Source organism: Cervus canadensis, chromosome 21, assembly GCF_019320065.1.
Source record: "Cervus canadensis isolate Bull #8, Minnesota chromosome 21, ASM1932006v1, whole genome shotgun sequence".
Taxonomy (NCBI): Eukaryota; Metazoa; Chordata; class Mammalia; order Artiodactyla; family Cervidae; genus Cervus; species Cervus canadensis.
The window spans coordinates 4,288,578-4,425,764 of record NC_057406.1 but is presented as its reverse complement, the minus strand read 5'-3'; the positions used below and the strand labels follow the sequence as shown (position 1 = coordinate 4,425,764).

The 137,187-nt window shown below is 50.2% G+C and overlaps 2 protein-coding genes across 2 annotated transcripts; one reads left to right on the top strand and one right to left on the bottom strand.

Moving 5' to 3' along the window:
* The first annotated feature begins 69,410 nt into the window (after positions 1–69,410).
* On the top strand, positions 69,411–89,198 carry NUP50 (nucleoporin 50). The gene is made up of 8 exons (XM_043441737.1): positions 69,411–69,828; positions 73,523–73,601; positions 75,329–75,412; positions 78,261–78,447; positions 79,486–80,139; positions 83,189–83,270; positions 84,706–84,824; positions 85,685–89,198. The coding sequence occupies exons 2-8, from the start codon at positions 73,533–73,535 to the stop codon at positions 85,885–85,887; spliced, it is 1,398 nt and encodes a 465-aa protein (XP_043297672.1). The 5' UTR covers positions 69,411–69,828; positions 73,523–73,532; the 3' UTR covers positions 85,888–89,198.
* Positions 89,199–90,819: 1,621 nt separating this feature from the next.
* On the bottom strand, positions 90,820–134,869 carry KIAA0930 (KIAA0930 ortholog). The gene is made up of 10 exons (XM_043441738.1): positions 134,665–134,869; positions 106,096–106,247; positions 103,433–103,558; positions 103,252–103,329; positions 102,872–102,973; positions 101,459–101,599; positions 100,783–100,977; positions 98,000–98,162; positions 96,893–97,051; positions 90,820–96,463 (listed from the first exon to the last, which is right to left on the bottom strand). The coding sequence occupies exons 1-10, from the start codon at positions 134,726–134,728 to the stop codon at positions 96,423–96,425; spliced, it is 1,221 nt and encodes a 406-aa protein (XP_043297673.1). The 5' UTR covers positions 134,729–134,869; the 3' UTR covers positions 90,820–96,422.
* Positions 134,870–137,187: the final 2,318 nt, after the last annotated feature.

Genomic DNA, 137,187 nt, shown 5'->3' with positions numbered 1-137,187 from the left:
TTTTATGTCTGATTTACAAACTATGGCTTTTATTAACCAAAGAAAAACATACTGAGATCGGAAATGGTGCCTATGAAACAATGCTTGCATATGGACTTCCAAAAATAGTATAATGAAATACAGAAACTCCAAGAATCTGCTGACGAAATCTAACTCATACATGTAAAACAGCGAGTTTAGAAATATACAGTCCTTTTCAAAGAACAAAAATTTTTTTTAAATCAAAGGAGATTTTTCCACTGGAATTTTTACCAAAGGAGACTCAGGAATGGGTGAAGGGGACAGGGGTGGATGCAAATGTATAGAGATGTGAATTACAAAGGTCATGGCACGGAAATATCCAGAATGCAAAGGCGTGTCCTTCCGGTCTGATTGTTGAAAGCTGACCACAGGCTATGAAGTGTGGAGTTCACAAAGCTCTGATAGTGTCACCCCGGCCCCCAAGCCTAGCAGGGGGCCTCCACCCACCTCCCCAGTGTGGGATACCTGGACAAAAGCCAGGGGCCAAGCAGAGCATGACACAGGCCTGGAGCCCAGAGACCTGACCCAGATCCCAGCCCCGGAGAGCCGGGGGTTCTCTCAGCCCGAGGAGGATAGGGAGATGTTCAGGCCTCAGTGTCCCCGTCTGTCCAGTGCAGCTGATAACGGCCTCCAACCTCACAGGAGAGTGAAAGGTTAAATGAGTGATTTCACATATGGAGCATCAAACCTGGCCCCCTTCACTGTCGGCTGCCACAATCACTGTCAGTGTGTTCACTGTCTTGCTGAAGGTTTCATATTCACTTTTTTGTGTGAAATCAGTCAAGCAGACCAAGGTGCAGAGCAGAGATTCCCAGCCACCAGCCCCCTCGCCTCGCCACCACACACACAGTCGGTAACCGGCTCCTCCCGTGTCCTCCCGGGACTTATATAGAGGCAAATACGGACACCAAGGCCCCTCGTGGAGGACGTGCTGGTCTTCGCTTTCTCGTCCTAGGTGATAAATCCCCCAAACTTGGCAGAGATGCTCGCGCTGATCATCTCACAGCTTCTGTGCGGGAGGAGCTGGCTCCGTGGCGGCGGGGGCCCTCTAGTTGGGTCTCACCGGTGCTACCCAGCTGCCCGCCAGGCCGGGGTCCTCCTCCAGGCCCGTTCAGTGCTCTGTGGTTGTAGGACTGGGGTCCCGTCTTCTTGTTGGGTGTCAGCGGGGGCTGCTCTCAGCTCCCAGAGGCCTCTGTCCCTCTTACCACGCGTCCGCCTGCAGACCCTCTCAGCTCGGCAACCTGTTTCCCCAAGGCCAGTGGGGGAGGGTCTCCCACTGCTTCTGCCTGAGGGGGTCTCAGGCAAGGGGGTGCAACCAAGGGCCATCCCAGCACCTTGACAAGTGGCTGTCCTAACACAGCAGGGACACGGGCTCCTTTGCCGTATTCTGGGGAGAAGCCCAGGGCGCATCTACCCCCACGGAGGGTGATCCCACTGGGGTCCCCTCTGGGGACAGGGTCCCTCCTCGGTCATGCTGTGTAGTTATGCACCTTGAGTTTCTTTCCCATCTACATTATCCCATTACATTATCTACATTATTTATTCCCCCAAGTCACACCTACCCTCCAGAGAAGACCTGACCGTGAACAGACCAACTGGATATACTGCAGGCTCTGTATGGGCCCCACCGCAAGAACAGGGGTTGGTGTGTGTGCATGCGCTGGTGTGTGTTTGGGGGTGGAATGGATCTCAGTGGCCCCCAAACTTCCAACTTGGAAATTCCAGGACCCCAAGTTGCCGGCTTCTGGTCTGGAGTGTAAACACCTTCCCTTCGCACAAGCAGAGCTCGTTTTAACACCATGCGTTGTGTTCTAAAGAAGCTGGCGTACTTCAGAGAAAGGGTGAATCGTGGCACAGAAGACATAGCGTCCTATAAACAGTGGGAGACGTTGACGGCGCCCCCTCACCCCAAACCCATAAAGCTGCTCCCTCGGGCCTCTGGCAGCCCTGGCTCTCCTACCTCTGAAAGACCTGGGTGGGAGCTGGATGGGCACTGGCTGCCAAGGGGAAGCTGGGAAGCCCCCCTGGGGCCCATGTCAGAGGGGTTCCTGCTGACACCAGGCGGTGAAGCAGGCACTGGGTTCTCCAAATGGGACACGTTCACATAGACGGGAGGGGACCCCCAGAGTTTTTCTTCTTTATTTTTTAAATACAAGGATCAACACATAGGGCTTCCCAGGTGGTGCCAGGGGTAAAGAACCCACCTGCCAAGGCCGGAGACATACGAGACACAGGGCTGGTTCCCGGTCGGGAGGATCCCCTGGAGGAGGGCATGGCAGCCCACTCCAGTATCCTTGCCTGGAGAATCCCATGGACAGAGGCACCTGGCAGGCTGCAGTCCACTGGGTCACAAAGAGTCAGACATGACTGAAACGACTTAGCACGCACGCATCAACCCACAGGGAAACACACAGATCTTAAGGGAATGGCACTATGAGCTTTCAGAGACGTACACAGTCGTGGAATCCACGGCTCAGTAAAGACAACCATGACTCTGAGGCAAAGTGCAGCGGTGTTGATAGCTTACGGTGAACGGTGTCGGATTCGTGATCTCTGAAGAAGATTTAACTTCAGGACCAGGGACCAGGTTTGATTACGCAAGAGCTTTTGTATAGCAGAATTTTATTAAAGTATAAAAAAGGAGACAGAAAGCTTCTGAAGTAGACATCAGAAGGGGGATGGAGCGTGCCCCTTTTTGCTAGTTTTAGCAAGCTGTTTTATGTCTGTTAGAAAGCTACTAATCAGATAAGGGGGACACCTCAAGGCTGATGGAGTTTCACCAGGCCCCTCTCCCACAATATGCATTTTTGAGATAAGGATGACAGAGGTGTGTCATCCCCCAGCCATAAAACAATTGATAGGAATACTGGTTTGTTGAGCTATTATTAGCCCAAGGTTTGAGAAAAGAAAAAAAGTTAGTCTTAGGTGCAACCATTTTGAAGAAAGGCAAATTCCAAATCAAATACATAGTTTCATTAACATAGCTTAAGAAAGACATTTCCATACAGAAACCTCCTTTTAATTTTGTATGGAGAAGGAAAAAAATCTGACACTTGTAGTTTGTTTCCTCCTGTAGCTTAAGGTAGAAATAAAAAATGTCTGACACTTGCAGCGTATTTCCTCCGTTTGGAGACCCCTGGCCTTCCTGCCTGTTATCCTCTCAATGTGATAGTCAAAGCAGACTAAGAAAATCCTGAGTCTATTATTGACCAAACAAATAAATCCACAAAAAAGACATTCAGGACTTCCCTGGTGGTCCAGTGGCTAAGTCTCTGAGCTCCCAGAGCAGGGGGCCCAGGTTCAATCCCTGATCAGGGGCCTAGACAGATCCCACATGCAACTAAAGATCCTGAGCGTCAAAACAAGATCAAGCACAGCCAAATAAAGAAATTTTTTTTTTTTTTTTAAAGAAAGGTATTCATATTCCCATCAACTACATTGTGGAGACTGAAATTTTAGAGGAGAAGTTTCTGGAAACCAAGAGATAAGGATTTAGGCTACCTCCTTTTCTCTGTCTCACACACATTCTCACCAGTCACTTACCGACAGAATGATGCTGGACAATTCATTTCATGTCTCTGAGCATCAGTTTCCTCATCAGCCAGATGGGGGTCACAGTGGATGTGGAGGTCACAGGGTGGTCTTCAATCAGACTAAACTCGTGAACCCAGGAAAGCTCTAGAGACTGCCAGGCACACGGTAATAGCTAAATTAAGATTAGCAACCACCAGTGTTAAAGTCCTCATTGTGACTGGAGGCAGCATTCCGGTCACTCCCCGAATCCTGTGCGTGTCCACTTCCACCACCTCCGCCTGCTCCATCCCTCTCCCCTCCTCTCCTGTCTCCTTCACACATCACTGTTTTCTCCCGCTGCTCTATCTGCCTCCTGTGGCTTTGTTCTAGTTAATAGTCTGGCTGGTTTTAAAGGTCTATTACTAATGATCAGAATCTTAAAATGACCCTGCTTGCTAAAGGTGAAAAAAATAGGTCTTACAACCCAAATCTTCCAGATTTTCTCCAGGAAGGAGGTCAGGGTGTGGGGTGTAGCACCAGGGAACCTGGCGGGGCTCAGGAGCCACACCTCTGCATCCATTAACAATCCCGCCCCACAGTGGGTGGACCAGATACCCTCCGACTCCTCTTGAAACTCTGAGATCACTGGGTTCTCAGAGTCACTTAGTTATACTTTTCAGTACTTCTGTTGTTGTTGTTCAGTCGCTAGGTCATATCTGACTCTTTGTGACCCCACGGACTGCAGCACACCAGGCTTCCCTGTTCTTCGCTATCTCCTAGAATTTGCCCAAACTCATGTGCATTGAGTCAGTGATGCCATCCAACCATCTCATCCTCTGTCGTTCCCTTCTCCCCCTGCCCTCAATCCCTCCCAGAATCAGGGGCTTTTCCAATGAGTCAATTCTTCACATCAGGTGGCCAAAGGATTGGAGCTTAACTCCAGCATCAGTCCTTCCAATGAATATTCAGGACTGATTTCCTTTATGATGGACTGGTTGGATCTCCTTGCAGTCCAAGGAACTCTCAAGAGTCTTCTCAAGTACCATTGTTTGAAAGCATCAGCTCTTCAGTGCTCAGCTTTCTTCATGGTTCAATATTTTATTTGGCCCTTTATAAGGAAGGTCTGTGCTGGCCAGGGTGCTTTGTATTCCCACATGCCCTGCCCCATGGGGAGGACCGAGGTTGGCAGGAGCCCCTTCCATCTCAATGAGGAGAGGACTTGATGCTGTCCTCAGACCCAAGGTCAGGGAGCACCATGAGGTTCCCATCGGGGCGGGGGTGGGAAGGTGGGCAAAGGACCACTCCCTGGGTGACGTGGTGGTCCACACTTCCCACCCATCAGATAGGTCTGCAGTCAAGGACAGGACAGTTGTGATAAAGAGGTTTACAGGTGGGGGCTGATGGCACGTTGTTCCTCCTTCACAAAACACATCCACCCTGGAAGGCAGCCTGGGGCTGGACCGGAGGCTGTCGGACCGTATGTGGCATGTCCTACATCACGTAGTCGACCTGCCACGTCACCACGAACTCATGCCGCCCTCGAGTGGGAGGGACAGGCCTTACCACGTGGAATGGACCAGGCTGCAGCCACTGACACCCATCACGGGACCCGAGGGCCTGTGGGTAATGAACAAAGACAGGCCTGAGATTGCTCATTCTGGGGAGCCTTCCCCCTGACCACAAATAAACTGTTGCTTCTTCGTTTTTCTCACAAACGGCTGTTCCCTGGGCCAACGTTCCTTTTTTTTTTCTTGGAAAGTTGGGAGGTGGGTGGTGACATTTTCAGCTGCTATTTTCAAGCGTCATTCTTAGTCACTGTGGGCAGCTCAGAAGCCAGCAGAAAGCCTGCCCACGGCCTGGGGCTGGTTACTCCCGACTCCCTGGGCTGGCTCCACTGCAGCTGAAGACAGGCACGCGCTCCTCCTCCAGGGGCCCATGAGGACAGGGCCGGAGCCAGGCCTCCCAACACAGGCTCGAGGCCAAGCCAACCCCTAGGGACCCCTGGCCTCAGGAGACCCGCCACGGGCTCCCTCACTATTGGAACCTCCTATAGAACCAGAAATAGCAAAGATGGGTTCCTAACCTTTCAAAACAGATGCCCACCCCCAAACTTCAAGACTCACACACATAACTCACAAGAGGGCTCCCCGCCTCCATTGGCTCCTACCCTAAGCATTTATTTATTTTATTTTAAGCATTTATTTTTTATTTTGGATGTAATTTAGCAGCTCTGATCTTCTCGAGGACAGCAGTTTTTCCAGGCAACAGATAATGCGATGGCCCTGCATGCCCGCTGAGGAAGAGATGAAATCTCCGAGTGAGCAACTGTAGTAGGCGCCTCCTGAGTTCCTCACTCCTCGTGTCCAGGATCCCCGGCAGACGTCATGATGGAAGATGTTGACACAGTGCACAGAGTTTTGTAACTCATTTCTCAACCCCCAGGCAAACCAAACGTTTCCACAAATACTGCTTTGATTTCAGGGGCTTATACATTCCCTTGTCTTCTCTCTCCCTGCTAAATTTTTTTTCTGTCTTTCTAGAGAGACAGTTTGGTTCCACCACGTCTGATATAAACCACGTGGCTTTGGATTCATCACCTAGTCGCTCCAGGTTTGTCGGCTGTTTGTAGAGATTCGTGCAGCCGCCTGTGTTGACTGAGCAAAAGCACTATGTGCCAGAGCCCTTCCGGTCCCCGAGGACGTGGCGCTGACCTGGTCTCTGCCTGATCGTAGCCTGGAGAACCGGGACAGCATCCAGGGGGGCAGCGGGGCAAGAGGATTTCAGGGAAGAGGGCAGGTCGGAGGGAGGGAGAGGGTCGGGGGGTGGGGCCGAGCCCCGGTCACAATGGTCAGAAGGAGAGCTGGGGGCCTGCCCTCCAGGCAGATGGTCAGCAGGGTCAGAGTGAGTGTGGAGGGTGCAAGGAGGAGGAGTGAGCTGGAGGAAGGGGGAGGGGAGGGGAAGAGGAGGGAGGAGGGAAGGGAGGAGGGAGGAGGGAAGGGAGGAGGACGAAGCACAGAGCCTCCTGAAGATGCGGATCCAGAAGCCCCACCCGTCCAGCTGGCGGGGGCAGGGTGGGCCTCAGTGCCCAGCCTCTGAGACGGTGGCCGCCCCCCACCCGCCCCCTGGGGAAGGCGCCCTTTGGCGGGTTTTGCAGGGACAGGTGGCAGCAGCAGCTGTAAAAGGTCCCTCTTGGCAGCGCCTCCCGGTGTCGGGGGCGTAAGTCTGGTCAGTGTCCTTGAAGTGGAAGAGAGGAGCCAGAGAAGAAAAATCTGCCCTGGATAGGAGTTGTGGGGTTCCATGGGGACGAGGGATGAAGCCATGTGGACTGTCCAGGTTTCCAGGAGAACCTCTGCAGTGCTCGGGGAAGGGAGCCTCTAGGCAGGAGTTTGGTCCAGTTTCCACCAGGACAGTTCTAGAACCTTCCGCAGAGCTGAGGTGGTTCCTTAGCAAAGCACGAGGTCATCAGAAACACACAGCTCTCCCTGCCCCCCTCCCAGCTCTTCTTCCTGACCACAACCCTGCTCTTTCCTCCGGTGGCCTCAGGACACAGTCTCAATTAGGTGTTCTTCTCCTTGATGCCTCCTGGGTGGCTCAGACGGTAAAGCGTCCGCCTGCAATGTGGGAGACCTGGGTTTGATCCCTGGATTGGGAAGACTTTCCTGGAGAAGGAAATGGCAACCCACTCCAGTACTCTTGCCTGGAAAATTCCATGGATGGAGGAGCCTGGTAGGCTACATTCCATGGGGTCGCAAAGAGCAACCTCACAGGTTCTCCTTGATGGTATCACAGTCCTTCTGGAATAAGGGCTGGGACCCCTCCCCCCTCCCACACTGCCCCTCACATTTGTGGGGGTTGAGGACACACCCCCTTAGTCATGAACCCCCGAAGCTCCACAGCTTCCCCTCCGTTGTCTCTTCTTTCTATTCTTTGTGGATTGTCTCCAAGACTGCCCGAAAAGCTCCGTGTTTTCTGCCCATCACTTCTGCTCCTTCCTCCCCTACTCTTCCCACCTAGGTTAAAAGGAGTGCCACCCACCCAGTTACTCACGCCAGAGTCATCGTGACAAGCCCCCTCCCATCCCCTGCACGGCTCCACCGAGCCCTAAATGACCCTGGGATCCGCCTGCCCCCACCCCCCACGGCCACCCCTCCCCCAGTACATGCCGCCCTCCTTCCTGCCCTCCCCCTGTCCAATCTGGTCCCGTCCACTGCAGCCAGAAGGATCTTATTGAAGACCCAGGAGGGCCTTGGAAGAGACCACTGCGGCTGAAGTCACACTTCAGAAGACCTTCCCCAAACACCGAGGACGAGGACGCCCAGACATGCACCCCAGGCACCCCACCCCCCAACTCAGGCCTCTGCAAACCTCCTTCCTTTTGCTCAGCTTGGTTCAGGCCTTGTCTCTCCCTCCACTCGCAAGTGCTACAAGCGGCTTTCTACGGTTAATTGTTTTTTCCCAATGAATCCTTACAACAATCCTGCGGAGGAGGGGCGGGGTGGGCTCTGTGATCGTCCCCGTTTTGTGGATGAAGAGGCTGAGGCTGAGAGGTAAAGACACACAAGTGGTGAGTTACTAAGCGGTGGAGATGAGCGTCAAAAGACTGATGCCCCCATCCCCCCAGCTTAGGGCCCCAGGGTCTAGCCTATGGGGGGCACATCCCTGCTGCCAACCCACTGCCAGCTTTGTTACAAGTGGTCCTGGAGGCCCTACTATGTGCCTGGCACCATCACGGGCAGGGGACAACTTGAATATCCAGGCACTCCAGCAAACTCTCATCTCTAACCCCACATGGTTCCTCCGCCCCTCTGTCAGCTTGTAATCCACGTTGGTGTGTGTGACCCTGTGTCTTCCTTCTGGACCGAACGCTCAGGGAGGGCAGAGTTTCTCGGCCAGCCACGGCCCGTACACAGTAGGCACAGAATGAGTGAAAGAATGAATGAATGCACCCTTGATGTCCCCGTGCGTGTAAAACCCCCAATGTGTGGAATACAGTAAGTCCCCTACATACAAACCTTCAAGTTGTGAATTTTCAGAGATACGACCGCGCATCTGGGTTCCAGCCAGGAACCAGAACCTGTGCATCAGTGTCAGGCGGGAGGGAAACGGCATCTCCTGTTGCTGAGGATCCTTCAGCTCCACCATTTCCCACCTCTTCTCCCTCCTCCCTTCAGTAACTCTTCTTGCCTGTTCACCTGATGCCAGCCCCTGTGTGCCAACTGTTGTACTGGATTCCTGTATCTTTTCAAGATACTGGACTGTAAGATTCAAAATGCTTTATTTTTTGTGTTTGCTTTTAATGCATTATTATTTGTGTGAAAAGTATTATAAACGTCTTACAGTACAGTACTATATAGCCGATTGCATTAGTTGGGTACCTAACTTTGCTTAGCTTACAAATAAACTGGACTTAACTAACACATTTTTGTAAGTAGAGGACTTGTGGTAGATGCATTTCAGCTAACGGGTCGCTTCAAAGTTGTTTTTGGTAAAATATACCCTATTTTTCCACTGAGCCAGTTGTGGCCGTGGTCTCGATGACAACAGCTTCTGAAGATCTTGAATCAGTGGGATGTCCCTAGTGAGTGGCTCTCAACCCCTGTGGCCTGTGCCCAGAGCCCCGAGTCACACCTGGAGACACCTTCTCAGCATCACAGGCCCAGCCAGGTCGCAAGTCCCCAAATCAAGGTGTGAGCAGGTCTGTACTCCTTCAGAAGCTCTCCGGGAGAATCTTTCCCCTTCCTTTCCCCAGCATCTGGAAGAAGCCAAGTGCACTCCTTGCTTTATGGCCCCTTCCTGTTCTTTTTACTATGAAAAAAGTGAAAGTGTTAGTCACTCAGTCATGTCCGACTGTCTACAACCCCATGTACTATAGCCTGTCAGGCTCTTCTGTCCATGGAATTTTCCAGGCAAGAATACTGGAGTAGCCATTCCCTTCTCCAGAGGATCTTCCTGACCCAGGGATCAAACCCGGGTGTCCAGCATTGCAGGCAGATTCTTTTCCATTTGTATTTATTTATTGATTTGATTGCGCTGGGTCTTGGTTACAGCATGCAAGATCTTTAGTTGCAGCATGTGGGATCTAGTTCCCTGACCAGAGATCAAACTGAGTCCCGCAGAATTAGGAGCCCAGAGTCTCAGCCACTGGACCACCAGGGAAGTCCACTCTTGCTGTTCTTAAAGCCAGAATCGTAGAATTGTCTATCTTCCAACCTTCCTTTCTCTCCCTCTCTGTCTCTCTCAGCACATCTTCTTCTCTGTCTCTGATCCTCCTGCTTCCCTCCACCCCCCGTAAGGACTCTTGTGATGACACTGGATCCACCTGGATAATTCAGGATCATCTCTCCATCTCAAGATGCTTAACTGAATCACGCCTGCAAAGTCCCTTTTGCTATGGAAAGCAGCATATGCACAAGTCTAGGGGTTAAGGTGAGGACACCCTTGGGCGGGGGCTTCACTCTGCTCACCATGGCGGCCTTGGTGAGGAACTGTGCCTCGTGCCACATCTGGAAAGTGGTGCAGGGGGAATGATAACAATTATAAGAGGTAATAGTAAGAGCACCTACCTCATCGTGGAGCCTTGAGGGCTGAATGATACGAGCACGTAGAACACCACCTTATAAGTGCTCAATAAATGTTGCCTGTTAAATATATCCTAGCAGCAATAACAGCACCGTTCCAAAAGACCTGTGAGCTTTCATGGCTTGTGGAATGTTTTTGAGACTGAAGACAATATCCAGATGCCGAAACATAAGAAGAAAATAAATCAAAAGAATAATTTAGTCCATTGAAAAAGATGTAGAGCTCAGCAAGACAACCACCCTGCAGAAAACAGCGTGGATTTCCAGAAGAGGAAACCCAAGCCGTCAACAAGGCGAGGAAAAGATGCTCAAAAGACTTGGTAATCAAAAAGACTACAATAACAGAGTGTTCATGTCACACCTTTACAGGGGCAGAAACTGGAAAAGGCCACGGGTTGGAGAGAATGAACACAGAAGGTTTCAGGCAGTGCTGGGGGAGGTGGGCTGCACCACCTACCCCCAAGGAAAGTTCACACCTCCGAGTCTCCGGTTAAAGAAGTATTAGCCCGAGATGCAGCCAGTCCCCTCGGAGGACATGTGTCTTCGGAGTTCTCACAGGGTCAAGGCCACCCGAGGCTGGGAGGGGGCACAGTGGACGCACATCCTGGGGATGACTCAGCATCTGGAAAGCAGCCAGATGAGATGTATTCACGGGTGGACGGAAACGAACATCAGGGTAGGTGAGAAAGTGAGAAAGAGAACAAGATACGTAACACATCGTGGGCGTGCGTTAAAAATACGAGCCAAGTATTTCCAGACCCTGATCGTCCTCCTCCCCGTCACAACAAGCATAATGAAAGAACAGCAGCCGTCCTATAGAAGAACTTACTGCGTGTCAAGGACTGTGCAAACCTCTCTACACGCAGTCGCACACGCAAACCCTGTAACCACCTGTAAGTCACCCTGTAAGGAGGTGACTGTTGCCCCTGCTTTTCAGCTTAGGAAACTGAGTCTCGCGATGGTGGCTGGCCCAAGGTCACACCACTGGTGAGGACAGAAGCCAAGATTCAGCCAGGTCTGTGTGATTCACTGGCTCAGAATCTTTTTTCAGCTTCACTGAGCTTTAATTGCAAAAACTATATATATTTAAGGTGGACACCCCGACAACCTTTATATTAAGGTTTCATATAAATAAAAATGGTGACGTGATCACGAGACTCAGCTACCTAGCATTTGTTACCTCACGTGGTTCCCCTTTTTGTCCCCTTTTCATACCCCCTTCCGTCCTTCCGTCTGGCAGCCACTTGTTTGTCCTATCCATGAGTCTGTTTGTTTTGTAATCCTTGCTCACTTGTTTTGCTGTTAGCTTGCACACATAATGGAAATCACACAGCACTCTCTCTCTGTCTTATCCCACTCACCATCACGCCCTCTGGGTCCACCCCTGCTGTCGCTGATGACAAGATTTCATCCTGTTTTTGTGGCTGAGTGATATACAGACAGAGGGCTGCCCCGGTGGTGCTGGCGGTAAAGAACCCACCTACCAGTGCAGGAGAGATAAGAGACACGGGTTCCGTCCCTGGGTCAGGAAGGTCCCCTGGAGGAGGAAGTGGCAACCACTCCAGTCTTCTTGCCTGGAGACTCCCATGGGCAGAGGAGCCTGGCGGACATGACTAAGCTACTAACGCATAAATGCCAGGATGTGTTAGAGAATTATGCTGGCTGGGGTCCCGCTCTCGTGGGGCCTAGGGTTTAATGGGGAGCTGGGGGTCCTGATAACAAACCAACCAACATCAGGAAAGAGAGAGAGCCCACGCTTGCATTCTGGGGGGAGTTTCACTTGGGAGCAAGGAAGCCTCCTGGGGAGCAGCTTTCAAGACAAAAGCTGAGGACCAGACGGAAGGCCAGGAGGAAGGGCACGCGGGAGGGGCGGGGGCTCAGCCAGCTCCAAGGCCCGAGGGAGGGGGCAGCGGGGCCTGTTTGAGGCGCAGTCGGACCACAGAGACGCGAAAGCTTGTTGATGAGGACAACAGCGGGGTGGGCTGAGTGTGGCGAGGTAGCCGGGAGCAGGGACTGAGGCTTCACGGGCACAGGTAGGACTCGGACCTTCTCCTAAGTTAGAGAAAAGAATGGGAGGGTGTCCAGCAGGGGTGATAGGACCAAGTTCATGCTTCGAAGAGGACCTTGGGAGGACACAGCCCGAGCCCAGGACCCAGGCTGGCAGGCCCAGGCAAGAGGCGGTGGCTTGGACAAAGATGCCAGCAGGGAGTTGGGGAGAGGAGGACTCGGGGAGTCAGGAACCAGGCGGAGCCAGAACCCACAGGACACAGTGGATTCTGTTTCAGGGATGAGGGGCAAGGAGGAGTCCAGGAGGGTCCACTGGTTTGGGCTTCAGGATGGGCAATGGTGTGTGTGCGATGATGGGAAATGCTGGGACAGTGCAGGCCTGGGCCAGAGGAACGGGCACACAGGATGGGGAGGAACAGCAGGGAGGCGGGAGGGGAGCGGACAGGGAGGGGCCGTTTTGCACACTTTCTCCTGCTGGCAACACTGCCCTCCCGCCGCCTGGCTGTCTCCAGGTTGTTACTCAGACCCCTGCTCACACATCCATCCTTCAGAGGCCTTTCCCCAGGCCGCTGACCCACCCAGGAATGCTCTGTGCCAAGACTTACTTCCCTTTTCTTTAGGCACAGAGCAGCATCTGCAGGTATCTTCTTTGTCCAAGTATGTATCTCCTTTCCCCGAGTCTAACTTCGGCTTCTGGAGGGCATCGCCTGTCCTGAGAGCCTTCTCTCCAGTGCCTATAGCCAGACAGATCCCATGGCAAGCACCCAGTCCTGTGAACTGACTCCCTGACATTCTCTATTCTCAGAAAATAAACGGATTCTTCCCAGCTCCGGGTGGAAGATAAAGGGCATTCAGTTATGGAATGTATGGAGGTCGAAGGACCTGGCTTTGGAGTTGGACGTGAGCTCCCATCTAGGCTTAACTGATTCTAGCTGTGTGATTTTGGACAAATCACGTGACCTCTCTGAGCCCCAGAGTGAATAGTCATGTCAGTCTCACAAGGCTGTGTAGAAGTAAATAAAATCATGTTTCTAAAAAACCCAGCCCTGCCTGGCACACAGTTAGAGCTCTTAAAATGAGCTAAGAAGATAACCAGAGATACCCAGAGCAATGCTGTTAGAAAGTTTTGAAATTACACCTTTCTCTTTATTCCCTATAACTGCCACCTAGAGAATTTAGAAATTATTAGTCACGTTGGCTCCAAGCTTCCTTCCCAGCCCACTGGCTCATCCAAAGGGTGCAGTGAGCACGGGGCTGTGGATGGTGAAGGTTAAGAAGCAGACGCACTCACCCAGCTCACGGGCACCTAAGCCGTGCTCTCCCACCTCTGATAAAGGCGCCTGTGACTCAGTCAGGAATCAGCAGTGGCTGCAAACACTTCTTCCCAGAAGAGATGATCACGTCCTGTTCTAAGAATTGACTCACAGGCTCCCGTGGTATCTGCCTCTAAAATTTTCAATAAGCACTTTGCAAAGAATCAGACAGGGAGGGAGTGTCACTCCCAGGAGGAAGCCCGGGCCAGCCTGCCCAGGCTAAGCACGTGGAGAGCGGGGGGAGTCGGCCCAGGGGTCCAGTCTAGGCCCAAGGGGTGGGGGAGAGACAGACAGAGCCAGCAAAACTGCATGCTCCCGGGGCTTTCTGCCGACGCGTGAAAAGACCCCAAGAATGGAACCACCCTGCTGAGCCATAGGACAAAGGAGCAGCTGATTTGAGCCCCCGAGTTTGAGGGTCTTGTGATGCGCAGAGCTGACCGAGGCACTCAGCCCCCCTGAGAACACCTTAGTGCCTTGGTCCTCCCTCCCCAAGGGCAGGCGGGCACGGCCACGGCCAGGGCAGGATGGGCAGAGGAGCCACGTGGAGGGCTGCCCGCACCTTGCAGACGAGAGTGGGTCTGTTGTTTCTCCTGCAGACAGAGAGAATTTGTGGTTAAGAAAGTTTCTTCCAGAACAAGGATTGGCAGAGGGATGGGGTGATCAGACCAGCTGGGAGGCTGCTGAACTAGTCTAGGCAAGGCTTGATGGGGTTCTTACAGATAATAGGGTCCTTGCAGATGATGGAGACCTTACACACAGTGGGGTCCTTACAGATTTGTTGTTGTTCAGTCACTAAGTTGTGTCCGACTCTTCGCAACCCCATGGGCTGCAGCACGCTAGGCTCTTCTGTCCTTCACTGTCTCCCGGAGTTTGCTCAAATTCATGTCCATTAAGTTGGTGATGCTATCTAACTATCTCTTCCTCTGCCCCGTTCTCCTCCAACCTTCAATCTTTCCCAGGATCAGGGTCTTTTTCGATGAGTTGGTTCTTCAAATCAGGGGGTCCAAAGTTTTGGAGCTTCAGCTTCAGCCTCAGTCCTTCCAATGAATATTCAGGGTTGATCTCCTTTAGGAATGACTGGCTTGATCTCCTTGCTGTCCAACGGACTCTCAGGAGTCTTCTCCAGCACCACAGTTTGCAAGCATCAATTCTGCGGCATTCAGCCTTCTTTATGGTCGTTCTCACATCCATACATGACTACTGAAAAAATCATAGCTTTGACTAGACAGACCTTTAACAGGATCCTTACAGATGCTGAGGTCCTTATACTAAGACACTAACAGTGGGAGGGAAGGATGGGGAGAGGTGAAGGACACCATATTGTCACAGAGCTGGGGGCAGACCGGCCAGGGAGCAGGTAAGGGGGTGGTGTCGGGAGCCTTCCAGCCAGGGCACCTGGGCAGCTGTGGAGCAGTTCGGGAAGCGGAGGGCCCCGGGAAGGGCCCACCTCCAGGGAGGACAGTGAGGAGGAGCAGCCAAGACGAGCTGGCTCAAGCTGGTTCCCACAGCAGCCCTCAGGCCCCGGCAGGTGGTTGGTTCCCTGATGCATGCACCCCCTCCCCACCTAGAGCAGAGTCTGTCTCTAAGGAGATGCTGTTAATTTGACTGAGACATATTAACTGGTATTTTAAAGCACTTACTATGCACCAGGTATGTTCTGGCACTTTAGATATATTTACTCATTTTGATCCTCAAGTAGAATACTACTCAGCCATAAAAAAGAATGGCATGATGCTATTCACGATAACATGGGTGGGCCTAGAGATGACCGTATTAAGGGAAGTCAGAAAGAGGAAGACAAATACATGATACCACATACATGTGGAATCTGAAATACACACAAATGAACATGTCGATGAAATCGAAGCAGACGCACAGACAGGGCACAGGCTAGTGGTTGCCAAGGGGAAGGGGGAGGGTAGAGAAACAGACGGGGAGTTTGGGATCAGCAGGTCTAAACGATCACGTGTAGGATGAGTAGACAGTAAGATCCTTCTGTATAGCACAAGGAACTATATTTATTATTCTGTGATAAACCATAATGTAAAAGAATATAAAAAACTATATACATATATATATAAAAGTGAGTCACTTTACTGGACAACAGTAATTAGCACAACACTATAAGTCAACTATACTTCGGTTTAAAAAGAATACAGAAAGGAAGCTACATATAGGACCATCGTAGCAGGAGAGTGGAAGAGACAAAACTAGAGACTCAGCATCTAACAAGGAAGGACCGCTGACACGCGAGTCTGGAGCACGGAGTGTTTTGCATCAGTAGTGCCCAGCGAGTGCTGGTTGAGTAAACAAGACAAGAACTCAGGGACTTCGGTCCCCAGGTCCAAGGGGGGCCTGCAGCACTGCCCACGCGCCCAGCCACGCCTCCGAGTCGCCCACAAGGCTCGTGACGCTGGCTCCCTGGGGACAGGTGTCGCCGGTGTTTGGCCTGGGGCTGGACGCCCCCGTCCGTGCGTGGACTTTCGCTTCTGTGTTCTGTCTTCCCACCTAGTAGCAGCTGGGTCCGAGACGCCTTTGTCGCCAACCACTGCCGCGTTGCAGGACTTAGCAAGCACGACAGAGAGAATGTAACGTATCTCCTTCATCATTTCTGTGTGGATTACATGTTGACTGGATAATATTTTGGAAGTGCTGGGTTAAATAAGATAAAGATTCGCATTATTTTAACCTGAGTGCTCCTTCCTGTGGTGTGCCTCCCAGACGATTTCAGACAGCCCACGCGGCTCATGTCACCTGTCCGCAGGTGTGGAGGGTTCAGCCCAGATGTACAAATCTTTCTTACCTGGTTTGCCTGAAGTTTATTTACAGAACACAGCCTACCCCGCCACATTAAGGCTAAAGTCCAGGGCTTCCATGCTGGCTCAGCGGTAAAGAATCCATCTGCCAATGCAGGGTCACAGGTTTGATCCCGGGTCCGGGAAGATCCCACATGCTGCAGAGCAACTGAGCCTACACACGACAACTAGAGGGTCAGTGCGCTGCAATGAAAGATCCCACAGGACACAGTCAAATGAATAAATACTAAAATTAAGTGAGTAAAAAATAAATAAATAAAATAAAATAAAAATAAGTGACTAAATATTTTAAAGTAAATAAAACAAGAAGCACTTTAAAAAAAGTAAAAAGTAAAAAAAAAAGTAAAAAGAAAATTTTTTTAAGTTAATTAAAAAATTTTTAAAAAGTAAAAAAAAAGCACTTAAAAAAAAAGTAAACAGAAGTCAAATCTTAAGCTTTGTACACCAAACTAAGAAACATGAACTTAATTCTAATCACTACTGAATCGTTCAGACTGGGTGTGACAACCCTCAGAAAGATATCAGTGAAATACTGACTTTATTTCTTCTTATATTTGGTTATGAAAGTTTTCTGAGCATAATATTTTCTTTACCTAGAGGACTTGAATTGCAAATTGTTTAAAGGATTATTCATATTTTCTATTTCTTCGTCTGTCAATTTTGATAAACTGTATGTTTCTAGGAATTTTTCTTCTACATGCTCACATTTATTGGCACTTTGTTCATCATAGCCTCTGCGATCCCCGTTTTCATTCCCGACACTGGGGATTCGTGCCTTTTTTCCTTTTCAGCATCACCACGGGTTCATCAGCATCACTGTTCTTTTTCAAGTCTCACCTTCTTGTATTTTCTTTAATATTTTCTGCTGACAAATTATCTCAGTTTCTGTATGTTTGAAAACATCTTTATTTTACCATCATTCTTGAAGGTTATATTCAAAGATATTGGTTTAGACTGACACTTATTTTCTTGTAGCACCTTAGATATCAATCCTGTGGTCCTCTGGTTTCCACTGTGCCTGTAGAGAAGTCAGTTGTTGTTACTTCTCTTTGTGAAATCCTCGGTGTTCTGCATTTTTCTTATATTTCTGGATGTGCTTTTCTTCCTGGAGTAGAATTTCTTTTTTTTATGTATATCCCGTTCTTTTGACTCTCCATCCTTTATTCTGGGTATGACCTATTTTTCAATTCACCAAATCTCTCTTTGGCAACGTCCATCCTGCTGTTAAACCGTTTCATTTTTAATCTCAGTTGCTGTATAGATAGGGAATTGGGGTTGTTTTCAGAACCAGAATTTCAATTTTATTCTTTCTTACAGTTTCTAGTGATCTAACATTCATTTCTCTTAAGTCTTCAAACACATTCAAAACATGGTTATTTTAAAACTTTCTGTCTGTTCTTTCCATTACCTGGAATCTTTGTGAATCTGTTTCTATTGCTTATTGTTTCTCTTGGGATTTGATCATATGGTCTTCCTTCCTTGATGCTGTGTTATTTTTGATTGAGTGTCAGACTCGATCATTCTGTATGAAAAATTATAGAAATAATTTGAGGGCTAAAATGATGTATTCCTCCACAGAGGATTTACTTTTGCTTCTGGTAGGCACCTAGGGCCTCTAGAAATCCCAGGTTGCCTTAATCCAATTATAGGGATTAAGACTATTTGAAGCTTAGTAGTGAGAATGGGAGCAGGAGAAGGATTTGAAAAGCCATCTGCTCTCTCTGCTAAACACCAGAGATCAGAGCAAAACCAGTGGTCCAGGCCCCGTGGACCAACACGCAGCAGCCTCAGCACACACCCCCCTCATCGGAGCCGCATCCTGGAGAAAGTGTTGTTTACTTAGCTCACCCCCTCTGGCACCATAATCCGGTCCAGCCATATGCAGAAAATAATCCGCGGATGGAGTCTTTAATCCCAGGCTTTGTGCGATGACAAAAGGATTTTCTCAGAATGACTGGATCCAAACTCTGAAAAGAAAATTGTAAACATTTATTCACAACGAGCCATGAATAATAGTCTCACTGAAGAACCATCCATGATCCTTCATTATTTGATCCAAAGAAAATGTCCATCTACCCTGCCCCAAGCTCTTTAGTGACTTTATACACACACACACACGCACATACACACACACGATGCATGTGTCCTAATACTAGAACGTTCACTTCTTGTTTTGGAGCCAAGATTCTCCTGCTCGGTAAAATCTAAGTCCTTGTTTATGCCTTTAAGCAAAGCACAGTCCAGGTGGCGCTAGTGGTAAAGAACCTGCCTGCCAAAGCAGGAGAGGCAAGAGACTTGAGTTCAATCCCTGGGTCGGGAAGATCCCCTGGAGGAGGAAGTGGCAACCCACTCCAGTATTCTTGCTGGAGAATCCCATGGACAGAGGAGCCTGGGGGGGTACAGTCCACGGGGTCACAGAGAGTTGGACACAACTGAGCGCGCACACACAGTCTTTAAGAACAGAATCTTTCAATGAGCGCTCAGCCCCATCCGCGGCTCTGCCTGGTGCTGGCAACCACCCCAAGCGAAGCGAACGGGACTTGTTCTCCCTAAACCCGCAGGACCCCTTGACATGCTTAGGACTGTGCTGTGGGCCACTATTCTCCAGGCCAATCCTGCTCTTTCTGCAGCTCCACTTTCTCCCGCTCGCTGTTCTCAGAGATCCGCGTCATGGCAGAAGGGGAGGCATTTGAATGCTAGTGGTGGTAGTGATCTCTTCTTTCCTGTGAACAACATGAAAGAGGCACTACCCACCCACCAGCACCACTCACACCATGAATACGGCCAAACGTCCAGATCCACCCTGAGAGATACTGCTGAGCACCTTCGCAGAATCCCAGGTGCCAGCGACCAGCTAACTGGTCCTCCGAGTCGTGGAGGCTGTGCACTGAGCTAGAAGAGCTAGGAGCCAGGCATTTCATCTTTCTCACAGGTGTTAAGACCTAGAGCAAGACGGATCACTGGAAAAGGAACTCTCTCCTCCGGGTGGCTCCTGCCTGCACCCCCAGACTCAGCTCGGGCATCTCCTTTCCATCGAGAGTTTCCTATTCCACTGCCCTCTGCTCATCTCTGGTCTCCATCATAACTGTCTGTCTGTAAGTCTGTCTCCCCACCAGGGCAGGTGCAGGTCTGGCCCAGTGTGTGTCCCCTAAACTGGAATCGGGTGGCAGATCAGATGCTGACAAGGCTCTGGGGCCGTGTGTCCAGCCCCTCACTGCACAGTGATGCTGACCAAACTAGCTGTCTCCCTTCCGCGGCAGGGGTCTGGCCTAGGGGTCGGCCCTGAGAAGCTCTCCCGAGGTGCCTCATCAGGCAAGCAAGAAGCTGGTGGACGACCCTTCCAAGAAGCGGGCATGCAAGGGCCCAGAGGCAAAGGGGACACTGAGGGAGCAGGGCTGGAGGAGCAGCAGGGATCCGTTCTCACAGCGCGTTGTAAGGAAGGAGGGCGTGCCAAGTCACTTCCGTCGTGTCTGACTCTTTGTGACGCCATGGACCGTAGCCCGCCAGGCTCCTCTGTCCATGGGATTCCTACGGAGAGAAGCCACTCAACCCAGCTGGTGACAGTGATCAAAGAGGGCAGGGTTGGGAGGAACGGCGAAGATGCCAGCCCGAAGCTCGCTGAGTGGTGCCCTGGCAGGCCGCTTAGCTGCTCTGGCCTCAGTTCCCCGATCAACAGAAGGGGGGAGTGTATTAAAATTTATTTCTAAGGTTCCTTCTAATTTTTTTAGATTTACTTATTCATTTTCGTTCTGGCTGTGCGGGGTCTGCGTGGCCGCAGGGGCTTTTCCCTGCTGCGGTGCGCGGGCATCTCATCGCCGTGACTTGTCTTGAGCACGGGCTCTAGGGTGCTCGGGTTTCAGTGGCTGTGAACACGGCTTAGTTGTCGCTGGGCCTGTGGGAACTTCCCAGACCAGGGATCAACCCCGTGTCCTCTGCATTGACAGGTGGATTCTTAATCCCTGGCTCACCAGGGAAGTCCCCCTTCTAATTTTAAAGTTCTTTAACTTGTAAATGACAACAAGAGAAATAGGGGCCTTATTGTTTAAAAAAAAATCCTTGGGAGTCCTACAACGCAGCAGCTGGGGAGCCTCATGAAGAGACTCCAACTGGCCTGGCCCCAAGCTGGGGAGACAGACTTACAGACAGACAGTTATGATGGAGATTCGAGATGAGCAGAGGGCAATGGAATAGGAAACACTCGACAGAAAAGAGATGCCTGAGCTGAGTCTGGGGGAGAGAGTCCCTGCTCACTCAGCCTTTTCAAGAAGATGCATGATCAGGACTCCAGGGTGCTGACCAGATCCTACCCAGGACGCTCTGTTTAAGAATGAAAGAAAGTACGGGAATGTCAAATGGCTGAGTCAATACGGAAAACAGTATGGTGATTCCTCAAACAATTAAGCAAAGAGTTACCACATGATGCAGTAATTCTACTTATGAACATACACGCAAAAGAACTGAAAGCAGGACTTAGTTATTTGTAAGCCTGTGTTCATAGCAGTATTATTCACCATCACCAAAGGTGGAAACAACCCACGTGTTCATCAGATGAATGAATAAAGAAAATGTGGCTTCTAAAAGGAAGGGAATTTTAATGCACGCTACAACAAGGATGAACTTTGAGAACATATGCTTGGTGAAATAAGCCGCCCACTAAAGACAAACACACTATATGCTCCCATTTACATGAGGTCCCTCAAATTTATAGCAATGGAAAGTAGAATGCTGGGTACCAGGGGTGGGACAGAGTTTTGGAAAAATGAAAAAGTTCCGGAGACAGATGGTTGAACAGCAATGTGAATGGACTGAATTGTACACTTACAAATGGTTAAAATGCTAAATCTGAGGTTATGTGTATTTTATCACAATTTTTAAAAAAAAAAGAATGAGAAGAAGCATATCTTCTGCTTTAGAACAGTTTCCACATAAAATGTTAAACTGGGGTAGCTAAGTAAACTTAAAATCTTTTCACAGCAAAAGAAGCCATCAGCAAGCCAAAAAGACAACCGACTGGACGGGAGAAAATATTAGCAAATAATATGAAGATAAGGGGTTGTCATTAACATATGGAAACAGCTCACATAACTCAACCTCAAAAATACAAGCAACCTGAGACTTGCCTGTGGATCCACCGACCCGTGCAGGGGACACAGGTTTGATCCCTGGTTCAGGAAGATTCCACACGCTGGGGCGCAACGAAAGCCCGCGTGCCACAACTCCTGAGCCCCAGAACCCGGCGTCTGTGCTCCGCAAGAGAAGCCAGCACAGTGGGTGGCCGGAGCACTGCAACCAAGAGCGGCCCCCACTCAGCGCAACCAGGGGAAGCCCACGTGGGCAACACAGACCCCGCGCAACCGGGAATGAGTCACTAGATTTTTTTAAAAAGTGATCTTAAAAATGGGCAGAAGAACGGAATGGATATTTTTCCAAAGGAGAAATGCAAATGACCAATAGGCTCATGAACAGATGCTCAGCATCACTGATCAGCAGGGAAACGCAAATCAAATCTACAAGGAGGTATCACCTCACACCTGTCAGAATGGCTATTGTTAAAAGGAACACACATAACAAGCGTTGGGGGAACCTGGAGAAAAGGGAACCCTCATACACTGTGTTGGGAACTGAAGTTGGTGCGGCTACTGTGGAAAACCATACGAAGGTTTCTAAAGCACTAAAAATAGAATTGCCGTATGACCCAGCAAGTCCACTCCTGGGTATATATCTGAAAGAAATGAAAACACTAATTTGTAAAGACACACATACCCCATTGAGTGTTCACAGCAGCATTATTTATAACTGCTGAGATGTAGAAGCAACCTAGATGTCTGTTGACAGATGAATGGATAAAGAATATGTGGTATATACACACAATGGAGTATTACTCAGCCATTATAAAAGAATGAAATTTTGCCATTTGCAGCAACGTGGATAGACTCAGAGGGAATTATGCTAGGTGAAATAAGTCAGACAGAGAGGGAAAAATACTGTACAATATCACTTACATGTGGAATTTTAAAAAACACAACAAACTAGTAAATGGAACAAAAAGCAGCAGACTCACAGATATACAGAACAAGCTAGTGGATACCAATATGAAGGGGAGGGGCTACATAGGGATAGAGGGGCGGGAGACACAAACTATTGGGTGTAAGATAGGCTATAGGAACATATTGTGCAACACGGTGAATGCAGCCAATATTTTGTAATAACTGTAAATGGAATAACCTTTTAAAACTGTATAAAAAAGAAAAAAGGTTTGAATAAAAATTAAAAGTTAAACTGGAAGCAAGGGCTTTAGCCCAAAAAGGAGCAGTCTTCAGTTATTCATCTGTAGCAAAAACAGCACTTTGCCACGATGTTGAATAATAGTGGTTTTTACTGTAGCTGGATCAGCTTCATGAAAATGTTTTGAAAAATTATTAATCATAAAGTTCAGGTTGTAAGCAGGGCCCCGTGGGGCAGGGCCCTGTAGCATCACCATCACAGGACCCTCAAATACTAATATGATCAATGCTTAGATCTTGTGAAGTTAAGAACAAATAGGCCATGGGCATTTCCTTTTGGATCTTCTTTTTTTTTAATGTATTGGCGTGTAGTTGATTTATCATGTTGTGTTAGCTTCTGCTGTAGAGAAGGGTGAATCGGTCAGACTCATATGCCCTCTTTCAGACTCCCTTCTCACATAGGTCATGACAGAGGACCGAGCGGAGTCCCGTGTGCTTTGCGGTAGGCCCCCATCCGTTTCTGTTCATGTGTAGTACTGTGCATGTCAATCCCAGGGTCCCAGTTTATGTCTCCCCCCAGTCCCCTGGCAACGATAAACTCGTTTTCTACATCTGTGACTCTATCTCTGCTTTTAAAAATAGGTTCATTTGTACCATTTTTTTTTAGATTCCACACATAAGCAACACCGTGTGATATTGGTCTCTGTCTGACTTACTTCACTTAGTATGATAATCTCTAGATCCATCTACGTTGCTGCAAACGGCGTGATTTCATTTTCATGGCTGAGTGATATTCCACTGTGTATATATTGTGTGTAAACCACATCTTCTTTGTCCATTCCTCCATCTCCTTTCAGATCTTTACATGTCATTTGTCTTCCAGATACGTTACTCTTCTCTTCCCAGCTGGCTCCAGAGATGTAGGGAGCTCGGAATGGCTTTGGCTAATGTTCATGCTCACCTCAGCGGAGAGAGAGCGATTTTCTTAGTGTGTCTATTCAGTTGGGAGAGTGAAGGGTCAGCCTTTCCCACGCTTCCCGAGCAGCGTGGAGTCTTGGGAGCTGGGGACACCGTCACACAGCTAAAAACAACCTCATAGAACTCCTACAGGACGGTTGTACAGGGCAGAGCAAGACACACACGGGTGATAGGAACCGCTTCCTGCCTCTGAGACAGTTCTCGTCTAGTGTAACCCTTTCGCTTGTACCTCGTCATGGGAATTTAAGGGGAAAAAACGGTACAACCAGTTAAAGGGATCAGGAAAAAGTTCACGACTTCACAAGAGAACATGTATGAATAGACACAGGAAAAGACGCTCAACAACATTAGTCATCAGAGAAATGCAAATTTAGATCACAGTAGTAATCATACCGCTACACACACATTTGTGGTTGTTGTTCAGTTGCTAAGTCACATCCGACTCTGAACGATAACATGGGCTGCAGCAAGCCAGGCTTCCCTGTCCCTCACTGTCTCCTGGAGTTCCCTCAGATTCATGTCCATTGAGTCCGTGATGCCATCCATACGTGAGAATGACTAAAATTTTTATTTAAATGTAAGATCCAACACCACAATTTGGAGAGAATGTAGCAGAAGTCAATCACTCACACATGGCTGGTGGGAGTGTAGGACAGAGCTGCTCGGCAGTATCTTGTTAAACACACCCCCCAAACCACCCAGGACTTTCACGTCTAGGCACTAACCTGAGAGAAATGGAAGCGTCTGTTCACACAGACTTGCACACGAACGTTTAGAGCGGCTTTATAGCCCCAAACTGAAAACGACCTAAGGGTCCACCAATGGGCAAAAGGATAATCAAATCATGGTATGTCCATACACCGGAATCACACTCAGATGCTAAAAGATTACTGATACAAAATCATGAATGAATCTCAAAATCATCCTGCTGAGTGGAAGAACCCGGACACAAAAGAGCTCTTGTTGTAGTTTACTAGGTAGGCACTTGGGTGTGTGTTTAACTTCTAAGAACCTGTTTGCATGCAACTCTAAAAAATGCAAACAAACTTTTTAGTGACAGAAGGCAGAGAGTGGAGGGCAGAGAGGAGAGGGAGGGACCAGGACATCTGGGTAGAAATGTTCTGCCTCTTTGGTGCAGTAGCAGTTTCACAAGTGCAGACATCTATCAAAACTCATCAAATCCTATCATTTAAACAGGCGCAGGTTACTGTACATAAATCATACCTCGAAATGGTAAGTATTTTTAAAATGTATAAAGCCACAAGTGCAAGAGGAGAGAAAGCAGAGCAAACAAAAAAATGTCAAAAATACAGTTTTTAACAGCTTTTTGAAATATAATTGATATAGACCCCAATCTGGACATATTAACTGCACATATATTTAACGTATATACTCTGCTGAGTTTGGAGAGACTGAAGAGAGGAACGAAGGAGGGAGAGGAAGGAAGGCAGACAGGGAGGGTGGAAGGACAGACTTCATTCTTGGCTTGCAGACAGATGCCATGATGGGATACAGCAAGAAGGCGGCTGTCTTCAAGCCAAGAGGAGAACCCAGCCCTGCTCACACCCTGATCTCACACGAGCAGACCTGAGAAACACATGTCAGTTATTTAAGACCCCAGGCTTAGGTATTCGGTTTAGGCGCCGGAGGAGACAAACGGAGGCTGTCTACCTTTACCCACCTACCCTCCTCTTCCCCCCACCCGCAAGCGGCTCTCCTGCTCACCCACCGCCCCCCCCTCCAGCTCCCACCAGGTCCACCCACTGAGGCCGTCTGGGCTAAAAGCCAAAGCCAGGGGGTGCATGGATGCCCCTGACTTTTGATTCCGCTGTGCATATTGTGTGACTCTCAGAGTTCCCTCCAGGCCATCTGCCAGCCGCCCCGTGATGGCTTCTCCAGCTAAAGACATTAGATGCTCAAAAATGTTGTCAACTTTCTGGTCAGCATGACCCTAGACAGGGGACACTGCAGAGCAAGCCCCCACCCCTGGCATGGGGACTGTCCACCCCAAAGAGAAGGATACAAACAAGGTCTTTCTCTCCAGGGGGAAGAAAAAAAAAAAAAATTACTCTCGTGCGCCATCTAGTGACAAGGAGAGGTATGAGCCAGAGTTCTGGGACGCCGGGAAGGACCAAACTGACTCGGTCCAAGGCGACTGGAGTTTTGGACACAGAGAGAAGGGCTCAGATGAGGGGCCCGGCGGGTGGAGGTGGCCACAGAACCGTCACCAAGGAGGTGAGAGGTGACGAAAGATAGGAACTTACATTTAATCTATGCATTTTACTGAGAAGGGAGAAAGAGAGTTAGGCGTAGCCGTTCTTTAAAGAATTAAACATGGACAACTAGCTGATGACCTACACGGAAAAGAATCTTTTTTAATTTATTTTTTATAGAAGCATAATGGCTTTACATCGTTGTGTTAGTTTATGCTGTACAACAAAGGGAATTAGCTCTATGTCTACACGGTCCCCGCCCCCTCGAGCCCCCCCTCCCACCCCGCGCCCCACCACCCCACCCCAGGCCATCAAGCTGGGCTCCCTGAGCTATACAACAGCTTCCTGCTGGCTGTCTATTTCACACACCTTGGTGTATATATGTCAGTGCTACTCTCCAAAACAATTAAAGTGGCTACATGTATACTTATAACTGATTCACTTTGCTCTATACCTGAAACCAACACAACATTGTAAAATCAACTATACTCTAATAAAAAATTTCTTAAAAAACACACTTGTACAAATATGGCCTCATAAAAATTTTGTTTTCAGAGTTCGTTGACTTTAACTGTCCAGCTGATGCTGTTGAAATGTGTTTGTTGATATAGCTAATGTGTTAGTATTCACTGTCCACAGTATCTTGAGGTCTGACGTATAGCATGGTGACTATAGTTAACAACACTGAATGACATACTGGAAATCTGCTAGGATAGTAGACTCCAGGTGTCTTGCTACAAAAACTGCTAAATGTGTTACGAGATGGATGGATATGTTCATTAGCTTGACTATAATAATGATCTCACTCCTCATATACATATCAAGACATGGAGCTATACTTCTTTAATATATACAATTGTTTACTTAAAAAAAAAAAGCAAGGTTTGGCACTTCCCTGGTGGTCCAGTGGTTAAGAACCTGCCTTCCAATGAAAGGGCCGTGGGTTCTGGTCAGGGACCTAAGATCCCACATCCCATCGAGCAACTAAGACCTTGCACCCCAACTACTGAGCCTTTTCGCCCCAACTAGAGAGTCCATGTGCCACAACCAAACCTCCCAGGTGCTGCAAGTAAGACCCAAGGCAGCCAAATAAGTATTTTTTTAAAAAGAGAGCATCGCGTTACTCAGTCACCCTGAGCCATCTTAGACCAAAGCCATTGTTTTGCTCTGAGTTCACAGGAACACTTCATTCTCTGTTTTGCTTTTTCTCTTAATCATCAGGCCCCGTCTTCCATACAAGAATCACCTACAGACTTTGCTACAGCAGATTCCTGGGCCCCTCCCACATTCCAGGGCGGTCGGCCCATAGGTCACCCTTTGAGAAAGACCCTTGTGGACCCCCAGGTCCGCTGCAGGCCACCGCTGAGTCATGTGAACACAGTCCTTCCTTTCCCGCCCCCACGTTCAGGACGACAGCGTGGAACTGCTTCGTGCAGAAGAGCGCGGCTCTGGCCCATTCACTCGTGCATTCATTCAGCAAGCCCCAAGCACCTACTTCGTTGCGCCAGGCACTGTGGCTGACCTGCCTCCCACAGCCCATCAGAGGGCGGGGGCCAGGGCCCCTCTGCGCCTCCTGTAGTCCACCTGGGAGCCGGAGCCGTTGCCTGGGCTCTGCCCTAAGACCGGAGCTCCAAAGCACGCCTGCGTCCTACTAGGTGCGGCCTACTGCTTTCAAAAGCTGGGTGGGCGGCCTGGCCGCCTCCTCGAGCCATCTTACCTGGTCTCCTGCCCCCAGGGCTCCTCCTGCCCTCCAGGCTGCTGACACCTGAGGACAAGTCAGGCTAACAGCCCGGCCAGCTGACCCAGACCGGACTGGACTCTGCAGGGGTCCCGCCAGCCCTGCAGCTTCCCACCAGACCTTGGAGACTGGGTCTCGCCTCTTCCCCACCCCCAGAGTTCTCCTCCCAGGACCAGCCCCTCCTGCCCATGCTCCCCTGGGAGTGTCCCTTCTCTCTGTCCCCCCTCAACCAGGCATCTCTGGATTTCTGACACCCCCGGGGCCTGGGTCAGGGCCACGGTGTTCCGCCTTAGGATGAAAGAGCCAGCTGAGGGCCTGCTTCTGTGAAATGAAAGCCTTTCACCATCTGCCCGTCAGAGTCTTGGCCAGCTGATTGACGCTAATTGAGCACTTACTGCGTACACCTCGGGACTACAAAGACTAAGATGACTCGGCTTTGAGAAGTGAAGGAGGCACAGTAGTGGAGCCGGTTAGCTGATAATCCCAGCAGAGGAACAAGGGCAAGACCAGGACCCGTGACCTCAGCGACGCAGCCTGCCGGCAGGGTTCAAGACTGAGTTTCTAAAGCCTGTGGCCTGGATGGAGATCCTCACTCTGCGTCTGAGTAGCCGTGTGGCCAGGGCGGTCACTTAGCCTGTCCTGCTTCCTGGTCTAATTAACGGGAACAACATTACGCAGCTTGGTGCGCTGTTGTGTTACTATTACGTTGACTAGCACGGACAGAGGATTTAGGGCTCAGTGGTTCCAGGCTCTCACAGAGGGCCCAGCGGGTGCTGGCTGTCGTCATCCTTGTCGCAACCATCATCCTTGTCTCCACTGTTGGCACCCTCACCATCCTCAGGATTCAGAGGAAAGTGGAGCCTTGAGGATGAGGGTATTTCACAGAGATGGGTCTTGAGTTGGACCTCAAAGCAGAGGGAACTGGCTGCAGGCCTCAATGATGTACGGCCCTTCCTGTTCTCGACACACAGTACAAAGGGTTTACTGAGAAAGAGCGGGAGTCAGGCGCCAGCCAGAGAGCTGTGTGTGGAAATGCAGAAAAGGGTCCAGTGATATTTACCAGCCCCTGAAGCGCAGACGCAGTTAAGACTGGAGTGCCAGTAAAAGTGCTTGCCACCAAAGTACCCCCCCAAAAAAGAAGACTTTCCTGGTGGTCCAGTGGCTAAGATTCCAGGCTCTCAATACAGGGAGCGCAGGTTCGATCCCTGGTTGGAGAATTAAGATCCCACCGGCCATGCAGCACAGCCAAAATTAAAAAAAAAAAAAAATGCCTGCCAGTTTGTCTTGTGCCGGCTCTCTGGAAGGAGTGAAAAGATGAGACGCCCTTTCTCACTCCCCGACTTCCCCCCACCGCCCCGCCACCAGCTCCACAAGCTCTCAATGGACTGCTTAGGCCTTAACAACTCTGGAGAGCTATTATGATCTATCGGGTGAAAAAAAATCGCCTACTTTACAAAGTGGTGTGTGTGATTTTCACCATTGACGCTAACAGCCACAGAGAAGCATTTCAGCCAGCTGAGTGAATAATCGGCTAGCGCCCACCTTCTCTAAGCGTGGATTTATACAATGAAGGCAATTAGCCCCCCGGGGCCCACCCGTGGAGTAAATAGCGCACACCTCTTCCATGGGCTGAGTATGTGTTAGAACCGTTGCTCAAGAACCACTGTGGTCAGCCTGGGAGGCCATCAAATACTCAGAGACTGTCTTCACAAAGCCTTCTGTGGTGAGGCAGGGGCCCCAGGGAGCACCCACCAACCAGAAAAGAGGCTTGAAGTTCTGCCTGTCTGCCACCAGCCAGTGAGGGTTAAAAGCAGAGGAGCCGGGGGCGTCCCTGGTGGTCCAGTGGTTAAGACCCCTGGATGTGGCTTGGATCCCTGGTCCGGGAGCTAGGACAGCACACGACGCCCTTGCTCTGAGAAGCATCTAAGTTGTCCACCCCTCCATCCACCCCTTCCAAGCCACTCCTTCTATTGCTCCAAGGTAATCACCCCACTTCCTTCCTTCGCAGCAGCTGGTCATCTGCAGCTGTTACACCTACTCTTGGGTTTGCCGCATCCCCACGAGGTCAGGGAGCTGTTCTGTCCCGTCTCCACCAGGTCACCAAGGCCCAGGGCAGTACCTGGCATATAGTCAGAGCTCAATAAATATTTGTCCAGTGAATGAAGTAGCCAAGAGCTGACCAAGTCTTATAACCGCTACAGCACTTATCACTACAGCCTGTCCATTCTTTATTTATTTGTTGGCTGTCTCTCTGCTCTGCCTAGAACAAAAGTTTCATGAAGACAGGCGCCCTCTCTGCCTCAGTCTCCACCGCACTCCCAACGCCCAGAGCAGTGCTGGGCACAGAGCAAACCGTTAATGAATGGTTGCTGAACGTCGGGTGGTTGTTGATGAAATCTTATCATTTTATCAAATTCCTGATTATATGTGTGTGTATGTGTATCTTTTTAAATAGGCTACTGTTCAAAAATTGTCTCAACATGGGAATTCTCTGCTGCTCCAGTGGTTAGGACTTGGGCTGCCATTGCCGTGGGCCCAGGTTCAATCCCCGGTCAAAGAAGTAAGATCCTGCAAGCCGAGTGGTGTGACCAAAAATGAAAAAATTGCCTCAACATATTTTATGGTGTAGCTTAATATCATACACACACACACACACACATTCTTCTCATTAACCTGTTCTATGCATTTTGAGTTCTATGCAAATTATTGAGTACTTCTGGATCAAAGACATAATCCACATGATGAGATAATTACACTTCTAAAACACATCAACTTCCAAAACTTCTATCAACTCTAATCTCCTAATATTCCATATATTCTGCTTATTGATACACAGAGTTTAAACCATACCTCGTCCCCCAGCATACTGACTTCAGTTCCCGGGTCTTCCCTACCCACAGGTGAGTATGGGCATTTCCTGGGGTACTTGGTGGTGTGTTCTCGATGCCAGGCTCCACAGAGATGCTGGGGAAAGCTCACCGAGCCGGGAAGAAACGCTGCCTCCCCACGGCCTCCTCTCTGTGTCCCCTGTTCTTATAAGGGCTCCAGTCTTGCTGGATCAGGGCCCGCCGATTCAGTGGGCAGTGACAGATTTTCTCTTCTGGGGCTCCAAAATCACTCAGCATGGTGACTGAAGCCGTAAAATTAGAAGACGCTTGCTTCTTAGAAGGAAGGCTATGACAAACCTAGACAGCGTCAAAGCTATGGTCTTTCCAGCAGTCATGTGAGAGTTGGTGTGAGAGTTGGACCATAAAGAAGGCTGAGCACCAAAGAATTGATGCTTTCAAATTGTGGTGCTGGAGAAGATTCTTGAGAGTCCCTTGAACAGCAAGGAGATCAACTCAGTCAAACCTAAAGAAAATCAACCCTGTGTACTCATTGGAAGGACTGACGTTGAAGCCGAAGCTCCAAAACTTAGGCTACCTGATACAAAGAGCTGACTCATTGGAAAAGACCCTGGTGAGGATGAGATGGTTAGATAGCACCACCAACTCAATGGATATGCGTTTGAGCAAGCTCCGGGAGATTGTGAAAGACAGGGAAGCCTAGCATGCTGCAGTCCATGGGGTCTCAAAGACTCAGACAGGACTTAGTGACTGAAAACCAATTCTAGTAGCTGTTCTGGAGGCTTTCTGTTCTTATTCATGTCTTTGACAGGAAGTTCCTGGAGGGCAGGAATAAGCCTTTCCTATATTCAGTTCTCAACAGCAAAATGTCAGTTACTTAAGTATCGTGGTGCTCAAATAAGGTTTGTTGGGCAATGAATCATACACCAGATATCAGTGTTCGGTTTTTCGCTGGGTCCCAGATGTAATAATAGTTTAAGTGGCAAACCCCTCAGACGCTAGAAGGTTACACCATGTAACCTAAGTCCTGCCCTTCAGTACTTGTCAGATGGGCCAGCTGGGGAGGACGGACAGTCACTCTGGATATTTGGAGATCCAGGGCAGTCCCTGAGCTTTTGCTTTATTTGGAAGGAACCACATAGTACAGGCTTCCCTGGAGAAGGAAGTGGCAACCCACTCCAATATTCTTGCCTGAAAAATCCTGTAGACAGAGGAGCCTGGCAGGCTACAGTCTATGGGGTCACAGAGTCCGACATAACGGAGCAGCTGAGCACAAATCTACCTCCACAGGGATTAAGTCATGTGCTACTGCAGCTGCTGACCTTCAATACCCTCTGAAAGGAGTTTAGGGTGAATAGCAGAAATGAGGTATTCAAGCCAGGAAAAAACTGGCAGGACAGGTCTTCAGATAGTTAGATACTCTCAGGAACTGATTTTATGAGCCCGGTTCTTATATCTCTTCATATCTAGAAAAGCACTAAAATCCTTCATGGTGATGACTGTTCCTAGTGCCTCGCAGAAGCTTCATGACACTAGCAGAAACTTTCTGCAAAAAAATGCGTGCTCAGTTGAATGTAACTCCCTTCACTAAAATCACATGTACACTGTCTTTCCTCCAGCCTCTTTGGAGCAGCATCTTAGAGCTATCTGAGGTGCTGTCTCCTGGGCTGCCATCCTCATTTTTCCCCAGATACAACTTAACTCTCATGTAGTGCGTTATTTTGAAGGCGACACACCCAAGGTCTTTAATCTTTAACTATCAACTTGAATGTTAATTGTGGCCACATGTACGGTGGGAAGTTCTCGGATACCGACACCCTGGGGTCCTGGTAGAGAAGCTGGCTCGCCATGCACCAAAGGCAGCGCCTTCCGAGGTTTTGCTGGACATGAATTGTTTCTACCACCTTGGTGGTGGTTTAGTCGCTCAGTCATGTCCCGTTCTTACGACCTCATGTACTGTTGCCCGCCTTAATCCCTTCATTTCAGATTACAAGAGTCCACGCCCTGAATCAGGAGCTGCAAAGTAAGCACTCATCCTGTAGTTCAGTCGCTCAGTCATGCCTGACTCTCTGCCACCCCGTGGACTGCAGCACACCAGTCTTCCCTGTCCCTCACTGTCTCCCGGAGTTGGCTCAAAGTCACGTTCATCAAGTCAGTGATGCCATCCCACTGTCTCATCCACTGTCATCCCCTTCTCCTCCTGCCTTCAATCTTTCCCAGCATCAGGGTCTTTTCAAATGAGTCAGCTCTTTACATCAGGTGGCCAAAGTATTGGAGTTTCAGCTTCAGCATCAGTCCTTCCAATGAATATTCAGAGTAGATCTCCTTTAGGATGGACTGGTTTGATCTCCTTGCAGTCCAAGGGACTCTCAACAGTCTTCTCCAACACCACAGTTAGAAAGCATCAATTCTTTGGTGCCCAGCCTTCTTTCTGGTCCAGCTCTCACATCCATACATAAGTACTGGAAAAACTATTGCTTTGACTAGACGAACTATTGTTGGCAAAGTGATGTCTCATCCCACCATCTGCCCTATTTTATCCTTTGTGCAAATGTGCAGCCAGCAAATGGCCTGGACACACCTCATTTCAAAGACTGCCAACCACTCTGCTAAAGAATCGAATCCTCCTCTTAGCCCTTACACGTACAAACCCCAAGGTGCTGGAGTTGTGATGTAACTTGCTCCCTTCAAAAGTGATTAGAGCAAACTTACTCACCAGGGGAAGGCAATAAAGGAGGAGAAAAGATAATCTAAATATCTTGGGCCTGTCCCTTGAGATGTAATTAGTGTCTCTTGGCAATCTTTCATTTTTAGCTCCGTCAGAATTTCTGGCAGCAGGTTAAGCTGCTGAGAATGAAGTAACAGCTACTAATTAGCACACAGATTCATCAGGTAATGCTAAGAAATACAAAGCAATTGGTCTGGGGGATGGAAAGTATAAATCACTCTGGACATTGATTCCCACCATAACCATATCAGTCCAGCTGTCGAGCTTAAGGGACCTCAGCCTGCTGACCAGGGGCCTGGTTGCTGCGCTGAGTCTGGCACGCTGTTACCACTGGTGACAGGGCAGCAAGGTCACATCCTCTTGGAACTTCCCTGGTGGTCCAGTAGTTAAGATCCACACCCATTCAGGGGGCACGGATTCGAACCATGGTCAGGAAACTAAGATCCAGCATGCCGAATGGTGTGACCAAAAATTTTAAAAAATTGTCCTCTTCTGGGTGAAGCTTCCCCAAACAAGCTCAGCCCAAAGTCGCTTCCTTGTTCTCTGCACTGTGACCTGCCATTGATGAGTTCATCATGTCCTGTCCTGGGACCCAGCTTGTGCTGTTACCGTCTATCGTTGTTCAACTGAGACTGTTGTCTAACTCCTACTGTCACTTTTAAATATTCCTGGTGAGAATATAAACTTGAGGAGAGAGGCCACAGTCATTCCCTACATGTCCACAACTGAGTCTTGATTACCAATAGAGCTACTTGAGAAATAGTGACAGGGCTTCCCTGGTGGTTCGGTGGTGAAGAATCCACCTGCCAAGGCGGGAGACACGGGTTCGATCTCTGATCCAGGAAGATCCCACACTCTGCGGGGCAACTAAGCCCGTGTACCATAGCTCCTGAGCCTGGGCTCTAGAGCCGGGAAGCTGCAGCTTCTGAAGCCCCATGCACCCTAGAACCTGTGCTCCGCAACAAGAGAAGCCACTACAACGAGAAGCCTGCGCGCCGCAACTAGAGAAATGTTCTCGCAGCAACAAAGGCCCAGCACAGCCAAACATAAATAAAACTCAACGTTTAATAGTGGCTGCACCAATTTATCAAAACAGAAAAGAAATCATGACAACCCGGAGGAATATATTACCTTTCTGCAGAAAAGACACTCGTCGAGTGGGAATTTGTGTATCATGAGCTTCAGGTCATTCAGAACTGAGGCTCTGGGTCAGCAACCCCTGTCCCAAGGCTGGGACAACTGGAATGATGGAGAGGGCTCCGCAGGGGCTCCCTGCCTCTCCTCTCTCCGTCCATCTGTCTCTCTTTCTCTCCCCGTGTAGCCTCAGGCCTTCTCCCTCTCAGTGTAACCTCTTCATGTGATCTCTCCAGGTAACTGGACCTTTACCACGGCAGCTCAGGGCTCCCCAAAGTGCAAAAACACCGTTAAGGAAGGCTTAGCCCCAGAATTAGCGCAGCATCCCCTGTGCGCGTTGTATTGGTTGAAGTGAGTCACGTGGCCAGAGTGGGCGGGGCCCAGACAGAGGATGAATTCCAGGGGCGGGTCCAGCAGAGCCACTGCGGAGACCGGCGCCAACACTAGCCTCAATATCAGGACCCGAATTCCAACCACACCTCTTTTTGCTACTTCTGAAAGTGAAACTCTTAGTCACTCTGTCGTGTCCGACTCTGTGCGACCCCATGGACTATAGACTATAGTCCGCCAGGCTCCTCTCTCTGTCCATGGGATTCTCCAGGCAAGAATACTGGAGTGGGTTTCCATTTCCTCCTCCAGGGGATCTCTCCAACCCAGAGATTGAACCCAAGTCTTCTGCATTGCATGCAAATTCTTTACCGTCTGAGCCACCAGAGAAGTCCACTTAAACATCTTAATCAAAAGTAAACATCCCCCTATAGTTAAGTACGTTTCACCTTCAAAACAAATGGCCGTGAGCCTGTGGTCAGCACAATAGATGCCCAGCCGAGAATCTTGAACCTGAATTACTGTGATTCCACTGCTGGGTCACTTTGGCCAGCATCATTATTCTTGGAACCTCAGTGTCCCCTTCTGCAGCTGTGAGAAGAGAGAGGTATGACATAGTTTGCACACCTCACCCCCTCACAGTGTTGTTATAAGAATTTCAATAAAATAACACAGATGAAGAATCTTTGGAAAAGCTTAAAGGGCTGCACAGGTAGATATTATTTTAAAAGAAAGTATATGAATATTTACTGTGAAGAGCAGACTCATTAGAAAAGACCCTGATGCTGGGAAAGACTGAAGGTAGGAGGAGAAGGGGACAACAGAGGATGAGATGGTTGGATGGCATCACCAACTCAATGGACTTGAGTTTGAGCAAGCTCTGGGAGATGGTGAAGAACAGGGAACCCTGACGTGCCGCAGTTCATGGGGTTGCAAAGAGTCGGACATGACTGAGAGACTGAACAACAACAAATTTGAATGTTTAAGCTCTGCATCTTCGTTTTTTTGTTTTTTTTTTTTTTTAAGTCTGTTTTCTGGAGGCCTTCTAGGAGAATCCTGAGTTATACACCATCATGTCACAGTAAATGTGAGAAGCTACAGCTCCCATCAGCTGATTTAATGAGGTTCTTCTGCGCTGATGGCTGTTTATTTTTCTCAGCTCTCTTTGCTGCTGTGAACTCACCCTGAGTAAATATTGAATAAGTATGCAACCTCACTCTTAGGTTTGGTCTCCATGACTTAATGGGAAGCATGGACAGACTCTGTCTCACAAGGGAAATTTTTGGGATCAACCACAACCACCTGCGGTTACTGAGATAATTACTCAAGGAAGATGCTATTTACAGGGCAATCAGAACTGTACTTTAGGCTACACTCTGAGGCAAAACAAAGCAAAACAAAAGCTTACTTGCTCAGGGTACAGTCATTATAGGGCTTAACAGGGGAAAATCTCAGGTTATAAGAAATAGACTTTGGATGTATATTAATAACAACAATCACCTGAGATGCTTGTGTATAAATAAATACAATAAAACCATGAATTCTTCTCATCAACCATTAAGTTGTCATTCCATGACCATGGACTTTCTGTCCTCTGGATGATTGACATGACTTAGTTTTGGCATAACAGACCTGAGGGTCTGTTTCTAAGACTATCTCCTGGGATTCAAGGGCCCCCCCAAACATTGACTAATTGGAAGACAGGTGTGGAAAGAGAAGTATGCAATGGACTGAAGTGTAGTGGCATTCTGAGAGTCCTCGAGACTCATCAGTAATTCTGGGAGATCGTTTCCCCAGGTGGTGGAATGAGGTGGCTCTAGGATGAAATGACAGTCTGGGTGGCAGACGAGTGTGCGCCCAGGCAGGCCTCAGTAGCCACCATTCACGGGGCGGTACAACAGCGTCCAAGCTTAGTTCTCCTTGTCACTCATCTTAGGCTGCTCTTCACGGCTCTTCACAGTCCAGCCTTCTGCTGGTGGTTGTCGTTGCTTAGTCGCTAAGTCATGTCCAACTCTTTGCAACCCTATGAACTGTAGCCCACCAGGCTCCTCTGTCCATGGAATTTCCCAGGCAAGAATAATGCGGGTGGGTTTCCTTCTCTAGTATTTGGGGCAAAAGTGAAATATTCCCCTCTGGAATCTAGAGATAAGAGGAATGAGGCTGCTTTCAGAGATTGAAGAAGGAAATGGCAACCCACTCCAGTACTCTTGCCTGGAAAATTCCATGGATGGAGGAGCCTGGTAGGCTATAATCCATGGGATCGCAAAGAGTCGGACACAACTGAGCAACTTCACTGGTTCACTGGTTCAGAGATGTACTTGAACTCTTGGATGATGACAATGTGAATGATTTGCAAGAGTAATCAGAGAATTTACAGAAATGTGAGACCCAAGAGTTTGGAATATGCCCCAGACTTGGATGAAGAGGTCTGGGCAGTGGTGTGCTGGTCAGTGTTTAACAACGGGCTCTCTGGGAAGAAGTCCTGACGTGTAGGATTTACAGCTTCCATGGTGGAAATGCTCCGCCACAGCCAGTTCGAGCTATTGACTCAACATAACTGGCTGCAGAGTTGGGAAGAGGCAAGCATAGTCAGTTCTTCCAAGCCAGTAGGAGCTGGCTCCAGCACACCCCAGGACTGGAACGTGAGTGTAAGCCAGTGAGCAGAAACCAAATTAATCATATTTTACCCTGATTGAAGGAATTCTGTGCAAACTAAAAGAATGGTGATCATAGGAAAGAGAGGAAAGGGGAGACCAAAGAGTCGAATCAACAGTGCCTACATGGGGGGCTTCCCTAGTGGTCAGTGGCTAGGTCTCCAAGCTCCCAGTGCAGGGGGCCTGGCTTCAGTCTCTGGTCAGGAAACATGCTGCAGTGATGATTGAAGACCCCACGTGCCACAGCTAAGACCCAGTGTAGCCAAATACTGAAATAAAAATAAATATTAAAAATAAACTGTTTCTCCCTCTTGTTGCATGCTATATCTCTAATAATAGACTTTGTGCCTGCTCTTACAGTTAAAAACAAGAACAAACAAAAAACAAACAAAAACAGTGTCTGTCTGGTGCTGTCCAGGGACAGGGTGCCTGCTCCAGGGTTCAAGCTGCCAGTCACAAAGCGACCAGCCCTCGCGTTAGGCTGACTGCCTCCGACCAGGAACATGCAACTCCACCCCCCTGAGAATCTGGTTTCACACTCAGCAAGAACTTTCTGATGAGGAGCAGGTTTGTCTGTTGAAGGAGGGGAAGGCATGGTCTGCTGAGCAAGCACTTTATTAAACAGTTTTATTTCTCATTTATTGTGAATTAAGTGATAAACTGGGGCTTCCCTCATAACTCAGTCGGTAAAGAATCTGCCTGCAATGCAGGAGACCTGGGTTTCATTCCTGAGTCGGGAAGATCCCCTGGAGAAGGAAATGGCAACCTACTCCAGTATACTTGCTGGAGAATCCCATGGACAGAGGAGCCCGGCAAGCTACAGTTCAAGGACTCTCAAGAGTCGGACACGACTTGCCGACCAAACCACCACCAGGTGATCAACTGGGACTGGAAAGCGTGTCTCCACTCTCAGTGTTTCATCAGTGTCCTCACTGCGTTGTGGCAGTGGGCTTCATTGTGTCCCCAGCACCTTGAGACTGCCAGGAACCCTGGGCGGCGCTTCTGCGCTACTTCTGGCTCCACATCTTGGAGCATCAATGCCCCGAAGGCAGAAGTGGCTACATTCCGGTTGCCTTGGTTACTCACCAATGCCTTCAAACAGGTGTCTTTGGTAATTTATCTGGCTCTTAAATGATAGCTCATGGTAGGAAAGTTGGTCTGTCTTAACGATTCTTCGTAGCCAGGAGTGGAACCCCCTGAAAATACCCCTTTCCATATTTGATGATATTTACTCATATTTCAAGATCCTGTTCAAATGATTCATCCTCTTATTTCTGCCCAGGAAGAACGGCTACCTTGGGAGCTGCTGACAATAGCTGCTTTCACCCATTGTCCAGGGACATGAAAGGAAGCTGCCCTGGTGTGCGAAGACTTCTTCCAGCTGCGGGCTGTTTCCCTTCGACTCCGTGGGAGCCGGTGGAGGAGATGAGGAGCCTAGCAACGAGACCTGCCTTCAAAGTCCAGGTCCAGAGACGGGGTGGCCTCTACTCTCCTGACATTTAGCGGCTCGAAATTAGACTGCGATCCATATCAATGTTACCACATGCCACGGGACACGGTGCTTCCTGACAGACCTGGGCGCGTTAATTAAGACTGCAAGCGCTGCCCGGTGAAAAGGCAGCTCCAGGGTGCTTTCACCACGCAGACACACGGGGTGGGGAGGGAGGAAGAAATGCCAACTCGGGACCAGGGGCACACAAAGGAGCTGCTTGATGAATGAGCCTCGCTCGGACTAGTGGAAAGTGACAAACAGCCGAAGCTCCGTCTGACTCCCAGCTCCACTGATGAACTTGTTATTGTGAAGACAGCTCTGCTTGCAAGGAGGTCTAAGAGGTCTCAGAATTCATGAAATAACACAAAGATCATCATTCTGTTCAACAGTTTTTTAAACTCAAAGCATAGCCTCCATTTTTAGAGATTCTTAACACAACTGACCACTGGGCACCTTTTCCTTGGAATCTTTGGCGCTGACCAGGGCAATGCACAGCTTTAAAGGATTCCAAAGATGAAAGATGATCGTTCACTCTGTGACTGCTCCCCCTCAGTCTGATCTCAGTCTTTATTTTCTTATACTTCCTCATTTTGAAGCTCTCCAACGGTCCTTTGTAGGTTGGCGAGAGAGAGTTGCAAAGCTTTGGAAAGCATTTACTTCATCTCCAGTCCTTATTTCCTAAATAATTCTGGGATCTGTTGCCCATGGGACCCTTTGGGCTCCCCCATAGTCTCCGAGGCACAAGGAAGGAAGGCTTGGGGAGAAACACGCCCTTGCTCACTTTAGATGAGCATCCCTGCTCTGGGTGACAGGAGCAAACTAAATACTGGCAGTGCTTTCCAGAAAGATGATGCAGAGAAGTGTCCAAAGCTGCGGCGTCGCCTTCCGCTCTGGGAGCACTCCCTTACTGCTGAAAGGAACCAGGGGAGGTAACTATTGCCAGAAATAAGAGGAGTGATGAGTAGCTGTTCTCCTAGGATAGTGAAGCATGTCAACCACTCTGTCATCCTTCTGCTAGACCAGACTTTAGCAAAAGCATCTTCCTGCCGGACCAGTGAGCCTGACGTGGTTATCCGCCCATTCGGGCTGAAAGGCAGCAGGCAAAGGCAGCTTCTCAGAGGCCAGGAAATACGGCTTTACCTGTCGCTTTTCTGGGTGATGGACATTTGCTAACTGTTAAACATACAAACTGGGGCTTCCTTGGTGGCTCAGACAGTAAAGAATCCGCCTGCAATGCAGGAGACCTGGGTTGGGAAGATCTCCTGGAGAAGGGAACACCTACCCACTCCAGTATTCTGGCCTGGAGAATTCCATGGACTATACAGTCCATGGGGTCACAAACAGTTGGACATGACTGAGCAACTTTCACACACGCAAATATATAATTGTGAAAGAGTCATTGCTTTGCCCACTAAGATAATACCAGAGGCTTCCCCTAGTTACCTTGTGCTGGTTAAATCTACATATAGCTGCACAATGCCAAAAGTATCCCACTTTAAGCAAAATTTCTTATGCTATTCAACCAAAGCATGCCTTTTAATATACAAAGAGTCAATCAGGGATGACTTTAAATAGCCAGCTCAGCTCCAAACCCATCCGGTTGTTGTTCAGGTGCTAAGTCGTGTCTGACTCTTTGCATCCCCACGGACCGCAGCACACCAGGCTTCCCTGTCCTTCACTGTCTCCCAGAGTTTGCTGAAACTTATGTCCATTGAATTAGTGATGCCATCCAACCATCTCATCCTCTGTCATCCCCTTCTCCTCCCGCCTTCAATCTTTCCCAGCATCAGGGTCTTTTCCAGTGAGTCAGCTCTTCACATCAGGTGGACAAAATATTGGAGTTTCAGCTTCAACATCAGTCCTTCCAATGAACACTCAGGACTGATCTCCTTTAGGATGGACTGGTTGGATCTCCTTGCAGTCCCAGGGACTCTCCAGAGTCTTCTCCAACACCACAGTTCGAAAGCATCAATTCTTCAGCACTCAGCCATCTAAAGCCGATCTAAAGGTAGTAACTAGCCAGTTCGTCATACAGATCTGTGGAAACACATGAGAGTTCATGATTAAGAGCAATTACTCAGGGACTTCCCTGGTGGCCAGTGGCTAAGACTCCGCATTCTCAATGCAGGAGGCCCAGGTTTGATTCCTGATCAGAGAACTAGATCCTGCATGCTGCGAATTCCCAGCACAGCTAAGTAAATAAGTAAAAATAATATTTTTTTAAAAACAGCAGCTACTTACTATACAAAGCATTCCTACGGAAGTGCCCACTCTTGGAGTGTTTATATTCTAAGTTGGCAAAGGAGGAGGAGACAGAACTTCATTCCTTTTTTTCCCCCTCCGCTTCCTCGATGTGAAATTGTATGAAAGCAAACAGCTGTTTGTTGGAGTGAGAGGTGTGGTCGTAATGTGTCTGCTCAGTCGCTAAATCGTGTCTGACTCTTTGTGACCCCAGGGACTGTAGCCCCACCAAGCTCCTCTTTCCATGGAATTTTCCAGACAGTAATACTGGAATGGTTGCCAAGTTCTCCTCCAGGGGATCTTCCTGACCCAGGGATCAAACCTGTGTCCATTGCGTCTCCTGCAGTGGCAGGCAGATTCTTTACCACTGGGGCCACCATGGTCATAAAAGAAGGCTCAAGTATGAGGAAAGAGAAGCACGTATCCCCTTGCAGCTAAGAGGATGGAGGAGCTCTGCAACAGGCTTCTAGTTCAGCAAAAAGTCATACTGACGCTCTCCCACGAAAAATTCTAACGTTCTAGATTAAATGTAAACAGTGTCCTCTTAAATGCATGACCGAGCTTGTGAAAAAGAAAAGGAAATTCTCAATGCCAAAAGCAAAGCGGGAGCAGGGATGCTGGAAGGAGAACCAGCCCAGAGGCATCCTCTGTCAACCACAGAGGATGGGAACCAAGAGCTTCAGCTGTAGAAGATGAGTCTCAGGGGCACGCAGGTGGGCGTTTGCATCGGAAACCACTGCAAGGGTGAGGTAGGATGAGCCTGCCCTGAAAGGGGTCAGTGAGGAAATGAGTCTGTCTCCGTTTCAACTCTGGGTGCAGGGGGAAACGGCAGCCCTGGAAACTCGTAGCTGCAAACTGGTCTTCACGCACGTACGTGACTTCTGTTAACACCACCTTCCTAGGTGGCACTAGGGGTAAAGAACCCGCCTGCCAATGCAGGAGATGTAAGAGATGTGGGTTCAATGCCTGGGTTGGGAAGATCCCTTGGAGGAGGACACGACAACCCACTCCAGGATTTTTGCCTGGAGAATCCCATGGACAGAGGAGCCTGGCGGGCTACGACTGAAGCGACTTAGCACACACTCGGGTGCAGAAAAACCTTAAACTGAGAATTTGATCCAAAGTGGTCCCAGGAGCCTGACAGAATCAAACTAAAATCTTCACCCTCAAGCATGTCCTCAAATAATTCCCACTGACACTGTTTCCGGGATCGTAACTTTTGGTCAACACACACACACACAAAGACGTAAGTCTCCATGAGCGAGTGAGCAGATACAATATAAAGCAGACTAGCAAAGGCTCCAGATTTTGAAAATAATCAGATACACAACAGAAAGTAAATCTATCTAACATATTTAAAGAGAAAATGGAACATCTGAATACAAAATGAGAAACTCTGCAGAAAAAGACCAGGCAGATTTAAAAAAGAAACAAAACTTATGGAAATAAAAAGCATAGAACTTGAAATTAAAAACATCAACATGTTAAACAGCTGGCTAGACATAGGTAGAGAAATAACTAGTGAACTGGCTGACAGACCTAAAGAAATTACACGGGATACAATATACACAGAAATAAAGATGGAAAATAGAGGAAGTTGAGAAGCAAGGAAGAGGTTCCAGAGATGATAGAATAGGGAAGAGACGGTAGCTGGTTTCCCTAATTTAATTAAAGAAGCTGATTCTCACGTTCAGGGTTCTCAGTGAATTCTAGTCTGGACTTTTTTAGGAGTCCATACTTCAAAATATCAGTGTTGAACTGTGGTCTTCGGTATTAAAAGACCAAAAGGTCTTAAAAGCACCAAACGCTTTTGAAAATCAAAGTTAGCAAACCTGCGCTAAGGGACAGTATACTTCAGAATATACTTCCACATACCCAAGCAGGAAACAGCTTCTGTTATTTAAATATTATATTTAAAATAAGGTAAATTCTTTTGAACTGTGGTGTTGGAGAAGACTCTTGAGAGTCCCCTGGACAGCAAGGAGATCCAACCAGTCCATCCTAAAGGAGCTCAGTCCTGGGTATTCATTGGAAGGACTGATGCTGAAGCTGAAGCTCCGGTACTCTGGCCACCTCATGCCAGAAGGGTTGACTCATTGGAAAAGACCCTAACGCTGGGAAAGATTGAAGGCAGGAGGAGAAGGGGATGACAGAGGATGAGATGGTTGGATGGTATCACCGACTCGATGGACATGAGTTTGAGCAAGCTCCGGGAGTTGGTGATGGACAGGGAGGCCTGGCATGCTGTGATTCACGGGGTCGCAAAGAGTCAGACACGACTGAGCGACTGAACTGAACTGAACTGAATAACAATACATATTAATATAAACAGATAATTCTCTTTTTTCATAAGGATAAAAACCCATCAACACAATCTGTGTGTCACTCTCCACTCTTTCATATTTAAACATTCAGTACAATTCAGGTTGATGTTCTATTTGTTCAAAACTATCAAGAAATTATTTTTTGTTTGTAAAATGTTACAATATGGAGATATGTTTGACTCTAGGGCTTGGACAGGGAAAATACAAGGTAAGCTTGGAGCATCTTGTAGTGTCAGAAAGAAAAGAAGTGCTAGGGGGAAAAATGGGACAAGTAAAACAAAAGAAAGGTGTGATGTTGGATTATTAGTCATTGGAAGAACTGATGCTGAAGCTGAAGCTCCGATACTCTGGCCACCTGATGTGAAGAGCTGACTCATTAGAAAATGAATACCCAGGCCTGGTGTGCTGCAGTCCATGGGGTCGCAAAGAATTGGATACGACTGAGTGACTGAACGGGATTATAACAAAGGGATAAAATCCACACGAGTGCACAATGATGTGAATAAATGACTGAACACATAAAAGGAGAAGAGACAAATCTTCCTCTCAGAAGAATTCCAAACAACATGTAAGATACTCTCCCCACAAAGAAGTGGCACTTCATTGCCTGTCCTGCCCCCTGAGGATGAACTTGACTCTGTCCCAAAGAAGAACATTGGAAGAGGAAAACAGTAAATTCAGAGTGGAAATGTGAAGCTACCACCTAAACCAGGTGATCAAAGTTAACACCCCGGGATTAAGTCATGTTGAAATTATGTACCGGGACTTCCCTGGTGGTCCAGTGGTTAAGACTCCATGCTCCCAATGCAGGAGGCACGGGTTCAATCCCTGGTCTGGGAACTAAGAGCTTGCACACCACATGGCATGACCAAAAAACAAAAAAATTATATATATATATATATATAAAATAAATACAAAATAAAGCAAAATCTATTTTAAAAGAGACTGACAAATACCATGATATCACTTATATATATGGAATCTGAAATACCACACGAATGAACCTATCTATGAAAGAGAAACAGGCTCACAGACATAGAGAGCAGACTTGGCATTGCCAAAGGAGCGGGGTGCAGGGGAGGGAAGAACAGGGAGTTTGGATTAGCAGATGCAGAGTCCTACATGTAGGATGGATAAACAGCAAGCTTCTGTAAGGCACAGGGAACCGCATTTAATAGCCAGTGAAAAGCCATAACAGAAAAGAATATATATATTATGTCTGAGTCATTTTGCCATACAGCGGAAAGTAACACAACGTTGTAAATCAACTATACTTCAATACAATTTAAAAAATAAAAAATAAATCGAGACGGAGAGTGGAGTTACAGAGATACCATTATCTGAGGGTTAATGACGGGCAGACTGCAGGGGGCAGCAGACAAGGACGTGGTGTCCAAGGAAGAAGTCAGACTTTGAAGGTTCAGGCTTTGAAAGGTGACATCCAGAGACGCTGGGTAAGCCACTGGGTATACGGAGCTGGCGTTCAGGGCAGAGGTTTGGGCTGCAGATTAGAGTCTCATATCATCTCTGTGAGCCTTTTTTTTAAATAAATTTTTATTTATTAATTTGAGCTGTGCTGGGTCCTTGTTGCAGCGTGTGTGCTTCTCACTGCGGTGGCTTCTCCCAGCGCAGGCTCTGGGGCACATGGGCTTCAGTGGGTACAGAGCGTGGGCTCCATACTCGTGTCTAGAGCATGGGCTCAGGCGTTGGGGCACACGGGCTTATTTGCTCTGTGGCATGTGGGATCTTCCTGGACCAGGGATCAAACCCATGTCTCCAGCATTGGCAGGTGGATTTTTTTTTTTACCACTGAGCCACCGGAGAAGCCCTACCCGCCACCCACCCACGTGAGCCTTTTGTAAGATTCCCACACAGATTCCTAAATTAAAATAAGTCCTGTGTGCCCCAGTTTGGGATGTAGAAAAGAGCTATAATTTAAAAAAAAAAAACCAAGAGGGATTAATACATACAGAGACCAGCTTTGCAGAAGCAGCAGTGGGTTAACAGGCTGGATTATGATCGCTGAGTACGAACGTGCCATCTGAAGAGATGCCAGAAGGAAAGTTAATGAATTGCCTTTGCGGAAAAGAGGAGGATGACATTAAACCAGGATTGCCCTGGAAAACCAGAAATAGCTGGGTGCCCGGAAACTTGGTCAGTTGCTCTCCTGCAATGTGGTTTAGGGGCAAGAGCCAGCATGTGATGTTGTCACGAGGAGCACAGCGTCTAGGGGGAGTTTTCTGGGTTTTCATTTCAGTCCCACAGTTTCTTTTAACTGAGGATGAGTCATTTAATTTCTCTGGGCTTCCCATCCTTCATCTGTTAGGACAGAGTCACACCGCTGTTCACTCCCTGAGCTGTCGTGAGATCTAAGTGCTACGACGTCAGTTAACAAGCCTGGTCCCTGCTCCCTAAACGTCACCTCTGATCATGGTCACCTGTCTCCCCCACTTCTCACTGACCCCGTGAGAGTCTCAGATTCGCTCTCCCATCACCAGCTAGTAACCTTGCGTCTGACACAAGCCAGCATTTCAAAGAGTGTTTGTGGAGTTGAACTGAGCAGAAAAGGGGCACCTCCCGTGGCATTAGGGAGGGGACTGTGACCACTCGGGCCCTCCCATGCCTGCGACCATCCTCTGCTCCCTCCCTCCTGCTCTCCTGGGTTAAGCCTCCCCTTGCGCCCTGGCTTCGGGCGCTCCTTCTCAAGAACCACATTCTAACATTGTCACTCTTTCTTTGTTTTCAGCCTCTTCTTAGATCCTTCCACTCTGTACTTGAACATGCTCAGAGCCCCTCTACTTTTAAAGATAAACATTTTAACAACCACCCCTCCGCCCCGTTACCTGGTTCAGTTCTCTCCTGATCTCTGACTTTCTGTTCTCAGCCCAGCCTCTGTCAAGCGGTCCACAATGTGTCTGCTCCTCATTTCTCAGACCATCCAGAGGGCTTCTGCTCAACCTTCCTTTCTCCAAAACGGCTGACTGCAGGGCCAACAATGACCAGTGATTTTGCTAGATCCAATGGGCATTGTATTAATACCATCTTCATTTTACTTAGCCTTTCAGCACAGTCAACACCCCTAACCATCCCCTCTCTCTTGAAACACTGACATATTCCCCTAGTTTTCTTCCTGTATTTCTGGCTGAGTGTCCTCAGTCTCCAGGCTGGCTTTCCATCTTCTAGTGATTTTTAATACCATGGAACTCCTCAAGAACGTGCCTTCCCACTCTAAATTCCACCGCCAGGCAATTTCATCCACTCACAAGGCTTTGATAACTCTTTGAACACTTATGATTCCCAGTTCCAACCTCTTCTGTGAACTTCAGACCCACACAGGCATATCACAGTTACCTCATACCAATATATTCAAAACCGAACTCACTGTCTCCATCCTTCCCCTTCCTGCCCCAGACCCAGGCCCCCTCCAACATTCCCTCTCTCATAAGCAGGAAAACTGGGAGTCATCCTTGACTCTCCTGTCACGTGACCCCTAAAATTTGATCAATGCTCACGTTTAGCCAATTCTTATAGGGCTGCCCAGGTGGCGCTAGTGGTAAAGAATCGGCCTGCCAATGCAGGAGCTGCAGGAGAAGCGGGTTCAGTCCCTGGGTTGGGAAGATCCCCTGGAGGAGGACATGGCAACCCACTCCAGTATTCTCGCCTGGAGAATCCCCATGGACAAAGGAGCCTGGCGGGCTGTGGTCCATAGGGTCACAAAGAGTCAGACACAACTAAAGTAACTTAACACGCACACATCCTCAAATCAGATTAAATATACATCAAATTCACCCTCTTCTCTCCATCTTCACTCCTGGGGGAATGGAGCTCTGCCCACAGGACTCCACGGGAGAGGGCAGCTGGGAGTCCCACACCAGGGCCCCTCTGGACTCTGCCCTCTGGACCTCTTAACTCTGCTGATGCTGATCTGTGTCTTTTCACGGTAATTAATGTGACCATCAGTATAAAAGCTTTCTGAATTTGCAAATCCTTCTAGAGAATTTTGAACCTGAAAGTAGTCTTGGGTACCTCCTTCAGGTCAACAAATCATTAAATGCTAACAATCATTATCATCTTAGATATGAAAGAAATGAGAATGGGAGAAATGATTTGTGTCTTGTAAGACTAGATTCATCTCCCCAAACCCTGGGCTGTGCTGACAGCTGTCTTTGGGGTGGGGGGATGGAAAGAGTTGTTGATGAAGCTATTAGGATGTGACATTCACACGTTGAAGATGAGAACTTTGGAGTTAAAGTCACCTTGAGGAGAGCATCCAGTTCAAGGTAGGTCTCTACTTGGCAGAAAAGATGATGGAAGGAAGCCCAGGGATATGAAATAATGAGTTGACCCAGGTCACAGGGCTGGTTCAAATATATCCAATGCTCCTCAAACATTAGGCTCCAGGCGCTCAGGCAGTTGCTGAGGAAACAAACACCCGTGGTTCAAGTTACACGCGTAAGAGGCCTGGGTGGGGACAAGGAGAAGCGTGCATGCTCAGTTGCTTGGTTGTGTCTGACTCTTTGCGACCCCGTGAACTGCAGCCCGCCAGGCTCCTTGGTCCATGAGATTTCCCAGGCAAGAATACTGGAGTGGGTTGCTATTTCCTCCTCCAAGGGATCTTCTCAACCCAGGGATCAAACTCACATCTCCTGCATGTCCTGCATTGGCAGACGGATTCTTTACCACTAAGCCACCTGGGAAGCCCTCAGGGCAAGGAGCGGAATACGCCTAAGTCAGCTCCACAAGGAGCTGAATGAGCAAAAGCTGTCCCCACCCCGAGCTTTCCAGGCCTTTGCTGCTGTCAGTCTCACACAGGTCGCAGCCACACTCAGGCCAGTCGCAAAGCCGAAGAGGAGGGAGCCCCACTCCCCAGCGGATGAGGGGCAGGAAGAAAGAGACTTCAGGTGAGACACTCGCGGTGGCTGGAAGCTGCCCCTGGGCCCCCGCGTCCCCCAGCCGAGTGCTAACTATGCCCATGTCGGAGAAGCTCACGTGGATATTCCTGTAGCAGAGAGAACAATACAGTTAGTATATGCAAGGGCCTCATCACCCGAATGAATGGAACAGACTTCTAAAACCACTGAGGCTGCAAACCAGACAAAAACCAACTTCATTTAAAACCCAAGGGTGAGACTTCCCTGGTGGTCCAGTGTCTAGGACTCCATGCTCCCAATTTAGGGGGTGCAGGTTCGATCCCTGGTCAGGGAACTAGATTCCACATGTTGCAATTAAGAGCTCCCTGGCCCCAAAGAAGACAGAGGATCTCATGGGCTGCAACTAAGACCCCACGCATCCAAAGAAAAAAATTAGAGTGGTATAACTTCAGGAACTTTAAATGTGACTTCCATAAGATGTTTTTAAGATCTTTCTTCTTTGTAATAGAGATTTCCTTCTAAGTTTGCATTTGCTGTTTTTCTTAAGTTCTGGTATATTGGCTTCATTTTCATTCATCCTATTTTCCAATTTCTTGTGCAATTATCTTTGTCTATTCATTATTTATGAGTGTGATGTTTAAATTTCATGTTTTAACCCCCCAAATTTCCATCTGTTATTGATTTCTTATTTCATTCCACTGTGGTTGGAGAACATACTTCATGTGATTTCAATCCTTTCAACTTTGTGCGGCTTATTTTATGGCCTAACATATGTGCTGGGAACACTCCACGTGCGACTGAGTAGAATGTGCCCTCTGTTTTGGTTGAGTGGAGTGTTCTACAGATGTCTGTTAGTTTCAGTTGGTTTAAAGGGTTGTTTACGTCATCTATTTTCTTGGTGATCATCTGCCTACTCATCCACTATTGAAAGTGGGATATCTAAGTCTTCAACCTTTATTGTTGAATTGTCTTTTTCTGCCTTCAATCCTGTTGTTTTTTGCGTCATGTACTTTGGTCTAGCTGCTTTTATAAAACAGTTGGTTTCTGAGGATTTCCCTAGTGGTCCAGTGGTTAAGAGTCACCTTGCAATGCGGGATACATGTGTTCGATCGATGAACTTAGATCCCATATTCCACAGAGCAACTAAGCTCATGTGCTGCAACTAGAGAGCCCATGTGCCACAGCTAAGATGTGATGCAGCCAAATAAATAAATATTTCTTAAAAATTTAAAAAAGAGTTGATTTTTGGAAGCCCTTAGTCCACTATTCTAGAAGTGAGAAATGTGTGAAGTAGAAATATGTGAGATTTCCCCCTGTGTATCAACATTATTCTAGAAGTGGCTTCTAGGGTGCAGTATAAAGGTTCGTATTTTTAATGAACAATGAGTATATTAATTTCTCCAGCCAGAATTATCCTTGAACGAACTTCATCACCTGGTACTGTATGGGAGGGCTAAGAGAAAGTTGTAACTATCACATCGACCTCTGACACCCTCTTCAGTTTTTTCTTGTGAAAATCATATGCACCATGTCTCCAGTATACTTACATTATATTTCACCCAGATATTTGCGTGTATGTGTGTGCTCAGTCACTCAGCCGTGTCCAACTCTTTGTGACATCGTGGACTACAACTCACCAGCTTCTCTGTTCATGGGATTTCCCAGGCAAGAATACTGGAGTGGGTTGCCATTTCCTCCTCCAGGGCATCTTCCCAACCCAGGGATGGAGCCACCTGGGAAGCCATACCCAGGTATATATTTCATCTGAAAATCATAGTCATCAAACTATACAGCTGTCCGGATTTTATCTCCACGCAGAATCTGTGCAGAATCTGTGTAGACTGCAACCTAGTTTGTCTCACTATTAAGTTCTCACAATTCTCAGTACAAGGCTTTATGTGTCCTGTTCAGTTTCTTTAACTCCTCATCTCTCCATGATCCCTCTCTCACAATGTTGCTTTCTTACTGTAAAAGAACTCAAAAGTGGGACTTCCCTGGTGGTCCAGTGGTGAAGACTCTGCCTTCCAATGCAGGGGTGCTGGTTTGATCCCTGGTTGGGGAGCTAAGATGCCACACACCACACAGAGCAATTAAAAAAAATAAAAGTATTCTGATTATTCTTCATTTTAAATAAACCTCAAAAGTGACATGATAATCAGAATATCATCATTCTCTGTAATGTGGAACTTCTACTAGTAGTTTATCCACTTCTGTGCCAAATCCCTTCAGTCGTATCCGACTCTTTGTGACCCCATGGACTGCAGCCCGCCAGGCTCTTCTGTCCATGGGATTCTCCAGGCAAGAATACTGGAGTGGGTTGCCATTTCCTTCTCTAGGGGATCTTCCCGACCCAGGGATTGAACCAACGTCTCTTATGTCTCCTGCATTGGCAGGTGGGTTCTTTACCATTATCATCACCTGGGAAACCCTACCCACCTTTAGGTTCTGTCTTAAGAACTCGGTCTGAGACGCTCTTTTCCTATGAAAGTTATCCAATCATGAATATTAAAATTTTATTTTGCATTTGGAAGCCTATGCCAAATGTGAGGTTTGCTGGCAAGAAAAGAACCTAAAGTACAAAGCAATGATAGAAATAATTAAGTGAAATCATAGATTGGGTGGCTTATTGCTATTAACAGATATTTGAAACGCAACATGTTCTTCTGGGAAAGGTTCCAAGGATTGTAGTATCTTTACCTAATACAGCACAGTGCAAGTATTCTGCACATAATAACGTACACACACAACTTCAGATTATCTCATTCCACTTGTGTTCAATATCCTATATCCACATTTTATTCAAAATATTCTTTTTATTAAAATAGAACTGTCTACAGATCATATCTAGACAAAGACTCGTGTTCACTAACCATCTTTTGAGCCTTTTATTCTCAAATTACTTTAAGCCTGGATGGGCCACATGTTGTGGACTGAGTTGTGCCCCCAAGCCCCAGATGCACATGTCCTGTTGAAGCCCTAAACCCCAAGGTGACTGTCCTTGGAGATAGGCTTATACAGAAGTGAAAGTGAAGTCACTCAGTCGTGTCCGACTCTTTGTGACCCCACGGACTATAGCCTACCAGGCTCCTCTGTCCATGGAATTTTCCAGGCAAGAATACTGGAGTGGGTTGCCATTTCCTTCTCCAGGGGATCTTCCCGACCCAGGGATTAAGCCTGGGTCTCCCGCACTGCAGGCAGACAGCTTACCATCTGAGCCACCTGGGAAGCCCTATACAGAAGTAATTAAGGTTAAATGAGATAAGGGTGGGGGCTTGATCTGATAGGATTAGTGTCCTTTGAGGCAAGGATTCCCAACCCCAGACCACGGACCTGTTAGGAACCCGGCCACACAGAAGGAGCCCAGGTGAGGAAGCGAGCAAAGTTCATCTGTGTTTACAGCCCCTCCTCACTGCTCACATTACTGTCTGAGCTCTGCCTCCTATTAGGTCAGCGGCAGCATTAGATTCTCATAGGTGCAAGAATCCTTCTGTGAACTGAGGGTGCAAGGGATCTAGGTTGAGCGCTCCTTTCGAGAATGTAATGCCTAATGATCTCAGGTGGAGCTGAGGAGGTGATGCTAGCACTGGGGAGCAATGGCCACTGTCTCTCCATCATCGCCAGATGGGACCATCTAGTTGCAGGAAAACAAGCTCAGGGCTCCCACTGATTCTGCATTATGGTGAGTTTGTAATTACCTCATTATATGTCGCAACGTAATAATAATAAAGTGCACAATAAATGTAATGCACTCGAATCATCCCTTTGTCCATGGAAAAACTGTCTTCCAGAAAACTGGTCCCTGGTGCCAAAAAAAATTGGGGACCACTGCTTTAAGAGACACCAGAGAGCCATCTCTTTCTTCCTTTCTCTCCCTCTCTCCTCGCACACCACACACCAAGGAAATGCCGTGTGAGCACTTCGTGAGAAAGCAGCCATCTATAATGCCAGCCCGAAAGAGAACTGACCCCGCTAGAGTTTCATCTGGGACTCCAAACCTCTGGAATATGAGAAAACAGATGTCTGTCATTGAAGTCACTCAGCTTGCTTTCTTACGGCAGCCTGAGTAGACGGGAGGTTCCCAGGTGGCGCTGTTGTTAAAGAATCCAGCTGTCAATGCAGGAGGCACCAGAGACGTGGGCTCGATCCCTGAGTCGGGAAGACCCCCTGGAGAAGGAAGTAGCAACCCCCTCCAGTACTCTTGCCTGGGAAATCCCAGGGACAGAGGAGCCTGGGGGGCTACAGTCCACGGGGTCGCACAGAGTCGGACACGGCTGAGCCACTGAACAACGACAAAGACCCCATCTCCAGCGCGGCCGCGTTCTGAGCAATGGGGGCCAGGACTTTAACATCTGAATTCAGGGAGCAGGGCGAGGAGTACCGTTCGCCTGTAATGAACAGCTATCGTATGTACAATACACGTATGTTTAAGACACTGCCCACGAGAAAGGTGACTCCTTGTATGTCATCTGTTCACCCCCCCTGCAATGGACTCCTAGGTTTTGAAAGATTTCACCTGCCAAGTTACATTTATCAACTTACAAATTCCTGATTTCTAAAAATCAAAGACAATATATCAACTCTGATCAGCAGGCAACATCTAGAATCACCATATTAAGTTGATAAAATCTCAAGAGGAAAATTTGACATCTTAACTGTGAAGATATTGGGGGGCAGATATGTGACGAATGATAAACTTTTGAAACAGAACAGTTGTGAAGTGCCTCCTCCTAGGTACACAGACACGCTGAGTGTGTCTCTCTCATAGCACTTACATAAATGTATTGAAATTTCTGTGGTTATGTGACTATATCTCCCTCCTTCTTCTGAATCCCCTGTAAATAGGGACCACGTCTCATTCATTTTCACATCTCTAGCTATGCCCCTGACTGTGTGAAACTGTGCTAAACACATTACCACACCTTTAAGAGCTCTAGAGAGCAGAAGATCGCAGAGTTGGAAACCAGTGTTCCAGGATTTTATTTGTATGTGGGAAGATCACACATTCACGTTCATATATGTGCAAACTTGCACTTTCAATGCCAGACCATGCAGAGGAAGATGACGAAAAAAAAGCATGATGTGCTATGGTGAGCCTTTCCTGGCGGTCCAGTGGTTAAGACTCTGGGGTTCCACTGCAGGGGTCACATGTTTGATCCCTGGTCAGGGAACTAAGATCCCACATGCTGAGCAGCAAGGCCAAAAAAATTAAAAAAATAAAAAATGATAGTTCTGTGGGATTCTGAAGACACGTCCAGCAAAAGCTAGAGCTCTCAGGGAAGACTTATTAGAGACTTACTAGGTGAGATGAGATTTGAAAGAATAAAGGAGAATTTGGATAAGAAGGGAAGGTAAGAAACAGGGGAAAACATGGACTGAAAGACATTTTGTGGCTTTCAGTATTTACATTTTTTAAAAATAGAACATTGTTCTCTGTATATTTTTATATCTTTAAATATTGATTCATTTGAAAATATAAGCACAAAAGAAAAACAAACAAAAACATAATGGGAATACATTCTGCCTCTTGGGCCCAGCTGAATAATGACCAGCCAAAGATACTAAGTCTTATCCTCCGGAATTTTTAAGTATTACTTCATCTAGAAACCTGATAGTTAAGTTGGTAAAGGATCCTCCTGCAATGCAGGAGACCTGGCTTTGATCCCTTGGGAAGATCTCCTGGAGAAGGGAAAAGCAACCTACTCCAGTATTCTGGCCTGAAGAATTCCATGGACTGTACAGTCCGCAAAGAGTTGGACACGACTGAGTGGCTTTCACTTTCTTTATCTAGAAAAGAGGTCTTTGCAAATGTGACTAAATTAAGGATTTAGAGATGAAGATAATCCAGACAGACTACCTGCGTGGGTCCTGAAAGCCATCACAGATGAGTGTCCTCACAGGAGCGGAGAGAAGGCGGGGAGCAGACACACAGAGGCCACGTGAGGACAGAGGCAGAGACAGCAGTGATGAGGTCACAGCTCAGGAGTGCCGGGACCACCAGAAACCAGAAGAGGCAAGAAAGGAGCATTCTTTGGCATGGCCTTTCTGTGGGATTGGAATGAAAACTGACCTTTTCCAGTCCTGTGGCCACTGCTGAGTTTTCCAAATTTGCTGGCATATTGACTGCAGCACTTTCACAGCATCATCTTTTAGGGTTTGAAATTACTCAGCTGGAATTCCATCACCTCCACTAGTTTTGTTCATAGTGATGCTTCCTAAGGCCCACTTGACTTCACACTCCAGGATGTCTGGTTCTACATGAGTGATCACACCACCATGGTTATCCAGGCCATTAAGATCTTTTCTGTATTGCTCTTCTGTGTATTCTTGCCACCTTTTCTTAATATCTTCTGCTTCTGTTAGGTCCATACCATTTCTGTCCTTTATCGAGCCCATCCTTGCATGAAATATTCCCTTGGTATCTCTAATTTTCTTGAAGAGATCTATAGTCTTTCCCATTCTATTATTTTCCTCTATTTCTTTGCATTGTTCATTTAAGAAGGACTCCTCATCTCTCCTTGCTATTCTCTGGAACTCTGCATTCACTTGGGTATATCTCTCTTTTTCTCCTTTGCCTTTCGCTTCCCTTCTTGTTACAGCTATTTGTAAGGCCTCCTCAGACAACCATTTTGCCTTCTTGTATTTCTTTTTCTTTGGGATGGTTTTCATCACTGCCTCCTATACAATGTTACAAAACTTCATCCATAATTCTTCAGGTACTCTACCAGATCTAATCCCTTGAATCTATTCATCACCTCCACTGTATAATCATTAGGGATTTGATTTAGGTCATACCTGAATGGTCTAGTGGTTTTCCCTACTTTCTTCAATTTAAACCTGAATTTTGCAATGAGGAGTTTATAATCTGAGCCATGGTCAGCTCCCGGTTTCATTTTTGCTGACTGTATAGAGCTTCTCATCTTTAGCTGCAAAGAATATAATCAATCTGAATAACTCTATATCACGTCTCAGATCCCTTTGTTAAGAAATCATATTTGATGATGTGCTGGTGAAGCTCCAAGAGTGTGGCGATAGCATGCTGTGTGTTAGTTGCTGAGTCGTGTCCAACTCTTTGCCACCCCACCAGGCTCCTCTGTCCATGGGATTCTCCAGGCAAGAATACTGGAATGGGTAGCCTTTCCCTTCTCCAGGGGATCTTCCCAACCCAGGGATCGAACCCGGGTCTCCCACACTGCAGGTGGATTCTTTACCATCTGAGCCACCAGGAGCACCCCTGCCCCTCAGAACAGCTCATTCCTGTAGGAACCAGGATGACTATATCCTCCAGGGCCCTCATCTCTTCACCTGGATGGGGGTGAATTCACAGGGCAAAAGTTTCTTTTCCAAAGCCAGCTTATCTGGCTTTTCTCACTAACAACACTTCTTTCAATGAATTGTTTTCTTAAATTTATTTTTTACGTTGACTAGCTTTCTCTAATCAAGGAGACTTTATCCAGTGACTGTATTAGTTTCCTGAGACTGATATAACAAATTATCACAAGAAGGGAGACTTACAATGAGAGAAATTTATTCTCTTGCAGAATAAATTGTGGAGGCCAGAAATCCAGACTGCAGTAAGGTCATGCTCCCTCCAAAGCCTCTAGTGGAGGATCCTTCCTGCTTCTCCAGCACCTGGTCGCTCTGGGTATTCCTCAGCCTGTAACTGCATCACTCCATTCTCTTCCTCCATCCTCTCTTCCTCCCTCTGATAAAGACACCTGTCATGGCATTTACAGCCCACCCTGAAAGTCCAGGAGTATATCTCAAAGTCTTTAATTACATCTGTAAAGACCCTTTTTCCAAATAAGATCACATTCACAGGTTTCAGGCGTTCGAACATGGATTTACCTTTTGGGGGCCCTGCTCAACCTACTATAACCCTGAAAGAGATATATTAAAGTCATTCTGTCACCAAAATCATCCTGGGCAAGTTAATAAAAGTTTAGACCTACAAAGTTGAAGGTCAGATCTTGGACCATAAATTCACCTAACAAAACCCTTCTGCCTTACCATGAACCATCCCATCACCTCTTTCATTCAAAACATCAGTAGAAAGCATTATTATTATTTCCATTTTACAGATATATAAACTGAAGTTCAAAACAATTGCGTAAACCTCCAAGGTCATACCGTTAGCAGGTGACAGACTCTGATCTTTCTGATTATGAAACTACAGTTTCTCAGCTCCCAGTGCCTTCCTCATTTCCTTTAGAACTATTGCAAGATCCTTTCTTAGGAGCCATACAGAATACAAAAAATAAACATGATACACACTTTCTCCAAACAAGTGAAAAGCTTTTCCATCCTCTGCATTGTCTCTTTTCTAGCCTCAACATTCCTGATCCCTTCAGCCCTCACTTAGAGGACGTGGTTTGTTTGCTTGCCTTTACAGTCACACCCCCTAAACCTGCTGCATTTTGTCTGTAGGCTTCCCTAAAGAATGATTCCCAGGGTTGATGAATTATAACCAATTTGTATTGCGTACAGACATGCCAGGACCTGGTCCAAGCACCTCAATGCTACTACTTCAGTTAAATCTTCCACAAGCTCATGAGGTAGGTGAGTAGCCTTGTCGCCCACTTTGTAATTTCCTAAAGTTCATTCTTTTTATTTTTAGCTGTGCTGGGGTCTTGTTGCAGTGCTGGCTTTTCTCTGGCTGCAGCTGGCGGGGTTCCTCTTCATCACAGTGCGCGAGCCTCTCACGGCCGTGGCCTCTCTGGTTGCAGAGCACAGGCTCTAGGCTTGCAGGCTTCAGTGGTGGGTGTGAGCACCCCGCTCACACCCAGAGTCTGGACAGTTAGATAAGGGCCTGAGCTCAGGATGTCCGCCCTAAGTTCCCGCTTTGCTTTTCCTGGGGGGCACCTTTTAAAATAACCACTTAGAGTCGAGCCTGCAAAGTCATAAGCAACCTTATAGGTCCTGGGAAAGATTGGGGGCAGGAGGAGAAGGGGACGACAGAGGGTGAGATGGTTGGATGGCATCACCGACTCAATGGACATGAGTTTGAGTAAGCCCCGGGAGTTGGTGATGGACAGGGAAGCCTGGCGTGCTGCAGTCCATGGGGTCACAAAGAGTCGGACACGACTGAGCGACTGAACTGAACTGATAAATCCTGTTGTCTACATGCTATTCACTGTGACCTGGGATGGCGGGGGTGGAGGGGAGGGGGGCTGCTCTTTCCCCACTCACTCATCATGCTCCCCAACCCCATTTCCAGGACCTAGAAGTAGTAAATCTAGTGACCTGGCTTCCTTTGTGTGAGTGTATTGAAACCGTGCCTTCAGTCAAAACAACCCCGTGTTTTCACCTTCCCAGAGTGGGAGCTGGGATGCTGAGGGAGCTCACTGCTGACCCCCACGTGGGAGGCTTGTGTCTCTGCATTCGGTTGGTCCTCCTCTGCACGTTCTTAGTCTAACACGCCAGCTATGGCCCCCCTACCCCGACACAACAGAGAAGTCACGTATCTGACTCAAGGTCACAGAGCCTGTCTCCAGAGCCCCCTGTGCTGCCCCCCACCTTGGACCTACTCCAACCATGGCCTCAATTTCTCAGAGTAGGACCACCTCCCTTGTTTTAAATGTCATATGCAACTAATGCAACCTAAGACCATATGATAGTCATGTCGTGTTTGGGCACTTGGACATTGCTAAATGCGTACCCATGTCTACTCTCCTCTTCCTTGCTGAAAGCGTTCGTTAAAGTCACAAACCTGGAGAAAAAGTGTTCGGCAAGGGAGGTAGGGGAGGCAGGGAAGGGGTGGACAGGCAGGAAGAGGGCTAAGAGTTAGAGAGGGCCAGATTCAACAGGAAGCAGGAGAGGGATCGATGCGTGAAGCAGCAAGTGGGTCAACACGGAGCAGCAAGGACAGAGCCACGCGCACGAGGAGTGTGGGCCAGTTAAGGGCACATCTTGTGCGGGCACATGTGGGCACATCTCACAAATAGTGTTCCTGTTAGGTTAGTCCCACGCGTCCTTAAGGGCAGTCCAGTCACTGGACTCTGTCATCTAGAATGGTGCCCGCTCACAGCAGCCCTTGAAAACTGTTCACCACTTATAGGCACAAGCAACCGAGGAGACAAGGATCGTGTTCCTTAGACTTGGAGGGGAATAGAACAAGTCAGATCTCTTGAAAGACATCTGCTCTTGTCTTGTTTCCACTCTTTCTTCTCTGAGACCAGAAACCTTAATCGCTTTCTTACGCCTCTGTGTGCTCTGCTCGGGCTTCCCCGGTGGCTCAGTGGTAAAGAATCCACTCGCAGTGTGGAGCCATGACTCGATCCCTGGGTTGGGAAGATCCCCTGGAGGAGGAAACGGCAGCCCGCTCCAGTGTTCTTGCCTGGGAAATCCCATGGACGGAGGAGCCTGGTGGGCTACAGTCCATGGGGTCGCAGAAGAGTTGGACAGGACTTAAGAACTGAACAAGTGCTCTGCTCACAGTTTCATCACCACCCCACTTCCTCTCCACTTAACAAGATCCACTCTTGCTTGGAGGGCATTTAGCCCCAGTGCTGTGGATATTTTCTTCATCACTTCTGCTTGTGGTGTTTCTTGCTCCTCGGAACATTATAATTTGCATCTGTCATAATGGCCCCATGAGGTCTCTTGATGGGTTTACTATTTAATTTTCATCAGCTAATTTTGCTCCCAGAAAAAAAGCTAACAGCATGCTACTTTATATAATGCATAGTAGCACAACAGTTTTTTCTTAACCTACTACATATTGTTTCTGCTTTTTTAGACTGTAAAACCTCAAGAAAAAAATAACAGCTCTAGAAAATTTAACCATTAGGTTTTCTTTTGCACTGAAGCCTGAAATACGAAAACACAAGTCAGTGGGCTACAACCTCCAGGACAAAGTCAGTCGGGCATTGCTCAGTCTGGAGAAAATCCAGTTGAATTCAGTTTAACATTAATTTTTTGTTTTGAATCAACTGTGCTGAAACTGAGAAAGATCTAGTCTAGAACCTATGAAAAGGAACAGGGATTTCTGACCCTTAAGCAACGTTTCAAAGAGCCCACTAGAAATCATAAATCTAACTCACCATAAAATTGCTCCAGCCATAAAAGCGCAGTTATTTGTTTTTAGCTGAAACAACAAGAACCCAGTGAGATGATATTAGTTGTGCTGAGGAGGCAGAAACCTCTGCACTGGTTACATTTTTGATTAGTAAAGGCAAACTGAATTAACATTTCACAAATACAATCTACAATAGTAAACAAAATCTTTTAAGACAAGAATCCTATCAGAAAAAAAATAAAGTTCTTTCATGGTGGTTGAGAAGGAAAACCTCCAAAAGACTTAAAAACAGAAGCTATTGTCTTAATAAGAATCCATTTACTGAGCCCTTACTGTGTGCTTTATATCAAACATTCTCCTTTAAAGCTCACAGGTCCATGACGGTACTATTACCTTCAGGTTAGAGATGAAGATGCATCCCTTGGACTGCAAGATCAAACCAGTCAATCCTAAAGGAAATCAGTCCTGAATATTCATTGGAAGGACTGATGCTAAAGCTGAAACCAATACTGTGGACACCTGATGCGAAGAACTGACTCATTAGAAAAGACCCTGATGCTGGGAAAGATTGAAGGCAGGAGGAGAGGGGGACAACAGAGGATGAGACGGTTGGATGGCATCACCGACGCGATGGACATGATTTTGAGCAAGCTCCGGGAGTCAGTGATGGACAGGGAGGCCTGGCGTGTTGTAGTCCATGGGGTCGCAAAGAGTCAGACACGACCGAGTGACTGAACGGAACAGATGAGGAAACTGAGCTCAGAGTTCAACAGCTTATTCAACTGGTAAACACCACATCCAACAATCAAACTCAGGACAATTAACTCCAAACTTGCTCTTAATCACCATATTTACTGTTTGATTCATCTTCGTTCCCTCGCTGGGCTGGATAACCATTGCCCGCCCAACAACTACAGGAAGTGGACTTTCCACTAGGTTCAAATTTGGGAAAGAAGAATCTTGGGAAAAAACAAGACTCTTGGTGCCTACGTACACGCATCACCCACCAGACTTCTGGCTCTCAGATCAGGTCTGGGGAAAAGTGAATCTTCCAAGAACTCTGTGAATTCTGGTGGCACAACTATTTAAGGATTCCACGCTCTGTGGTCTGGTGGTCATAACGTCAAATTCTTCATTCTGCTGCGTTTACTACATATCTTCTCCTGACCAACCAGGATCATTTTATCAGCATTCAACACCAAACTCATGAAGAACTGAAGGGCAGGATGAGAAAAGTGGTACATGACATTCTTTTCAGCATCCCATGCTATCTACTTTGGCCACCTGATGAGAAGAACTGACTCACTAGAAAAGACCCTGATGCTGGGAAAGATTGAAGCCGGGAGGAGAAGGTGACGACAGAGGATGAGATGGTTGGATGGCATCACCGACTCAATGGACATGAGTTTGAGTAAGTTGGTGATGGACAGGGAGACCTGGTGTGCTGCAGTCCATGGGGTCGCAAAGAGTCGGACACGACTGAGCGACTAAACTGACTGATGTTATCTGCCCATCTGTCCTTTTTTTTTCCTATTCTTGAGGTAAAAAGATAGTCCAGGACAGAGCACAGATACTAGTCAACGAATGATCCAAAACAAGGAGGAAGGTGCAAATGCATTTCTGGATTCAAAGAGGTCACTTCAGGCATAAAGCAGGGGCCCGTTTCTATTGGTTGGGGTCTTCAGCAATACCTCTGCCTGCCAGTAGCCCCTCTGCCGGGCTGATGATCGACAGATGCTTCCTTTTACAATTCCTTACTCTTAGGAGCACGGTGTGTTTGGTCCTGTTTGCTTCCTATTGTTGAATGTTTTCTGGTGAGTCCAGACAATGATTCTAATCTCAAGGTTTTCAACCTAAAACAGAGGCCAGAACACAGCCTGAAATCAACAGATATTATCTTGCAATTTTCTAGGCTTGAATTATCTGAGACATTTACAACTTGATCATGGTGGCAAAGCTGACTCAATGCTGCTTTCCACCATGGAACTTAAGCAGCAGAAAATAATGCATGACTACACTGTCATTTTGAATTAGGTAAAGGTAAACCAATGTATCTGGTTACTTATTTACTTAACATAAAGATGAAAGTGATCTAACCTGGCAACCACAAAAATTCTCAGAGGTTAAGCAAATGCAAAGAGATTTTTGAGAGGTAGATTCCAGAAAAAAAACTAGCTAATGCTTTTGGAAGACTGTTTTATAAAATGAGAGACAAATGGATATATCCAGATTCAGTGAAGGTAGGGGTTGCATACAGACTGTCTCTAGTCTCCTCCGGAATCACAGCCCGTTTAAAGCTGTCATTCTACTAAGCACTCAAATCCACCGTGGTAATGTGCAAGTCAGCTAAAGCACTGTCGTGCTATTATATGCATGAATCTTTGTTATTTACATTAAAATGCGTCAATTACCTCATACTAGAATGTGTAATTAAGAAGTAAATGTACCAGTTTGCTTAGCCTTACAAGATAAACACTGGGATTACAGCAAGAATAAAAGTTGTGATTTTAACTAGCCACATTTCAGTGCTGACTGCAAGAAAGCAGAGTACTACCTAAGCTGGAGCCTCTATATGGTAAGGATGAAAATATTACATACAGCAAGTTGACTAGTAATTATACTTTCATGTGAAGAAAATTACCGTTCAATTTCTAAGGCACTAGAAAGTTTGGAATGAATGAGCTTCACAGACAGAATCAAACAGGAAAATTCACAAGCTAATAGTCAGAAAGGACCCAGAAATCTCCAGTATAATGTTTCTCTCAATGAAGAAAAAGAAGGGTTCACTCACTTGGTAATATACACACACTCACTTATTGTTGTGTGCATATTACGTGCTAAGGATGGTTAGGCAGGAGGGGAGGCTGGAGATAGGAAGGCTGAATAGGAAAACATGTGGCTAGAGGTTTAAGTGATAAGGATTTAGAAAAGCCACTATGATGAGCCTGGAGAATCCCATGGACGGAGGAGCCTGGTGGGCTGCAGCCCATGGGGTCACTAAGAGTCAGACATGACTCAGCAACTTCACTTTTCCTTTTCCTTTCATGCACTGGAGAAGGAAATGGCAACCCACTCCAGTGTTCTTGCCTGGAGAATCCCAGGGACAGGGGAGCCTGCTGGGCTGCCGTCTATGGGGTCGCATAGTCAGACATGAGTGAAGCGACTTAGCAGCAGCAGCAGCGGCAGCTATGATGAGCAGGAAAGCTGACCTGAGACAGCTGGAAGAGATGAAGAGCCACTTGTAATATCTGTGGCATTTCTGGCAGTAGGCGTTCAGTGACCGCTGAAAGGACAGGTGAAAAGGCACGCTGGGCTGGAAAGGAGACCTGGGCTGTGGCCCTAGCTCTGCCGCTAACCAACTGGATGGCTTTGCCTAGTCATGTAGCATCCTAAAGGGTCTGTATTATAAGTTCTCTTTTTGTTCATAAAAACACTTAAAGAGCATGCCTCTGGAGATGGAAACAGAACTGTGTTTGAGTGTCTCCTGTGGAGGTACGGGTCAGCAGTGGGCTGCCTCAGGGGCAGGGGCGCTGGGTGCAGCAGACCTGGGTAAGGCATAAGCCCTCTTCGAGGAGGTCGCCATTAACCCCACCATGGAGCTGCCAGAACTCACACAGGACTGGGGAAATAGACTCTTTGAAGGCACAAACAGAACCTCGTGCACCAGGACCCAGGAGAAAGGGGCAGTGACCCCGCGAGAGACTGACCCAGACAGGCCCGGGGGGGGGGGCCAGGAGTCTCCGGGGGAGGCGTGGGTTGGTGGTGGCCTGCTGCGAGGTCAGGGGCACTGGGTGCGGCAGTGCCTGCCTGGGACCTTTTGACGGAGGCCGCCATGATCTTCATTACCTCCACCAGAGTTTAACCCAGGTAAACAACAGGGAGGGTACACAGCTCCACCCATCAACAGAAAATTAGGTTAAAGGTTTACTGAGCATGGCCCCGCCCATCAGAACAAGACCTTTCCCCCTCAGTCAGTCTCTCCCATCAGGAAGCTTCCATAAGCCTCTTATCCTTCTCCATCAGAGGGCAGACTGAAAACCACAATTGCAGAAAACTAACCAATCTGATCACATGGAGCACAGCCTTGTCTAACTCAATAAAGCTATGAGCCATGCTGTGTAGGGCCACCTGAGATGAAAAGGTCATGGTGGAGAGTTCTGACAAAATGTCGTCCACTGGAGAAGGGAATGGCAATCCATTTCAGCATTCTTGCCTTGAGAACCCCATGAACAGTATGAAAAGGCAAAAAGATAGGACACTAAAAGATGAACTCCCCAGGTCAGTAGGTGCCCAATATACTACTGGAGATCAGTGGAGAAATAACTCAAGAACGAATGAAGGGATGGAGCCAAAGCAAAAACAGCACCTAGTTGGGGATGCAACTGGTGATAAAAGTAAAGTCCAATGCTGTAAAGAGCAGTATTGCATAGGAACCTGGAATGTTAGGTCCATGAATCAAGGCAAATTAGAAGTGGTCAAGAGTGAACATTGACATTTTAGGAATCAGCTAACTAAAATGGACTGGAATGGGTGAATTTAACTCAGATGACCATCATATCTACTACTGTGGGCAAGAATCCTTTAGAAGAAATGGAGTAGCCATCAAAGTCAACAATAGTCCAAAATGCAGTACTTGGATGCAATTTCAAAAACATCAGAATGATCTGTTCGCTTCCAAGGCAAATCATTCAGTATCACAAAAATCCAAGTCTATGCCCCGACCAGTAATGCTGAAGAAGCTGAAGTTGAACGGTTCTATGAAGACCTATAAGACCTTCTAGAATTAACCCCAAAAAGGTGCCCTTTTCATTATAGGAGACTGGAATGCAAAGTAGGAAGTCAAAAAAAACCTGTAGTAACAGCAAATTTGGCCTTGGAATACAAAATGAAGCAGGGCAAAGGCTAGTAGTTTTGCCAAGAGAACGCACTGGTCATAGCAAACACCCTTTTCCAACAACACAAGACTCTACATGTGGACGTCACCAGATGGTCAATACTGAAATCAGATTGATTATATTCTTTGCAGCCAAAGATGGAGACGCTCTATACAGTCAGCAAATGCCAAGACTGGAAGCTGACTGTGGCTCAGATCATGAACTCCTTATTGCCAAATTCAGACTTGAATTGAAGAAAATAGGGAAAACCACTAGACCAATCAGGTATGACCTAAATCAAACCCCTTATCATTATAAAGTGGAAGTGACAAATAGATTTAAGGAACTAGATCTGATAGACAGAGTGCCTGAAAAACTATGGACGGAGGTTCATGACACTGTACAGGAGGCAGGGATTAAGACCATCCCCAAGAAAAAGAAATGCAAAAAGACAAAATGGTTGTCTGAAGAGGCCTTACAAATAGCTGTGAAAAGAAGAGACGCTAAAGGCAAAGGAGAAAAGGAAAGATATACCCATTTGAATGCAGAGTTCCAGAGAATAGCAAGGAGAGATAAGAACGCCTTCCTCAGTGATCAATGCAAAGAAATAGAGGAAAACAATAGAATGGGAAAGACTAGAGATTTCTTCAAGAAAATTAGAGATAGCATGGGAACATTTCATGCAAAGATGGGCGCAATAAAGGACAGAAACTGTATGGACCTAACAGAAGCAGAAGATATTAAGAAGAGATGGCAAGAATACACAGAAGAACTGTACAAAAAGATCTTCACAAACCAGATAATCACGATGGTGTGATCACTCACCTAGATATAGACATCCTGGAATGTGAAGTCAGGTGAGCCTTAGGAAGCATCACTACGAACAAAGCTAAAGGAGGTGATGAAATTCCAGTTGAGCTATTTCAAATTCTAAAAGATGATGCTGTGAAAGTGCTGCACTCAATATGCCAGCAAATTTGGAAAACTCAGCAGTGGCCACAGGACTGGACAAGGTCAGTTTTCATTCCAATCCCAAAGAAAGGCAATGCCAAAGAATGTTCAAACTACCACACAATTGCACTCATCTCACACGCTAGCAAAGTAATGCTCAAAATTCTCCAAGCCAGGCTTCAACAGTATGTGAATCATGAAATTTCACATGTTCAAGCTGGATTTAGGAAAGGCAGAGGAACCAGAGATCAAATTGTCAACATCCATTGGATCACTGAAAAAGCAAGAGTTCCATAAAAACATCTACCTCTGCTTTACTGACTATGCCAAAGCCTTTGACTGTGGGGATCACAACAAACTGTGGAAAATTCTTCAAGAGATGGGAATACCAGACCACCTGACTCTTGAGAAATCCGTATGCAGGTCAAGAAGCAACAGTTAGAACTGGATATGGAACAACAGACTGGTTCCTAATAGGGAAAGGAGCATGTCAAGGCTGTATATTGTCACCCTGCTTATTTAACTTATATGCAGAGTACATCATGAGAAATGCTGGACTGGATGAAGAACAAGTTGGAATCAAGATTGCCGGGAGAAATATCAATAACCTCAGATATGCAGATGACACCACACTAATGGCAGAAAGTGAAGAACTAAAGAGCCTCTTGATGAAAGTGAAAGAGGAGACTGAAAAAAATTGGCTTAAAACTCAATATTCAGAAAACTAAGATCATGACATGTGGTCCCATCACTTCACGGCAAATAGATGGGTAAACAGTGACAGACTTTGTTTTTGGACTCCAAAATCACTGCAGGTGCTGACTGCAGCCATGAAATTAAAAGATGCTTACTCCTTGGAAGGAAAGTTATGACCAACCCAGACAGCATATTAAAAAGCAGAGACATTACTTTGCCAACAAAGGTCTGTGTAGTCAAAGCTATGGTTTTTCCAGCAGTCATGTATGGATGTGAGAGTTGGACTATAAAGCAAGCTGAGCGCCAAGGAATTGATGTTTTTGAACTGTGGTGTTGAAGACTCCTGAGAGTCCCTTGGACAGCAAGGAGATCCAACCAGTCCATACTAAGGAAATCAGTCCTGAATATTCATTGGAAGGACTGATGCTGAAGCTGAAACTCTAATACTTTGGCCACCTGATGTTAAGAACTGACTCACCTGGAAAAGCCCCTGATGCTGGGAAAGATGGAAGGCGGGAGGAGAAGGGGATGACAGAGGATGAGATGGTTGGATGGCATCACCAACTCAATGGACGTGAGTCTGAGCAAACTCCGGTAGTTGGTGATGGGACAGGGAGGCCTGGTGTGCTGCAGTCCATGGGGTCACAGAGTTGGACATGACTGAGCAACTGAACTGAACGTGTAATCCTTGTATCTAGATAAGCAGTCTTTACACACCAGTCCATGAATAGGCTTTTAGGGATGGTTCATAAACATCCTAAAATTATATGCAAATTGGTTCCCTACATGATGTTCTTGCAAGCTCAATGTCCAACTCTTTGCAACCTTACCGACTGTACCCTGCCAGGCTCCTCTGTTCATGGGATTTTTCCACACAAGTATACTGGAGTGGGTTGCCATTTCCTTCTCCAGGGGATCTTTCCGACCCAAGGATAGAACCCACATCTCCTGCATTGCAGGTGGATTCTTTACCTCTGAGCCACTAGGGAAGACACGGATAAAGATGTGGTGTACACACACACACACACACCATGGAATATTACTCAGCCATAAAAAGGAATGAAATATGGAGAAGGAAATGGCAACCCACTCCAGTATTCTTGCCTGGAAAAGTCCATGGACAGAGGAGTCTGGCGGGCTGAAGTCCATGGGATTACATGACTGAGCATGTGTGCACAAGGGTGGAGGGAAATGGGTTGGTAGCAATAAAGTGGTAGAACTAAAAAAAAAAAAAAGGGAGAAGGCAATGGCAACCCACTCCAGTACTCTTGCCTGGAAAATCCCATGAATGGAGGAGCCTGGTAGGCTACAGTCCATGGGGTCGCTAGGAGTCGGGCATGACTGAGCGACTTCACAAAAAGAAAAAGAAAAAAAAAAAAAGGAATGAAATAATGCCATGTGCAGCAACATGGATGGACCTAGAAATGATCATACTGAGGTAAGCCAGCTAAAAACAAATATGATATTGCTGATATATGGAATCTACAAAAATGATACAAACAGAAACAGAAATAGACTCACAGACATAGGAAACAAACAAGGGTTAGGAAGGGGAAATGTGGAGGGGGGGCGTAAGTTAGGAGTTTGTGATTAACATATACACAACACTACTATATACAAGAGATAACCAACCAAGAACTTACTGTATACATACATTTAAAAAGCATTCCTGATAGATTACATAAAAGGACAATTTTTTTTTAAGCATTTATTGATCTGATTGCTCCCAGAGGTGGAAATACTCTACAACTCAGAAATCATATTAGTGTTTAGTACCAGAAACTATAAGAAAACACTTCAATTCAAACCCAACATTTCTACAGCTTTGCTTTCTTTATGGCTCTATTCTTCAAGACTTCCTCACTGGCCACCAAGAATGTTCCCACCCTTCTGATTCTGCATGAATGTACGCAAACTTTCTTTGCACTTCCAAGTGTGGACTAAAAAAATATAGCCACACCCTGAAAGCAGAGAGTTATTTTATTTGGTGGGAATATTTTGGACTCCCAGCCCAGAAGACAGCATCTCAGTAGCTCTGAGAAAACTGCTCCAAAGAGGCAGAAGGGAAAGTCAGGCTATACACAAGTTTGCAACAAAGGGATCAGGCAGTCATCAAAGACCAGGTATCACTGAATTCACTCCTTTCATATGCACCTCAGCCATCTGGAACCAATCCTGTTTCTCATTCACTTCGTTTCTTACAGTTCCTGTTTATCAAAAACGCAGGAGATATTTTCATTTCACACATTTTGTGTCCAACTCTCTGTGATTCCCCAGTCCATGGAATTCTCCAGGCCAGAATACTGGAGTGGGTAGCCTTTCCCTTCTCCAGGGAATCTTCTCAACCAAGGGATGGAACCTTGGTCTCCCGCATTACAGGCAGATTCTTTACCAGCTGAGTCATCAGGAAAGCCCCAAAATACTGGAGTGGGTAGCCTATCCCTTCTCCAGGGGATCTTCCCGACCCGCGAATCCAACTGGGGTCTCCCGCATTGCAGGCAGATTCTTTACCAGCTGAGCTACCAAGGAAGCCGGCATTTCACACAAGTATAACCATAAACCCTGCCTGGAGGAAAAAAAAAAAAAAAAAGGTTAAGAACCGTTGCTCTAAGAACTTTCCTTTTCTGAAGCAATTTTTGCTAATTAGTAACGGATCTAATTCCCACAGCGACCTATTAACTGTAAGGCAAGGAGCGTTTAAATTGCTTTGTACAGCTTTATTCATTCTCTCATAGCTCTGTCTGGAGAAGGTAATGGCAACCCACTCCAGTATTCTTGCCTGAAGAATCCCAGGGACGCAGGAGCCTGGTGCGCTGCTGTCTATTGGGTCTGCTGGTAAAGAATCCGCCTGCAATGCAGGAGACCCCATTTCGATTCCTGGGTCGGGAAGATCTGCTGGAGAAGGGAAACTACCCACTCCAGCATTCTTGGGCTTCCATTGTGGCTCAGCTGGTAAAGAATCTGCCTGAAATGCAGGAGACCTGGGTTCGATCCCTGGCTTGGGAAGATCCCCTGGAGAAGGGAAAGGCTACACACTCCAGTATTCTAGCCTGTAGAGTTCCATGGACTGTACCATCCAAGGGGTCGCAAAGAGTTGGACACGACTGAGCGACTTTCACTTCATTACTGTACGTGGTATCTTGAGATGCTATGCTACAGTACTCAAGCAAAAGCACACGAATACACATCCTGACCCTGGACATTCGTATTCGTCCCACAGTTTAAAAAACGCGTTTGCAGACTTCATCTTCGTTGATACCGACTATATATGCAAAATGGCAAGTGACTTCGCCTCTATGGCACGCACCGCGGAAAGGAAATACAGCTGGCCAAGGAACAGTGGACGGTCCGCTTCTCTCATCCACGCCCGCGACCTTCCCTCCCGGGTTCCGTGAGCCCAAGGCCTTCCGAGCATCCGCGGCCGGCGCGTCGCAGGCAAGTGGCCGGCCCACGGGGCAGCTCTCTTCCACGGCTGAGGTACCGAGCTCCTGACGTGACGCTACCCGAGTTCACTTAAGCCTCCGGAGGTCACGACCGCTCCCTTCTCCGCCCTCCAGCACCAGATCCCGACACCACGAGCGCCCGCCACGCTTCCCTACAGACTCCGCTCTCCCACCGGCCTCCGGAACCCCGGCTGCGCCCACAACCAGCAGCCAACCGCGCACGACCGCCTCCTACGCGGACGGCGTCCCACACGCGGCCGACGCGCACAAGCCCCGCCCCCCGGCGCCGACTTCCGCCGGAGCCAGAGCATGGGACGTGCGCTTGCGCGCGCATGCGTGAAACGAGAGACGCGCCTACGTCGACGGTTTTTTTTAAAAGCAGTTAGGCGCATGCGCAGCGAGAGGCCCGGCCGCCGCCGTGGGTGGTGCTGCCAACCGAGGCTCCGGCGCGCTTGCGCAGTAGCTGGACGCGGGCGTTTCTTTCCTCCCTTTTTTTTTTCGAATTGGTCGTGAAGGCTCGATTCGAGTTACAAAATGGCGGCCTTAGGTGTGTTGGGCGCTGTTCTCTTAGCCGTCTCCTGCTGAACGGACGGCTTACCTCCCCTCACTGCTCAACGCAGAGAAACGAGACCCTCCCCCCCCGAAGGACATGGTGTTTGAGACTCAGGGGTTGCCGATCACCGAATCCTTCGAGGCTCTCAGCACAGAAGAAACGACCGCGCGCCGCTTCAGACCCGAGTGCCGCGGCCGCGACCTCGCACCTGCTCTCCGCTGCGCACCCCGGCTTCGCCGCGCTCACATCCCAGCGAGGGCCGCTGCAGCCACCGGAGAGGTGAGGGGCGGGCTGACTGGGCGGCACGGAAGGGGCGGGCCCCGGGTAAAGAAGGAAGCCGGGCCCCGGGTGCCGGACCCGGGCCTGAAACGGGGAGCCCGAGGAGGGTGGAGCGGGGTGCGGGGCGCCGGATGGGGACCGGGCGCTTGAGGGAGCGGAGGAGGGTGGGGCGCGGTGTCAGCCGCGACGCAGCCCGGCGGGGTGTTTGTGAGGCCGGGCTCGGGGCCGGCCTGTCGGGGCTGCGGTGTCCGACTTGGGGAAGGCTGGGCCCGGGCGCGGGGCCCCTGCGGCCCCGGCGGAGGCGGGAGCCGGAGAGGGAAGGGGCCGTCCTGGCGAGGCGTCCTGGGTGTATTTCCTCGCGGTTCCTCCCGGTACTCGTCTCTCTCCGCTCCCTCCACTACCCTCCTCCGGTACTGCAGCCACAGCCCACTGATCACTTGACTCTGTTCGATTAAGAAGCAATGTTCGAGATTTTCGTTTTCCTCGAGCGTTTCAGTCTCCGAGGGCCGGCCCCATGTTCCGTTTTTCCTCGGGGGACCACGCTGTCAAGTATGTTCCAATCTGTTTCCGTCTTGGAGTAAACCGACGTGGACTGAAGTTACACCCCAAGGTCGGGGCAGCCCCCGGTGGCAGAGATCACAGAATTCCCTGTATCCGGCACAAATAAAGTTTCCCCCAATTACCGAAAGTTTTCGATTTTCCTGTCTCAAGGTATGCTTCATACCTCGTAATCATTTCATGATTTGGTGCTTTCTAAACCACACGCCCACCTTTTTTTTACGTTCTTAGTTCTTAACACTTAAAGACTAGGTGCCAGACTTTGTTCTAAGTACTTTACCGGCACTTTTTTCCTTTTTCAAAGAAATGTTACTGTCTGAAGTACCATGCTTTGAAATAAAATATGGATTTGGTAAAGTATTATTTAGAGCCCGATTCATAATTCAAGTTAATTTTGTTTTTCCCCACTACAGCCTTTAAGTTAGGGAGGGAAAGCCTTTGTTTCTGACAGAACTTTTCTCTTCGATAAGATATATTGAGTCCTTCCTCTGTTCAGGCACCGTTCTAAGCTAAGCTTTTCGTTTATCTCATTTAAATTTCACAGCACTTCCCTGTTGTGAAGTAAATAAATTGAGGCACAAAAATGAAATAATTTGCCCAAGGTCTTCAACAACAACATGGCAAAACTGGATGCTAGCATTTTGTGGTATTTTTCTCAAACTTGCAGTGTCTCAGATCTCTGATTCTAGACCATCTATCATGTGGAGGGGGGCGGGTTTTGAGGTACCTGAATGAGTGAAACAAAGATACCTGCCCTCTGATTATTCGTTGATTTGATAAAAATGGAGATTGGATAAATATGGATAGGAAGTGAATTGGTATATTAATTTAGGTTATTTGACTATGCCAGTTGTCTTTAGTAGTGGCTGTGGGTTAGGTGTTACAATTTTAACACTTAATAAAGTTTTTGCACTTTCAGCTCCACTCCTTTTTGCCTGTTAATAACTAGTTAGGTTATTAAGTTAATAGCAAAAAAATGACTGTTTAAGTTTCTCCTCTCTTCTGCCCTCTGGTGGAGGTGTTAGTTACTGAATGGGAAAATGGCCCAAAAGAAGCCACACACAGGCCTGGCCTCTGAACAGTTCAAGTTTACTAAGAATTTATGCTGAAGGGTACCTTGTTTGTTTTCTGAATGACAAGATTAATAGCAAAACTTGACCAAGTGTTTGGGACGAAGGCATTAAGAAAGATTTTCAAGTAATGACAAAATTATGTTAATTCTCATGTATGTTTTAGAATCTGGGACTTTAAAGCCATTTATTCTGTAATCAGAAAAAAGCACTTGGTAAAAGAAAAATTCAGAGATTATTAGAAGCTTATTAAAAGCTGAAAATTTCTATGGGATTATCCTACCAGGGGATAGGATTTTGGAGGACTTTGGAATGCTGGCTTTGAATTTTATTTTACAGATCTTACTGTGCCCGGTGAGTGATGTATAAGTTTGTGTCTTAATGACCATGAGCTTCTAGAAACTTCTCTGGTGGGTTGTGGTCTTGAGGGCAAATAAGAGTGGGGAAGGACTAGGAAGGAAGCTAGGCTGGTTTTCAGGAACCCTGGCTAGTGTTCCAGGCTAATTGGTCTGGGCAAGGTAAGGAGATATGCGGCCTATTTAATTGGTAAGTTAGGGAAGAGCCAAGCACAGCGGTCACAGTGGCGCTTTCCATTGATTGTTTCTGTTTTTAATAGCAACAGATACACATCTTAGGGTCAGAAAATAAATTGGAAATTTTAAGGGATGAATACATGGAGTCAGACACAGCTTAGCAACTAAATAACAAGCCTTGAATAGAAGTTGAGCTGATGGCGTCTTTTTCTTTTTTTGTGATTTTTTTGTTAGTTTGTTTTAAATTTATTTTTTAATTGGATGCCAATTGCTTTACAATGTTATGTTGGTTTCTGCTGCTGATGGCTTGTTTTTGAAGAATTAAGAATTCCAAGAATGTTAACATTCATGTTAATCATATTTTGAACTATCTTCATCAATGTATGTTGGGATTATGTCACAATAAACCCATGATAAGTTGAAAATACTGTAAGTCGAAAATGCATTTAGTACGTCAAACCTACTGAAGATCATAGCCCAGCCTACCTTAAAAGTGCTCAGACATTAGCCTACAGTTGGGCAGAATCAACTGACACAAAGACTGTTTTATAGTAGTGTTGGGTATCTCATATAATTTTTTGAATACTATACGGAAAATGAAAACCAGAATAGTTATATGGGTACAGAATGGTTGTAAGTGTATCCTTGATTGTGGTGGCTTGGCTGGCTGGCTGGGAGCTGTGGCTTGTTGCCACTGCCTGGGATCACAGGAGAATATCATACCTCATATTGCTGGCCTGAGAAAAAGTCAAAATCTAAAGGAAGGTGTCTACTTAACGAGTGTTGCTTTCCCGCCATCGTAAACTTGAAAACTCGCAAGATGAACCCTTGAAGTCAGAGACCATCTTGTGAACGTAATGCCTCATTCACATTCTTAACTAAGGTCAAACTTTACTAAATATCCTTAAGAGAATTGTAAATACTAAAAATGTCTTGCCTATAGCCAGGCTATGTATAAATGTAATTTGCATGGAGTTAATTGAGCATTTGTTGATTATTAGGCAGTTCTGTAGATTTCTGATTTTTAAAAAATCAGTGTTTCATTAGCATTTTTTTCCCAAATGGAGTTGTTTTATTGTTTTTCACTGTGTCTTAGAAGACCTCGCTGCCTTCTCCTGTAATTTTTGTTGGATTTGTGACACTGGGAGCCTAACCAGTGTTATACCATTCTCATTAAAGAAGTGCCCACTGGTATCAGGGATGTTTTTATCTCATTTCATGCTAAAGTAAATTTTTAAAATTCGTTGTAAGAGTTAAATCATGTTTTGGAAAAGCAGACTTATTACTGGCTGCCTTGGTGGCTCATTGGTAAGGAACCCGCTTGCCAGTACAGGAGACATGGGTTTGACGTTTGACCCTAGGTTGGGATCCTCTAGAGAAGGAAATGGCACCCCTCTCCTGTATTCTTGCCTGGGAAATCCCATGGACAGAGGAACCTGGCAGGCTATTGTCCAAGAGGTTGCAAAGAGTTGGACACTACTGAGCGACTTAACAACAACAAAAGCTTACTACTTCTAATCTTTTTACTTTTAGGTTCAAAAAAATGGCCAAAAGAATCGCCGAGAAGGAATTGACAGATAGGAATTGGGATCAAGAAGACGAAGCCGAAGAGGTAAAAAGTGCTTTCCCTAAGAATGATTTCCTGCTGCTTCCAAATTTAAATTTGTTTTGTGATTCCTCGTGAAGACTGTGGTAAAAATAAAAGGCCTTTTTCAGAGCATCCTGAACTGGAAATGATATGGTTTCTTATGATCTATGCTAAGTATAGAAATTGATGGGTGTGCTTTTTGATTAGCAACTGTTCCTTCAATACTCCTTTGTAGAATCATCTTCCTCCTGAATTTCATATAGCATTTCATTGAGCACGCTCAGCCCATGGTTTTAGTCCAGATTGAAGGCTGAGTAAATGATCTAGTTATAAACTAAACTTGAAAAGTGTTTTACCAGCACTGTCTTAGCTTGGCGTACTCAGCAGTTTTAGATTTTAGAAGATTGAGTTTGCCTCCCTTACTGTACTGCTTCTAAGAGTCCTGTTTTATTTCATATTGAAGATCTGAGACACTCTCCACCCCCAGCTGGGTTAACAGGAATAGAATTTAGATGGCCTGGTTTCTTTCCTAAGAAAATAAAAATGGTCTTCCCTGAGGAAACCTTTTAATTTTTCTCTTAAAAAGAATAAAACACAGCTGCATTTCTGAAATGCCTCATCAGCAGTTTGATACTCCCAGGCCAGTTCACTGAGCAAGCCTGAACCAAGTTAGCCTTTCAAGTTAAAAGAAGTGTGCTAAGTTAAAAAATATACATATATATTTTAAATAGTTTGCAAAAGCATTTCCAAGATGATTCTTCGATTGCTGTTTTCTTTCTTTCTCAATCTATTTTCTAGTACTAATATTTTTCCTTTACAAATATGTGTACTAATATTTTTAAGGAAACCAAAATCACAAGTATGGGCTTATAAAGAAGTGTTTTGAACAACTCTGACTGACTTGGTACTTTTTAAGCATGTCTTTGGTAACTCAGTTTTTTCCATGTTTTAGGCTACAGTCACATTCCGGGCCTACCACATAATGATTTGTTCTGACATTAAAATATTTCAGAAATGAAAGAACTTGCATTTGGATATAGATTCTAATGAAACGTGTGTGGAAGGACATTACATTTGAGTCAGGCGTAGTCAGATGATCCCTTTTGTGGGTACAGAGATTCCACAGTTTAACATTATCTGAAATAAGTATATAAGAGAACTTTTTACAGCAAGTATTCTATGCCATTTCTCCAAGGTAAAAGAAAGGGTAAAGTAAAGCCAAACATTTTCGGCAAATTTCCAACAGGTCACTTAGAGTCCCAGGTCCCTCAGAGGTCTTCTGGATCATGGGCAAATGGGCAGAGCTGTTCTTTAAAATAATGTGTATTATGAACTTAGTTTTTGAAAACCATAGTAGTAAGATGCTAGCTTTGGCATCTGGGTAATGTCTTTGAATATATTTGAAATATTTAAAGAATTGATCATGAACAGTTTTGTGCCAAGGTTTTGATGGTCTTAGTCTTCTTAGAAAGTTGATGTATACACTCTTCTTTCTGAATTGTGGTTCAAAGTCTGGATTTGTAGTTTCTGAAACATTTCTGATTCACCTGACTAGCAATGAAATTCATAAGACAGATAAGAGACATAAACTTTAGTTTAATATATGCTCTCCATAATTTGTGTTATCAGTATTAACAGTACTTAGAACCCAGATGTTATTGATCAGTTTTTCTTGGTCTAGCTTTTTAGAAATTCAGCATTTTACCTTTTTGCCCTTTTCTTATTGCTCTTTAATTTGTATACTCCTGCAGGTGGGAACATTTTCGGTGGCCAGTGAGGAGGTCTTGAAGAATAGAGCCATAAAGAAAGCAAAGCGTAGAAATGTTGGATTCGAAGTGAGTGTTTCCTTACAGCTTCTGGTTCTAAACACTAATTTGATTTCTGAGTTGTAGAGTATTTCCACCTCTGGGAGCAATCAGATCAATAAGTGCTTTTTTAAAAAAATATATCTTTTATGTAATCTATCAAGAATGGCTTTTAAAAATATATAATGGTTTATCATTGGAGAAGGAAATGGCAACCCACTCCAGTATTCTTGCCTGGAGAATTCCATGGACAGGGGAGCCTGATGGGCTACAGTCCATGGGGTCACAAAGAGTCAGCGAGACAGAGCACACAGCACATCATCATCTTTATCCGTTCATCTGTCAGTGGACATTTTGGTTGCTTCCATGTGTTGACTATTGTAAATAGTGCTGCAGTGAATTTTGGGGTGCATGTATCTTTGAATTATAATTTTGTCTGGATAAATGCCCAGGAGTGGGATCACTAAATTGTATGGTAGTTCTGTTTGGTTTTGTTTTTTTTTTCTTTTTTAAAGGAACATTCATACTTTTCTCCTTTAGTGGCTGTACCCATTTACATTCCTGCCAGCAGTGTAGGAAGGCACGTTTTTCTCCATGTCTTCAGCATTTATTAATTGTAGACTTTTTGATGGTAGCCATTCTGACCTGTGTGAAGTGATACCTCACCGTAGTTTTGATTTGTGTTTCTGTAAAAATTAGCGATGTTGAACATTTTTTTACATGCCTGTTGGATCATCTGTATATCTTCTTTGGGGCGATGTCTGTTTAGACCTTTTGTCCGTTTTTTGATTGAGTTCTTAATAAATGCTTTTTAAAATGCCTAGTTCACTTTTGCATACCCTTGGTGAAGACCATGGGAGATATAAAAGATAATAAATGTGACATCTGTACCTTAAAGGGAGCTTATCCAGTTGGGGAAATAAGAGGTAGATGTAGACAAATTCAAGTTGTATTATAGTATGAAGTGGAAAAATGAATATAGTAATTGGAAAACAAGGGAAGTGGGTGTTGGGATAAGACAGGAAAATGTAAGATATTCTCAAAGTCTTACCTGTTTCCTAGGATTGAGGTGTGGGTGGGGTAATACGTTTGAGAATAACAAAAGCGTTTCCCATTTTGGTGTTCCTTCTAGTGTTTGTTGTTGTTCAGTTGCTCAGTTGTGTCCGATTCTGCGATCCCATGGACTGCAACATACCAGACTTCCCTGTCCTTCCCCCATCTTCCAGAGCTTGCTCAAACTTATGTCCATTGAGTCGGTGATGCCATCCAACCATCTCGTCCTCTGTCATCCCCTTCTCCTCCTGCCTTCAGTCTTTCCCAGCATCAGGGTCTTTGTATCAGGTGGCCAGAGTATTAGAGCTTCAACTTCAGCAACAGTCCTTCTAATGAATATTCAGAATTGATTTCCTTTACGGTTGACTGGTTTGATCTCCTTGCAGTTTAAGGGACTGTCAAGAGTCTTCTCTAACACCACAGTTCAGAAGCATCAATTCTTTGGCTTTCAGCCTTCTTTATGGTCCAACTCTCACATCCATACATGACTACTGGAAAAACCATAGCTTTGACTAGACATACCTTTGTTGGCAAAGTAATGTCTCTGTTTTTTAATATGCTGTCTAGGTTTGTCATAGCTGTTTCCTGGCAAAATGTTTCATTTTTGTGTTCAAAAAGATAAAATATGAGTTATAATTCATGAACTGACATCACGTCTCCATAGTCAGCAGTCACTCCATGTTTAGCAGCTCTTCATCCCTCGAATATATCCCAGACCCGTGAGTCCTGTCTTGGTGACCTGGACGTCTCTTGTCAGGCAGGAGAGGCTTGTTTGAACAGTCTGGGTGGCATCCTTGGAATAAATTTACTTGGCTGCATGTTCTGTGGTGGCTTTGTTCAGTTTTTCTTTATTCTGAGTTCTTTTCTGGCCTACTGTCATTCTTAAGACTGGTGACTGGTAGGATGTAGGTCTTGAGCCAAGTAATAGTTGATAGCTCTTTCATGGAGAAGATATAGGGGGGAAGGGACTTCATGAGGAAGTTATTGATTTTGTCTTAGGAAAAGTATTTCAGGGCCTGTGGTACACCCACATGGAGTTCTCTAGGAGACCACTAGGTATTCTGGTTGGCCACTCAGAACAGGAATCGGGAGAGGGGTGCAGCTCTGGTAAGTTTCCCGTCCAGGAGGTCGAAGCCATGCGGGCTACTGGCAAGAGGCCTGAGAGCGGGAACTTGTGAGGAGGACGAGGTGCCTGGGCAGATAGGCTCGAGGAGGGGCAGGCCAGCCGTTGTGTGCGGGTGACAGTGAAGAGGCGGAACCGGTGCGGCCCTCAGTGCAGAGAGCAGCTTCGGGGTTTCGTGAAGCGCGCCAGACATGCCCAAAGCATCAGCGTTCGGTACCTTGAACACAGGTTGAAAGCTCCAGAAGTTCCTAGGAAATTGTAAGTAATGGGTAAAATACTTTTAGTGAACCTAACTTGATGTTTCTATAACTTCCTTAGGCACTTGGTCTTTGAATAGTATGTGAAAAGTCTTTCATTTGGGGTTTGGTTGTGTTGAGAATGTTTTATTTATAGTTCTGTAGCTGCTGGTGAGTCCATTAATTTATTTGAATTAGTCTTTTTAACCTTTTATATCATAAATAGGTTTTAAAAAAGTATTTCATTCTGATTCCATCTATCCTTCCTGTTATAGGAAGGCAGTTTCAGATTGCAAATCTCTGATCATGAGTAAAATCCATGTTGTCTCTGCTTGTTCTGGCAGTTCCTTTCATGCTGGTTGCATGAGGGTTGTTGGTACTATTTAGCCAAGAGAATACTGCCATTTGCTTGCTTATTTGGAAACAAAAAGAGTTATCTAGTGTGTGCTCTTTCCTTATTTTTCAGTCTGATGGTGGAGGGGCCTTTAAAGGATTTAAAGGTTTGGTTGCATCTTCTGGAGGAGGAGGGTTTTCTGGATTTGGTAATGGTGCTGGAGGGAAGCCTCTGGAAGGACTGTCGAACGGAAACAGCATAACTAGTGCCCCTTCCTTCTCCAGCACAAGGGCAGCAACTGAGACCAAGGCCACCTTCGGTGAGTAGACACTTCTTCCCCGTCTTACTGTGGAAGGATAATCTATAAAAACTAACTTTGCAATTTTGGGGGGGAAGAGCTTTTCTCTGGGTTCTGCGGCTGTAGGAGCAAGAACATGGTAATGATGAAAGGGACGGAAATTAGGGAGCTTTTGGCTAATTACAGAGTGAGCAGAGCTCAGGCCAAAACAGCCTGGGTTCTGTTCTCAGTTCTGCCAGTTACCTACCAGCTCTGTGTGACCTTGGTAAAGTTCCTTAACCTTTGAGCTTCCAAATCTTCCTTCAGCTGTGAAATGAATATGACCTCAGAATTGACGTAAGGATCAAAAGAGAAAAAGAAGCTTAGTGGACCCTAGGTGAAGGCCTCCCATCCCTCCACCTCATTCATTATAATGTACCAAGAATTTCCTCTGTATCACACACCTACATTCCCAGGAGTGGTTTAGTTTGCCCAGGACATGTTGATTGCCTCATCCTGCTTTGAGGAAATTACTCAAGAATCTTGGAATTAGCAACAGAGAATGGACTTGTGGGTTAAAATCTTTGATTCTTGGAAGTGATCCTGACTCATTGAATCATACTTAGCAAATTATTCTAAGAGTGTATACTGTTTCATTTAAATTAGGCAGTGTTTAGTGGGATTAAAATAAGCACTTCCTGTTAAGATTTTAACTGCATTAATATATGTTCCTACAATCTTGGGGGTTAAGTTTTATACTAACTATTTTGACAGTTTTAGGTGAAATGGGCATCCTTTTGAAGGAAAAGATTATTTTAAAATGACAGGTTTAATGCAAGCATGTGAAAAAAAATGTGTGTGTATATATATATACACACACACACACATTCATGTATACATGTAAAATATTTCATTTGATTTTTGTAATAACTAGTTTTTGAATACTATATGTACGCATCTTGAACTGTAACAAAAATGGGATACGATAAAAGAAAATGGGAAGGCAGAGCAGTACGAAAATCTGAATGGCTTAATTAAATCAGCTTCTGAATAAATTCTTAAACATGTAATTTCCTATAGAATCTACTGCTATAAACGGCCCTACCTCCTTGGTCGATAAAAAGATTGCAACTCCTAAAACTACCGGTGACAGTCAGCAGCCTCCCTCCTCTGGTGCTGCCCGCCATGGGAATGCCTATCACAAGCAGCTGGCAGCCTTAAACCGCTCTGTGCGGGATTGGATCGTGAAGCATGTGGACACAAACCCGCTCTGCGACCTCACACCGATCTTCAAAGACTACGAGAAGTACTTGGCAAGCATCGAACAGCAGCACGGGAGCAGCGGCAACAGTGATTCTGAAAGTGAAGCCAGCAAAATATCAGTTGACGCACAGCCTCCTTCTCTATTTGGTTCAACAAAATTACAACCAGAGTCACCATTTTTGTTTCATGTCAACAAAACGGAGGATACGTCTGAACAGAAGGTGGAAACTGTGTCTGAAAAGAGCAAGGACCCATCACTAGGAGCCACAAGTGCCTCGTTTAATTTTGGCAAGAAAATTGATAGTTCTGTTTTGGGCTCCTTAAATTCGGGCCCCTTGACTGGATTTTCATTTTCTTCTGGAAATTCCAGTTTATTTGGCAAAGATACTACCCAGAGTAAACCAGTTTCTTCACCATTTTCCACTAAAACATCGGAGAGCCAAGCAGAAAGTGGCGGCAACAAATGCAAAGGTAAACACAGTTCAGTGCTTGAGGTCTGTTTTAGGTTCATGTGAGTTTTGTGTTTAGTGGGAAAAGTGTAGTCTTGTGAGTAAGATGGGTCTGGATTCATGTCCAGACTCCATTAGTGCCTAGATGCATGTGTGATCCTGGGTAGAGCTGGTTAATTTCTCTGATTGCTTATTCATAAAATGGAGTAAGACCTATTTTATAGGATTATTATAAGGATTATGAGTATAAAAATAATAGAAAAACATCTGGCACAGGAACTTTGAAAACCCATCAAATACATGCCTTTACATTAAGAAAAAAAACAAGATTTTTTGAAAATTTATTTTATTGAAAAAAACTCATCATGGATGTTCACTGAATTGTTTTAAGAGATTTGCTTATAAATTCACATAGCAAAACATTACTATAAATAAAATAGGTAGACTTCCTAGACATGAACTTGGACGAACTCCAGGAGATGGTGAGGGGCGGGAAGGCCTGGCGTGCTTCAGTCTGTGAGGTGGCAAAGGGCTGGATGCGATTTGGTGACTGAAGGACAACAGCAACAACAGACTTCATAACCTTGTGGAACAAACTGACACGTCTGGGTTGTAGCCGCCTTTCTACAAGTGTTCGTGGTCTGTCTTGTTAGTGCCCCAAACCAGGCCGTCATCCCAGCCCCTCCACTCTCTCCATTGTTCTTCAGTCAGTTCAGTTGCATCCGACTCTTTGCAACCCCACGGACTGCAGCACGCCAGGCAGGCTTCCCTGTCCATCACCAACTGCTAGAGTTTACTCAAACTCCGTTTCATTGAGTCGGTGATGCCATTCAACCAATTCATCCTCTGTCGTCCCCTTCTCCTCCCACCTTCAATCTTTCCCAGCATCAGGGTCTTTTCAGATGAATCAGTTCTTCCCATCATGTGGCCAAAGTATTGGAGCTTCAGCTTCAGCATCAGTCCTTCCAATGAATATTCGGGACTGATTTCCTTTAGCATGGACTGGTTGGATCGCCTTGCTGTCCAAGGGACTCTCAAGAGTCTTCTCCAACACCACAGTTCAAAAGCATCAGTTCTTCGGCGCTCAGCTTTATTTATAGTCCAACTCTCACGTCCATACATGACGGCTTGAAAAACCATAGCTTTAACTAGACGGACCTTTGCTGGCAAAGTAATGTCTCTGCTTTTTAATATGCTGTCTGAGTTGGTCATAACTTTTCTTCCAAGGAGTATGTGTCTTTTAATTTTATGACTGCAGTCACCATCTGCAGTGATTTTGGAGCCCAAGAAAATAAAGTCTGTTACTATTTTCACTGTTTCCCCATCTATTTGCCATGAAGTGATGGGACTGGATGCCATGATCTTAGTTTTCTGAATGTTGAGCTTTAAGCCAACTTTTTCGCTCTCCTCTTTCACTTTCATCAAGAGGCTCTTTAATTCTTCGCTTTCTGCCATAAGGGTGGTGTCACCTGCGTATTGAGTTTATTGATATTTCTCCCGGCAATCTTGATTCCAGCTTGTGCATCATCCAGTCCATTTCTCATGATGTACTCTGCATATAACATAAATAAGCAGAGTGACAATATACAGCCTTGACATTCTCCTTTCCCGGTTTGGGACCAGTCTGTTGTTCCATGTCCAGTTCTAACTCTTGCTTCTTGACCTGCATCCAGATTTCTCAGGAGGTAGGTCAAGAGGTCTGGTATTCCCATCTCTTTAAGAATTTTCCACAGTTTGTTGTGATCCACACAGTCAAAGGCTTTGGCATAGTCAATAAAGCAGGAGTAGATGTTTTTCTGGAACTCTCTTGCTTTTTCGATGATCCAACTGATCTTGGCAATTTGATCTCTGGTTCCTCTGCCTTTTCTAAATCCAGCTTGAACATCTCCAAATAGGGGTTGTGTCATTATCCCTCTTCACCCCATGGTGGTCATGAACAAGTAGTGTCTGTATAGAGGCTTAAAAGCAGTTAAAAGTGCATTCCCCAGGTATTAGCATATTGAGTTTTGAGAAAGAAAACTGCAGTTGCCAGTGGGCCATAAATACTGTTTTTTTCCTGGAGGGAAACCTCCTCCTGTTGCTTTGCCCTGCCTTCAGCTGTATCCTCAAGCAAGAGCCCTCCAGGGCAAAGCAGAGAATAAAGAGCTTCCCTTTGTCTGTCTTAAATAAGACAGACAGAGAGTGTGTCACAGTCACAGGGACTCTGCTGTTTGTAGAAAGGATGCTGAATTGAAATAGTCTCCATCTCAGCAGGGCACCCCTCCATAAAGCACTTATTCCTCACCCTGTGGTTATCACATGTTATGCACGAAAAGACTTGGAGAACTTGTTAAAATAACAAAATGCCCAGGGCCTAACTCAGGCATACCATCTTAAAATTTAAATCTTGTGACCTGAATTGTTTGAGCAGCAAAATTCTTTTTCTTAGTTGCTCATCACTGTGTTTTATACAGTTGCTTTCTCTTTAAGGGGATCGTAATTTGTGTCCACCAGTGACTTTACTCTCCCTTATGATTGGGGCATTGGGGTCAAGGATAGTGCTTTGGGCTCAGACCGGGAGGGCACCCCCTGTACCAGCATGCCCAGATGCGTGGTGATGCAGACACAGCTTCAGTTACTTACACTTGGCTTGGGACTCATTTCTCTGACAACGTGCCCTGTAAAATGCTTATTTTCTCTGTCTTTGGCCATTGCGATCCTTCGTTCTTTGGCATGATGCAGAAATGGTTACAGGAATATTTGGGGGGTGAAATTTCATGTGCTAGAAGCCTGTGTGAGATTTTTCTTTTCGTGGGCAACCTGAGTATAACTGGGCACCTGAGTGTTGACTTTTTCTGTGTAACTGCCTGCACTCTGCATACAAGCATGGGCACTTTTGTTCTAAGACTTTCTACAAAAATCCAGCAAGTACCTCCTCACCTTGACCCCCCGACACAGTTAGATTGTGCTTTCAGTTTCTGTATCAGCTTACATGTAATTTTTAGGTTCATGTGAGGGGCAGGGGGGCAAACTTCTCTTATCGCATTTTCAGGCTCTTGTCCTGAATCTCATTGGTGGTGTTTTTACAAAAGGTGGAGATGAAGAAGAGAATGATGAGCCACCGAAAGTAGTAGTTACTGAAGTGAAAGAAGACGATGCTTTTTACTCCAAAAAGTAAGTAGTGGTCACGGCAACCCACTTGATGAATTTATTTTCAGAGACGTGGAAACAGGCCTCTGGCTGGAGCCCATGGGCAACATCGTCCCTGCAGAGTTTACCGGGCACCCCTCCTGGGGTCAGGCTCTGCCTGCTCCCAGAATTGGGACAAGGAAGAATTCTGGGCCTGTTTATTTAAAAATAATATGATGTAAAAATTTCCTGCTGGGCGAAGCTTGCTCTTTCATGTTAGTTTAGCTCTTTCTGCTTTTCAGATGCTTTAGAAACTCTTTTCTTGTCCTCATCTCCTACCTCATCGTTCTCTCCCTTTTTCTCCTTCCTTTTTTCCCCTCGTTTCCCTACAAAGATAGTCATCTAAGTCAGTGATTCTAGATTTGGCTTTACTTTACTCTGTCTTCCCCCTGGGATGCAAACTGGTTTGGCATGTGGGTGGATTTTGTTTAATGAGAGTTGCTGCTTTCAGAAAAAGGCTGAAGGGAAATTTTTAGTTCTCAGTTAAATGAAATTTGTGCTTTTTAACAAAGATTTTACTGAAAAACATTTGTGCCCTTAAAGCTTCCCTTGGATATGTTTTTCTAATACAAAAATTTCAGACTTAGTAAGTCAGCAGTTTTCATAGTATAAATCACCAAATCCCATGGGATTTCAAATGTTTATTTTTGAGAACTTTTAAAAAGAGACCAATTCCTTTTGCCTGTTTTAAAATGTAATTACACAGATGGTGTAAGGGAATGACCCTGACTTAGGGGATTTTTTGCTTGTTTTGAATGAGGTTTTTTAGTTGATTGGTTTTTTTTTTTCCCACTCCTCAAGGCTTGTGGGATCTTAATTTCCTGACCAGGGATTGAACTCTGGCCCCAGCAGTGAAAGTGCCAAGTCCTAACCACTGGACCACAGAGACTCTAACCCAAGATTTTTTTTCTAACCATAGTGAATCAAAGGAACACAGTAGTTTTGACTTGTTTATTAATAACCTACAGAGATGAAAGAGTCCTGAAGAAAATTCAAAAATAAGAAATAGGAAAAAGGTGAGGGTGAGGGGCAGAGTGTTTGTCCTGTATGTTCCTGTTCTTTAAGCACCAGGAGCAGCTCTTGAGCTCAGGACCAATGATACATCAGGGAGGTGTAAGGTGCTTGGCAGTGATTTTTGACTGACCCGAGAAAGGATAGTTTCAGAAACCATTGTAAAGAATTGTATCAGGCCTGCTGTGTAATAGTTAGAAGGAAGGAGAGACTGTAGACTGTCTAATCAGATTCTCTTACCTGCCTTGTGTAAGGCAGACCTGATTTGGGTCAACAGAAGACTCTTCCAAGCTCCCTCTGCTGTACTTACTGACTGGCTTCCACACAAGCATGAGCAGGGCCTGTTGGAGAATCGTGTGGCTTTCATGACATGTCACTGAGTGATCATACTGATTCTTTTCCTCCTTAGGTGTAAACTGTTTTACAAGAAAGAAAATGAATTTAAAGAGAAGGGTGTGGGCACTCTGCATTTAAAACCTACAGCGAATCAGAAGACGCAGCTGTTAGTGCGGGCAGACACCAATTTAGGTGAGTACCTTTTTCTTCAGGTGGCACAAAATAATCATGATTACATAGTACATTAAAGCTCTCTACTTTGCTGGTTTTAGTCTTCGAGATTTTCAAGTATGTTGATGTGTTTTTGGAATAGAATAGAGATTGTTCAGGCCAGATTCATCCTGTACTGACTCAGCACTTACAGATTTAGTTGAATGCTGGGGTAATAGTGCGTAAGAAAACCTCGTTGTATTAAAAAGCTACTGAGGAGGTAGCGAAGTGTTTTCATTTTCCTCTGTGCTAGAAATGTGACTGAGAAACTGTAGGTGAATTGGACGGTTTAGTTGACTCTCAAGGGGAGTTAACCTTGTAAAGGAATCCTTTTTATGTAGCAAAGAATCATTAACTCGTTGTTGTCCACCCTCCAGCTTTACCATTAACAGTCCTCTGAAAGGAGGGGGTAGTGCCTGGGTGGGGGGTCTGAGGGGAAGTGATCGTGGGTGCCAGGCGACACCAGACTGTGTCCCTGAAACAGACTCCTGTGAAGCGCCTTTCCTGTGGGCTCGGCTGACCTGCGGTGCAGTCACAGCGTTCTCACTCTTGCCCGTGAGTGTGCTGGCCCCTGTGACAGAGCCATTTCTCAGCTGGACCACTCTTTGGGGAGAAGGCTTCCTCAGTGGGGCCAAGTCCACATGCTGCCAGAGGCCCCACGGTCCTCTCTCAGGGACCCCGTACTGTCAGGGAGTCTGTCAGGGAACCAGGCCCTTTTTGTGACATTCCTTTGGCTCCGTTAAGTATGTGTTGCATCAGTGTTTAATGTTTAGCCTATTAAAGGTGTAGTTTCATGGAAAATAATTTATTTTGATGCACTTTTCCCCTTTGTTTAAATGCAGGCAACATACTGCTCAACATCCTGATTGCACCCAGCATGCCTTGCACCCGCACAGGGAAGAACAACGTGCTCATCGTCTGCGTTCCAAACCCACCCATTGATGAAAAGAACGCCGCCACCCCAGTTCCCATGTTGATTCGGGTGAAAACAAGCGAGGACGCGGATGAGCTGCACAAAATTCTGCTGGAGAAGAAGGATGCCTGAGCATGCCCGGCTGAGTAGCTGTCGCCAAGCCGCTGCTTCCCCCAGCGCCCCGAACTTAGTCAGTTTCCTTCTCCTCTTACTTTGACCTTCTAGGACTTAGAGATAACTTAAAACTTCTGTGAGGAAGATTAATATTAAAAGGCCAATAAAACCTGTAATGATAAGTGTTAAGAAACTGCATTCTCCCTTCTTAAGAACTGTCTAATGTGTACAATACGTTTGAAAGAAAAATTTTGCAAGATTTTTAACGTTCATTTATTAAACTAACCACAAGTGATTTCTTAATGGACTGAAATCAGGGTATCGATTAGATTTCCCAAAGGCTTTTCTGATCCAGGGCTTGGGGTCTGCTGCCACCATCTGCATAGCTTCACGGCTGTGCGTCCGAGGGGAGCTTGCCTGAGGGGCCTTCTGGCAGGCTTGGCTGACTGGTGTCTGGGTGAGCCGTGCTGCCGCGCTGGGGCAGAGATGTTCCTCTGTGCTTTGTTTTACCACGTTACTTTACAGCTGGGATGCTTGCCTTCGGCAGTGGGATCTCAGCTGTTTCCGTGTGGACGCTGGCCTTTAACCCCACAGGCTGCTCTTCTAGGATTCCACAGCTGCTCTTTCATTTTAAGAGGGAATGAATAGCTTGTTCTTTGGTTTTGTAGGTTCCTTCTTGAGGTGCTCTTACTTCTGTCCCCCTAGAGACGAAAGGGATGGGGGGTTGCCAGGAAAGAGGTTTAAAAGCACAAATTTGGTAGTTTGTAGACCACAGACAGTGGTCACAACGCTTATAGAAAAAAGGGTTAAACCGTACAACAAAAGGGAAAGAATATGCTCTTAGTTAATTGTACCGTGATGAATCCTATGGATCTAAACTCTAAACTTAAGTCATAGGAGCTTTTATTACACATGAGCCATGTGAACTAAGCAGGAAACATGCAATAAGGTAATGGAAGAGGAAGTTGTGTTTGTAAACGTTGCCTTTAACTTTTAGACACCAGTGTATTCTACATTTGATACTGAAATTTCCATTTACTTTTTAAGGGTAAGATGTTCCGTATGTCCATGTGGAATGGAGCCATGGTTGCACCCAAGGTAGCCATGTTACTTCTCCATAGCTTTTGGGTAACTAGCACTAGCGTTCTTTGACGACTCTGGTCACACGAACTAGATGTCAGGTTTAATGTTCTAAATGTCCACTTTCATTCCTCATGAGTCATTTAATGCTGGTACCAGATAGGCTCAGGGTCTGTGCCTGAGGGCTCACACTTGTATATTCTGTTCTTCAGAACATAATGTCTTCTGACTTTAAAAAAAGATAGTCAAAATTACTGTAGATAGTACAGTTGCTTTTATAAAAAAAAAAACTACAATTTTTAGATGTAAAGGGAGCAGGGAAACCATTTTATGATACATTTCTCTTTAATACTTGAGGTAAAGTAGTTGGGCCAACACTGATCATGAAATTCTTGTACTACTGCATTCTCACCTTTCTGATTCTGTGGGGAGACTTTGGCCCCATGTGTGACTTTGGGTAGATAACATGCACTATTAGGGAATGTGATTGAAATCAGCTGTATCATGAGGCCTGGGGAGGAAGTGGCAATTGTTCTTTCTTTTACTTTTTAGAAATGAGAATGTTCATGAGTGTTCGTTGTAGATGAGTTTTAGTTAACAAGTGGTTGATAACTTAATACTGGCCCTGCCCTGTTCACACCAGGTTTATCCAGCTGTTACAAGAACGAGGAAATTAGGGGAACAAACCTCATCAGCATGTCCTAGCTTAGCCACACATGCTCCTTGTCCCACCAGAAAGTCAGGCTCACAGACTTCTTTATCTATAGGAACTCTGGTGCATTATTTTGTTTGCCTTTGCATGTGATGTGGAATGGTCACCAAAAATGGCATGAAAGTCATGATTGGATTAACTCTTCCCCACCACCATCCTAAAAAGTTTGTCTTTTTAAATTACTGGGTGTGTGTGGCTTTCTTTTTTTCTAACATTCCCAGCAAATTCTTGCTAAGACTGTACTGTTAAAGTGGAAATTACAAGGGGGACATGTGGTATGTATACCGTAAGTCAAAAAGTGGTATTGTCTTAAAATCACTCTTGTACTTTAGGAACTTGCCGGTCTCCACTTTAATTATGTCTGAGTGTAAAAGAGCCTAATAAGTGTATGTTGATTTCACTGTAAAATCTTAAGTCCATGTATGTTACTGGGGGAGGGGCGCCTGGGCCCCTGGAGGGCTTGCCTTTTTGTCCCCACTGTTTAACAGCTCAATTCTACCCCTTGGGTTTAGTTAGATTTATTTTTTAACAAGTTATTAGAAATTAGGCTTTAAAATGTTGAATGTGGATGAAGTTTTTATCTTTGGTTTGAGAATCTATAGAGTGAGTGTCATAAATGTGGCCTAAAGGGTGTATATATCTTTAAATCAGATTGTGTTGTATCTTGACAAATACTGAATATCCCAATGGCCTTTTTTTAACTGCTGTGTGTTCATCTCTTCCTTTTGAGCATTCCCATTAAGCAAAAAAAATAGAGTATTATGCTGTTTTCATTATTAGGTTACAGGCTGAAAATGTGTGTCCAGTTTTCAAACTTTAGATTGTGTTTTTCATGAAAGAACAGGTCTGTTTATGGACTGGTTTTCTTTAAAAAGGATTATTGTTTTACAGTTTGAATTCTAAATCATATTTTTGATATGCTGCATGCCAAAAAATATCTACCTGTTCTGGGGTAGAGGGGAAAAAACTAATATTCTACCTTACTGTTAAAAGTTTAGAGAAGGCTTTTTTGGTTTAGTTTTAAAGGTCAGCGAATTGCCTGACAAATTGTTTCTGAGCATTTGTCAGTTATTCTGTTTCAGAACAGTTCCGAACAATCCAAATGAAAGTGCAGTGCATTTTTACAAACTAAGCGACTCACTCCCAAACCCCTGGTAGTCATCCTCATTCTGGAAGTGAGGTCTCTGAGTACAAACCGCTTTGTCCTGTAGCACCAGTAGAAGACAGGGAGGGACCTGTCTCAACTCCTTCCCGTGTGGTGCTCTGAGCACAAGGCCTCTGTGTGTCGCTGGTGTGGCAGACGTGTGTGTGTGTGTGTGGCTGGTGTGGCAGGCCCAGTTGTAGCTGAGACGGGAAACTTGTTAGCATATCAAATGGATCAATTGTTTGCTTTCTATTTTACATAGGAAACTGTTTTCTAAAGCTAAAATACTTGAATTGTCAGACAATGTAATCTCGGTGTGTATTAGTTTTTGAATGATCCCTTTGAGCAAGTGTATCAATCCATGAAATGTGAATAAACAGAAAGTAAACAGAATCAGTGTTTGACACTTTATGTTCCTCTGCTGCACCTGGTGTTAGGGCACGTCCAGCCCGCTGGAGCGGGAGGAGCCATGTGAAATATGCCTGGAAGCCCCCCTAGCAGGAGGGTTGGCTGGGAGGTGAGAGACCCAGACCCACCTGTCATTGGATCCCTAGGTGCCTGGGATCACTTGTGCTGGATGAGACCCATTCCAGGCCATTTAGGACTTTCTGTTGGATTCCTGTTTTTACAGGTTAGACTGGGAATAACGGACCTTTCATTGGCTATTGTGAGAAGCATTGTGCTAGAAGCTTTTAACATATTCCCTTGTTCAGTGCTTGCAGCAAACCTTCCAGACATGGGCTCCTGGGTGGACTTTCCAAAGAAACGAGTTTGGTGAGGTTTCTTCCAGAAAGTAAGTGGATTTGGGAATCTGTGTCCAGGAGAACATTGTGAAACTTAAGGGTCAAAATGATCAAGGAAAAAAATGTATTTTGAGTCTATGTAACCTTGTTTTTGGTGACTTAGGAAATCACTACTAAGGCATTAACACAGTAAACTGTAATTTAGAGTAAGGTTCATATTTTTAAAACATTCCTGAGTTATTCACTTAGTTTATTTATAAGAGGTGTCTCTGGTAAAGAAAACTATTACAAAGACTAAGTTATCCATCAAAATATTTTTCTTGAGCTGGCAACATCTCATGGAAACTACTGAAGACGCTGAGAGTGCAGGTACTCTAAAGAGGAAGAGTGCGTTGCAGCCACGCTGGCCGTTTGAGGCGCTCAGCTGAATGGCTGGGCTGGAGCGGTGGTTCTGCAGGGTGGGCCCAGGAGCCGCGGCAGCAACACCCAGGTCCCTGACAGAATCACGCTCAGGGACCCACCCTGCACCTGCCGAAGCAGAGGCAGGTGTCGTTCACATACTTAGAGAATTCTCCTTTTTAACGTGTACAGTCCAGCTGTTTTTCGTCTATGCACCGAACTGTACGCCCATCACAACTGTTAGCAATAATTCCAGAATATTTTATCACCAGCCGTCTGGATTTTCACAGCTGTTTCAGACTCACATCAAATTTGAGGACCAGTGGGCTACATCTGTGTTCCTGTATGACTGTTTCAAGATAACCTATAAAATGCCCTTTTGGCACAGTGATCCTCATAGTTGCCTGGAACTACACCAGCCTTTGTACATGTCTCAGTCCAGCTCACTGCGTCTGCGAAGGTAGGTGGCGGTTCTTCACAGGTCAGAAAACCCCAAGATGATGGGAGCTTGTTGATGGAACAGCCACGTGGGGCTCCCTGCGCAGTGTGACTTGAAGGTATGTGTGTGCCCGTTAAAGGACTAAGCTTCAAGGGTTTCTGAAACTGTCTAAAATATTTTTAACAAAGTGGTTTATTGAAAATATAATCAACGTATAAAATAGGTAACTAACGAGAACCTACTGTTTAGCACAGGGAACCCTACAATGATGGGTGGTGACCTAAATGGGAAAGGAAATCTATGAAGCGTAGATATGTGCACGTGTCAACTGATTCTCTTTACAGCAGAAATACAACACCATAAAGCAAGTATACTCCAATAAAAATTAATTTTAAAAATATCGCTAGTTTACTAAAAACCATGATGTTTCAAATGGAGCAGTCTAATTGTTTTATTAAAGTCAGGTTCCTTAAGCCACAAACAGGAAAGAAATGTCTTGTTAATAAGCCTGTTGGCTTACGTGGAGGCCAAGTCAGGAGAGAACTGAATGAAGCAGTAAGCAAAGGAAAAGACATCTTTTGTCTGATCATCCCCAAAACACATACTTTCCTTCCTCATAGAAGTTTTCCAACCATCCTGTCATTTTAACAATCGAGTGCAGAGTACAGCGTGTTCACACATTCAACGTGTATATATACAATGAACCGTGGTACTGTATGGATTATTATACATGTACCCCTCCTCCCGGTAGAAAATTCCTCAAGGTTTTCCCTTCCAGTCAACTTTCTTTTTCTAAGCCAGGGCGTGACAGTGGTTCCTAAAGTGCGTCTACGTCAGCGTGAGAACGGAGAGAGGTAGCCTTCGAGAGCAGGCAGGCAGGACGGATGCAGCTACCAGCTTCCAGGGTACAGACTTTCTCAAGAAAGTCAACAAGAAAAGGGGGCTGACTGGATGAAAAGGAAGTCACCTCTTACCTACTAAACTGCCGCCTCCTCAAGCACCATCTGCACATCTTCCTAGGTACAGGCTGCCCTGTTCTGAGGATCCTGGCTCGTGTTTCTAATGCAATGACCTTACGCGAGATGTCATTTGAAGTGATGATCCCATTTCCTGATTGTATGTGTTCCTCCCGACGCCCCCCCCCCACACCCCACCTTTTGTTGTAACTTTCTGTGGTGTCTTGGACCTTCTGCCCATCACCTGATGACATCGAAGATCACCTACCCATGGAAACAGCCCACCGCCTGAGCGGTTTCCTTCTGCAGACCCTGCTGGCGGAGTTGGCCTGCGGGGGCTGTGAACGTTCTCAGTGTCGACCTGACAGCTACAGGCTAGGAGGCAACAGAGCCAAAAACCATCTTCCGTAAGACCAGTAGCTTGTTGGGAACCTGCCAGCACTTGAACTTGAGACTCCTGACTTTTATTCCAGTCTTTTTCCCACTTCTCTGAGGGCCTTTTAAGAAGTTCTCTAGCAAAAGCTTGGGGAATTTTACAGTATAGCTGAAAGACTATATTTTGCTGTATAGGGGCCGAAAGCCGAACCTGCAGCATATCTATGATTTCATTCTGCAAATACAGCATCTGAGCACATTCCACCTGCTGGCCTCCAGACCTCCCGGCTAACTCCCAGGCCCGCCAAAGCCAGGGCACGCCTTCTTGTCATTCAATAGAGTAACTTGTATGAAAGCTACAGAGGTTAAGACATCTCTGGGGGAAAAAATTAAGATTCACTCAGTAAGTTAACACATTGCAGTAGTATCCATATTTAATCCGAAACACCCTTTAGAGAAAAAAAATAACGGTACAGATTCAATAGAGAAGAAATAAATAATACCCAACATGCAAATCAACTTTCAGAAGAAATGCAAAGTCATAAAGCACAGCTAACAGCCAACCACAATTACTGCTTAGAAATTATTCCTATTGTATGTGGAAGATGGTTAATCCCGAATACCACCGACAAATCCTAATACAGTCAAAATATGCCGTCATGGTGTTTCTGCTAAAATATATTTTGTAGAAATCATTTTATTTGAGCCTCAAAGTCGTGAAAAACCTCCACAGATTTTCTTTGCAGGTTTACATATCGTCACACATAGAATTCGTTTGGAGACCATAAAAGATTACTATTTACACCTAAATCACCCAACCTTCAGGAAGTGGGGAAACGAGAGACTGGATACCCACAGCGGAGCTGGAGCATCGCTGTGGGTTTTGATCTGCTGAGCTCACGGCTGGAGCCGCAGCCGCAAAGATGCCCGCCTGCCTCGGGTAGGGTAGAAAACTGTAAACACAAATGCCTCCAAAAGGCCGGCTGCCTCCACTTTGGAGGCTCTACCCGCTGTGGACTCTGAACCCAGCCCCAGGCCACTCGGTGCTCAAGTGATTTGGCTTCTGCGTGGTGCCCCAGGGGTCCTCCGGGGCTGTCTCCCCGGGGCTCAGACGAAGGAAGGGCCGCAGGGCTCCTTTCCATCCAGGGGCCACATCAGCGCCCAGTCAGCCCGTGAGCAAGGACAAGGGCAAGAAGCCACGGTGCCCCTGGCACCCAGCTCCCAAGAGGATGGGGCGGGACTCTGGCCGGAGAGGAGCCCTGCCCGAAGGACAGCTGATGCCCCCGGAAGCCACTTCACTCCAGCTCTGGGGCTAGCATAGCATCCCTGCTGGAGTCTGTCCCACTAGGGCGGATACCTTTCAAAGAGAAACAGCTCTGCTTTCTGATACTCAGGAGAGAAAAGGCCTGAACAGGAATAATCCATGTACTGTCAAAAGACACTTGGCTTTTGAAACTAAATTCCAGCTACACTGGAAAACTGAACAGAATTCTCAGAGTGGAACCTGTTACCAAGGTGTATTAAAAAGTTGACAGTTTTATCTGTAAATCTTAAAAATTTGGGCAGCAATTTAAAGTGCCTGTATTGTGATAATGTCAAATGTTTTTCAAATGTCAGTCATTAGACAATACTACCTACTTAGGGACTTCCTCTGGAATGTCATTTAACAGAAAAAAATAATGATGTTTTCACATCATTCTTCAAAAATGTTTACTGACTCGTTTATGTGATTAAAACAGCAAAAACAGATCCTGGTTTGATTCTAGCTAGAGTCTTTGGAGGAGAAAAAATCACATCAGGAACATGCCTTTCTGTCATTAGCATCTTTGGTAGAAACCTAGTTGATTTCTGATGCTTTGCTCACAGTCCTTGAAAAGCCCAAATGTTAGCAAGGCTCTGACTCACCAGAAAACCCATGCTATCTCCAAGTTGACTGGCTATAGAATACTTTGCTTCTCTTGGACAACTTCTCTGTTACCTAATGTTTTAAATGATACTTGTTTTAAATAATATCCGTTTGAAGTAAGAAGCCTCAGTTGTTTTCACAGACAACTGAAAATTCCTTCTGTCAGACACTGGAATGGAGACTAAACGCTGCCTGACCCCTCAGGTGCTGGGAGATGCAGAGACAGCGGCCTGGTCTGACTGCAGGACCAAGACATAACGTCCTTAGAAAGCCTAGAGGTTACAGGTTTCTTCAAGGGAACCCCGGACTTGAATTCCAGTTCCCATTTAAGAGATGTCCACACGCCCTGGCCGCCTCCATGTTACGTAAGTCAGGCATGTTCCTGGAAAATGAAAGATGGCCTTATAGGAAGTGAGGTGCGGCAACACCGAGACGCCCGGGGACGTTGGCGGCCGGTTCCAGCTGTCACGGGCCTTTCTGTGACTCTGTTACTGATGTCCTTTGGGACTGAAAAAAGCAAAACTCAGAGTAACGGCTTACTGCCTGGTGACCAAACGCCTCTACGCGTGTCTGGATCAAGTGTCAGAAGTACCCCGGGGAGGGTTTAGGACTGAGAAAGCTCGGCTCCTGTGTCCGTCCTGGGGCGGCGGGGGCCGCGGCTCAGTGCCCACGGGGGCCGGGCGCCTGGGCTGTGCTGGTCCTCTCACCTAACCTCTCTGTGGCTGCCTCCTCACCTCTAAGGTGGGGGTGATGATGGTCTCTACATGTCTAGCACAGTGCCTGCGTATGCCAGGGACCATCTCAACGCTGGATATGAAACGGCCAAACCATGCTGTGCGTCTGTTCATGTGCTTTACGGGTGAGGTGTGATCGCTAACTCCAGCACGCACACAACCTTCCTGCAGTTGGCCCTCAGTTACCCTACGAGGCATGGCTCCTGGCCCCAGCGGGAGGCCCCTCCTCGGGGTCCTCGCCGTTGACAACGGAGAGGGCCCTGCACTTGCACATGTGCTGAACGGCCTCATCCTTCCCCGGGAGATGCGTCAGGACTGCATTTCTCCCAAGGTCGCGGCCGAGAGCCTTCAGACCCCAGAAGACCAGGAAGGAGAGGCGCCCAGGAACACTCAACCCCCGTCTCAGGACCCTGGGCCCGGCTCCCGGCTCCCTGAAGCTCTACTCCAGCTCTCTGGGGCTGGAAGACGCAGCTTTGGGACGTCAGATCGTCAAATCATGCAAGGAGCTGAGATGCGGCCAAATGTGGGTGAGCCGGGCACTGTCAGAGAAGGCGAGAATGTTCGCCCTGACCCCTCTGCTCCCCGTCTTGGCCTAGGTGATGGGGTTGGGGTGGGCGGGGGTAGGGGGGCAGAAAAGCATTCCTATGACCCGACACCTGAGCTGAGCTATGCGGAATGACTGGCCATCTCACCCTGACCTGGTCGTGCGCTGGAACCCTGGAGACTTCAGTGAGGTAGGTGGTATCAGCCCCATTCACAGGTGGGCAAACTGAGGCAGAATGAAATGCAGTAGCTCGCTTTTAATAACAGCATACAAAATCTAGAGAAGCCCCAAAGGAGTCCCCCTGTTTCCCGGAGCTCGAAGCAAACCCTTGGAGCGCGAGCCCCTCCTCCTTCCCCCCTCCTCCCCCAGGGGGATCGCCACCCGCACCCCAGGGACCCTTCAGATACCCCTGAGGACGCGCAGAGAGCAGCAGACACCCCGCTGACGGCTCACCCCGTGGGGAATGGCAGGAGTGGTGTTTCCGCTCCCAGGGAGGCTCGTGGTTCTGAGAGGAGCACGGCGCATCCCCGCAGGTGGAAACCTTCCGTCCGAGCTGGAAGGAGGCCTGACCAGCCGGAAAGCCAGTGCCTCTTTGCCTCAGTGACTGGCCTGAGAGGTGGGACCCGCACACCCAGTCAAAGGAAACACGAGCTCCAGGGAAGCAGGGAAGACGAGCCGCTCCAGCCCCTGCCCTGGCCCCAGAGGACAGAGGCTCGGCCTGGAACCTTCCTGGGAGGACGTCGACCCCACGGCGCACCATCCACCCTTCCGGCAGGAGACCCCACCCTTCTCCTGTCGGTACGACCCCTCCCTTCCTGCCCTCAGGACCCCAATCCTGCCGGTCACGCCAGCCGAGGTGCAGACGGGCCGTCTCCAGGTTGGAGGTGTGTGTATGTGGGTGATGCTCTTTGGCTGGAAGCAAAGGCCATTCTGGCGGGACAAGGGCCGGTCTGGAGCCGGGTGCGGGGTGAGGTATTCCCAGCCCAGGGCAGAGCCAGCAGACGGCCGTGCTCCCTGTGGAAACCCATCTAGACGACGGCGGGGCAAGCTGGGGAGGACAGACGATAAGGACTGACTCATCCGGTCAGGGTCACCACATCTTAAACCGGTTCTCCTCGAGCGCTAGACACGTGGCGTGGCTCCAGCCAGGCGGTCTCCCTGCTGTCTGCCGTGAGGTGAGGGCGGGTCCGCGGGCTGGCCACCGGCCGCTCCCTCACTCCTACGGCCTCCTGGCGAGTCTGCTCCTCGGGGTGCAGAGGGTTCCCCCAGAGACAGGCTGAGGGTGGCGGGTGGGCGGGCGCGGGGGCCGGAGCAGGGCCAGCAGGGACGAGGAAGAGGCACTTCAGTTTGGGCTGGTGTTCGTGGAGTCGGCCCTGGCCCCGGGAGTCGGGCGGCCCCGCCTGGCTCCGGCTCCGGCGCTGGGTGGTCCCGGAAGACCCCAGTGGCGGTGGGCAGGTAGGCACTTGGCAGCACTCCCAGGACTGGGCAGGGCTGGGGGCTCCGCGCAGGCTCCGCACACGGCTAGGTCATCAGGATGGGCTTCTGCCGAACTTCCAGGATGTCTAGGGCCGCAGGAGGGGGCATGGAGGAGACAGGGAGGGGTGACCCTGTGGGCTCGCAGAGGGAGCACGGGGACCTTCCCGGTGCTCCGTTTGTGAGGGACGCCCCCAAGGCACTCTTCCAGCCCTGGGGGACCTGCGGTGCTGGGCTCACCCTCCCTCCGGACAGGAACAGGGCAACGAGCGCGCCTGGAGCGGCTGCACCGCCGGGCAAGGACTCGGGGCTTGGGGCTCACGCGGGCGGCCTGACTCTGGAGTCACGGCCCCGCGGGCCCGTCAGCAGGAACGCCGCCTGCCCCTCGAGCAGCAGGCTCGTGCCGAGGGTCTGAAGCCCTCCCCGGGGGGCGGCGTGGGCGCCCAAGCACTGCCCACAGGAGCACTGTTTAGGGGCCCGTGGTTCCCCCAGGGGTCCCACCCCAAAGTCAGAGTCACCTGTTAAAATCCGATGCAGCGGCAAAGTGACGTAGGTTAGGTGTGCATAGAGAAGGAAGTTCCCGTCTGCTCTGTTCAGCTTCAGCCAGGACCCGACCAGGGAGCGCCCCGTGCCCGACAGGGAGCGAGACCTCAGGTTGGTGGCATTGTGCAGGTCGGCTGCAGCGGAGAAGGCAGGTCAGGCCCGGGCCACGGTGCGGGGGACGCGGGGAGGACACCGCCCACCCAGGTGACCCCTCCCTGGCCCGCGACGCCCAGCCCCCTTCTGCCTTCCCGCCTGATCCCACCCCAGTCCTGGAGCACCTCCCCTGGGGGCCCTAGCCCGTCGCTGTGCCGGGCCCTGTGGCTGCCCCGCTCCGGTCCTCTCCCTGGAGGGGCACGGGGGTACGGCTGGAATGACCCAGCACCATCACCCAGCCGGTGGGCTGCCCGGGGAGGCAGGTGGGTTCTATGGACGCCTTCCCGCTGGTCTGGAGAGCCCAGGAGGGCGGCGCTGCCCAAGCCCACTTGAGAGCAGGTCAAGGCTGGGGCTAGGGTCTCCGGCCCTGGCCAGGGTCTCGTCCAGCAGGCCCTCTGCCTCGGTCCTGCCAATCAGGACCCTCTAAGCTCCTCGAACGACTTCCCGCTGCTCCTCTGATAAACATGGCCCCGCCCTCCCGTGGTACCGCTCCCATGGTGGGGCCCACGTGGAGCAGAGAGGGGAGCAGGGAGGCCCTGAGGACTGAGTGGGTGAGATCAAGGACCGCGGAGACGCCCAGGAGGCCGCCAGACAGACGGGCCCCCAGGCTCAGGGCGGAGGGCAGGCGAGCCCTGAGGGACTCCCCGCTGGGGGCGGCAGGGCCGCAGGGCACCTCGCAGAAGAAGGGGACGCAGCACACGCGTGCATGCACCAGAGCCCTCCCCTCTGAGCCCCTGAAATCAGGTGCCAACTGCCCGCCACGCTGTGCCCACGGCTGGGGGCTCCCCTCCGTGGCCGTCTGCTGTCTGTCTGTCCAGAGCTCCACCCCCGCCCAGGACGGGCTGGCACACGGCCCCCTGGCTCTCTGAATGTGCAGAAGGGAGTGAGGAGGCTCCGCGGGGGTGGGGGGAATTGGGGAGCAGGGTCACCTCCCCCGTCGTCCTCCCGGAAGAACTCCTCGCTGTCGTTGGCCGAGTGAGACTTCTTCATCTCCGTGATCCGGTTCCGGGGCCCCTTCCTCTTGAGGGATGGGGAGAAGAAGGCAGGCCGGTTGTTCCGCTCGGGGGTGGGGGGTGTGCTGAAGGAGGTCACCTGGGAACAAGAAGCGTGTCACCAGGGTGGCCCGGTGCCCACCCATCTCCCGCCTGCAGAGCGCGGCCGGCCTGGGGCTCAGCGGGCGCTGGCCACCAGCTCCGCCCCGGGAAGAACCCTGCTGCCCTCCTGGGGCCTCAACCGCCGGGCAGGGGTCACTGGGGCACAGAGCAAGCCTGGCTGCTGACACAGGTCGAGCACCCTCCAGGCGCCGAATCCACCGAACAGTCCCGATCACCCTCGACGTGAGAGCCGGCTGGGGCGGGACAGCCACCCTGGCAGGGCCAGGGTCACGCAGCGGACGGTGGCCATGCTAGGGCTGCACCCCAGGTCTTCTCCCTCTAATTTCTTCTCCTGACCCCTCTCCCCCAGCGTCCTTCCACAGAAGTGCAGTGGTCAAGCGGTCCACCCCTCCATCTCCTCCTCTCCTCTTCTAACCACACTGCCCATCACCAACCATTCTTCACACCCACTCAGGGAAGCACATGACCTGGGTCCCTGCCCTCAAGGAGCTCACAGTCTGCCGGGGTGGGGTGAGAGACCCAAAAGTTGACAACCACAGGCCGAATGTTGGTTATTAAAGACAGGAAAAAAAAAAAAAAGGAAGCAGAGGATACAGGGGAGCACAGAGGCAAAAGGAATCAACAGCCTGGGAAATCACGAAAGGCTTCCCGGAGGAGACGCCGCTTGAGCTGGGTCTTGAAGGACGAGTAGGAGTTAGCTAGGTGAAGAAGGGGGGGAAGGGCGTTCCAGGCAGAGGGAACGTGGCCCATCTCCTCCCTCCTCCCCACGCAAACAAGAATCTGAGGAACCAGGCGAGCTGGGACTGAGACTTCAGGAGCCCCGTCAGCCTCCTCGTCACGGCTCTGACGTCCACAAGTCCCGGCGGCCGCTGGGCTCCAGACGGTCCTCCCACAAGCCGGGGAAGGTTTTTAGAAGATAAAAAAACAAAACACCAGAAACCATAATACACACAGAGTCTGCATTTGTCACGCGCTGGTTACAAACGACCCCTCTGGGAAAGGGGGGGTGAGCACAGAGGCGGGGGGCCCCGGGCAGAGCCGGGAGGTCAGGGCTTTTGCCGCTGACAGCCGCGTGACCCTGGCAGGCCCCTCCCCTTGACCCTAGGCTCCCCCTGCTGCTGCGGGCCAGGGGCTTTCCCAGGCACTGTCTCTTTCACCCCCCGCGGCCACCCTGGAGAGAAAGACCAGCACCCCCTTTGATAGACGGAAAGATGAAGGCCCGGGCTGGTCCAGTAACCCCTCTGTGGTCACTGGGCAAACACGAGGCCAGAAGTGGCACCCAGGTTTGTCCAGCCAAGGCCCAGGCCCAGGCCACATCTTCATGAGGACTGTCACGCACACGGTCATTAGCCTCAGTGGGCACCTGAGGACCGAGTGGGAGTCAGGCTCCTTATCGCAGAGATGAGCCACCTCTGTCCCCAAGACAACAGAGGCCTCTGCCCAGAATTCTCACCCATCATCACAGAAAGAGAGCGTTTGTTGTTTCTGCTCTGCTTACAAAACACATTCACTGCAGGAAACTCAAAGTGGAAAAAAAAGAAAAACATAACAAGAGAAAGAAAACTGCCACCTGACTCCCTGGAGCTGTGTGTGCTGAGGGTGATCCTACAGATCCCTGACCTCGGGCGCACCAGCGGGGACGCGGGACCGACACGCTCGGGGCCGCTTCTCCAGGCAGATGCCCCGGCTGGCCCCACCCCCGGCAGGGCCCCTGATGCCCTGGCTCCTGAGTCCCCAATACCTCAGGAGGCGGGTGTGTTCACCCCATTTCTGGGCAAGCAAACTGAGGCTCAGAGAGGAGAGACCTGCCCCAGCTCACGCGGGCAGCAGCGCCGGGACCGCGGCTCACCCCGCAGCCCCTCCTGGAGACACCTGGCAGGGCGCGCTCCTCCTTCAAGGCCCCCAGTCTCCTCTGGAGCCCCCAATGGGGGCAAAGCAGCCGATGGGCTGGGTATTTTCTCCTGCCTGAGCCCTGCCGCCCGCCCACAACCCCAGAGGCTCTGGGAATAAGGCTGCCACTGAGCTCCGCTTCCCGGCCCCGGGGAAGGACAGCGGCCTAGAAAGGGCTCAGAGGCCCAGTGCTGTCACGTGAGCCACACGGCAGAGGGCAGCACAAGGAACCCGGCAGGCCTGGCGCTGCCCAGGTCTGCAGACAGAAAGGCCCAAACGCGTCCACAGCTGCGGTGGCCGTCAGCAGTTCCGGTGCCCAGAGCCTGGTTGGCAAGCGGCCCCGGCAGAGACGAGCCGGGGGCCCCAGCCGACCCTCCTGGAGCAGGATGGGCGGCCGGCTGGTCGTCGTCCCATCTCGCCCCCGGGGAAGGCTGCTCGGGTGCTCACCCTCGCCCAGCAGGTCCACCAAGGCGGGCACTGGGACCCCGCCGGCTGAGCCCCGCTGCCGTGGCCACTCGGGGCCCAGGCACTAACCTGCTGTGTGACCCCGGGCCAGTCACCTGCCCTCTCTGAACCTCGGCCTGCTCCCCAGAGGGGTGGGGACCATGACACCTACCTCGCCTGGGGGCGGGGGCGGGAAGGATGGGGAGGCGGGGAAGGCGGGCCTCAGGGAGGGGCGAGGCCCTCCCCGAGCAGTGTAGCCTTACCCGCTCGTGCATGGGCGAGGCCGGGCTAGAGTCCTCTTCCGTCCCACAGGGGGACGTGTCGCCAGTGGACACACGGCTGACCGCCATCTCGGCGTGGCCCTTGCCCTGGGGCCCCTTCATGCGCACAAACTCCATGTTGCTGTACTTGTAGAAGCCGAACGACATCTTCTGGGCCATGCGGGCTGCCACGCTCACCTGCAGGCAGGCGGGCGGGGGACGCGGAGTCAGGCAGGCGGGGGTGCCCACTCCCGAGCACTCCAGCAGCCAGGGGGACCCTCCCTCAAGAAGCCCGAGGGCCAACGGCCCCCCTCCGGAGAGACCCAGCCCCAGCTGACCCGGGCTCGCCCACGAGGCGGGGCGGTGCCGGGACCCTTGCTTCTCTGTCTGATGCCCTCTCGGCCTGAAGACCACGCCCCGTCCCTTGCCCCAGGGTCCAGAGAGAGGACACCTGGGGCGGTGCTCAGCGGCAGGAGGGCACCCGTCCACCTGGACTCCCCTCCCCTCGGCCCATCGGTCAGGCCCTGACCAATCCCAGGAGGGTTTCCCTGGAACGATCACCATGTGACCCAGGCCCCAGCCGCCTAGAAGGGGCGTTGGGGGTGCTGCAGGAGCTGGGCAAGAACGGAGGGGGGCTGTGGGGTGCTCACCCCCCGGGCCCGGCCCACCCCGCACTCACGCGGTTGTCGTACACCTTTTTGAGCGCCTCGTAGCGGATGGAGCCCTGGAAGATGACCCCCTGGAACGTGTTGGTCTTGTCACTGGCCACCAGCTCCACGCAGACCATCTCCCCTTCCCCCACGGTCATGTCACTGAACACCTGGGGTGGAGGGGCGCGAGGCGGACGCGGGGATGGCATCGGTCGGCTGCCCCCCGCCCCCAGCACGGCCGGCTCCCAGTCCCCCGCCCCACTCCTTGACTCAGGGAGGGCTGCTTGGAAACTCCCCCTTTACAGGTGAGAACGCTGAGCCACAGATGTAAAGGTTTTTGCCCAAGGCCCCCAGGCCTGCCACCACTCAACAGGGACCCTCACAGCAAGGGGGCAGCCCACCCACGGGCAGGGCCAGCGTCTACAAGGGGCTGAGATCGTAAGTGACTCCAGGACCGGAAGAGGATGCGCCCCACCCCAGCGTCCACTGGAGGGACGCCAGGAAGTCGAACAGTTCACGGGGGCTGCCGGCTCCGGGTGCACAGTCCCCCCGCCCCAGCCCTGCCCCCGGCGTCACGGCCTGTGTGTGGGCACCAGCTCAGAAGCCGCACAGACAGACTGCCTGCCTGCCTGCGGGGGGCGATGGCCTGCGGGGGCGGCGATGGCCTGCGGGGGACTGGACAGCCGCCCCCGAGAGTCACTGCGCACGGGGCGGGGGTGGGGGGCCTGTGCGGGCTGAGCTCTGAGGTCGCCCGGACTCCGGCTTCAATCTCAGCTCTGCGGCGGACCAGCAGTGTGAGCCTGAAGAGGGCGCTCAGCCCCCTGACCTGAGATGCTCAAGACACCAACCAAACTGAGAAGCGACCTGCAACCCACGCCCCATCCTTCCTGAGTCCTCCAGGGCACCCCCCCCCCCCCCCCGGGGCCCTCGCTGCGGGTGGTGGGGAGAATAGCTCCTCGGCCCAGACCTCAACAGGAGGGTGGCTGGACAGGAGCCGGCAGGGTCGCCAGGGGGCGCAGCTGGCTTCCCAGCACCATGCATTTCCCAGTCGAGTGAGCTGCCCGGGGCCCCAGTTTTGTAACTTTTGGAGCCCCACCCATCATGGACATCCTAGGACCCCAAGGTGTGGAGGCCTTACTTAGGGTTCAAGGGTGGTAATAACCATCCCTCCTGCCCGGGCGGTACTCTGCAAGACTTGATGACGCCTCCTCCCACGCGTGAGCTCTCTGATCTTTCAACCCTGACGCCCATTTTACAGATGAGAACACTGAGGCTCGAGCCTGGTGAACTCATTTGCCCTGAGTCAAGGAAACAGGGAGAGTGGGAGCCCAGCCCTGCCCCCGCCTCCTTCCTGAAGGTGTGTGAGGCCTGGGGGGTGGGGCCAGGGGCTGGGGGTGTCACATCCCCTGATTCAGGGAGCCAGACCGAGACAGGGCCCCCACCTCCTCGAAGCTGTCGATCATGAAGAAGATGTTGGGGTAGCTGATCTTGGATTCCTCCCCTTTGCTGTCCATGGGGTGCTTACTGGGGGACGCAAACACTTGCTAGAAGAAAGCAGATTGGAGGGGGCCGAGTCAGACCCCACCGTGCCCCACACCCGGGCCTGGAGCCACGCACTGGGGTGGGGCGTGTTGTAAGGCACGGGTCACAGGGTCACAGGGTCACAGGAGCCGCTGGGGAAGGAGCCGTTGGGAGGGAGGACCTGGTTTGGGGGGCTCCACAGGCCCCCGGGGCTGCAGGGAAATTCTGGAGTCAGCCTCCCCTCGGCCGGTCAGCGGGAGGGGTACTCGCCCCCATGAGCCCTGGGCCCCCGAGGGCTCACCTGGGACCTCTTCCTGTGGATGTGGATGTCGCCGCCGTCGGCCCGCGTGCACACAGCACAGGTCACCATGTAGTCCAGCTGGAAGGGACGTGGGACAGGGAGTGCGGGGGTTCGCTGTTCCCCGGGGCCTTCCGAGCACCCTGCCCCCACCGCCAGGAGCCCTGCCCTGGGCGCCCCGTACCTTCTGCAGGATGAGGTTCAGGCAGACGCTCTCCTCCCAGTCGATGTCGGGGTCTCCGAGGCCCGGGAGCTTCTTGGAGTCCCGCCGGTACACCTCCACCTCTACCTCCGGCTCGGCCTCCACCAGCTGCGAGGCCCAAGGCAGAGGTGAGTCCCGGCCCTCACTGCCCTCCCCGCCCCCGAGTGGGGGCATCTTCTCCTCCCTGGCCCCTCCCACGCAGGCGTGGGCTCCAATCTCCCTCCTGGGTTCTCTGGCCACCCGACCCCCCCACACCCTGGGTTCATCAAGAAGCCAGCCTCCCACCGAGTTCGTCCCTTGGGCCCCGCAGCAGGGCGGGGGGATCCCAGCATCCTGGCCCAGCCCACAGGCGGCCCATCCACCCGTCCAGCCAGCCACCCTCTGCACCGGCTGAGCGCGCAAGAGGCCCTCGGGTTGCCACGGCAACCGGGTGCCAGCTCCGCGGCCCGGATGAGGAGGGGGCGGGAGGCGGCCTGGCTTGCCGCAGCGAGCCCGCAGTGCGCAGGCCCTGCAGCAGCGCCCACGGCACGCCGGCCAGGGGCTTTCCTTTCTGCTCTTCCGAGCAGAGGCGGGCAGGGAGGCCGCCCGGGAACCCCTGTGTGGTCTCCCTCCTCCCCCGCCCCGGCCACCTCGCACCTCCAGACCCGTGGGGTCTCCCCTGCGCGCGGCCCGCCTGCTGCCTTCCAGACACCGCAGACCCACCCCGGCGGGGCCTGTCGTGCGTGTGCTGGCTGGCCCCTCCCCGCAAATGTCCTCTGTCCACCGTCATCCCCTCGCTCTGACGGACATTGCGGCCAGACGCCGCTGCCTCTGTGGGCCCCCAGCACCCCATTCCTCCCACCATCACAGCACCAGCCGCTCCACGTGCCACTGGCTATGCGGGGCCAGGGACAGCGGGGTGGCCGCGTGCTCCCTGAGGACCCGGCCAAGGCTGAGTCATCTCGTGCTCCCAGTGCTGGGAGAGAAGGGCCTGCACAGGGCTCAGGGCAGGGGTGCGATGGAACGTTCCAGCACGCGCACAGCGAGACGGCCACACGCTCCCAAACTCAGGCTCCCCTCACTGACCTCACCGCTGCCCAGCCCCCCAGCCTTCAGAGGCCCTCACACACAGCCTCAGGCCTCCAGCTCCGAAACCGCTCAGGCCTGAGTCCAGGGTTCTCCCCCCCGAGAGCGAGCCAGCACTTGCCGCTTCCTTTTACCTCCCTGCCTGGAGGCTCGGGGAACCTGCAGAGCTGACCCCTCCTCAGCCCCACCTGCGCACTGGCGCAGTCAAGGCCAGATCGGCTAAGAAAACCCCCCCTGACCAGAACCGGGGCCCCTCCAGACACCAACATTCAAGACACGACCGCATCTCACGTGGACTCAGTCCTCTGGTCTCAACACACTGCCCGCAAACCACCACCAAGATTTTGCACACACACACACGAACACATGGCATCTGCAACGTAAACCTCAGCAGACGATCAGGCCCACCGCTCGGCCACCGGCCCCTCCACCGGGACCATCCCTTCCCTTCCTTCCAGGCCCGCCTCACTCCGGTGGCCTCCGCTGACCACGCCCCTCCCTCTGGCCACAATAGTGGCCCACACCGTGTTGGCTCCACATGATGCACTTCTGGGTCCCAGCGTCCACCGGCCCCAGTGACAACCCGGTCACATGGCCAGCCGCTGCACACTCCAGATGGTCACAGAGCACCCTGGCCCACCCCCAGGTCTTCCCGCCTGTCACACAGCCCAACCGGACCAGCCATTTGGCTGCAGACACGCAGGTCACTATGTCTCCTTTGCAGCAGGCACCAGGCCTGTCTGTTTGCAGAAAACCCATCTTGCACGATCAGACTCAAAGAGCAGGTACAGGGCAGGGAAGTCACAAGCCCCGGCCACCAAGCCCCAGCCCGGGGTCACAAGCGCTGAGGCAGGTACGCTACAAAGACCTGTCTCCACTGCCCGCAGCGTTTTTGTGTTTAAATGAAAACAACAACTTTGCATGTTTGGCATACAGGTAGTTTCAACATTTTACAAAATAATAAAGCTTCTGAAAGACATGCAAAGCTTGTTCTATTAACTTGTTGACACTGAAACTTAGTGGGTTAAACACCTGAGGTGACTCATGTCACCTGCGAGCCTTCTGTCTCTTCTGTAAAAAGGCGATGATAACCCCTGCCCTGTCCAGTTGCTGGGAAGACATGGGAGATGGAGAGGCAGGAGGCTGAGCCCCGTGTCGTGGGTGAGGTGAGGGCTCGGGGGTTGGCAGGCATCACCACCATCACCACCATCACCAAGCCGGGTCACCTGCCCACGGCCAGGCTGGACCCAGCCTCCGGGGTCAACGTCTTTGCTCTACCATTTACTTACTAAGGATGAGATGCCGGCCAGACCACCCAGCCTCTGGACATGTCTCCTCCAAGGCACTGTAGCGAGACTCATCGCTGCCTTTCGGGGTCGTGGGGAAGCTTGGTAATAATACCCACATGAGGCCCGCGCATCCCACCACCGGACACCTGAGTGACTGCCCCCACCCAGCTCCTGACACCCGGCGGGCGCTGAATGAACACCGCATTCCCCTCTCAGCATGCACGAGGGGGGCTGCAGGCCCCCCCACAAGCCTGCGGACCCCAGGGAGGGGGTGGCCCGCGGGGCGCTCACCTTCCGCCCGTCCAGGGCGCCCTCGCTGCCCGCGAACGCCAGCTTCCGGCGCACGTAGAAGAGCATGTCGTCCTGGCGCGGGGCCCATTTCTCCATGAAATAGGTGGAGAACATCCAGGTCCAGAAGACAATGCGGTCGTCCTTGAAGCACCCTGCGCAGGGAAGCCAGAGGGCGGGGGGCACCTGTGAGGGGCCTGGGTCGAGCCCTGGCCCCCCTTCCCTGCCCCCTGCAGACCTCTATGACGTGCGGAGCCCCCTTCCCCTAACGCCCCAGCCCCCACGGGGCACCCGCAGAGGCCCAAGGGCACCTCCCCAGGAGGCCCCGAGCCCTCCACCCAGCGGCGCGGCCTGGAGCCCCGCACCACCGGGGACTCCAGCCCGAGGATGAATCAGCAGCATCTCGCGGGGAAGGGAAGCCTAGCTCGGAGGGAAGGCGCGGGCAGGCTGTCTGGCGGGGAGCCCCGAGGGCTCAGGAGGGGAGATCCATCCAGCCAGCACCTCCCTCCCCACCCCCACCCCGGGAACCCGACTTAAAGGGCCAGCTGCCCCTCTGCCAGCCAGGCTCAGCTGCAGGCAGGAGGCAGGCAGCCTTCCAGCACGCTGAGCTGACTCTGCTTCTTACTACGGATAATATTTCTTCCTGATACCTAGATCGTTATGGTCCTCTTTCTCACGCAAGGAGGAAAAAAGCCCACAGGCTCTGGTAGGAAGGCTGAGGGTTTCCATTCCAGCTCTGCACTTGGCTGTGTGACAGCGGGCCAGCCCGGGGACCTCTCTGATCCCCAGCTTCCTAGGGGTGAATGCAGACTGACAGCGCGGACGTGGCTGGCCCGCGGAACCTAAAAAAGGTGGGCGTCTGGACAGACCTGATGAAGCCACAAGATGTGCTGCAGAGCTACTGCTTAGAAACCCGAGATACTAAACTGTTGCTGGTTTCTTTCCCTCTTCTCCCAAAGCGACTTCATCACCGTGACCAAGTCCTCACACTTGTCTTCTGGAACGCGTGGAGACGGGACCCTCGGGGTGGATACGGGGCTGCCCATGTCCTCACAGGTGGTCAGATCCCCTGGCCTGCACCCACACCCGCTCCTCCGGGGGGTGGGCGGTGCCCAGCGCTCAGGCCCTGGAGGACTGGACACCCTGGGCCTGTTTACATCAGTTCTCCGGCACAGGCTCCCGCCCTCTGCGCCCACGCGGTCCGCAGCCCACCCAGGCCCACACCCTGTCTGGTTCCCAAGGAAGGAAAACAGAGGGGGGTCTGATGAGTCAAGGGGCCCAGGCCGGCGAGCCTGATCAAGACAAAGGTCACTGGTCAGCTTCGGGGGCAAAGGCCAGGAGAGGCCCCCGGACTGACAGACTTCCTGCCACGGTGACAACAGGCAGCAGCCCCTCACAGCCCACAGCCCCCTGCACAAAATCACGCCGGGGGCCACGTTCTTCCTAAGAAAACAAGAACGCTCCTGGGGCAGTTGACTCTGAGCTCCTTCTGAGCCCCCCGCCCAGCAGAACGCCTTCTAGACTCAACGCCCCAAGACTGCCTGCGCCCACCGCTTCCTGGTCCCTCGGGGGGCCTACGGCAGCCGCTGTGGTCTCCACACGCAGTGGGTCTGGGCTCCAAACCCCACCACCTGCCGCAGTGAGTCAAGTTCACCATCCGCGTCAGGCTCAAGCGCTATACCCCCGGGGCGATCTCTTGACTCTGCAAGCAGAAGGAGCCTGGTGGTGCCCACGGCACCAGGTGGACGGCCACGGTTCTTCCTGCATTTGCCACATTGAGCCCCAGGCAGAGCCCTGCAGACCGTCTCACTGAACTTTGCCCGCAGCCTGTTACTGCTGCTGCCCGGTTTCACAAGAGAAGAAACTGACTCTCAGGAGTCAAAAAAGGGGCCCAAGATCCCAGAGCTAGAAACTGCTGAGTCCTTAGACCTGTCAGACCATGCACACACACACACACACACACACACACGCACACACACTCAGGTTCTCAGAAAATGCAATGTGATGGACCCGGATAATGAATGCAAAGCGCTCAGCAGGCAGCTGACAGCCCCGGGATCTGACGAGGGAGGGGTCCTTGGGTTTGGGGGTGGTGGGGTGGGGGGCTGCGTGCAGGAGTGGAGTGCTGGAGGCGGCACAAGATACGTGCCAACGTGGTCTCCAGGGTTCCAGGTGCCGCCAGACCTGGCCCAGCAGGTCTGCACAAGGGGTCCCACTTCCCTGCTGTAAACGCCGAGAGATCGCTTTCTTCACAGCCCACCGGCCCTGTTACTGAAGGAGGCAGCAGCACACTGCCTGCCCGTGTTCCCTCCTGACACAGGGGCTCCTGGGGTCCAGCCCGAAGGTCACCCTCTGCCGGGGCCCCCATCCTCGACGGGCCGCTCCCGAACCACCGGCCCGCGGCCAGGATGCTTCTCCCGGCAACTCCCAGCAGAGAGCCTGGCGGGCACCACACCCAGGTTCTTCCCCTCCCGGGGTGGGGGACAGGGGCAGCTCCCCTGGAATGCGTCCACTGCCCCGTCCACTCCCACCCCCTGTCCGCCCCCCACACCACAGCTACAGGGTCTGTATTTAAAGTCGTCTCCTATCCCCCTTAAAATCTTCCCATGGAATTCAGGATGAAAGCCAAAGTTCTGAGAACACTCCCCGTGACAGCGCCCCCCTCGCCGCCCACCAGCCCTGCTGGCCTCCCGGGGATGCCGCCCCCCTGCCCCGGGGCCTTTGCACAGGCAGCTCCTTCCTGCCATTCCTGCTGCGACTCAGAGGGCTCCCCCGTCTTCAGGGAGCCACTCCAGGCCCCACATTACACGTGCTGGAGGCGCTCCCCTTCCTCCTCACCGTGTTTTACTGCCGTAAGTACGTCTGGGGTTTCACGACTGTCCCCCACCACACAAACGCCTCCCAAGAGGAGGGACCTGCCCGGATGACCATCGAGTGCAGTGCCCAGAACAGAGCCAGGCACACAACAGGCACTCAATAACTGCTGCGTGAATAAATGGATTGTCCCAACAGGAGACGAGCTCCGGGAGGTGGGTGCCTTGCCCAGGTGCCCACAGCACGGATGCGGCCCAGCCGCCGTCCACCCGAGGCCTGGGTGCCCCACGCAGGACACAGGATGCGAACATGTCCTTTTCTTTAAGTCACAGGGCCCTGACCCTAGAAAAACCTTCCAAGAGGCCCCACCACCACACACAACACAAGGGCCGAGGCTCCCCTGGCTCAGCTCGCCCAGGGCTCAAAGCGGTGACTCCACGGGCGGGTGCGCCAGCCAGGCCTGCTGAGAAGGCACCTGGGCACCCAGACAGGGCCCTCCCCTCCCCACCTGTCTGCCTGCGCACCTGCAGCCCCTGCCTGCCCCGCAGGTGCGGGTGGGGAGACCCAGCGCTAACCTCCAAGAGGCGCAAGGGGCTGGGACATCACACAGATGTTATCACCAGCGTGACTATTTCAGGACCGATGACAAACTCAGGAGGAAGAAAACTACTCTGTCGGGGGGCCCCTCGTACCCCGCCTCTCACCCGTGAGATGCCAGAACCATTGCCAAGAGTGGCCGTGGGCGCCACACCCAGACGCGGGCAGGACAGACAGTGGGACAGTCAGGCAGAGGCCAGACCAGGAACACTTGATGTAAAGCAAGAAGAGAAATCGCAAAAGTCAAGACCCACCCACCACCCTGAACACTCAAAATTCCCCTTGTGCGCAAGAGAGGCACAGCTGAAATCAAAGGGAACATGAACACCAGGGCAGGGCAAGTCGCAGTAAGTAAGTGTCTGTATATAAAGAATTCACAGCATAACAAGTCAAGAAAGAAAATGCATGTAAGACCCCAATAGATAAATGGGTAAAATACCCAAACAGGTCACTACCAAAAAAGAAACATACCCCCTTGGCAAGATGTGGGAAAATATTAATCTCACTAGCAATTAAAAAAAAAATCACACTGAGAGAACAAGTTGTCATTTCTAAGAAGCAAATTTGCTTTTTATAAAAATACCAGGGGACTTCCCTGGTGGTCCAGTGGTTAAAATTCCACCTGTGAATGCAGGGGACAGGGGTCAGTCCCGGCCCGGGAACTAAGACCCCAGCAAGCCCGCGAGCTGCAGCCCGTGCTCTGCAAGGAGAAACCTGCGCCTGCAATGACCGAGGAACCTGCCTGGCGCACCAGGGGAAGCTCTCGCACGGCAACGAAGACCCAACACGGCCAAAAACAGAAAGAAAGAAAAGAAAAAACAATCACTTAGGAAAACCGGCAGATTTGGTAAAGCTAAATATGTGTTTCCCAGTGATTCAGCCACTTCCAGGTACTTGCCCAAGAGACACAAAGCGTGTGTCTGCACAGACACTGGTGCACAAACAGTCACGGACGCTTTGTTCCTGAATAAACCCAAACTGGAAACCAGGGGAAGACACATCCGAAATGTTACACAGCCACTCAGAGGCCTGTTAGCGGCAAGGAGAACAAACTACTGACCGACACAGCACGGAGGGTGAATCTCAGAACCACCGCGCCGAGCGAGAGAAGTCAGATACAAGAAAAAAAAAAGCTACATCCTGAAAGACCACATTCACAGGATGCTCCAGAAAAGGCACAGAAAGCAGACTGGTGGTCGCCCCAAACGTTCCGCGTGTTGACGCTGGTGCCTTCACAGCCATCAGAACTCATCCACGGGCTTATTTGACATGGACAGTTTATTTGACATACACCACACTCCGGTAGAGTTGGTAAAAACCTATGACAGCCAAAGCTGGCAAGATCACACTGAACTGGGAGCTCTCGTGTGTCGTGAGAGAACAAAAATCACGGTGTCCTCTGTGAAAGGTAAACGAGCATCTTCCCTCTTCTGTGACTCTATCTTGTGGAGAAGAAAAAAATGGAAATAAAGAAGTGCCTTATGCACAAAAACATTCCATATGTACTGATGACAGCAAATAACATAGCAGCAGTCATAACAGTAAGAAGAAGAAACTAATATTCGGTAATCACTCACATTTAATCTAGGTAGACTGTGCTGTATGTACTAAACCGGATCGCCATCATGCTGTTAAAAGGATGCCTGTGAAGATGAGTAGACACGTGGACAGGCATGTAACACAACGTCTGGTTAAAGAGCAGAAATTAAGGCTGCACACACACTGACCACACCTGCACACGGGGCCCTGGACACACACGCCTGACGGGGACGCGTGCGCCTGAGCGGCAGGAGCTGTTGAGCCTCACAGGACATACGCTTGCTTCTTACTTTTTTTCACTTTTAATATTTTTAATAGTAAGGTGACACCACTTTTGCCCAGGAATGTATGACTTCTGATGAGTGTCATAGAGTGCATTAGAGAGAGAGGGAGAAGGGGGTGGAGAAGGGGCTCCCCATCGTCTTCAGAGGGAGAAGAGGGAGGGAGGGGAGACAGTCCAAGTCTGGAGCTAGGAAGGTCAAGGTCAGGGTGAGGGCTCAGACTGTGGGAGGCGCAGTGCAGTGTTAGGCTTTGCAGCCAGATGACCTGAGCTCAGGTCCTGGCTCTCTGCTCCTCCCCATCCGGGTGGCCGGTTCTCGGAACCCCTGGGGACCCCAGGGAGTCCCTCTGTCAGAGGGGTCTAACCTGCCACTGCCCCGGAACCAGTGGTGAGGTCGGGGGTGGGGAGGGGGCCAATACGGAAAGTCCTCTGCACGCTGTAAAGTTCTGGCCACGTGTGAATCTGTGGGGCCTCCGCACTGCAGCCCTGCGTATCTGTCCAGAGCGTGGCTTGCTCGGATGAGGTGGCGACTCCCCAACCGGCCAGTGTCCCTGAACCCCACGATGTGCTAACCGTGTGGACAGACACAGGGTGGCTGCCCCCTCGCGTGGCCTGTGGAATCAGTGCTGGCTCTTTCTCTCACGGGTGAGCCCCCTTCTCGCTGCATCCTGTCCCAAGGCTTGTCCACCGAGACGTGCCCTGGATCAGAAGCCCTGGGAGCCACCAGGCCAGCAGAGCTCCCTCAACTCCAGGGCTCTGTCCGGCCCAAGGTCAGCAGGCTTCCGGACCCTGAATCCGCTCAGCCACAGATGCAGCAGCGGACCATGGTCCATGGAGCAGCACCACGGACAGCTCCGCGCCCGCTGGCGCCTTCCCCGCGGGGGTCCTCCCGCCTGTTCCCCTAATCTCCTAATAGCTCTCGTCTATCAGGTGGCCACAGACGCTGACTTGGCAAATATGCAGCCGCTGCTCCTACAGAAATACAGGGTTGGGCTCCTGCAAGCCTCTGGTTGCGTTTTCATCAAACGATCTATACATTATCTTGTGGTATGTGTGTTTCTGTTTAAAAACACCGTAATATACAGTTGGGTCATTAACACTGATCTCCAGGCCACCAGCACGCTAACTCGTGCCTGGATGAAGCTCATCTAACATGTATGTTCTCCATAAGGCCCTTCACAGCTTTCTTTTGCTCAGGACTAGACACTTCAGCGTCACGCTCGGGGGCCACTTCAAATAGCAAAATCACCACCAAAAAGCACAACATGCAAGTACGGGGCACTAAATAGACCCAGAGGATGAGACGATCGGATGGCATCACCAACTCAATGGACACGAGTGTGAGCAAACTCCGGGAGACAGTGGTGGACGGGGAAGCCGGGCATGCTGCATCCACAGGGTCGCAAAGAAGCAGCCACGACTGAGCGGCTGAACAACAACCAAAGAGACCGCAGAAAGGATGAGCTGAGACAAGGAGGCAGGCGTCGCCTTGTTCAGCCTCAGCTGTGACCATGCACCCTGGTGACTCAAAGTTTCCCACGGCTTTGCACACATCTGCAGTTAACCACAAGGCACCCACGGTACTGATGTGTGGTGATGGAAATTTAGGTGAGTAGCTAAACCCGTAAATACAGAATCAGAGAATAAGGAGGAAGAGCCGTATCACAAAGTCTGGAATCTGCCAGCTCCAAATGGGACTATGGGATCCAGCCTCCCCCGCGGCCTGCAGTAAGTGACCTGCTTTCACAAGTCACCGTCTTTGAACTTCAGGTCTGGAGAGTCCTTTATAGACTAGTGGCTTTGGGTGGGCATGGAAGAAGACACGCCACCGTGCAAGGACTGAACTGGAGCCGCCCAGGCCCAGCTCCATGCTCTCCCACCGCCTGGCCACAGATTGTCCACTTCATTCTGCAGGACACTGAATGGGGTACGTAACCATGCCAACAGCTCAACAGTACTGACAGTGATGACGGCTCATGCTTGCCCTGCACTTTATGGGGCCCTACAGTTTATGGGGCTTCCAGGTGGCACCAGCGGTAAAGAACCCTCCTGCCAATGCGGGAGACGTAACACATGAGGGTTCGATCCCTGGGTCAGGAAAATCCCCTGGAGGAGGGAATGGCAAACCACTCCAGTACTCCTGCCTGGAGAATGCCATGGACAGAGGAGCCTGGCGGGCTCCATGGGGTCGCAGAGTTGGGAACGACTGAAGGGACTTAGCACACATTACGGTTTATAAAGTCCTTTCACCTGTGACCTCTCCAGATCGCCATGGCAACTTGATAAGGTGGGATCAGTTCAGTCCAGTCACTCAGTCGTGTCCGACTCTTTGTGACCCCATGGACTGCAGCACACCAGGCCTCCCTGTCCATCACCAACTCCCATAGTTTACTCAAACTTGTGTCCATTGAGTCAGTGATGCCATCCAACCATCTCATCCTCTGTCGTCCCCTTCTCCCCCCACCTTCAATCTTTCCCAGCATCAGGGTCTTTTCCAACGAGTCAGCTCTTCATATCAGGTGGTCAAAGTATTGGAGTTTCAGCTTCAACATCAGTCCTTCCAACGAATATTCAAGACTGATCTCCTTAAGGATGGACTGGTTGGATCTCCTTGCAGTCCAAGGGACTCTCAAGAGTCTTCTCCAACACCACAGTTCAAAAGCATCAATTCTTCGGTGCTCAGCTTTCTTTATAGTCCAACTCTCATATCTATACATGACTACTGGAAAAATCATAGCCTTGACTAGATGGACCTTTGTTGGCAAAATAATGTCTCTGCTTTGTAATATGCTGTCTAGGTCGGTCATAATTTTCCTTCCAAAGAGTAAGCGTCTTTTAATTTCATGGCTGCAGTCACCATCTGCAGTGATTTTGCAGCCCCCAAAGATAAAGTCTGTCACTGTTTCCCCATCTATCTGCCATGAAGTAGTGGGGCTGGATGCCATGATCTTAATTTTCTGAATGTTGAGCTTTAAGCCAACTTCTTCACTCTCCCCTTTCACTTTTTTTCCCCCTTTCACTTTCATCAAGACGCTCTTTAATTTTTCTTCGCTTTTTGCCACCAGGGTGGTGTCATCTGCATATCTGAGGTTATTGATATTTCTTCCGGAAATCCTGATTCCAGCTTGTGCTTCATCCAGCCCAGCATTTCTCATGATGTACTCTGCATACAAGTTAAATAATCAGAGTGACAATAAACAGCCTTGACATACTCCTTTTCCTATCTGGTACCAGTCTGTTGTTCCATGTCCAGTTCTAACTGTTGCTTCTAACTGATAAGGTGGGATAACCTGAGCTTAAAAAATCCTCAGGCTTCAGTTTAAAGATAAGGCCACAGAAGCCTGGGAATCCAGTAGCTCAAGAGCTTCTACAACTCAAACCCAGCCTCTCCTACTCTTTAAGACCCCGGTCCTGGGGTCTTCCAGCCACTATATAATGAGGACACTGAAGGGTCACTGGTGAGCAACCAAGAAATCAACTCAGGCTTCCAAACCCTCCCACTGCACATCTGAGCCCCCAGGAGCTCCGTCCTACAGTCTCCCTGGCGATTGGAGCTAATTTCAGGTGCTCAGAATGGTAACAGGCGCCTCCTCAACACTCAATGGATGAACACGCTGTTGCTACTGTTAATAACTTGGAACTATCTCTCACTAACCAGAGTTTTGGAATAGTCATGAACTGGATTTTAGGAGGCATTCCTTGAAAACAACCCCAATCCTTCTCCAGACCAGTAAACCACACGGGTGAAGCAAGCTATGGTAACTTCGTACTTAAAACAGTTTACAGCCATTAAAAATGATGGTCATGGTGGTCCAGTGGTTGGGACTCCTCGCTTCCACTGCAGGGAAGCACAGGTTCAATCCCTGGTCGGGGAACTAAGATCCTGCAAGCTGCACGGCAAGCCCAAAAAAGAAAGAAATCATGGGCATGTATTACAATAAAGAAAACTGCCCCAGAGCTACTCCCTAAACAAGCGCGCTGGAGTCAAGAGACGTTTTTGAAAGGATGTTACCAGATCTTCTACTTCTGTCTTGGGTATTCCTTTGGAAAAGTTGTATGCATTCACTACATATTCTAATGTATTGTCTATAGATTATAAGATAAAGTCAAGCATGTATCTGCTGATACTTTTTCAGTTGACCTGTCTTTTTACTTAGAAATGTCTCTTAAAATAGGCTTCCCTGGTGGCTCAGATGGTAGACTCTCCTGCAATGCAGGATCCCTGGGTCGGGAAGAGCCCCTGGAGAAGGAAATGGCAACCCACTCCAGTAATCTTGACTGGAGAATTCCATGGACAGAGGAGCCTGGCAGGAGACAGTCCATGGGGTTGCAAAGAGTCGGACATGACTGAGCAACTATCACTCACTCACTACCAGATCTTCAAGAAAAGACAGCTCAAATGCTACGTACAAGGTTTTAGAGCCTGAGAAACTTGCAAATTCTTTTTAATAAGGAGGCACAGCCTTGACCCCCCCTCAAAAAAAACAACACAGAGAGAAAATTATGGGCTCACTGAACTCACCACATAAACATAAAAATCTTAAATAATATATTTAATAGAATCCAGCCATCTGTTAAAAGTATGCCAAGAAGAATTTAACTTAGAAATATAAGAATGGTCTAATATTAGGAAATCTATTTATATATTCATGATAAAGTTATAGTTCAAATGAGAAATAACACATGATCGTATCCACAGATACTGGGAGAACATTCAATAAGATTAAATACCCATTCTTGATTTTTTAAAAATTCCTATAAAATAGGAATAAATAAATACTTCCTTAAACATGATATGTATCTCAACGAGAAAAAACTAGAAACGGGGATTTCCCTGGTGGTCCAGTGGCTAAGACTCCAAGCTCCCAATACAGGAGGCCCAGGTTCAATCCCTGGTCAGGGGAGCACTAGCAGACTCTACACGCTACAACTACAGATGCTGCAGGCCGAAAGGAAGAGCAAAGATCCCACGTGCTGCAACTAAGACCCTGTACAGACAATATATAAATATTTAAAAAAGAAAAAGTTAGAGACAGACTAAGTAACATCAGTACAGTTCAGTCGCTCAGTCCTGTCCGACTCTTTGCGACCCCATGAACCACAGCACGCCAGGCCTCCCTGTCCATCACCAACTCCTGGAGCTTGCTCAAACTCATGTCCATTGAGTCGGTGATGCCATCCAACCATCTCATCCTCTATCTTCCCCTTCTCCTCCTGCCCTCAATCTTTCCCAGCATCAGGGTCTTTTCCAATGAGTCAGCTCTTCACATCAGGAGGCCAAAGTATTGCAGTTTCAGCTTCAGCATCAGTCCTTCCAAGGAACACCCCGGACTGATCTCCTTTAGGATGGACTGGTTAGATCTCCTTGCAGTCCAAGGGACTCTCAAGAGTCTTCTCCAACACCACAGTTCAAAAGCATCAGTTCTTCGGTGCTCAGCTTTCTTCACAGTCCAACTCTCACATCCATACATGACCACTGGAAAAACCATAGCCTTGACTAGACGGACCTTTGTTGGCAAAGTAATGTCTCTGCTTTTTAATATGCTGTCTGGGTTGGTCATAACTTTCCTTCCAAGGAGTAAGCATCTTTTAATTTCATGGCTGCAGTCACAATCTGCAGTGATTTTGGAGCCCAAAAAAATAGTCAGCCACTGTTTCCACTGTTTCCCCATCTGTTTCACATGAAGTGATGGGACCAGATGCCATGATCTTAGTTTTCTGAATGCTGAGGTTTAAGCCAGGTTTTTCACTCTCCTCTTTCACTTTCATCAAGAGGCTCTTTAGTTCCTCTTCACTTTCTGCCATAAGGGTGGTGTCATCTGCATATCTGAGGTTATTGATATTTCTCCTGGCAATCTTGATTCCAGCTTGTGCTTCCTCCAGCCCAGCGTTCCTCATGATGTACTCTGCATATAAGTTAAATAAGCAGGGTGACAATATACAGCCTTGACGTACTCCTTTTCCTATTAGAACCAGTCTGTTGTTCCATGTCCAGTTCTAACTGTCCAGTATCATCACAACACACTATTACAGATAGACCTTTAAGATGTTGGGAGTTTGGTTCCAGACCAAGGCAATAAAAGCAAATATCACAATAAAGCGAATCACACACTGTTTGGTTTCCCAGTGAAGTAAAAGTTACGTGTATACTATTCTGTAGGCTAGCAAGTGCACAACAGCATTATGTCTGAGAAAGCGAAAACATAACCTCCATTTAAAAATCCTTTATTTCAGATAAATGCTAACCATCATCTGAGTCTGCAGTAAGTCACAATCTTTTTACAGTGTTGACATGGAAGATCACTGATCATAGACCACCAGAACAAACATAATCATAATAGAATATTCAAATCACAGAGGCAGCAATTCTACCTAATTTGATCTATTAATTTAACATGACCCAAGAGAAAATGCCAAGAAGAATGTTTCAAAATAAGAACAGTCAGGAAAATGCAGAAAAAGTGACGTGGGGCCATGAATCCTATCAGATACGGAAACATACTAGGAGAACTAAACCTTTATGTCACCATCAACCCAAATCATACAATGCCTGTCCTGCCACGTGGAGAAGGTGGACTTGAGAGAGAGGAAACAGCCAGAGACGAGAGATCGCAGAGAGAGAGAGAGATCATCCACTCAAGTTCTTAGTGTTGGGCTTTCCTAGTCTTCCAGAGGCTTAGATTTCAATATTCTACAGATTGTTAGCCAACAAATTTCTATTTTTACTTTCTTAAATTGAAGTATAGTGTTCTTTTCTTTTTAATATTTATTTGGCTGTGTGCATGCATGCTAAGTTACTTGAGTCATGTCCAACTCTTTGCAACCCTATGGACTGTAGCCCGCCTGGCTCCTCTGTCAGTGGGATTCTCTAGGGAAGAATACTGGAGTGGGTTGCCATGCCCTCCTCCAGGGCACCTTCCTGACTCAGGGACCAAACTAGCATCTCTATGTCTCCTGCACCGGCAGGCAGGTTCTTTACCACTAGCACCAGCCCTTATTTGGTTGCATGGGATCTTAGTTGTGGCATGTGAACTTTTAGTTGGGACACCTGGGATCTAGTTCTCTGACCAGGCATGGAACCCGGGGCCCCCTGCATCGGGAGGGCAGAGTCTCAGTCACTGGACCACCAGGGAAGTCCCTACTGAAGACAGCTGATTTATAACATAGCATTTCAGGTCCACAGTAAAGTGACTCAGTTATATAAATACATGTAATTCAGATACCTATATATGTGTGTGTGCATTAGTTGCTTAGTCGTGTCCGACTCTTTGCGACCCCACAGACTGTAGCCCACCAGGCCTCTCTGTCCATGGGATTCTCCAGACAAGAACACTGGAGTGGGTTGCCATTTCCTTCTCCAAAAGGAACTATAGAAAGAAAGACAGTGAAGTCATTCAGTCGTGTCTGACTCTTTTCGACCCCATGGACTATAGCCTGCCAGGTTCCTTCATCCATGGAATTTTCCAGGCAGGAGTACTGGAGTGGGTTGCCATTTCCTTCTCCAATACCTATACATAATATATTCTTTTTCAGATTTATTTTCCCTTTCTAAGCTACCATGGATAAGTTTCTTCACTTCTAACCAAAAGATACCCCCCCAAAAAAATACTCAAGAATTACCCAAGTTAAAGAAAAACCCCAAACCCTCTCTTAACCCCCAAACAGCTCTAGCTATTGTGTCACAAGATGCTGATTCCAACAGAAACTTTTCAGTCCTCTCTTACTGGGACAGACATGTTAACTGACAGAGTTGTTCAATTCTACCATTGTTTGGTGGGTTTGTCTTTTGTTTTCCTGCAGAACTCTCTGACTTCATCTCTGCATCATTTGATTGATCCTATCTTTAAATGTATCCGGAATCCAACTGCTTCCCACAAACCACTCTTCCAGCCAGGGCCAAGCACCACCATCTCCTGCCTGTGTGACTGTCCCAGCTTCCTAAATGGTCCCCAGACTTGAAACAGTTCTTGTCACTTTCCTGCTCAAAATCCTCCTCGAGGCTTCCTTCCTTGCCTCCCCGGTTCTTACTTGCAGCATGCAGGATCTTCGAGGCATGTCAGTTCAGTTCAGTTCAGTTCAGTTCAGTCGCTCAGTCGTGTCCAACCCTTTGCGACCCCATGGACTGCAGCACACCGGGCCTCCCTGTCCATCACCAACTCCCGGAGTTTACCCAAACTCATGTCCATTGAGTCGGTGATGCCACCCAACCTTCTCATCCTCTGTTGTCCCCTTCTCCTCCCGCCTTCAGTCTTTCCCAGCATCAGGGTCTTTTCAAATGACCTTTTAATCTCAGCAGGCTAACTCAGTTGTGGCGTGTGGGATCTAGTTCCCTGACCAGGGAGGGCATTGGGAGCGTGGAGTCTTAGCCACTGTACCAGCAAGGAAGTCCCTCCCTTAGCTCTTTACTCAAACGCCTACCTTCTCAGGGAGGCCTTCCCGAACCACCTGTACTCCTACTGTATAGCATCATATCTATTTTATCTGTTTCCTTTGCTTTCGGTCCTTCCCAAGCACAGCAGCGAGTAACCTTTTTCTATTAAGGTCCAGACAGAAAATAGTTTAGGCTCTGCACACCATATGGTCCTGTCTCAACTACAAGATCACCCACGGCACTACATAAAGAAATGGGCACGGCGACGTGCCAAGAAGTTCCCTCACAACAACGGGCAGCAGGCCGGAGCTGGCCTGGGGCCCTCGAGTGCCAGCACCTGCCTTACTAGGACCGATCTGGTCTTAATGGAGCACTTCCCCTCCTTGTTTTGTTCACTGCTGTACACTCAGCTCCTAGAACAGTATTTGACTTGTAGGAAGCAATAAATATTGGCTAATTAAGTGAAGGAGATGAACTGAGTGATTAAGGAAAGCAAGGTGGTGCTGGTGCACAATTAGAATGATCAACAGAACAGAAGAGAAAGCACAAAACCGGAATGAAAACACACCGTAATTTAGTTCACATAAAGATTTGTCCTTTCAGTCAGTAGGATAAAGCTGGTTCTTCAACAGACGGCCTTGGAAAGACTGGCCAGCTGAGGAAAGAGAATGAGACTGGGCCCCTGCTCAGGCCAAAACCAATTTTGGAAATAGAAACACTTCTGATGCTAAAAGTGAAATCATAAGAAAATGAAATAAACCATGCATGAGGTTTTTTGATTCTCTTGGAAAGAGAAAAGCCCTTGTAAGCAGAACACAAAGGCTGTCAAAGAAAAGAACGATAGTAAAAAAAAAAGAAGAAGAATTTTTAAAAATGATAGATAAGTCAAACTACATAAAAAGCTTCTATAGAAAACAAAAAGTCCTACACACCATAAATAAAGGCAAGACAAACACCACGCTGGAAAAATCACCGGAGCTCGTAAATGAGGGTTAATTTTCTTAACAAGTAAGTTTCATATGATGCAGAATAAAATCAAACAGAATGGAAAGGCAAAGGGAGATATAAATGGCTTTTTAAAAATATATTTATTTATGTGGCTGTGGCAGGTCTCAGCTGCAGCCCGCGGGGTCTCCGGTCCTCGCTGTGGCAACGGCATCTTTAGTTGCGGCTCAGGGGACCTAGTTCCCTGACCAGGGGTCGGCAGGGCACCGACAGAGGGAACGCCTCGGTCATCGGCAGTTTCACAATCAGAAGACGGACGGGGCCCAAGGCCAGAAGTGGCTCCACCCAGAGACCACATCTGTGTAACTGAGGCTGAGCCTCGCTGGTCACAGAAACGGGGGGCCACTTGACAGAATTTCTTATACACACTGGCGCAGCCTCCTTGGTTTCAACCCAAATGAGAGAAAACCTGAACAGCTGTAGGAAACATGAAACGGGAGTCTGAGGAGAGACAGGGGCACACTTTCCTGGGACCCCTTTTCTGTAACAGCAACGCCGGTTGTTTCTACACTGCTTTCTGTGTGTGCCTGATTGTCCTATTTCTTCAACAAAAGGAACTTACTTGTTTACTAAATTAGGGGTCACGCTCTCAAGGGACAAGAAAGCTACCCTCATCACCAAATGTTATTAACAGGAAAAAAAAAAAGGAACAGATTAAGCCTATAACTGAAATAAAACACTCAACAGACTCTGAAATATAAAACACTGAGATTCTGGGCCTAAGTAAAAACAAATTGAGGCCTTAAGTGACCCCCTTCCGGATTTGGAAACTATCGGGGTTAAAAAATGGTTTGGATCTTCAAAATCATGATTATAATCTCTTTTAATGACTTTTTTGATGCTTATTGCTGTATTTCTTCTCATATACATCTTTTTGTAGGCTCATTCTCCAATGCTTAACTTCTGAGAGAACGAGAAGGATGATGCTAACCAGAATGACGCCGACCGGCAGTTCTCCCAGCAGAGACGGGACAGTAAGTCAGCCGTTTGCTCCTTCCCCAGGCAGGCCTCTGCCCCATCTCAGCAGGAAGTAGCTAATGACTGAGGGACCGTCACCCTCACCCCCTTTTAAGCATAAAGGATAAAACACCCGGAGGGGGCAATCATAGGGACAGAATGAAGGGACAAAATAGGTGATTAAACAGTCAGTCCCAATACGGGACTGACTGTAAGTAGAAAAAATACGGGAGATCTCTGGAAGCTAATCATTACTTGAGAAAGCACGCTCGCTTAACCACAGAACCAAGCAGGCTTGCCTAGCAACCAAACCACGCGGCAGAAGCACGCGACAAGACCCAGAACAATGAAACAGAGGTGGCGCGAGACCTACATCCTGTCCGATGAGCTCAGTGAGTTAAGGATCCCAAGGACATGCTCTCCGCACACGTGAAAAACAACCATTTGTGGACCTGGCTTGACCATGTAGGGACAAGGAAACTCCCCTGCCCAGCCTGGAGGAGGAGCTGGTAATGGAAGCATGACGTCTACGCAAGAAAGACATACAAGGTCTTCTCCCCCTCCCCACTTTCTCCTTTGATGACAGAACTGTGGGGCTTCCCTAGTGGTTCAGATGGTAGAGAATCTGCCTGCAATGCGGGAGACCTGGGTTCAGTCCCTGGGTCGGGAAGATCCCCTGGAGAAGGGAATGGCAGTCCACTCCAGTGTTCCTGCCTGGAGGATCCCATGGACAGAGGAGCCTGGCGGGTTACAGTCCAGGGGGTCGCAGAGAGTCGGACAGACTGAGGGACTGACACTTCACAGGCAGGTGTAGCCCACTGCGTTCTCAGGGTCTGGCATTTCTCACCCACCCACTCGCAAGCCTCACAAGTGTCCTATCCCAGTAAACCCGTTCTTATCAGCCACTCTGCACTCTGAATTCTCCTCCGCACTGAGACACAGGACCACGGCCCTGGAGCTCCTCGGCGCTCCCGTGAAGGGACGCCTGTCGCTTTCAGGACAGCGGTGTCAGGAGGGTGGGGAGGGCAGGCCGAGCTCCCCGAGCCTGCACCGCAGAGCTGCACCCGGCCAGGGCGTCAGGAGCGGGCCCTGAGGAGGGGAGGTTTGGGGGGTGGGGAACAGCATTCAAGGCCCTCCTGGAGAGAGGATGGGACAGGGGAAGGGGCCAAGGGCCGGGAGGCTGGTGGGAGCCAGGGCTGGGGAGGACGTGACCTCACACGACCGCTGGCAGGGTGGGGCTCTGTGCTGATCCTCAGAGGACTGGGGGCCCCGAAGGGTCTGAGATGGAGCCTCCCTGTCGTGGAGAGGAGGAAGGGGCGGAGGTGTGACCCGTGCCTGTGGATGCCGGGGGTCCAGCCTGCCCAGGGGCCCCGCATGAGGCCTCCTGAGAGCTGCCTGGCTTGGGGGCGGCCCCAGCTCAGCCCGGCCCCTCCCAAAGGCTGGGGGGTCAACTGGCCTCTTTGGGGAGAGTCCAGGGCAGCCCTGGGCTGCGTCTGCCCCCGGCAGCCAGGGCAGCATGAATAGGCTTCTGTGGCCCCTCAATAGGCATTTCATCAACGCATGGCTCTCCGTGCTCCCTCCCCGGGGGCAGAGAAGACAAAGCAGCTGCCCCGGGAGGCCCGGGGCTGGGAGGCCGGGGCTGCCCTGATGAGGCACTTGGATGGAGAGCTGGTCAGACGGGCCCCACGTGAGCCACCCCACGGGCCGGCCGGTCCTCTGCTGCAGCCCGAGGGAAGCTCGGGGCTTCAGCGATGCTCAGGGGCCTTACTAGGAGAGCTATCCCCTGCCTGGCTCCTCGCTTCCCCAGGGAAAGTCTAGCCGCCCTCCCAGAGGAGCCAGGCCGTCCAGAGAACCCCTTCCAGAGGGTGGTGTGGTCCACCACGCTCCAGCCGCCCCCCGCACCTTCTTCCCTGACTGAACACCCTACGCATGCCCAGGCCACCGCTCCCCTCACCATGGAGTGTCTTCTGGAGCCCAGTCCAACCTGGCTTATGCAGGTCAGCTCGCCATCACCTCCGGGGGGCCTGTCCCTACCATCTGCATCCCCCACCATGCACCTCCCCTGACCCACGTAAGCCACTTTACTGCACGTGATCTTCAAAAGATCAAAAAATGTTTTCACTGTTACAAGTATTTATTTTTAAAGTGCAATTCAAGGCTTAGCTGGGCAAGCACATCATTGCAAATCACATACAAAAGAAAGATATAACAAATGCCCCCACACCAACGAAAAAAAATACAAACAAAACAAGGGGGAAAACTTAGCATGCTGAGGAATGGACCCCAGAAGACGAGGAGCAGAAGTCAGAGCCGGATTTCTACCCAGATGTTGTGCAAAAGGAGACGGTGAGGAGAGACGGGCAGCCGCCAGGAGCAAGTGCTGGCTCTGGGCTCAGCTGCGGCTTCAGTATCAGGTTTTCACCAGGCAGGTGATGGGAGCATCCTACATACGCGTGTACACTGGAGGCGTTGGAAAGTCATCAGAAGCTCAGAGCGTATGTGTCTTGGCCGGTTCAGCTACTAACACTCAGTTAAAGCCCCTGTTGGTGTCTTCACTCCGCTGAGGAGGAGGTGGAGGCTGCGGGTGTGACTCCCCTGTCTGAGGTCACCCTGCTGGCAGGGGCAGGGCCAACCACAGCCCAGCGCTCAGCCGTGCGCTCAGCCCTGGGTAGGACCACGTCACACTAACACCCGTGTGTGTCCCCGCACCGCGAGCCGGCAGCTCGCTGGCAGAGTGGCCGAGCCCCCAGCGCAGGGCAGGGCCCGGACAGGGAGTCAGCCACGCTGAGCCAGCGGCCATGTGGCTGTGACACACTCCGGCTTCCGGCTCATTCGGACACCACCACGTCGGCTTTGAAACCCAGCCCAAGGCCACCGTCCCTTCCCACAGGGTGTGCAGTGCTGAGAAATCCTCCAAGGGCTCCTACACCCCCGGGCCCCCCCAGGGAGGCCCCGATCCCCACTGGCCAGCTCCAGGTGGGGTTCGACCCCCACCCGGACCTGCCCCGTGCTGGGCATCACCTGAGGCCCGGGTGCAGTGAGGAGAAACCCAGGCCTGACCTCAAGGTCACTTTCACGGGGGGGACTTGAGTTCCCACAGCCCCCACAGTTCCCAAAAGCACTCCTCTGGATTCTCCCAAACAGCAGTGCGTGCAAACCCCGCAGTCCTGCGGCCACCGTCAGGGGACTGCGGCCAGCTCGCTCCCCACTAACTGCTCCCAAATGGCTTCGAGCCTGCCTGCGCGCTCATCGGGCCAAAACTGTAGCTCCCCGTGCAAACCCCACATCGCCAGCACCGACGTGGCCTTAAGCCAACTCCCGACTTACTGCTTTGTCCAGCACATGAACCGGTCTCCAGGACGAGGAGGAGCCGTTCTCCTGAGTGACCTTCCGTGGACACCCATGCACGGTGCCCAGCCCAGACATGGGCTGTGGCCCGGCTGCCCCAGCTCCCGCCCGCCCGCCCGGCTGGAGGTCACCTGGGACCTGCCCTGGTCACCATCCCGCCTCCTCCCACCCCCGTCCCACCGCATCACACAGCATGAGGCACATGGCGGGATCCCAGAAGCCCAGGCCAGCCCTGCAAGAGGCTCACACCTGTGCCCCAGCAGTGGTGCCACCCAGCAACCCCAGGCCATGTGGGAGCCCACCCCTGCCCACAAACCAGGCTCGGGGCTGGGGACCCGGCTCAGCTGGGCCAGCCCACCCAGGGAGCCCAGCAGAAGGCCTGCCCTGCTCACGGCCGCGCCCCAGCAGCCGCTCCTGCAGGCTTCAGGGTGCAGGCTGAGGTTGACTAAGCGCTTCCAACGTGTTAGGATGCAAAGCTGATGACCCGCTGGGAGAAGCTAGGACTGGAGGCCTGCCCGCCTCCCCCTTCCAGGCCCTGGGCAGAGTCAACAGACACGGGCGCTTCAGATGTTCTACCTTCAATGTCGCCCACAGAGTTCCCCCGCCAAACAAATCTTACCTCCCCCAGGGGCGGCGCCTCTCATTTCTCCTCCTTCCCAGGGTCTGGGGAGACGGGCGCCTTGTGCAATTCCAGCCAGCCCTCAGCCCCGGCTTCCTCCCCAGGAACGCCCCTCCCAGGCCGTCCTCCCCTTTCATTTCCCTCCTTCACTCTCACTTCTTCTAAGAGGTCCTTCACTGTGAAAAGCAGCGGCCAGGGTTCTTCTTCATACACTAGACCAGGGTGGGGCCACGGGGAAGAAAAGGCACAAATGCCTTTGGAGAAACGGATGTCCACGTGTGACAGGCACAGACACAGCCTCCAGGAGGCCTGGGCGCAGAACCCACATGGACTACTTGGGACCCTGACCAAGGGCCTCTCTGAGCCCCACCACCTTCGTCCGCCAGCAGGGGTGACACCCCCTTCGCCAGGGGGCTGCTATGGGGACAACCCAGGGCTGGGTCGCAGTGACGGAGCAGTGGCTGCTCTGGGGAGGGAAGCGGCCTCCCCAGACTTGGAGAGGGGCTCCTGACACAGAGCCCCGCTGGGACGACCCCTGCTCCCTGCACAGACTCTCCGGTCAGCCTCTAGGCTGACCCCTGACTCTTCGGGGTCTGCTGCAGGGAGCCGGGGTGGGACGAGGACTCCCAGGAGCTGACCAGCCCCACTCTGCAGGTCAAGGGGGAGCCTGAAACCCAGGGCCCCAGCTCCTGGAAGGGGCACAGCCTTGGGGACCACCCGAGGCAGCACCAGCCTCCACATGACGGGGATAAGAAGGACGGACCTGCAGGCTGAGCTGGGGGGCTCGGAGCGGCAGCCCTGGGTGGTGGGGCAGCCTGGTTCTTACGTCCAGCTTGGGGTGGGCTGCGTGGCTCCTCCTGCGTCTGCTTCTCCCAATCTCATTTCCCTCGTCCTGAACCACAGCGGCACGCTGCGTCCCAAAGCACGGGGGGACCGGCCTGCTTCCGCCAGTGGCTCGGTTTTAGAGGCGTGTGCACTGGTGACCAAGTGTCCCAGAACCACGGGCTGTCGACAGTGGTCCAGTCCACCCCCCTCCCCATTTTACCCAAGAGGAAAGCGAGGGCTGGGTGGGGGACGGGCCCTCCCGCAGCAAGTCCCACGGGGCCCCCTGGACTTGACCGGGGCCGAAACCTGCCCCGAGAGGCCTCAGTGACCCTCTCTGTGCTCCAGGTCTGCAGGCCAACGTCTGCCTGAGGTGGGCGCAGGGCAGTAAGCAGTCCTACTCCTCCGGGGGATCGGAGAACAGTGGTGACCTCCCCAAAGTGACACAGCATTCAACCCTTCAACCTTCTCTGCTCTGTCTCTGCCCGGGGAGGACGCCCCACACCTTGACTGCCCTACACAAGGGCTGCTTCCTAAGAATGACCCGTCTTCACTCAACAGACACCAAGCCACCAACCCCTCCCCCACTGCGAGATACACTAGATACATGCACACCCCTCCCCCGCCTTCCCCTCCCCCACACCCACCCCGCCCTCTCACTGCCCCCAGCCCCCTGCCCTGGGCCTGCTCTGCCATGAGCTGGCACAGGGGCCCCGGAGCCAGCCCAGTGGCCCTGCAGGGGAGGTGAGGGAAGCGGCCACACAGAAGACTGCATCACAGGCCCGGGGGCGGACATCCCCACAGGTGCCAAGAACAGGGTGGGGAGAGGGGCAGCCGACCCCTCCAGAGGTCGGGAAAGGGCAGGAAGTGAGAGGTGAGGCTCCCCATGAGGAGCCCCCCCGCCCCCAGGAGATTCACACAGCCGGGGGTGCAGCTGCAAGCGGGCCCAGGTCACAAAGGGTCTTGCACTCTGACTTGGCTGCCCCGAGGAGTCTTTCAGGGCGTGAGCGGCAGACGTGGTCAGGGGTGGCAGCCACTGGGACGCAGTGCAGCCCAGCCGGGACCTGAGGCGGGGGTGAGGGATGGCCCGGGGCGGGGGCGGGGAAGGGCTGACCCCCGCCCAGGCCTGGCCAGGCTGAGTGGCAGGTCTCTGGTGGGGAGACCATGTCCGATGGCCGAGGACAGTCGGCACTGGGGGCTGGGGACCCAGCGAGGGTCTGGTCTGGGAAGGGGCTGGACGGGACGCGGGGATAGCACAAACTGTCACCCTCTGCCCACCTGCCACTACCATCTGCCCCGGAAGCGCTCGGCCCCAGCAATTCAGAAAGTCCTCCATGAGTTTGGTAAACGTCTGTCTGCCACCTGCCTATCCACACATGTCCTCAGGCTGGCCCTCGGGGGTCAGGGCAACCTCTAAGAAACGGCCTCCCATGTTGGAGGCCTAAAGAAATCCTCCGCTTGCAGAAAGCTCCGCACAGATGAAGAGGCTTGTGGCAAGCTGTTTATAGAAGTGAAAAACTGGATCCAAAGTTTCCCAGAAGACAAGACCAATTAAGTAAATTATGGCACATCCACTCAACTACCCTGCAGTCATTTAAATAATGCTTCGAGTCTGAACAACATGGAACATGTTTTAGGAATTCTAAGTGAGAAAGCATGATGAAGAAACTTTATGTGTAGAATGTCAAGCATCCGTTAAGGGGCTTTAAAAAGCTTGGAAATGGAGACTTTGCAGTTAATAGTGTCAGTCCAGTTCAGTTCAGCGGCTCAGTCGGGTCCGACTTTGCGACGCCATGCCTGCAGCACGCCAGGCCGCCCTGTCCACCACCAACTCCCGGAGCTCGCTCACACTCACGTCCACTGAGCCGGTGATGCCACATGTCTCTGTGTAACTGGAACTAAGAGTGATTTTTTTTTTCCATTCTCTTATATTTTCCAGTTTCTATATTGTGCATGTAACGTTTTTTAATTGGAAAAAAAATTTTTGTTTGGGGGTTTCTGAGGCTGTTTTTTGCTTTTTTTTTTTAACAAGTGTCCCACCCGGGGCTTCTCTTCAGCAGCCTGGTGGCTTGGCTGGTATCAAGGCAGATGTAAATAAGGAGTCAGTGCCTCAAGGAGGGGGTGCACCGCGTGAGAGGCCTCGGGGCAGGGGCAGAGCAGGCACTCCCGCCCCGGGCAGGGGAGGGCGGTGGGTGCCAACACAGCTGACCGCCCTCTGGCTCTGCCAAGAATCTCTGCAGCCCTGAGCCTCAGTCTCCTTAGAGAGTGAAGGCCCGCATCTTCGGGGTTCTCTGAAAGGAGGCAGCGTCCCGACCTTGACAGAGGACCCACCGGCAGCCGCCCGGGGCCACTCCAGCTCCAGAAACGGTGGAGGCCGGAACCCACAGGCCTTAAAAATAGGCGCAGGAACCGGGAGAGGCCCCCTCCCATTCCAACGGCCACACTTCCTCCCCAGGCACTCAGCCAACCCTGGCGCTGGGGGTGGCACCCAGGGACCCCTGGGGAAACCAGCCACGGCCACGGCGAAGCCATCAACTGCGGAGCTCAGGTCCCGCCCCAACTCCACAGCCAGAGGTCTGTGCCACGAGGGCCAGCCTGTGCCGGGGCGGCGTGGGGCCCGGTCCTGCCGCAGCTCCCAGGGGCCCCACGCCGCCCGTCCTTTCCCAGACGATTCCCTCGACCCTCCAGACCCTGCCGGCCCCACTCCACGGATGAGGACACAGAGGCCCCAAGGGGTGGCAGGCACAGGCCCCACCGTCTTCCCCTCCAGCCACACCTCCCACGGACATCCTCTGCCTGACACGACAGCACCGGCCAGACAGAGACCCAGCGGAGCGTGCGAGGACCCTCCCGACGGGGCGGTGGTGGGTGCAGGTGTCTGGCGCAGAGGTGAGGCCCGCGGGAAGGCAGCTGCCCCCTGGGCCCTCTGACGGCCCCATGCCACCAACTCTCTGCAGGATGGCTCCTGGCGCCTGACTGGGCTTGGCTGGAACCCCGAGAACCCCAGCTCTGCTAGCTCCCAGCTGCGTGACCCTGGGGGAGTCACTTTCCTCTCTGAAGCCTGATTTCCTCCTCTGTCAAGTGGGGTAACAGCAGAAGCTGCCTCCACAGGAGACAGAAGTGAAGGCCCAGCGGGGCTGGCACACGGCAGACGAGCTGAGTCCCCACCCCCAGGACTAACAGCTTCTCTAAGTGCCGGCTGGTCCTCAAGTCAAACACCCACAGAGTGGCCTGAGGCCAGCCCCGGGAACACCCGAGTCCCAGCCAGGCATCCGGATCCCCAAACGCAGCTCTGGCCTCAACTCCCGCGGCCGCCCTTCAAGCATTCCCACTCCGGCCTGGCAAGTCCTGCCCGCCTCAGGCCCCCCTCTCAGAGGCCCCGCCCCCATCAGCGGAGGGGGGTACCTTCTTTGTGACCCTCACCACCTCTCCCACATCGACCTGGGTCCGCCCCTAGGCCACCAGGCGGCAGGCAGCTATGCACGCCTACCTCGGGTCACGTGCACCTAAGGACAGGTGTGGGCCTTCACCTCCGCTAAGAGCTGGGGTTCAGGCAGATTCTTCTGCCGCTTACTGACCACGAGACTGGGGCACGTTACTTCACCTCTGCACCTGTGTTTCTCCACCAGGACAAAGAGGAGTTTGATAATCCCCACTGCAGATGGTGACTGCAACCATGAAGTTAAAAGACGCGTACTCCTTGGAAGGAAAGTTATGACCAAACTAGACAGCATATTACAAAGCAGAGACATTACTTTGCCAACAAAGGTCCGTCTAGTCAAGGCTATGGTCTTTCCAGTGGTCATGTATGGATGTGAGAGTTGGACTGTGAAGAAGGCTGAGTGCCAAAGAATTGATGCTTTTGAACTATGGTGTTGGAGAAGACTCTTGAGAGTCCCTTGGACTGCAAGGAGATCTAACCAGTCCATCCTAAAGGACATAAGTCCTGGGTGTTCATTGCAAGGACTGATGCTGAAGCTGAAACTCCAATACTTTGGCCACCTCATGCGAAGAGTTGACTCGTTGGAAAAGACCCTGATGCTGGGAGGGATTGCAGGCAGGAGGAGAAGGGGACGACAGAGGATGAGATGGCTGGATGGCATCACCAACTCGATGGGCATGAGTTTGAGTAAACTCCGGGAGTTTGTGATGGACAGGGAGGCCTGGCGTGCTGAGATTCATGGGGTCGCAAAGAGTCGGACACGACTGAGCAACTGAACTGAACTGAACCTTAAGAGAATTATTTTGAGGATAAAAGGACATAATGAAAGGGAAAGACTCCGTTTGGTCGCGCAGCACTCCAGAGAAAGAGAAAACTCCCTAGGCCACCAAAACTGTGCTGAGAGCCCAGGAACAAGCAGCTCCAAAATGCTCAGCCCTGGGAACTTCCTCGTGGTCCAGGGGTTAGGACTCTGCACTTTCACTGCCGAGGGTGCGGGTTCAACTCCTGGCTGGGGAATTAAGATCCCACAGGCTGGCTTCAGCCATTTAAAAAAAAAAAAAAGCCAATAAAATAAAATAGATTAAAAAAATACATAATGCTCAGCCTAGGCAGGGCACCAAAAAAAAGCAGTGTGAGGAGGCCCCTCCCCTCACAGCACCCCTCCACAACTCACACCCAGGTTGTGTCCGTATGACTTGACCACATGCCAGTGGCATGATGCCCATGTTAAAGGGAGCCTGTCCACACAGCGTGCGTGGGCTGACATCCAGGGCCCATTAGAAGGCCCAAGCCCCGAGAGGAAGCATCAGGCTATCTCCACGGTTGGTCCAGATGTCAGCATCACACAACATCTGGGCACTGGACCACCTCACTCTTCCCAGCTCAGAGATTCTTGGTCCCTGCACAAGCTACCCTGACCGCCAGCTTGGCTCACCTGTCCCCTGGAAGCACCGGCAGTTCCCTGCAGATAAAAGACCAGAGCCCCGCTCAGAGTGACCAGAGGCCTGGCTGATTCCACAGAGTTCACCTGAGTACCTGGCTCTCTTTCCCCACTCACCTGTCCCCTGCCCCATGCGGGAGGGATCCAAGCTGATCCCCCCATCTGGCACAGAGCGAGTGTTCAGAAAAATGCTTCCGCTGCAGAGGATACAGTGGACAAGATTCAGAAATCAGGTTTGGGTCTCCAAGGTGCCTTTCATCATAGCAGCCAAGCAATGATGTGAAGAGTGACCAGGGCGGGGCTTGGGGTGGGGAGGGTAGTCAATTTCTCCCATCTCATAAACAGACACTGACTCAGAAACAATAATACCTCATCCAAGTTCAAGGGTCTCCCCCAGAGGCTCTGCATACCTTTAAAACAACCTCAGAAGGCATGGCATGGTTCTGAACAGCCTACGCATTGAGTCAACAACAATCTGGGAGATTTAAGTTAATTCATAACTGTAACAGGTTGTCCCAGCTGCAAGTGGAAATGAGAGGATGATTCGAGCAACCGGATGAACAAAGTGCTTTGGGGAGGGCGTTCTGGGCTCACGCCCAGGTGCTCAGGCCAGTCGTTCCGTCCTAGCTCTGCTTGGGCATGAAGTCACTGTTTAGCTTGCCCCTCTCTGAACATCACACCTCTCATCTGAAAGCTGCAAGAGATGGGCAACATGAGCCCTTCTACAAGTTGAAGATCCTAACTTCCTTGCCACCCACGCCCTTCACTCCCCAGTCCAGAAAGTAATCCTTTCCTTCATTTGCTGAACGAGCACCGGGCACCTGCTCTGCACATGCTGGGCACTGGGGGTGGGGGGGGACCCAGATGTGGGCAAGGCCCTGGAGGGGTCACCTGCTAACTGAGGAGACAGCATCACAGAACCACAGCAGTCCAATGACCCACGGGACATGAGCCTGGTACAAAGAGCGTCCAGGCAGCGGGACAGGGGCGGAGGAAGGGCCCCTGGGTGGCAGCATCAGCGCTGAGGACCAAAGCCAGACCTGCAGCTGTCTATAGGGCTGGTGAGTGTGCGGGGCAGGTGGCCCCGGGAGCAGAAAACAGCAGGGATAAAAGCGCAGAGCACCGGAGCACAGGGACTGAGTTCTGAGGGGCTGCGGGTGGTAGGATGGGGAGACCTTGTGTGTGAAGGGGAACTAGAGGTGAGAAGTGTGACCATCAGCCAGTGCCCCTGGCCTCGCACACGCAATTCTCCTCCCCAGATGCAGCACAACGGCAGGTGCAACGAGACCCGGTTGGGATTATCGGGGGGCGGGGGCAGGCACCAGGGTCGCCCTGACCACGGTCAACCCCAGCTGTATGACTTCCTCGCAGGCTGTTCCTGGGCTCGTCCCTTGCCTCTCTGGACCTCAAGCTCCTCGTCGGTCAAACAGAGATCACACTCCTCTCGGGGAGTCAGGATCAGATGGAAGGCACCTGCACAAAGCGCCTGGCACATACTGAGTGCTCAGTGAACGCCAGGTGCCAGGGCAAACGATTACTGTTCGTATGGGGCAGCGCTGCAGGCCCTTCGGGGCAGGGACCGTCTAACAGGGCAGAGGACGCTCAGAGGACGTAGGAACCGGCGGGCAGGGGAGTGGGGAGGGGTGCAGGAGCGGCTGAGCAAACAGGGCGGAGGGGCCTGGAGCAGATGGGCGCTCAGACCCCTTCCATTTCACTCCGTGCCAGGTGACAGGCAGCCTGCCGGGGGGGCATGCAGCCTGGCACAGAGTAGGTGCTCAACGAATGTTTGCTGAATGGAGGAATGAGGATCCTTCCGTTTCTACTCAGAACTCACTAGTGACACCTTTTCAGAAGAGACCACAGAAACCTATGTCTTCATCCAGCTCTGCGTGGTAGATACCCTCACCCTCACCCCCACTACCCTCAGCCCCACCTGTGAGCAAAGCTTCATTCCAGGGCAGCCTGCCTCCCACAAAAAGGAGGATGCAAATTGATCCCCGCCCTCATCCCGGCCTCCAGGGCGTGGCCTGCTGAGGGGGTCTGGAAGCCTTATGACCTCAGGTGGGTTGGGGGTGGGGGATATATCGGTTCTTTGGGCCCCAGTTTCCCCAACGGTGTATGAAGGCGGGGCCGTAGAATCTCCAAGGTGGACAGTCCCTTCTCCAAAAGCTGCCGTGGCCCCCTCAGAAATCCCCAGCCCAGACTGGGGAGTGGGGGTGGGTGACAACGTGGTAATGAAGTCATTCCCGCAGGAGGAAGGGAGGGGTCTTCGCTGAGAGAAAACCGCAAAACCCACCCTACGGGGTGGGGTGGGGTGGGGTGGGGGTGGGGGGCTCCTCGCGCTTCAGTCCGAACACGATCCACCAGGAGCCATTACCTCACACCCAGCCGCGCCGGGAGACCCCACCCCTGCCTGCAGCCCCCCACCCCCGGCTCCGTGTAGACAATACGGGACACCCCTGCCCCCACTCACCGGCCGATCTAGGACTCGGGGCCTCCGCAGAGAACAGTCACAGCCCGAGGGGCGACCGCACCCTCCCTCTGCCCAGGGGTGGGTTCGGGGCCCACGGTCCAACAGGTCCCCAGTCAGAGCGAAGGCGCTGAGCCGCGCGGGGAGACAAAGGCTTCGGGCGCCGGGGACCTGCCCTGTCCACACTGCCGGCCGCGGCATGGAAGCTCCGGGGAGGGTTTCGGGCGCTGGGGACCTGCCCTGTCCACACCGCCGGCCGCCGGACGGAGGCCCCGGGAAGGGCTTCGGACGCCGGGAACCTGCCCTGTCTACACTGTCGGCCGCCGCACGGAGGCCCTGGGGTGGGCTTCTGGCGCCCGGGACCTTCCCTGTCCACACTGCCGGCCGCGGCACGGAGGCCCCGGGAAGGGCTTGGGCGCCGGGGACCTGCCCTGTCTACACTGCCGGCCGCCGCTCGGAGGCCCCGGGGAGGGCTTCGGGCGCCGGAGACCTGCCCTGTCTACACTGCTGGCTGCGGCACGGAGGCCCTGGAGACGGCTTCTCGGAGACGGAAGAGGCCCGGCGGAGCCACGGAGAGGAGAGGGAGGGAAAAGACGGGCCGACCCCCGGATGGGCGGCCAGAGGGGGACAGACACGCAGGCACGCGAGCGTGCCGGACCGCTCCGTGGGCCAGAATCAGAGACGGAGACGCGGGGGCGCGGGAACGACCAGGACGCGAGGACCTGGGGACGACACGCAGGGGGCCCCCCCGAGACGCACGCGGGGACAGACGCGCAGAGACTCAGAGACAAGCGCAGAGACGGAGACGCGCGCGGACACTCCGGCGCCGCCGCGGCCCCGGCCTCGCCCCCGCCCGGCCCCACTCACCGAGGCCGCAGACCTCGCGGCGCAGGCTGACGCGGCCGCGCTCCTCGGCTATTGCGCGCAGCATGTGCTGCAACGAGCGCTCCTCGGCCTCCGCGCCGCCCGCAGGCTCGGGGGAAACGGCGACGGCGGCGGGGAGGGCGGGCGGCCCGGCCCGGAGCCCCGCGGGCGCGGGCACCGCGGCGCAGGCCCGGCCCGGCGGCCGCGCGGAGGCCATGCCGGGCCCCGACTCATCGCCCGCGCCGCGGTGCCCGCGGGGGCCCCGGGCGCGCCCCGCCGACCCCGCCCCGGCGCCGCCCGCCGCCAGCACCAGAGAAGCCACAATCCGCCTTTGTGCGCGTCGCCGCCGCCGTCGCCGCCCGCCGAGCCCGGCGAGACCAGCGCACCTCCGCGTCGCTGACACACCGCCTGCGCGCCTCCAGGCAGCCGCCGGCCACGCCCGGCCCCGCCCGGCCCCGCCCCCAGGCCGCCCGGGTCCCTCCCCCAGCACCGCCCCTGTCCGCCCTCAGGCCACACCCCAGCCACCCAGATCCTGCCACCATCCTCCAGGCCCCGCCCCTGACCACCGAGGCCCCGCCTCTGGAGCCCGGGCCCCACCCCTGACTCGCCCAGATCACGCCCCCCGCCTCAGGCCACGCCCCGGATCACCCGCCTGTGACCTGCTGCGGGGGACCTACCCGGCCGGCTCCACCTACTACTCGCTGCCCCGTGAGGGACTGAGTTTGTCACTTGCCCTCCCCGTTGTCACCCTTCTCTCCTCAGTCAAGTTGTTTTCAGGACCGGTTTCCGCTAGGAACTTCCTCTTCAGAACCCAGAAAGAGGTCACCCCTCCCCCATAAACAGGTCTCACGGGGTGAGGGGGGGTGGGGGACGGTGGAAAACTCCTTCCTGCCGCCGCCGCAGCCTCCGCCCGCCACAGTGCCGGGTGCTGAGAAAGGCTCCGCGCCTGCTTCCTCAGCGGGGCGATGGGGTCTCCCTCTGAGTGTTAACTAGGTAAAGGGGGCTGGAGAAGACTTGAGAGTCCCTTAGACTGCTAGGAAATCCAACCAGTCCATCCTAGAAGAGATCAGTCCTGGGTGTTCACTGGAAGGACTGATGCTGAAGCTGAAGCTCCAATACTTTGGCCACCTGATGCGAAGAGCTGACTCATTGGAAAAGACCCTGATGCTGGGAAAGATTGAAGGCGGGAGGAGAAGGGGATGACAGAGGATGAGATGGTTGGATGGCATCACCGACTCAATGGACATGAGTTTGGGTAAACTCCGGGAGTTGGTGAAGGATAGGGAGGCCTGGCGTGCTGCAGTCCGTGGGGTCGCAAAGAGTCGGACAGGAGTGAGCAACCGAACTGAACTGAACTGAGGGAGTTGGGGGGGCAGGGAGTTGAGATCAGCTGGACATGTGATCCTGATAAAGGCCAAGGTCCAGTGGGCATCCATCCCTGTGCTGGCCTACACTGAGAGAGGAAGATCTGGGAAGGAAGCAGCTAGAGGCCCTTCCCTGACCTCACCCCTGGTGACCCATTTCTACGGAGCAGGGAGATGGACATGGAGAGGGAGAAACTCACTCACTAAATCCCACTCACTACATCTCCATACCCCTGCCATCACACCAGCCTCTGCCCACACACCCATCAAGTTTCTCCCCCACCCTTGCAACTCAAGCTTCTTCATCTTATTTGGGTCCCAGTGTCACCTCCTCAAAGAGCCTCCCCAACCATCTAACTTCAAAGACCACCTTCCCTCCCCTCAAGCCCTTTATCCTGTTTGGATTTTTTCTTATTTATTTATTTGGCTTCCCCGGGTCTTAGCTGCGGCACGTGGGATCTTCAGTCTTTGTTGCAGCTTGCAGTATCTTTCGTTGGGGCGTTCGAACTCTTAGTTGCCGCATGTGGGATCTAGTTCCCTGACCAGGGATCGAACCCAGGTCCCCTGCATTGGGAGCTGAGAGTCTCAGCCACTAGACCACCGGGGTGGTCTTTATTTTTCTTCACACACATCACTTACCTCTGCTGACACTACCTTATAGAGCTCTGTGTTCTGTTTATTGTCTGATGTCCCCGCTGAGGGAGGGGCCTGTCTTCTGCACCACTGTATCCCTGTGCCTGGAACGCGGCCCACCACGAAGTAGATGCCCCGTGAATTGAGCACATGAAGAATGACTGAGAGGCCTGGTGGGAAGCAGGGGGTGGAGGAGGCAGTGAGGGACTGCGGGGTGCGGGAACAGCACTGGAGGAAGTAGATGGTCTGGATCCTGCTTCAGGCCTCACGGCTGGTTTGTGCCACCCTGAGCACCTCGTGGCAGGGTGGGGGTCTGACCCCTGTGTGCCCGCACCAGGCATGGGGAGGGTGGGGTTCAGGAGGGTCTGTAGAGGCGTGTGGAGGAAGAGAATTGATGTAGCCAGTGATCTGCTCTGTGTGTGTGTGTGTGTGTGTGTGTGTGTGTGTGTGTGTGTATATATATCTTCTCCCCTGGGGCTGCTTCCCCATCTTTGAAAGGACGACACTGGCCTGAGGGCTACGGTTCTGG

What these genes read in the sequence shown, in the direction of transcription:
- NUP50 (XM_043441737.1), top strand. Translation starts at nt 73,533, where the DNA reads ATGGCCAAAAGAATCGCCGAGAAGGAATTGACAGATAGGAATTGGGAT. An exon ending in TGAGACCAAGGCCACCTTCG is followed by an intron (nt 78,448 to 79,485) that starts GTGAGTAGACAC and finishes AATTTCCTATAG; the next exon opens with AATCTACTGCTATAAACGGC. An exon ending in TGGCGGCAACAAATGCAAAG is followed by an intron (nt 80,140 to 83,188) that starts GTAAACACAGTT and finishes TTTTTACAAAAG; the next exon opens with GTGGAGATGAAGAAGAGAAT.
- KIAA0930 (XM_043441738.1), bottom strand. Translation starts at nt 134,728, where the DNA reads ATGCTGCGCGCAATAGCCGAGGAGCGCGGCCGCGTCAGCCTGCGCCGC. An exon ending in TCCACAGGAAGAGGTCCCAG is followed by an intron (nt 102,974 to 103,251) that starts GTGAGCCCTCGG and finishes GCTTTCTTCTAG; the next exon opens with CAAGTGTTTGCGTCCCCCAG. An exon ending in AAAAGGTGTACGACAACCGC is followed by an intron (nt 100,978 to 101,458) that starts GTGAGTGCGGGG and finishes GCCTGCCTGCAG; the next exon opens with GTGAGCGTGGCAGCCCGCAT.